The 140,943-nt window shown below is 44.4% G+C and overlaps 12 protein-coding genes and 1 non-coding gene across 21 annotated transcripts; 7 read left to right on the plus strand and 6 right to left on the minus strand.

Moving 5' to 3' along the window:
- Positions 1,048-2,952, minus strand: LOC8065206 (pentatricopeptide repeat-containing protein At2g20710, mitochondrial). Its single transcript, XM_002466943.2, has 2 exons — positions 2,634-2,952; positions 1,048-2,512 (listed from the first exon to the last, which is right to left on the minus strand). Exons 1-2 carry the CDS (start codon positions 2,919-2,921, stop codon positions 1,268-1,270), a joined length of 1,533 nt encoding a protein of 510 aa, XP_002466988.1. The 5' UTR covers positions 2,922-2,952; the 3' UTR covers positions 1,048-1,267.
- On the plus strand, positions 2,887-10,896 carry LOC8065207 (pentatricopeptide repeat-containing protein At4g21705, mitochondrial). The gene is made up of 2 exons (XM_002464378.2): positions 2,887-3,384; positions 9,507-10,896. Exons 1-2 carry the CDS (start codon positions 2,920-2,922, stop codon positions 10,701-10,703), a joined length of 1,662 nt encoding a protein of 553 aa, XP_002464423.2. The 5' UTR covers positions 2,887-2,919; the 3' UTR covers positions 10,704-10,896.
- On the plus strand, positions 18,395-19,456 carry LOC110430795 (putative nuclease HARBI1). The gene has a single exon (XM_021448798.1). It carries the CDS (start codon positions 18,395-18,397, stop codon positions 19,454-19,456), a length of 1,062 nt encoding a protein of 353 aa, XP_021304473.1.
- On the minus strand, positions 20,643-21,704 carry LOC110430819 (putative nuclease HARBI1). The gene has a single exon (XM_021448857.1). The coding sequence runs from the start codon at positions 21,702-21,704 to the stop codon at positions 20,643-20,645; it is 1,062 nt and encodes a 353-aa protein (XP_021304532.1).
- On the plus strand, positions 29,431-33,474 carry LOC8065209 (formin-like protein 4). The gene is made up of 4 exons (XM_021458750.1): positions 29,431-30,911; positions 30,989-31,188; positions 31,792-32,033; positions 32,475-33,474. Exons 1-4 carry the CDS (start codon positions 29,440-29,442, stop codon positions 33,267-33,269), a joined length of 2,709 nt encoding a protein of 902 aa, XP_021314425.1. The 5' UTR covers positions 29,431-29,439; the 3' UTR covers positions 33,270-33,474.
- Positions 36,701-38,980, plus strand: LOC110435036. The gene is made up of 3 exons (XM_021460329.1): positions 36,701-36,934; positions 37,196-37,830; positions 38,637-38,980. Exons 1-3 carry the CDS (start codon positions 36,897-36,899, stop codon positions 38,759-38,761), a joined length of 798 nt encoding a protein of 265 aa, XP_021316004.1. The 5' UTR covers positions 36,701-36,896; the 3' UTR covers positions 38,762-38,980.
- On the minus strand, positions 56,022-65,611 carry LOC8065210 (monothiol glutaredoxin-S11). 3 transcript variants are annotated; one of them, XM_021450856.1, is made up of 7 exons: positions 65,135-65,611; positions 63,570-64,967; positions 63,197-63,424; positions 62,918-63,071; positions 60,860-60,966; positions 59,619-59,693; positions 56,022-57,554 (listed from the first exon to the last, which is right to left on the minus strand). In XM_021450856.1, exons 2-7 carry the CDS (start codon positions 64,728-64,730, stop codon positions 56,307-56,309), a joined length of 2,973 nt encoding a protein of 990 aa, XP_021306531.1. In that variant the 5' UTR covers positions 64,731-64,967; positions 65,135-65,611; the 3' UTR covers positions 56,022-56,306. The 3 variants fall into 3 exon arrangements, with proteins under 3 accessions (XP_021306531.1, XP_021306529.1, XP_021306530.1); XM_021450854.1 differs by lacking the exons at positions 62,918-63,071; positions 63,197-63,424; positions 63,570-64,967; positions 65,135-65,611 and adding an exon at positions 61,170-61,309 and having other exon boundaries at positions 60,860-61,048; XM_021450855.1 differs by lacking the exons at positions 62,918-63,071; positions 63,197-63,424; positions 63,570-64,967; positions 65,135-65,611 and adding an exon at positions 61,153-61,278 and having other exon boundaries at positions 60,860-61,048.
- On the minus strand, positions 71,060-82,454 carry LOC8065211. Of its 4 annotated transcripts, none has more exons than XM_002466948.2 (5): positions 80,601-80,832; positions 79,835-80,271; positions 79,382-79,477; positions 72,120-72,179; positions 71,060-71,649 (listed from the first exon to the last, which is right to left on the minus strand). In XM_002466948.2, exons 1-5 carry the CDS (start codon positions 80,713-80,715, stop codon positions 71,425-71,427), a joined length of 933 nt encoding a protein of 310 aa, XP_002466993.1. In that variant the 5' UTR covers positions 80,716-80,832; the 3' UTR covers positions 71,060-71,424. The 4 variants fall into 4 exon arrangements, with proteins under 4 accessions (XP_002466993.1, XP_021315803.1, XP_021315785.1 ...); XM_021460119.1 differs by lacking the exons at positions 71,060-71,649; positions 72,120-72,179 and adding exons at positions 78,380-78,426; positions 78,533-78,863; XM_021460128.1 differs by lacking the exons at positions 71,060-71,649; positions 72,120-72,179; positions 80,601-80,832 and adding exons at positions 77,199-78,863; positions 82,285-82,454.
- LOC8065463 lies at positions 80,807-81,750 on the plus strand. Its single transcript, XM_002464380.2, has 2 exons — positions 80,807-81,178; positions 81,293-81,750. The coding sequence occupies exons 1-2, from the start codon at positions 80,908-80,910 to the stop codon at positions 81,511-81,513; spliced, it is 492 nt and encodes a 163-aa protein (XP_002464425.1). The 5' UTR covers positions 80,807-80,907; the 3' UTR covers positions 81,514-81,750.
- Positions 84,083-87,042, minus strand: LOC8067091. The gene is made up of 5 exons (XM_002466949.2): positions 86,763-87,042; positions 86,026-86,176; positions 85,874-85,940; positions 85,545-85,779; positions 84,083-84,575 (listed from the first exon to the last, which is right to left on the minus strand). Exons 1-5 carry the CDS (start codon positions 86,825-86,827, stop codon positions 84,365-84,367), a joined length of 729 nt encoding a protein of 242 aa, XP_002466994.1. The 5' UTR covers positions 86,828-87,042; the 3' UTR covers positions 84,083-84,364.
- On the plus strand, positions 123,771-123,843 carry TRNAE-CUC. The gene has a single exon. It is a non-coding gene; the product is annotated as a tRNA-Glu (tRNA).
- LOC8065795 (transcription factor MYB4) lies at positions 125,222-126,740 on the plus strand. Its single transcript, XM_021448920.1, has 3 exons — positions 125,222-125,303; positions 125,489-125,633; positions 125,928-126,740. The coding sequence occupies exons 1-3, from the start codon at positions 125,222-125,224 to the stop codon at positions 126,490-126,492; spliced, it is 792 nt and encodes a 263-aa protein (XP_021304595.1). The 3' UTR covers positions 126,493-126,740.
- Positions 126,877-130,062, minus strand: LOC8067092 (protein NEOXANTHIN-DEFICIENT 1). Of its 4 annotated transcripts, none has more exons than XM_021451408.1 (9): positions 129,807-130,062; positions 129,531-129,678; positions 129,384-129,430; positions 128,610-128,664; positions 128,483-128,521; positions 128,205-128,376; positions 127,710-127,770; positions 127,484-127,540; positions 126,877-127,372 (listed from the first exon to the last, which is right to left on the minus strand). In XM_021451408.1, exons 1-9 carry the CDS (start codon positions 129,884-129,886, stop codon positions 127,120-127,122), a joined length of 912 nt encoding a protein of 303 aa, XP_021307083.1. In that variant the 5' UTR covers positions 129,887-130,062; the 3' UTR covers positions 126,877-127,119. The 4 variants fall into 4 exon arrangements, with proteins under 4 accessions (XP_021307083.1, XP_021307082.1, XP_021307085.1 ...); XM_021451407.1 differs by having other exon boundaries at positions 127,710-127,773; XM_021451410.1 differs by having other exon boundaries at positions 127,232-127,372; positions 127,705-127,770.

Below are 140,943 nucleotides of genomic sequence, written 5' to 3' on the forward strand. Positions count from 1 at the left end.
AGTTTTCAGAACTGTAGCACTTTCGTATGTTTGTGGTAAATATTGTCCAATTATAGACTAACTAGGGTCAAAAGATTCGTCTCGTGATTTACAGTCAAACTGTGTGATTAGTTTTTATTTTCGTCTATATTTAATGCTTCATGCATGTGCCGCAAGATTCGATGTGACAGGGAATCTTGAAAACTTTTTGAATTTCGAGGTGAACTAAACAAGGCCTCATATACTATCATCATCTGGTTGCCAGTAGAGTTTTTTTTTCAAGTTTAATAACACCACCCCCCCCCCCCCCAAAAAAAAAAAAAAAACAACGTCACTATCCTACAAGAACCTGTGCGAGGAAGAAAAGATTGCGCGTCACCGCCGGCCTACCTGGCTTTGGTCGAATCTACAAGAGAAACACCATTACGGCCCTGTCCAACAAAGATTACGATAGCCAGGCACGGGCCCAAATGCCCAATACGGAGCTGGAGACGATGATCTTGTAAATGAAATGATGGATCGGTGAGGCTGGCCTGATTCAGAATGGAGGAACAACTCCACAGAAATCTCTCATGCTCCCGCGTTCCAATAAAGGGCTTAACGTTCCGCAGAAATCATTATTATCCCACCATGCTGCACCAATACGCAGACCATTTTATGCACTTGTTCTTGAGCACCAACACCCCGACTCAATCCAAACATTTCCAAGACTTCACCTTGGCAGCACATGCACAGATACTAAATGTCAGACTCAACTAAGAAACAAAACAAAGAAACTCAAGCAGAGATTGATTAGAATGCAAATACCTGTGCCATGTATTTCCATGACACTTGTTCATGAGATTTTTGCACATTTGTCACCAGAATTTATGTCTCTGGTTCGTTTTACATATGCCAGGTCAAATTCCCGTAGATAAATTGTGGAAGCAAGAGCACTCCTTGTCGTAATCACTGCCATTAGCACCTCACCATTCCTGAAGTATAGTACATCAGCCAACTTAGACCAAGTGTTAGAGCCAGATTTCCTCCCTGTATTTATGGGATCATCTACAGGAGTTACTGGTTTTCTAGAAGACTCTGCAGCAAGCATTCATCACTAATTTCACAAATTTGAAACCACAAAAGAAAAGAGTCACTGTTTCCCACTCTTTCAATGCTTTCTTAACACTGTCACACATTACCACTGCCCTGTGAGGCCACCACATACAAGAAAGGAGTAGTGGCCACGTGTCAAGCTAATGAGAAGAGCTCAAGAACAAAGAAGGAACACATGAACAGAGAAAATGGATTATTTAGTGATCGACAACGGGTGCAAATCTACTCGCATTCTCTCTGTTTCCTCGTCAGCCTCAAGGCCATCTTTCTTCATACGCTCGAGCAAATCGGACACTGGCTTTCCCGCACGGACATAGGTCTTCAGTAAACAATGGTAAACCTCCTTAGTCAAAGGACCCAGCTTCTGTAGCATACTCGCAATCTCCTCAGCTGCTTCTACATCCTTTTGATTCATGAAGTGCTCCAGGCTCATTAGCACATTTGTTAGGTCAGGTTTCCATGGAGGAGTCGCAGATTCAAGAGCCTTCCTTGTCATGTCCACTGCTTTTGATACCTCACCGGTTTTAAAAAACCCACCAGCCAACTTATACCAAGTATTAGCATAAGGTGTCCTCCCTTTCTTGATGGCGTCATCCACAAGAGCTACTGCCTTCTCCACAAGACCTTCTCTGCAATAAGCATCAACCATCAAGTTGATTAATCTGAAATCATGATAACGAAGAGACACTGTTTCCCACTCTTTCAATGTTGCTTCCGCCCCATCAATGTCATTCATCTTGAGTAACGCACTTATCCTCGACAAGTACATCGTGTTGGATGGTGGCACTTTGGATTTGTAGACACTCCAAATTCGTCCAACCTCAGGATACATCCCCAGATCAGTATATGTCTTCAGTAAGAAAGCGTATGCGATCCTACTACTCTTTGGGGATATCCGCCTCTCGGCTTCCAGGAGAGCCATGACAGCTCTCACCTGCATCCCAGATTTCATGAACAAGCTCGCTGCCAAAGCTTGTCCATGCCACTTCACAAGCTTTTCATGTGGATTGGCCTTGTCGAGCACCTTACCAACCCCCTCGACATCTTCAGCAGCAATGTACGCAGCTAACATACTCTCCACACTGAACGTATCAGGTTTCACACCTTTCTCTTCCATGTCCTGGAACATGGCGTGCACCCTTTCAAGCTGCCCAGTCTCTAAGTAAAGCTTCATCATCGAAGTGTATGTATAAGAACTCTTCATCCCCATCTCCTGCATCTTCGCGAAGTGCTCCTCAGCCTTGTCGACGGCCTTTGCCTCCACATAGCATTTCAGGAGGGAGCCGTAGCACTGCGGCATCCTCAGCCGCTTCGGCACCATGCCAAAGTACTCGACAGCTTTCTCAAGGCCGTGCACCTTGCTGATTAGGTCCAGCCGGTACGCGACGTCACCGGCCGTCAGGTGGAGGTGCCTCCGGTCGGTCATCCAGAACGACAGCTGCAAGAACGCAACGAATCGCCTGACTCAACCAGCGGAATGTGCATGGGAAATGAGCAAGAATCTAAAAAAAAAGGCAATTCGAGGAGTAGGTTTAGGGGGAGGAGGGTTTGCCTGTGACCTCGAGTGCGTGGGCGAAGCGGCGGAGGCCGACGAGCTTCTTGACGATGGCCTGGATGACGAACTTCTTGACGGTATGGCCTTCTTGATCCCATTGCTTGAGGACGGGGGATAGCGGGATGGATGGGCGCCCGACATTCATGATGCGGCGGTACAGGTTGTCCGGCAGAGGTTGCCGCAGGGTCGGGGACATGGAGGTGGAGGGGGATGGAGAGGGAGAGGGAGAAGGAGAGGCGGCGGCGGCACCCTCGGCAGCCGTGGAGAAGCGGCGGAGGAGAAGCCGGTACATGGTGGCGCGGCGCTCCGGCGGCTTTGTGCGGGCTGCCCGAGAGCGAGGGTTTCGGGGGAAGGGGAAGAAGGGAAGCCAACGAGAATTGGGCCGAAATGGCCAAAAGCCCAAAGACCCCACGGGCTACGGCAAAGCCAGCGCCAAACCGCCAAGGGCCACGCCATTCGCCATGGCCTCTCTCTTCGCCGCGGGGCGCCGCCTGCTCAGCCTTGGCCGCCGCGGAGTACTCCTCCCCGTGCCCCGCTCTCGCGCCGTTGCCACCTCGTCTCGCAGCAACAGCGAGGAGGAGCGACCGCCGCAGAGCCTGCAGTCCACGCTGTGGCCGCTGGGCCACCCGTGCACGCTCCTTGTGCCGGAGATCGAACTGTGGGCGGCGCGGCCCAGAAACCGCCTCCGAGCCGTTGAGCTCCAACGCATCGTCAGGGAGCTCCGCAAGCGCCACCGCCACCGCCAGGCCCTCGAGGTAAATACGGTTCTCCTCCTTTCATTTCTAGGTTGCTTATTGTGGGGATTGGCGCATGGAAGGTATTCGATGAAATGATATAGGGGGGTTATGTTTTTCTTGTTGATGATGTACATGTCCGTATCATCTGTCTCTTCGTATTTGCATTTGAGGTGTATCTGTATGATGTGATGCTTCTATAGAAATCGCCGATCATGATGTAACGCAGAAATTTCTGAAATGCGATGGGCAACTTATTGGTACAACAGGGGCGAAGCTAGCACAGATATTACCCTGGTGCATTGCTCTATAACATATCATAGAACATGAAGGATTATAAGATAAAATCTCAGTACAGTAGTTGAAAAAATATCTTCACCATGTTGCACCGGCACCAGGGAAAGACAACATGGCGTCGCTCCTGTGGGACAATGCTGATCAGGTGAAATATGAATACTTTTTTCTTCTGTGAGCAACATGGATAGGACTGATACAAAGAGGGCAACTTGAGTTGTCATTAGGAATTCAGGAGTCTAGAGAGATTTTGGCCTGCTCTTCAGTCATAGGTACTACTAATGTGTTGATCAATCTGTATCCACAATGCTGGCCAACATATAGGATTCAGTACAAGCTTGGTCATCATTGCTTCATAGCACATGATTAATGAATACATGTCCTCAAGAAGCATATATGTTCTAGGACTTAGCTCCGCAGACTTTGCTGTATCAACAGTTTTGTATGTATTTGTTGGATAATTTGGTGAACACGAGATTGATCTGGCAACAGCCAGAGGGCAGTTTGCCTGCTATGGCCTTTTGATTGAATTGCAAAAATGGATCTCGGTTACAAGAAAACCCCTTGCCCTGTCTCCAGCTCTTATAGGCTGAGGGCTGCCTCTTGGATAGGCATATTCTAGAGTAGATTCCTAGTTAACTTGGCTGCCAAGGGTCTTATCTTCTTGACCCCCAAGCAAGCCTATTACAGCCACATGATTTAAAACAGAGAAGTAAAACAAAAGTGCAGTGGACAATACTTAGGCCCTGCTATACTAGATACATGACCAACTACCATCAGTTCTCCCCCTTGGTCTTGATCTCCTTTGCTGAGATTGCCTCCAGGCCGATCCTTCCCCTGAGCTCTTCAAACTTGGTCTTGCCCAATGCCTTGGTAAGAATGTCAGCCAGCTGATCACCAGTTGAGATATGCTCTGCCCTGATGCTGCCATCCTCCAGACAGCTTCGAATGAAATGGTACTTGATTCTGATGTGTTTGCTGCGCTCATGGAAGACAGGGTTCTTTGCTAGGGCCAGTGCAGACTTGCTGTCAACCTTCAGCTCAACAATATCCACGGGTCTTCCAAGTAACTCAGCCAGCAATCTTGACAGCCACATAGCCTGTGTAGCAGCAGTAGTAGCAGCCACATACTCTGCTTCACAACTGGAGAGTGCCACTACTTTCTGCTTGATAGACTGCCAAGACACCAGACACTGACCAAAGAAGAAAAGAACACCAGTGGTACTCTTGCTTGTATCAACATCACCACCAAGGTCACTGTCACAATAGCCAATGAACCGTGCACTGCCAGGGGCTCTGGTGAAGTGCAGCCCATATTCCAGTGTTCCGGCGAGGTACCTCAGAATGCGCTTCACAGCTGCGAGGTGCTCCATGGTGGGTTTCTCCATAAATCTGCTGACAAAGCCGACTGCGAAGGCAATGTCTGGCCTGGTGTGAACCAAATAGCGCAGACTACCAACCAACCGCCGGTAGTGAGTAGGATCCACTGCCTCAGCAGTACTGAAGCGACTGAGCTTCAACCTTTCTTCCATGGGAGTTGCTGCAGGATTGCAGCCCTCCATGCCTCCAAGCTCCAGAATCCTCTCAGCGTAGTGTGTCTGCCGGAGATAGATCCCAGAAGCTGACTGACGGACCTCGACACCAAGATAGAAGCTCAGCAGTCCGAGGTTGCTCATCTCAAATGCCTTCATCATCTGAGCCTTGAACGCCGCCACTTCCTTCTCATTGGTGCCGGTGATGATCAGATCGTCGACGTAGACGCCAACGAGCAGAACTGCCCGCCCACTGCTCCGCCTGTACATGGCCGCCTCGTGAGAACTCTGCTGAAACCCCATCTCCTTGAGTGTTGAGTCCAGCTTCTCGTTCCAGGCACGAGGCGCCTGGCGCAGACCGTACAGAGCCTTGTGCAGGCGATAGACCTTGTCTTCTTCCCCAGCGACGGCGAAGCCCGGCGGCTGCCGCACGTAGACTTCTTCCTTGAGATTGCCGTTGAGGAAAGCGGACTTCACGTCCATGTGGTGGACAGACCATCCTTCCTGAGCTGCCAGCGCGAGGAGAACCCTGACCGATTCCATGCGAGCCACCGGTGCGAAGGAGTCATCGTAGTCAATCCCCTCTTGCTGGACGAACCCGCGCGCCACCAGACGCGCCTTGTGCTTGATCACCGCGCCCCGTTCATCCTTCTTGAGCTTGTACACCCACTTGAGAGTAATGGGCCGGTGACCAGCCGGGAGCGTAGCTAGCTCCCAGGTGTGGTTCTGCTCCACAGACTTGAGCTCCTGCTCCATAGCCGCGCGCCAAGCAGGGTCGTCCTTGGCCTGGTCGAAGTTCGCCGGTTCTCCCGCATGAGTCAGATGGACTTCAGCGAAGAGGCGCGGCGGCGGTGGCGGTGTAGAAGCGTTGCCGAGGATGTTGGCCACCGTGCGATAGCGCAGGGGCTCATCATCGTGCCAGGCATCAACCCGGTCTTCATCTCCCTCCAGCGGCGAAGCAAACTCCACCGGATCGCCGATCTCAACTGCCGCAGCTGGTGTAGTAGAGCCAGCGGCAGGAGTTCTCGGCTCGTCCGCATCGTTCCTCTCATGCTCCCCCGGAGCAGAGGATGGCGCGCGAGGTGGGCTCGGGGAGGTTGGTGTTGACGCGGGTATCTCCTCTGCTTCGGCCGGCCACTCGATGTCGAAGTCACTTGATGCCGCTGCAAAGGATCCGGCCGCCGGCGTCGTCCAGTTCCACCCACGTCCTTCGTCGAAGATGACGTCGCGGGAGGTCTTGACGCGCCCAGACGCCGGGTCGAACACTCGGTAGGCCTTGGCGCCCTCAGCGTAGCCGATGAAGATGCCGGGGACGCCGCGGTCGTCGAGTTTGCGCAGCTGCCCCAAGTCGCGCGTGTAGGCGACGCAACCGAAGACGCGCAGGTGCGCCACGGACGGCGCGCGCCTGTGCCAGGCCTCGTAGGGTGTCACGCCCTGCAATGACTTGGTGGGCGAGCGGTTTAGCAGATGAACTGCGGTCACCACTGCCTCCCCCCAAAAACGAGCCGGCATGCCGCGCTGTTTGAGCAGAGCCCGCGCGGTGGCCACCACCGTTTGGTTCCGCCGTTCCACAACGCCATTCTGCTGTGGCGAGTGTGGCGCGGAGAAGTGGCGCTTGACTCCCTCCATGGCGAAGTACTCGGCGAGCTCGGAGCAGGTGAACTCTCCACCATTGTCGGTCCGCAGCACCTTCAGTTCGCGGCCGGTCTCCTTCTCAGCCTGAGCCTTGATCTTCTTCACTGCCTGCGCCGCCTCGTCCTTGGTTGCGAGCAGCGCCACGAACATGAAGCGCGTGGCGTCGTCCACCATGAGGAGGAAGTAGCGTCGGCCTCCTGGAGTCGCCGGCGTGATGGGCCCGCACAAGTCGCCGTGGACGAGCTCCAACGGCTGCTCGGCGCGGTACGTGGCCTTCTGCGGGAACGACCGGCGGCGCATCTTGGTGGTGACGCAGGTGTCGCAGACTTGCGCCGCGTGCTCGATCACCGGAATGCCTCGGGCCATCTCCTCCTTCCCGAGCCGATGGATCGTGTCGAAGTGCAGATGTCCCAGCCTCTCGTGCCATCGCCAGGCATCGTCGTCCTTCCGCGCGGCGAGGCATACAGGCTGCACGGCGTCGAGGTGAAGAATGTAGAGACGGTTGCTGCCGCGCTTTACCTTGGCGAGGAGGCGCTTGCGCTGATCCCAGATCCGCAGGACACCGTGCTCGATCTCCACCTTCGAGCCCGCTTCATCGAGCTGACCCAGGGACATGATGGAGTTGCGCAGCGCCGGAATGAAGTAGACGCCGTGGAGGATGCGGTGCTCGCCGTTCTTCGCCTGGAACACGACCGAGCCCACGCCCTGGATCTCCACGCGCGACGCATCACCGAACTTCACCGTGCCGCGGACGGTCGTGTCGAGCTCGGAGAAGATCTCACGACGCCCAGACATGTGGTGGGTGGCGCCGCTGTCGAGGTACCAGCCGTCGAGCTTGTCCTCGTCGCTGGCGTCACCGAGGAAAGCACGTGCGCGCGGTTCGGCGAAATCCAGGAACGCGGCGGCCTTGGTGCAGAGGACTTCTGGCGCCTTCTCCTCCAGTTGCACGACGCCGTGGGCGAAGAAGAGCGCGCCATCATCCGAATCCGCCTCGGCGACATGTGCTGCGCCCCGCGCACCACCGCCGCCGCCTCCGCCGCGGCCTCCCTGCTGCTGGCCGCCGCGATCTCTTCCACCGCCACCGCCTTGTCGCGGAGGATCACGGCAGTCGCGTGCCCAGTGACCCGGCCGCTTGCAGTTCAGGCAGATGTCGTCGCGGTTGGCCTTGCGCTCGCCGTCGTCTTCGCGGCGCTCGTTCTTGGCCCTCTGCTTCTTCCCGCCACGGGGGCGACGCCGCGGCTCCTTGCCGCTGGCGGAAGCAGAGTCCTGGACGCCCTTCTTCTTCTCCTTCTGCCGTGCATGCCACTGCTCTTCCGAGAGCATCAGCTTGCCGGCGATGATGAGAGGCTCTCCGGGGACCTCCTGCAGATCGTCCACCGTCTTCAGTCGACCCGACACCTCCTCGATGGTGAGGTCCTGGAAGTCGAGGAGGGTCTCGATGGCGATGCAGAGCTGCGCGTACTTGGCCGGTGCAGCGCGCAAGAGCTTCTCCACCGCGCGCTCCTCGTTGATGTCCGTGTCGCCATGGAGGGCGAGCTGCTGCTTCAAAGCAACCAGGCGCAGAGTAAAATCCTCAGCCTGCTCACCTGGGCGGAAAGACAGCAACTCCCACTCGCGGCGAAGACGTTGTAGAGCGGTGCGCCGAGCTCGTTCTCCTCCGATGCGTGCAGTGGCGAGGGAATCCCACGCCTCCTTCGCCGTCGCCTTCTCCGACAGCGGCATCTGCATCTCCTGGGGAACGGCGGCGATGAGCGCTTCGACGGTGCGGCGGTCCTCATGGTGGGGAAGATCGCCGTACTCGATCGCGTCCCAAAGCTGGCGAGCTTGAAGCTTCAGCTTCATGATCGACGCCCACTCGTGGTAGTTGGTCTTGGACAGCATCGGCCAGGTGGTGGAGCCGCCGGAGTCCTTGTACACCGCCTGGATCACCGGCGAGCGGCCCCTGCCGCCACGTCCGCGACGGCGATCCTGATCCGGCGACCGCGACTGCCTGCGCATCCGGTCCGGGCTCCTCCGAAGTGGACGGCGGCGATCGCGCGGCTCCTCGCGCAGATCCTGATGCGGCTCCTCCTCAAACGGCTGCTCATCCCAGAGCTCTCGACGCAGAGCGGCGGCCGTGGTAGCGGCCTCCCTGGCTGCGGCTGCTGCGGCCTCCGCGGCTTGCTGCGCTTGCGCGGCTGCGGCCTCTGCCGCTGCCAGACGCTGCGCGCGCTGCCCGGCGGCTGCTGCTGCAGCGGCGGCTGCTCTCTCTGCGGAGGTGGCCATCTCACAGGATCAAGAACACGCTCTGATACCAATTGTTGGATAATTTGGTGAACACGAGATTGATCTGGCAACAGCCAGAGGGCAGTTTGCCTGCTATGGCCTTTTGATTGAATTGCAAAAATGGATCTCGGTTACAAGAAAACCCCTTGCCCTGTCTCCAGCTCTTATAGGCTGAGGGCTGCCTCTTGGATAGGCATATTCTAGAGTAGATTCCTAGTTAACTTGGCTGCCAAGGGTCTTATCTTCTTGACCCCCAAGCAAGCCTATTACAGCCACATGATTTAAAACAGAGAAGTAAAACAAAAGTGCAGTGGACAATACTTAGGCCCTGCTATACTAGATACATGACCAACTACCATCAGTATTCTTGGCATCCCTCACCGATCATTATCTTTTTCTTTTTTTCACTTTGTACAGGTCTCTGAGTGGATGAATCTCAAGGGTCATGTCAAATTTCTGCCAAAGGATCATGCTATTCACCTGGATTTAATTGGTCAAGTCCATGGAGTTGGAGCAGCAGAGACCTACTTCAATAACCTGTCTGACAAAGATAAGACAGAGAAACCCTATGGTGCACTTCTCAACTGCTACACACGAGAACTCTTGGTTGACAAAGCGTTGGCCCATTTTCAGAATATGAAAGAGCTGGGTTTTGTGTTCTCCGCGCTTTCCTACAATAACCTCATGGGCCTCTATACCAACATAGGGCAGCATGAGAGGGTCCCTATGGTGATGGCAGAAATGAAGAGGGATGGGATTGTTCCTGATAATTTTAGCTACAGAATATGCATAAATTCTTATGGCATAAGAGCTGACTTTTTTGGGTTGGAGAACACCCTGGAGGAGATGGAATGTGAGCCTCAAATTGTTGTTGACTGGAATACATATGCTGTTGTGGCAAGCAACTACATTAAGGGTTACCTAAGGGAGAAGGCATACTCTGCCTTAAGGAAAGCAGAGGCAAAAATGGATAAAAAGGATGGTGATGCCTATGGCCACTTGATTTCCTTGTATGGCCACCTTGGGGACAAATTAGAAGTCAAGAGGCTATGGGCGCTGCACATGTTGAACTGTAAGAGGTATATTAACAAGGACTACACCAATATGCTTGCCGTGCTTGTGAAGCTTGATGAGATCACGGAAGCTGAAGACTTGCTGAAAGAGTGGGAGTCTAGCAAAAATGCATTCGACTTCCAAGTTCCAAATGTCCTGCTCACAGGGTACCGCCAAAAGGGCTTGCTGGACAAGGCTGAGACACTGCTCGACGGCTTCTTGAAAAAGGGAAAGACGCCTACTTCAACCAGCTGGTGGATTGTGGCAATTGGCTATGCAGAGAAAGGTGATGTTGCGAAAGCTTATGAGCTGACCAAAAATGCCCTCTCTGTATTTGCCCCCAATTCCGGCTGGATCCCTAGGCCTTCAATAATCGAGATGATACTTAAGTATCTTGGAAACGAAGGGGAGGTCAAGGATGTCGAAGCTTTCGTTAACCTGCTGAAAGTTGCTGTGCCAATGAACTCTGATATGACCGAGGCTTTGTCGAGGGCTCGTGCGAGAGAAGAAAGGAAAGCTGAAGAGGCAACAGAAGCTCCTCGCGAGGATATTATTGCCTGAGCTGATTGTCAATGTGTTTCAGGACTGATGTCTCCTCCTATATACTAGTAGTAGAATAAATTAGTAGTTAGTTACAACCCTTCGTTACTTTGTTGTTTTTATTAGCTATCAGTTTTATGGTGGTGTTTGGTTTGCCATTTTGTAACATAATTATCAGATCAATGATGGGAAGCGATACTGTTTTCACTGCACACCAATCTACTCCAGTCCACATGGGTTGGAAGATATTGGGGTTTAGGGTTGGATTGGGGTGGGTCGCTGTGTATGGTTAGTTGGAGGCGACCCGCAATGTGTTACCATGTAATCTGTTACTGGCCAGTTCAATTTTTAAGGCTCCGTTGCCTCCGTCTTCCCCTGCAACCGCGTCATTGTTGGTTGTTGGCAGAGGAGGAGATCGGACTCAGGTAAAGTCAGGTTCATCTTGGATAGGCCGGTGCCGTGCTGTCGCTGGATAAACTAAAAATGCTCCATGGCGGAGATCCTGACGTACGGCTGTGTCAACACTGTTTGTGGCCCGGCCTATGAACTGCGACCATCTCGCCTTTGCTTGGTTTGGTAAGGTATATACCTTACCAAACCAAGCAAAGACCGGAATCATCCATCGAAGCTCCGATTACCCTGTGATTTGATTTCACTTCCATTTGCATTTTTACAACTAACCAAACAAAACACTAGTGTTGTCATCAAATTCATTAATATGACTAGTGAATATGTTCATACATTGCAACGGAACGGCTAGTTATAAGGTCATCTAAACAATTTACAGCTTGGAAATTTATTAAACAATCACGCCATGTATCACAATTCGGCTTAGGGTTAGACCCCACGTCATGTCTTGGCATGCCGCTCGATCTGTCTCGTATGGGTACACGAAAAAGTGTGTTGAATAAAGTGAGTTGATGATCACCTTGGACCACCCAGCTCATGTAGCCGCTTCACACCGTCGGCGATCTCGTTGATCACCCTTCTCGTTCAAGGCCACTGTCCATGAAAGTATTAGCATCTATAGATCAGCATATCGTCGACGTATGAAAAAGATGAATACTATGTTTTTTAATTAAGAATGAGTAACACTTTATGAGCTGACCAAAAACTGGAGTCGCACTTTATATTTGCCAAAACAAAATAATGTATATTGGAAGTTTAGTTCATATGTTGCTGTACTTTTATGATTATTCTTTTTTTTTTGCGAAAGACTTTTATGATTATTCACATGTTAACTTACCGGTCTACGTACTACTATTTAAATATTAGCTAGCTGTTCGTACTTTTGCATGTTTTAGCTCGCTTCAAGGCCTCAGAGGCCACCCATGCTTCAGGCCGTGCAAATAAGAAAGGAGATATTTGGGAGAGTTTCTCCAGTTTTCGATCTGAAAAAAAAAAACAGTTGCGTTTTCACGCTCGGCTACTCAGTTGAGGTGGAGACGTGGTGAAGAGGGATGCCGACGGTGAGGGCGGACGCAAAACCGGTGGCAAGGGCAGCGGCGTTCCGGTGGCTTGATACCAATCTTAGTGCAAATCTTATAATCTACAATGTGGGAGCATGTGTGATCCTCGTCTTTTTTCTCCTCCTCACACATTCAGTAGCGGAGGAAGAAATAAAATTAAGGTATGGCAAGGTAAATGACAATAATAACAAAGTAACATTAAAAGTTTACAATATTCCTCAAATTTAAAGTCGATGGCCCCTTACTCAAAGAAGTTTATAAAAGGGCAAAAGAAAAATAATTTTGTACTCATATAAAAATTTTGTTATTACTAGCAAAAATGCCCGTGCGTTGCAACGGAAAAAAAAAGCTATCAAATCTATATCTATATCTCTGTTATCTAATTATATATATCTACCTAATAATAAAGAGGTAAAATTTTAGCCTCTTTCTTTTGTCCACCTATTTTTTGTGTCTTCCTCTACCTACCAAACGATGAAGAGTTTCTTTTATCTGGACTTATGTATATAATCGTGCTCATATGAGTTAAAATAACTTGCATCTAAACCAATATGGAGTAGAAATCCTAATATAAATAGATTCCTCACATCATAAGTATTCTAAATAGAACTCTTAATAGTCAAATAAAAAATGATAAGAATTACATTCTTTATTTTGTTGCGCTTTCTTTATTTGGTTAGATGTCAATTGGAGGCAAAAAAAAATTGAAGTCCTAATCTGTAGTTCCTTCTTATAATAAAAAGGCAAAATTTCTGATTGTTTTGGATTTTGGTCTAGCCCAACTATTCGCTTGTTTCGGTCTAAAATTGGTTTAAACTCGTGTTAGGCTTCCGAGTTAGATTCAATTCATAACTTTTCTTTTTTTTCCCTAACCTAATTAGACCAGAAGTCCTCGTGCCATAAACAGAAAATAAACTAAAAATAATAGGAAATCAGATGCGAACAAGAGGAGCATCGTTTAATTAATCTAACTGGTAAACATATAAAGATATGGTGGACTGAAATTTTCATAATTGTATATTAAGTAAATTGGAAAATTTTGATCAGACGAAAATTTTGATTGAAATTTTGCCTCTTTAGTATTAGAATTAGAAGTATAGATATACTCCTTCGGTCATTGGAAATAAGACATATTCTAAAAGTTGTAGGATAGTTCATGGGGTAACTCAAATAACGCATGTAACCTTAACAATAGAGAGATTTTGTACTTATACTATATTTCGAATGTGCTATAGACACTAATGGCAAGTACGGATGTGATTGGGACATTTGGAGAGTTAAATAATTTATAGTAACTCATAATTTGAAATAGATTTTGAATGCTTGGCTAAAATTAGTAGCTAAATTCTATTGTTTAGTCATTTTATAAAATAGAAAACTTTTTTAAAAAAAGAGGTATACAACAGCTTTGCTATTCTATCAATTTTATACTAAAAAGCATAGACAAGTATCTCCAGCAAAGAAAATATAATAAAATTTGTGATATTTTTTGTTTACTGCATGGATCTACATATGTGGAGCTGAACAAAATTTGTTTTGTAATTTTTAGATTTTTCTATGAATTACTATGTATTTATCAATCAGTTTAAATAATAAAAGAAAAATAAACTAATAGAATAAACACTTTGTATCTAAGCCCCTATAATTTCTTTATTCTCAATGTCTGTAATGTATAAAAGAGATTTTGTATTGGAAACCTTAGAAAAACTTTTATTCTTTTTTTCTCTCTGGTACCGTTGTTGGAAGCCAAGATTCGTACGGACGCCGAGGCCTATTCGGATACCGAGGGCAGAAAAATTTTGAGGCAGACTGAAATTTTCACAATTTAGTAGTAGGGACAGATGAAAAAAAAAAATACAAAGTCAAATACATATATGTTGTTTTGCCTCATAGGTTTGTAACTCGTAATCGTAAGTCAGAACCGTCATCGTTGATTCGTCTTCAACTGATTGCCTCTTTGAGGATTCACGGCCTTAATAGTGAGGATAGGATGATACACGACACTATGATAGACAAATAGCGACAAGGCCACAGATTGATATGGAAAGGGAACTCACGTGGGCTATAGAAATAAAAACACTAGTCGGCCCAAGTAAAAGTCCAACAACAATAACGTTTTATTTAGCTCATCTCATCTTGTTCATCTAGCCGCCCTACATAACAAGGCTAGAAGAGATAGAGCCATGGACTTGGATGAACTACCGGCGATTTGCTGAGGGAATGCATGCAAAATTCAAGTTATGGCGAGCATCATACCTTACCATATCGGATCCTCCACCCACGTTGGCATATAAGTAGTAACACGTTGTCTATTATCATCATATCTCTCTTTTATGTATTGGTCATTTTGTCCATTGCTGCCAGTATCTATTTTTGTTACTACCTGTAAAAAAGAAGAGAGTGAGAAGTCGCCGAGCAGACATTGAGGAGAAACTTGCATTCCTCTAGCTCTCTGCTCCTTCGCTCCACTCCATGCATATCTTGGTAAGGGGTGTCCGGTAGCCAAAAAAAAGAAAAAGAAAAAGAAAAAAGCGGCTACTACTATATGTTGATGTCAAATGTCCATAGTGCCCATTTTCATATTATTTAAATGGTTGTACACACATGAGAAATTAAAATGCACCCAATTGACAATCTTAGGCCTTGTTTAGTTCCACCTAAAACCCAAAAAGTTTTTAAAATTTTCCGTCACATCAAATTCTGCAGCACATGCATGGAGCATTAAATATAGATAAAAAAGATAATTAATTATACAGTTTAACTGTAAACTGCGAGACGAATCTATTTTTAGTCTAGTTAGTCCATGATTAGACAATAATTACCAAATAAAAACAAAAATGATACAATATCCAAAACCTTTTCATCTTGGGAACTAAACAAGGCTCAATATCAGTCATGCTTAAAGTTTTGGACAAAATCAGACATTGCTTTGGACCCCCTCTCTTCCCTTGCCCCTCCAAGAACTGGCATACACGCTCCTTGAAAAAAAAAAGACAAGAAAACAGAACGTCACAGGCCGTCGCTCATAAGGGCAGTCCCAATGGGAAATTTATGGTAGTTTCTATCCCTATTAATTAAGTTGACAGCTCAACTTTTTGATGATGTGGCAAGAGAATTAATGAGGAAAGAGAGTACAAAACAAGGAAACGGTTTCTACTCCACGGAACTAGGTCGACGCTCGCAACGAGGCTCATAGACGCGACCAAATCGCCGTTGGGGAGAAACTACTCGAGTCTATCTGGATCCGCTGCATCGCCACCGCCGCTGCACGCGCAGCGCGCTCCCGCCTCCAGTTCCCGCGATTCCAGCGTGCTCCCGCCATCTTCCTCGCTCCCGCCTTAGCTTTCCCGCGATTCGTCACCACGCGCGCGCGCTCACGTTCTTCTTCCCGCGCGCCGCAGCCAACTCCCCTTTCATAGGCCGCTAAATCTCCATCTCCAGTGAGGTGTGTCGCTCAATCTCAAGGCCTAGCATCGTCCGTCCCCAATCCATCCCAAATTTGAGCGAACATGAATCAGCTGAAGAGGAATCCGAGTTCAAGTTCCAGGCGAGGCACTGGTACTCTCGCTGCTGTCGCTGCCAGTTCTGCTAGGGTTGCCCGTTCTCCTGCCGCCCCTGCTGACGGAAGTGCTCCTGGCGCCCATGGATCCAACTCTACTGACGGTAATCACGCTGCCTTGGCTGCTGCATCTCCATCACTTCTAAGTTTTCAAGCTGCCGGCTTTCCTGTGTGGTGGATAAGTTCTTCTCCGATGGGCTCCAGTGAAGGGTAAGCGTTGTAGTGTTCAGATTTATTTTATAATGTACTATAATTCTATTTTTCCAAATGGAGTGCTAGGATAATATACCAGATTTTTTATTCTTTTTCCGATGGAATGAGCAGTAGTCAATTTTCCATGTCCAGTCCTTTGTCGACATATACACAGGTTAAGTGAATGTTTAGTGTCAAATGTTAAGTGGAAAGCCTGTCTTCTCCCTCCCTTTAGAGGCCCTTACTGTATCTTCTCTCCAGAACACAGATCTTCTGATATTGTCAAAGCTGTATCCTTTTCTACTTAGTTTTTGTGGTTGCAAAGACAGTGGTGGTGTCCATAAACCTACTCCCAATGCACCTTTCCTGTTCACGTGCACAATCTCTTAAAATGTTGTGTTGAGAATTAAATCAAGAAAAGCTCTTCTGTTTGCGGACACACCATGTCTGCTCAATACTATTTCTGCCACCCAGATAGCCAACCTGGATACCCCAGCGATCTCAGCTGCTATACAAGTAGCCCATGTTGTGTCGTATGCCCGGAACCTAGCCAAGCTTGTACCCTGAACATAAGGCCGCAGTATCAAAATCTCCTGCAAGTTATCAAAGTTGCATCTCCTTGTTCTCATATGTCTGAAATAAAAGCTTTAGAATTGTAATTAATCTGTTACATGGAATTTCAGGATGCACCCACCAGGTGGATTTACCAACATTCTCCAGTCAAACATCAGTCCTGAAAATTTTCATTTAGTTGGCAATACAAGAAGCAAAGCTACAATTTCACCAACTCCACCAAGTATGAAAAGAACCCTACCAGCTGAAAGCAATAAGCAGGACAAACAAACAATCAATGTTGATGCAGATGAAACCAATGAAGACGAGAGGACTGAGAGGCGATTGAACTGGACGAAAGATGAAGACATTAGATTGGTAAGCAACCTTTCTTAGTTTGTGAACTTTAAGCTTCAACTTTAGCGGAAAATTTGCTTGGTTGTAAACTTTGAGATCTTTTTTTTCTGAATGTAGGCTACTGCTTGGTTGCGTAACTCAAAGGACCCAGTTGATGGAAACGATAGGAAGGCAGACCAATATTGGGGGGATGTCACTAAAGAATACAATAAAACAACAGAGCTTTGCCGCAGGAGAAACCGAAACCAACTGAAGATCCGTTGGGATCGTGTTAAGAAACCAGTCATGGATTTTCATGGTTGTTGGGTTAAAACCAACAAAGTATACAGAAGTGGTGTGAGTGATGACCAGCTGATGGAAATTACTGAAAAGATGTATGCTAGTGAACATAGTGATAAAGATTTCATGCTGAAGCACTTTTGGAAGGTTGTAAAAAATGAAAGAAAGTGGTCTGCGTATGTTAAAAAGGAACAGGAAAAAGAAAAGAACAAGGGTGCAACTAATAAGCCAGCTGAAGTGGTGAATCTAGAAGACAATCCTGACATTCGTCCTATGGGTCATAAGAAGGCTAAGAATGAACTCTATGGGAAAAAGAAGACACCTGAAGCTTATTCAGCTATTAGTGAGAAGCTAGACAAGTTCATTGAAGTAAGCATGGTGGCTAGGAAGGATCGTGAGAAGATGGCAGAGACGCAGAAAATTTTGGCAAATAGTAAGATTGAAGCTGCTAGGTTGAATGATGAGGCAGCAGAAAAGCAGCTGAAGTGTAAAATGTTGGACACTTACAGAGAGCTGTTGCTAGCAACGACAACTGATATGAATTCTCATGCTTTGACTGAGAGGGAGAAAGCACTGGAGAGTATGAGGTTGGCCTTATTTGCTACTGATAATTAAGGTATTTTCTAAATACTATTTCTAAATACTAATTAAGGTATTTTCTCCTTTCGATGTGAAACTGCAATATTTATTAGTACTTGTTATCTGTAAAATTAGCACTGCCCACTACATCTCTAGAAACTGAAAAGAGTGTGAACACAACCCACTACATTTCTAGAAACTGAAAAAATAGTGTGAACACAGACCACTGCCTCTTGGTGTGAAAACTGTACTATTTGTGTGAATGCACTAATTGGTGTGAAACTGAAACTACATCTGTGGTGTGAACAGCCCACGATGTTGTGCCTCTAGTGTGTGTATATATGGACTGCACGTCCAGGACTACCCTCCATCTCTAGTTCTCTCTCTGCCTACTCCATCTCTAGTTCTCTCTCTGCCTACTCCTAATGTCTCAGCAACCACCATCTGATACTGAACCTCATGACGAGGAAGGCGGCATAGACCCAGAAGATTTGTACACAATTGAGGAATTTGAAGCGGAGCAAGATGTATTAGAAGACCTGCAAGATGAAATGGTTGCAGAACTAAAGAATGATATTGAAGCACTAGAAGAAGGGAGGAGACGCATCAGTGGTCCAAGGAGGTATGTTGCAAGGCCTCGAGAAGAAGCCAATCAGCGGCTTATGGAGGACTATTTCACGCAGAACCCTATCTATAATTCTACAATCTTTCGTAGAAGGTTTAGAATGAGAAGGCCCCTGTTTCTACGCATTGTCGATGCCCTCAGTGAGTGGAATCCATTTTTCACCTTAAGATTTGATGCTACTAATCGTCCTGGCCTATCGCCAATCCAAAAATGCACTGCTGCTATAAGGCAGCTAGCAAATGGGAGCCCAGCAGACCAGCTTGATGAGTATATTAAGATTGGTGAAAGTACCGCAGTAGAGTGTTTGAAGTTATTTGTGAAGGGAGTGAAAGAAATATTTGGGGCGCAATATTTGAGGCGGCCAACAGTACAAGATGTTGAACGCTTAATGGAGATTGGTGAGCGTCGTGGGTTCCCTGGCATGCTAGGCAGCATTGACTGTATGCATTGGCATTGGGAAAAATGTCCTTATGCGTGGAAGGGTATGTATACCCGCGGTGATCATGGTGTGCCTACAGTCATTCTAGAGGCAGTAGCTTCGCACGATCGTTGGATATGGCACGCCTTCTTTGGTGTTGCTGGATCGAACAATGATATCAACGTTCTTAACCAATCACATTTGTTTGTCGAGCAGCTGAGAGGAGAAGCTCCTCAGGTGCAGTATTCTATCAACGGAAGACAATATAATATTGGTTATTACCTAGCAGACGGCATATATCCTGAGTGGCCTGTTTTTGTTAAGTCTATACGTCAGCCACAATCTGAGGAACATAAACTTTTTGCTGAGAAGCAAGAAGGGACAAGGAAGGATGTTGAATGCGCCTTTAGCATTTTACAGTCTCGCTTTTGTATTTTACGTCGACCAGCACGTCTCTACGAGCAAGGAGATCTTCAGGATATCATGCTTGCTTGTATAATTCTCCACAACATGATAATTGAAGATGAGAAAGATATAGAGCAGGTTCCACTTGATTTGAATGAGGAAGGCAGCACATATACTGTTCAAGAAGCTATAATAACTCATGGAGAAAACCCAGAGATGGAAGATGTAATTAATAGAAATACCGCCTTACATGATCGCCAAGCATATAGACAACTTCAATCTGATTTGATTGATCATATTTGGCAAAAGTTTGAGAATTCATATAGGCAAAATAATTAGGGTATGAGAATGGCTAATCTGCCCTCAATTTGTATTGCTTTTTTTAATGCAAGTCTGAACACTAGTACCATCTAATTTTTTTTTTGAGTATGAGTCTATGTTCTAATTTTTTTTTGCACTTGTAGATAATGCTGTGGTTTGTGGAGGATTTTTGCAACCTGATGGCTTCAGGTGGACTTGTGAACTATCTGAGATGATGCTGTGCAATGCTGGACTATCTGAGATTTTTGCAACCTGTTCTTATATCATGAACTTTAGTTTTATATCTGAGATGATACTTTTGAACTGTTTTGTTGCATGCGCAACCTGGTGATGAAACCAGATGTTGCAGCCTATTTATCTTTTAAGTTTCTGGATTGGTATGATTATGAATATATGATTCTGGAAACTATATGTGCAGCACAAGCAGAGTACTGTATTCCTGTAATTTTGTTGTGACTTACGAGATATTTGATCTGTTGAGGTACAAAAGCAATCAGGCTATACTGTTGCTTGCCACAGTTGATCTATTGTTTTTTTGTGTTGCATTTAGGGCAGTCCCAATGGGTAGTTTCTTAGGGTAGTTTCCAAGAGAGAATTAAAACAATTAATGTACTATAGAAACTATCGTTCCCAATGCATGATTTCTACAATAATTGCTATACAAGAGGTGACTTAAATGCAACACAAAAAAACAATAGATCAACTGTGGCAAGCAACAGTATAGCCTGATTGCTTTTGTACCTCAACAGATCAAATATCTCGTAAGTCACAACAAAATTACAGGAATACAGTACTCTGCTTGTGCTGCACATATAGTTTCCAGAATCATATATTCATAATCATACCAATCCAGAAACTTAAAAGATAAATAGGCTGCAACATCTGGTTTCATCACCAGGTTGCGCATGCAACAAAACAGTTCAAAAGTATCATCTCAGATATAAAACTAAAGTTCATGATATAAGAACAGGTTGCAAAAATCTCAGATAGTCCAGCATTGCACAGCATCATCTCAGATAGTTCACAAGTCCACCTGAAGCCATCAGGTTGCAAAAATCCTCCACAAACCACAGCATTATCTACAAGTGCAAAAAAAAATTAGAACATAGACTCATACTCAAAAAAAAAATTAGATGGTACTAGTGTTCAGACTTGCATTAAAAAAAGCAATACAAATTGAGGGCAGATTAGCCATTCTCATACCCTAATTATTTTGCCTATATGAATTCTCAAACTTTTGCCAAATATGATCAATCAAATCAGATTGAAGTTGTCTATATGCTTGGCGATCATGTAAGGCGGTATTTCTATTAATTACATCTTCCATCTCTGGGTTTTCTCCATGAGTTATTATAGCTTCTTGAACAGTATATGTGCTGCCTTCCTCATTCAAATCAAGTGGAACCTGCTCTATATCTTTCTCATCTTCAATTATCATGTTGTGGAGAATTATACAAGCAAGCATGATATCCTGAAGATCTCCTTGCTCGTAGAGACGTGCTGGTCGACGTAAAATACAAAAGCGAGACTGTAAAATGCTAAAGGCGCATTCAACATCCTTCCTTGTCCCTTCTTGCTTCTCAGCAAAAAGTTTATGTTCCTCAGATTGTGGCTGACGTATAGACTTAACAAAAACAGGCCACTCAGGATATATGCCGTCTGCTAGGTAATAACCAATATTATATTGTCTTCCGTTGATAGAATACTGCACCTGAGGAGCTTCTCCTCTCAGCTGCTCGACAAACAAATGTGATTGGTTAAGAACGTTGATATCATTGTTCGATCCAGCAACACCAAAGAAGGCGTGCCATATCCAACGATCGTGCGAAGCTACTGCCTCTAGAATGACTGTAGGCACACCATGATCACCGCGGGTATACATACCCTTCCACGCATAAGGACATTTTTCCCAATGCCAATGCATACAGTCAATGCTGCCTAGCATGCCAGGGAACCCACGACGCTCACCAATCTCCATTAAGCGTTCAACATCTTGTACTGTTGGCCGCCTCAAATATTGCGCCCCAAATATTTCTTTCACTCCCTTCACAAATAACTTCAAACACTCTACTGCGGTACTTTCACCAATCTTAATATACTCATCAAGCTGGTCTGCTGGGCTCCCATTTGCTAGCTGCCTTATAGCAGCAGTGCATTTTTGGATTGGCGATAGGCCAGGACGATTAGTAGCATCAAATCTTAAGGTGAAAAATGGATTCCACTCACTGAGGGCATCGACAATGCGTAGAAACAGGGGCCTTCTCATTCTAAACCTTCTACGAAAGATTGTAGAATTATAGATAGGGTTCTGCGTGAAATAGTCCTCCATAAGCCGCTGATTGGCTTCTTCTCGAGGCCTTGCAACATACCTCCTTGGACCACTGATGCGTCTCCTCCCTTCTTCTAGTGCTTCAATATCATTCTTTAGTTCTGCAACCATTTCATCTTGCAGGTCTTCTAATACATCTTGCTCCGCTTCAAATTCCTCAATTGTGTACAAATCTTCTGGGTCTATGCCGCCTTCCTCGTCATGAGGTTCAGTATCAGATGGTGGTTGCTGAGACATTAGGAGTAGGCAGAGAGAGAACTAGAGATGGAGTAGGCAGAGAGAGAACTAGAGATGGAGGGTAGTCCTGGACGTGCAGTCCATATATACACACACTAGAGGCACAACATCGTGGGCTGTTCACACCACAGATGTAGTTTCAGTTTCACACCAATTAGTGCATTCACACAAATAGTACAGTTTTCACACCAAGAGGCAGTGGTCTGTGTTCACACTATTTTTTCAGTTTCTAGAAATGTAGTGGGTTGTGTTCACACTCTTTTCAGTTTCTAGAGATGTAGTGGGCAGTGCTAATTTTACAGATAACAAGTACTAATAAATATTGCAGTTTCACATCGAAAGGAGAAAATACCTTAATTAGTATTTAGAAATAGTATTTAGAAAATACCTTAATTATCAGTAGCAAATAAGGCCAACCTCATACTCTCCAGTGCTTTCTCCCTCTCAGTCAAAGCATGAGAATTCATATCAGTTGTCGTTGCTAGCAACAGCTCTCTGTAAGTGTCCAACATTTTACACTTCAGCTGCTTTTCTGCTGCCTCATCATTCAACCTAGCAGCTTCAATCTTACTATTTGCCAAAATTTTCTGCGTCTCTGCCATCTTCTCACGATCCTTCCTAGCCACCATGCTTACTTCAATGAACTTGTCTAGCTTCTCACTAATAGTTGAATAAGCTTCAGGTGTCTTCTTTTTCCCATAGAGTTCATTCTTAGCCTTCTTATGACCCATAGGACGAATGTCAGGATTGTCTTCTAGATTCACCACTTCAGCTGGCTTATTAGTTGCACCCTTGTTCTTTTCTTTTTCCTGTTCCTTTTTAACATACGCAGACCACTTTATTTCATTTTTTACAACCTTCCAAAAGTGCTTCAGCATGAAATCTTTATCACTATATTCACTAGCATACATCTTTTCAGTAATTTCCATCAGCTGGTCATCACTCACACCACTTCTGTATACTTTGTTGGTTTTAACCCAACAACCATGAAAATCCATGACTGGTTTCTTAACACGATCCCAACGGATCTTCAGTTGGTTTCGGTTTCTCCTGCGGCAAAGCTCTGTTGTTTTATTGTATTCTTTAGTGACATCCCCCCAATATTGGTCTGCCTTCCTATCGTTTCCATCAACTGGGTCCTTTGAGTTACGCAACCAAGCAGTAGCCTACATTCAGAAAAAAAAGATCTCAAAGTTTACAACCAAGCAAATTTTCCGCTAAAGTTGAAGCTTAAAGTTCACAAACTAAGAAAGGTTGCTTACCAATCTAATGTCTTCATCTTTCGTCCAGTTCAATCGCCTCTCAGTCCTCTCGTCTTCATTGGTTTCATCTGCATCAACATTGATTGTTTGTTTGTCCTGCTTATTGCTTTCAGCTGGTAGGGTTCTTTTCATACTTGGTGGAGTTGGTGAAATTGTAGCTTTGCTTCTTGTATTGCCAACTAAATGAAAATTTTCAGGACTGATGTTTGACTGGAGAATGTTGGTAAATCCACCTGGTGGGTGCATCCTGAAATTCCATGTAACAGATTAATTACAATTCTAAAGCTTTTATTTCAGACATATGAGAACAAGGAGATGCAACTTTGATAACTTGCAGGAGATTTTGATACTGCGGCCTTATGTTCAGGGTACAAGCTTGGCTAGGTTCCGGGCATACGACACAACATGGGCTACTTGTATAGCAGCTGAGATCGCTGGGGTATCCAGGTTGGCTATCTGGGTGGCAGAAATAGTATTGAGCAGACATGGTGTGTCCGCAAACAGAAGAGCTTTTCTTGATTTAATTCTCAACACAACATTTTAAGAGATTGTGCACGTGAACAGGAAAGGTGCATTGGGAGTAGGTTTATGGACACCACCACTGTCTTTGCAACCACAAAAACTAAGTAGAAAAGGATATAGCTTTGACAATATCAGAAGATCTGTGTTCTGGAGAGAAGATACAGTAAGGGCCTCTAAAGGGAGGGAGAAGACAGGCTTTCCACTTAACCTTGACACTAAACATTCACTTAGCCTGTGTATATGTCGACAAAGGACTGGACATGGAAAATTGACTACTGCTCATTCCATCGGAAAAAGAATAAAAAATCTGGTATATTATCCTAGCACTCCATTTGGAAAAATAGAATTATAGTACATTATCAAATAAATCTGAACACTACAACGCTTACCCTTCACTGGAACCCATCGGAGAAGAACTTATCCACCACGCAGGAAAGCCGGCAGCTTGAAAACTTAGAAGTGATGGAGATGCAGCAGCCAAGGCAGCGTGATTACCGTCAGTAGAGTTGGATCCATGGGCGCCAGGAGCACTTCCGTCAGCAGGGGCGGCAGGAGAACGGGCAACCCTAGCAGAACTGGCAGCGACAGCAGCGAGAGTACCAGTGCCTCGCCTGGAACTTGAACTCGGATTCCTCTTCAGCTGATTCATGTTCGCTCAAATTTGGGATGGATTGGGGACGGACGATGCTAGGCCTTGAGATTGAGCGACACACCTCACTGGAGATGGAGATTTAGCGGCCTATGAAAGGGGAGTTGGCTGCGGCGCGCGGGAAGAAGAACGTGAGCGCGCGCGCGTGGTGACGAATCGCGGGAAAGCTGAGGCGGGAGCGAGGAAGATGGCGGGAGCACGCTGGAATCGCGGGAACTGGAGGCGGGAGCGCGCTGCGCGTGCAGCGGCGGTGGCGATGCAGCGGATCCAGATAGACTCGAGTAGTTTCTCCCCAACGGCGATTTGGTCGCGTCTATGAGCCTCGTTGCGAGCGTCGACCTGGTTCCGTGGAGTAGAAACCGTTTCCTTGTTTTGTACTCTCTTTCCTCATTAATTCTCTTGCCACATCATCAAAAAGCTGAGCTGTCAACTTAATTAATAGGGATAGAAACTACCATAAATTTCCCATTGTGACTGCCCTTAAGTCACCTCTTGTATAGCAATTATTGTAGAAATCATGCATTGGGAACGATAGTTTCTATAGTACATTAATTGTTTTAATTCTCTCTTGGAAACTGCCCTAAGAAACTACCCATTGGGACTGCCCTAAGCTTTCTCTTGTGCATTAAAAAAAGAAGCCTAAAAGTTAAATGCAGGATTCAAGATGGTTCCAAATTATACTACACGAAAGCAATTATTTAGGAAAAAAAACGGCTTTAGGTTTCTCTAGTTTGGTTAGCTTTTTGCCTTTAGTAGAATTAAGAAACATTTTTCATAAGCTCAACCAAACATATACTAAGACTTAATTGAATGTATGTGCGTCTTCTCCTATTCGTCTCGTACTGCAACCGGTGTCCGTGTTGTTCTTTTTGCCCTTGAGCTCAAAAAAAAATTTAACAGATTTTTTTTAGTAAAAGACTCCATGTATTTAGTATTTTTCTATGTTTATTCTATGAATCTTTACTTTTGAACACTTTGAATCAGTATTGAATTATCAATCTTAGTTATATCCATTAGTGTAGGATTGAGCGAGAAAAAAGAATTTTAGCTATATTATTTAGCATCTCTCTTGATCCATTTCTAGATCCGCCACTGCGCCCATGGTAGCAAGACAGCATGCGCACTAATACAAAAGTGTTTGTAGTGACGATGGGAATGGTTTTAGTAGAAATAAGCTAATTCTTTTTAATACAATCAAAACTACTAATCTAGCACAATGCACGTAGATGACCAGAGCGGAAAGGGGCAGTGATATGGGGCTTTAATTCGGACGCCCATGTAGAGAAAGAGGAGTGTCGTGGTTTCGTTGGAGTTGTGTGTATAGAGTTGTTGCATATTCCGCTTTATTATAGGTGCACATTCCTCTTTAGCCATCCAAAACTCAATTGACCTTTATATTATGTTGTGGTGATTTGAAATTGTGGGATTTTAGTCCCTCCTTACTTATTGAAATTGGGTGTTAGACTAGCATAACTCAGGTGAATCGAGGACGAAAATATAAACAGGTTGGTAGGATTAACCAACGAAGCTATGCTCGATTCTGCAAGCAATAAGTTCATTCACCGATGCAGGACCATATATACGAGGATCACTAAGGTGAGGGTTCAGGGTGAGGTAGGAAAATTTTAATGCATTTGTATTTTGTAAAGCTTGTTACTAAAGCCCTGTTTAGTTTCCACCTAAAAACTTTTCATCTCATCACATCGAATGTTCATTAAATATAGATTAAAAATAACAATTATACAGTTTGTATGTATTTTACGAGATAAATTTTTTAAAACTAATTAGTTTATGATTGGACACTAATTGCTATAGTTATAAATATGCTATAGTACCTAAAAACTTTTCTTTTCACAAAGTATACAAGGCCTAACTTAAAAGATTTCGTGTACGATCGAGTTCATGGGATTCTTTTTTATTCTTTCTTTTGGTTTCTTTTCCTCATGAAATATATACATTGTTGTAACTTGTAGTCCATCAACCAACATGTTGTAGTAGGATGGTCGATCACTTCACCTACGATCCGGTAATCATGATGGCGTGTGAGAGTGAGTGAGTGATTACTGGTGGCATTAGAGAACGCCTGCAGGGTTGTCAGTTGTGCGAGGAGAAATGATCGATCGGATTTGGCTTTGGCTGCCTGCATCCATTGCATGTGGAGCCCTATCGATTTGTCTCGATTGGGTGGCGGTCCACCACTTCCACGCCGGATGCTGCAGGAATGTGCTCTAGTTGATTGTGCTAGCTAGCTTCTGCTTCCGTAGGATCCAACACTGATCATTCGTGCGTGCTTAGTACTGGTGGCAGAGCCACTATTATAGTATATATATGCAACCATTTGTTTAGTTAGCATGCATGCCACTGCCATTGCGACGCGACACTAATCATGCCTGCATGTTTGGTCAATCAATTACTAGTCGTTACAGAGAAATCTAGGTAGAATGTCTGGTTGTGTGCAATATGCATGTTCATACGCGCCATTTGAGCTGAATTCTGAAACCTTTGCAGGCTACAATTTGTTAGGGAGTCTCTTTTTGAAAAGCCTCGATCGTCTTGGAAGTGTTAAAGACGTTGGCCGCCTTAGGCAGATGGTTATCATGATTCATGGGTAAAACTATACACGCTTTGTAGAGTTATTTAAAATTGATATATCGCCTATGCTCTCAGAGTCTCAAGTCATGTCTAGCCTGAATTTTTTTTCGATTAGATAATTCGATGAATGGTTTTGATGTTAATTTCTTCTATTAACTTGTGGCTCTAAGCATAACCAAACAACTTAGGTTTAATAAATAAAACATGACCAAATAAAAATACTTATCGTAATATAACTGAGGCAGGCTTTTTTAGTCTTGCACTCACACTTGCTTATTAAAGTTCAATAAAATATCAGATGGATACTAAATGGTGGTTCAAGTGTAGGGTTTTTCCCCCTAAGGCCAACAAGAGACTCATTTGAGAACTTAAACCTAAAATGGGTCTCCAACACAATACCTATAGCTTCCAACAGAGTACCCATACAGAAGACTCATTGTGGGTATCAGGAGAGGCATAACCCAAATTTGGGTATCCTCTCTCTTCGAGACCCATTTGCAGAGAGTGTTGTCTTTTAGGTTTTGTTGTTGGAGAAGACTAAAAATAGGTATGGAACTTTTTACATGTAGCGCTACCAAAGGACAAATGAGTCTTGTATTTTGGGTGACCATTGTTGGAGATAGTCAAGAGTGCTAGACAAGTTCTCTGAGTCTTGAAGAAAAAGTCTAATAATAGTTTCTGATGTACTCTATGTTATAGATGTAAGTCTTAATATAACTATATTTACGATATATAATGAAGCACTGTTTCTAATATTTCCTATATTTATCGATATATTTGTTATGTGGACACTTAGACACACCAGGTGTGACACATACCCACCTAGCATGCGTGTCCAGACCGTGTTCACCTATGTAAAGAAATAACACTCTACATTCGTAAGTATAAAAAATTCTAAGAGTTTTGCTTTGGAAAAAGTTCTATTTACCTGAACCCTATGAATTAGATCTGACGCTATTTGTTATGGTCCCACCTGTTGTCATTTATAAAACATTAGCCAAATAGCATGCCTATAATTTAGTTCAACTAGCAAACATACATGTAGAGAAAAAAACTAACAAACGTTAAGGAAAATAGGATGTGAATGTTGTTATATGCTCTATGCTCACTATAAAATTTAAAATCTATAATTTAATTTATAATGACTATGGTACATAATAATAATGATGATGATGATGATGATGATGATAATAATAATAATAATAATAATAATAATAATAATAATAATAATAATAATAATAATAATAATAATAATAATAATAATAATAATAATAATAATAATAATATAAGTCTTTATCGAATCGAAACACTATCTTAGTAGTTTTTTCTCTTATTATAAGACACATAAATATTTGCTCATAAATATGTCACTTTATTCTTTTCATACTATCTGTGTTGAAAGATGTAATCTAATATCTGATTAAAGTCCATAGCAAGGTAATTGTGGTCATGTTAAGGATTTGGTGATTATGACGGAGATCTCTCTCGATTTTCACATGACAGCTATTGTCGGTGATGACACTGAGATATGCAGATAAATTTGAGATACATTAATTTAGATTAAATTTGATAACAAAATGCTCAACATTTAATTGATTAGTTGGATGGTTATAATAAAAATAATTTTTATTCTAATTAAAACTAAATCGACATTTATTTATTTTGTGGGGAAAGATCGAGGATCCAGTGACTTATAATATTATATTTATTATTTACTTTTGTTTTTATAAAAAAGTGGATAAAATAGATATAAGTATTGGCATTTGGACTAAATAAATACTAGTCCCTCTGTTTCAAGGTATAGGTTGTTTTAGTCTTTTTAAATACATAATTTTTGGTATTGAATTTATAAGTCGTTTTAGAAATACATAAGTTTTACCAACACGAACTATATTCTAGAACAAATTACTATAGTGAAAAAGTCTCGAATTTCTAGGCCTTGTTTAGATTTCAAAAATTTTGCAAAATAGACACTGTAGCACTTTCGTTTGTATTTGACAAATATTGTCCAATCATAGACTAATTAGGTTCAAAAGATTCGTCTCACAAATTACATGCAAACTGTGCAATTAGTTATTAATTTTATTTATATTTAATATTTTATGCATTTATCGTAAGATTCGATGTGATGAGAAATCTATAATCTTTTGCAAACTTTTTTGGGAAGTAAACAAGGCCCTAATAGTTGTAGACGCATGGAGTGCGATTCACTGCGACAAATGTTGATCAAAACCGCAAAATTCTCTGTTGTTTATCTAAAGAAAAAGTGCTACGAGTGCGAGGGAAATCAATTTGGTGGACCCTGTGCGCCCCCACGCCACATGGCGTGTGGAGGAAGTCTCTGCTGATATCTGAAGAAAAAGTGCAAACGAGTGCGCGAGAGCCGTTGCTATCAAGCAAACCCAGAAAAATGGCGGCTTCCTTCCTCTTCCCGCACGCATTCCTTTCTCCTCGTGTCGTGTTCGTGTCTCCTTGCATTCCCACTCCGGCAGACCGGCGCTCCCACTCCACTGCCATCACCCTCGCTCCCTCTCTGCCTCTCTCCAGGAGCTCATCACTCTCTCTCTCACCGATGTCTCCACTCCTCACGCTCACCTCACTCCTCTTCCTCGTCCACTCCGCCGCCGCCGCCGCCGGCGGCGGCGACACCAGGCGGGCGCTGCACGAGCCGCTCTTCCCCATCGAATGGACCCCGCCGCCGTCCACCACGGCGCCGCCAGCACCGGGATTCGCCGCCGATCCCTCCACGCCCGTCCCACCCGTCGACAACGGCGGGCCGGCGCTGCTCCCGGCTCCGCCGCCACCGAACACCGTCGCCGCGGACGCCTCATCATCCCGCACAGGCCCGGCTCCGCGCGTCCACGGCGGCGGCGGCGGAGGAGGAACGCCCAAGGCCGCCATTGTCGTCGCCTCCGCCGCCGCGGCGGCCGTCCTCGCGCTGCTCGCCTTCGCCGCCGCGTTTCTCCTCACGGGCCGTCTCGCGCGGCGGCACCCCGCGTGGGCGAACAAACCCCCCGGCCTCGCCGCCGCGGCGCACCCTGGGCCTGCCTCCGCGGTCGTGCTGCACGCCGACGCGGTGGGCACCTCCGCAGCGGCGGCGGCCTCGTCGTCGGGTGCCGGTGCCACACCGTACCGGAAGGCCCGCTCGGAGCGCGCCAGGCGGGGCATGTGCCGCGACGTCGACACCGTCCCGAGCCCGGAACTCAGGCCGCTCCCGCCGCTTCGGCGCGCGGGGTCGTCCGACGAGGACGCCGCGTACTACACGCCGGGCCAGCGCTCGGCGGGCGGCGACGGCGCCGGGACGTGGAGCGAGGCGAGCGCGTCCAGCCCACGGACCACCACTCCCTCCCGCCGCAGTCTCCCCAGCCTCACCAGCGATTTCTTCCCACCCACGCCGGCCGCCGCCGTTCCAGCTGCAACCGTGGCGCCTCCTCCGCCCGCGCCTCCTGCGCCACGCTCCCGACGCACTCTGCCGCGGACCCGTTTCTCCGCCGGCTCCGCCTCGGATATGATCAAGCAAATGGTCTCGCCACCCTCCAACCCACCTCCTCCTCCTCCACCGCCGCCGCCGCCGCCGCCGCCAGCGCCAAGATGCACCAACGCAATCCCAAAACCTCCGCAGCCTCCACCGGGACCATCCGCTGCACCATTATCAACGCGCCGGCTTCACAAACCAGAGCAAACAGAGGGGCCAAGTGTCGCTGCGCCGAGAGCACCCGTCATGGCGGTGAACAAAGACAATGACGGCATGTCGATCCGGACGGACGATGATCCTGCCGGTGACGAAGCCCGCCCCAAGCTGAAGCCGCTGCACTGGGACAAGGTCCGGGCGTGCTCCGACCGCGACATGGTCTGGGACCGGCTCAAGTCCAACTCATTCCAGTTAAGACTCATTCTCAGAACAGAGATACGCGATTAAGGTCATTAAAAATTGTGATGTTGACATGAGTTTGTGGCAGGTTGGATGAGGACATGATCGAGGTGCTTTTCACGAACAATGCTGCAAATGCACCTTCTAGGGACACGCTGAAAAAACCTGGAGCGCCGCAATGTAGTGCCCAAGAGAAGGTCCTTGATCCTAAGAAGGCACAGAACATTGCCATCCTGCTGCGCGCACTGAATGTCACTCTGGAAGAGGTCTCCGATGCACTGTTAGATGGTGAGAAATTCTTTGATTGACCATCTTTGATTGACCATGGTGTATAAGTTGTTGGTCCATTATTGTTAACTACTTCTAGTTATGATGTGGACATTTCTAAGGCAACCTTAACAATATAATAGCAATATAATTTGCTGAAATATTTAACTGTACAGGAAAGCTCTGAATATCCAATCCTTATGTGATTGTATCACAGCATTTGACAGAACTCAGAGTACTACTTAGTAGATCGTTTCATTATGCATGTAGTTGGATTCTTCATCTTGAATGTGCTCTGAATAAACCTGACAAACCAGTTCACAGCAAGCATCATATACATTCTTCATATTATAGCTTCCGGCAACAGATGTTCGATTTCTAATATCAGACCACTGTAATTTTGGACTGAATATTTTTAGAATTAACATGTTTGGAAGCTTAATATCTTTTAATGCTCATATCAATGGGTATTGAAGTGTATTTGCGGGCTTTGGATTCAAATTAAAGCAAATATGCAGTACTTACTGCTCCATAAGGTTCAGTCAGCTACATGACAGCAGTCAAAGATATTCTGTCTAGTTCTACTCGCAATGTTTATTGCTGCTGACATTTTTTTAAAAATAGGCAATGCTGAATGTCTGGGGGCGGATTTGTTGGAAACCTTAGTAAAGATGGCTCCTACAAAAGAGGAAGAACTGAAGCTTCGAAACTTTACTGGGGACTTATCAAAGCTTGGTTCGGCAGAGCGTTTTCTCAAGGCACTGCTTGATATCCCTTTCTCCTTCAAAAGAGTTGATGCTATGCTATATCGAGCAAATTTTGAGAGCGAAATTAATTACCTCAGGAAATCTTTCGAGACATTAGAGGTATGCTGGTTCACTCTGCATAGTAGTTCCTATGATAAGTGGCTGCACATGAATTTTTACATTCGTCATTTACTATCTACTATTGCCTGTAAAGTACTATTGCCTGTAATTAAGGATGTAACCAGTAGGGTCATTTGGTGTCAATTTTTAGACTGCACAACTGCCAACGTGCAGAACATAGTAATTATTTTTTGCAACAAACTCTTCATTCACAATCGTAGACTTGAACAGTTCATAGCATATCGGTCACTGGCCTTCAGCGATTGCCAGTTGGGCACTTGCACCTGACAGTGGCACCCATGCAACAGCTTCAAGCGTAATACTGTAATAGCTTGTCTAGTTTTGGAAAAATTAATTATAAGCCTTTCTGATTTCCGTACCTTTTGAGCAATGATGCAACTGTATGTATGAGTGGCTGACATTATTCTCATGGTTTTGCAGGGAGCTTGTGATGATTTAAAAGGCAGTAGATTGTTCCTGAAGCTACTTGAAGCTGTCCTGCAAGCTGGGAACCGAATGAATGTTGGCACAAACCGTGGTCAGGCAAAAGCTTTCAAGCTGGACACTCTACTCAAACTCGCAGACGTCAAAGGCACCGATGGCAAAACCACCTTGCTACACTTTGTTGTCCAAGAAATCGTCCGGTCTGAAGACGCAAAATCCGAGAAAGCCGTAGGAGATGAAGCCAGAAATATCGTGAAAGACGAAATGTTCCGTAAGCAAGGATTGAAAGTTGTATCTGGGCTGAGCAATGAGCTCGGGAATGTCAAGAAAGCAGCCAGCATGGATTTCGATGTGCTGCACAGCTATGTATCCAAGCTTCAGGCCGGTCTTGGCAAGATCAAGTCGGTCCTCCTGCTCGAGAAGCAGTGCACCCAAGGCCAGAATTTCTTCGCGAGGATGCGTGATTTTCTCAAGGAAGCTGAGATAGAGATCAAACAAGTCAGGTGCGATGAGGAGAGGGCTCTGGGGAGAGTGAAAGAGATCACTGAGTATTTCCATGGCGATTCTGCAAAGGAGGAAGCGCACCCTCTGAGGATATTCATGGTTGTGAGGGACTTCCTGTCCATGCTGGACCATGTCTGCAAGGAGGTCAGCCAGCAGGACAGGTCGGTTGTTGGATCTGGAAGGTCCTTCCGTATGTCAGCGACCACGGCAATGGCGAACCTGAAAATGTACGGCCAGCATGCAGGAGACGACGACGACGACGACGACGAAGAGAGTTGGTCGCTGTAGGAAATGGGGATCAAGTACGAGGAGGGAAACGAACCGAACCGCAAGAATCCTATATATAGATGAATACTTGTTACATCTTACCATAGCACACATATGTCACTTTTGATAAGTAAGAAGATAGGGTCGAATCTTGTTGTATAATTATGGATGCATCGAATTCTTTCTTGTACAAAATAAATAAGTAGCTGAGAATATTTTGTTTTGTGATCCTATAGCTATATATAATCCCTTTTGAAAGAAAGTAAAGTTATTTTTTTACACCACCAGGAGAACTGGCATATCATATATAAGGGCCCGTCTGGTTTTCTCCGGTAAAGTTTAACTCCTATCACATTAAATGTTTAGATACATGTATAAAATATTAAATATAGTCTATTTATGAAATTAAAAGCACAGTTAGAGAATAATTTCCGAGACAAATCTTTTAAGCCTAGTTAGTGTAGGATCTCTGGCAGGAAGTGGCCTAGAGAGGGGGTGAATAGGCCTGTTCAAACTTTTTCAGCAAAGTTTATCAGTCACACAGGCAAGGGCGGCAGTGAGGCCCTCCCAGGACGGCACTGCCGGCCTCAACAGAAAAAACAGACAGAAGCTTAACTGAATTGATTCAAACTTTACCCAGGGAAATTTAGATCGACTAAATTTCCAAGCTTCCTGTAAGATGTTAGAGCACAAGTATATGGCTAGAATGTGCTGGAGCCTCCCCCACCAAATAGATCGGCCTCAAAACCTAACACAAACTCATACACAAGTGAAAGCACACAAGACACACGATTTTTACCGTGGTTCAGCTGTTGCCACAACAAGGCTTGGCCTACTCCACGTTGTTGACGTGCCCACACTAGGACCGGCTTAGCCACACAGGCTTACCTTCTCCTCGTTCTCAAAGCAAGGATTTTACCCCTTGCAAAGAGTGAAGAATGTATTAGCTACAAGGGTAACCTTACAAACCTTTCCTTGGCTGCCACACACGTTGGCAAGCTCTAGGGCGACGCCTAGCCGGCTAGGAGCAAGCTCCAAGAGTAACAAACTCAAGGCTGCCGGCCAAACGTGAACCAAAAGCTCTTTTTGACGCTGGGAATCAATGGATCTGCTCTCCAATCGAAGTTTGTTGCCTTTTCCCTCAAGTTTTGATGGTTAGAATCAAGGATTGGCTTGGGGGCTTGAGGAGCAACAATGGAGGGAGAGAGAGGTGAGCTCTGGTCTGTTTGCAACGGTTGGGAGCGAGGAAGACGAGCAGGTTACCATTTGAGACGGTCTGAAAGGGTATTTATACCCAGCTCTCCAACTGTCACAGGGTAGGGCGGCAGTGCCGCCCTTGCCTGAACCAGCCTGAAAACACCAAAGTGTAGAGAAAAAGATATGCTGGCTAGGCTTGGGTCTGAGGATGTTGAGGAGCTTTTGAGCCTTTGGTTCACAATTTGATCAACAACCTTGGAGTCCCTCTTTATAGTACGGCTTTTCCTATACTCAAATTCAAACCGAAAATGAATTAAACCTCCTTTGGAGCTAGGAGAACCATCCTTTAGAATTGGGGGATCCTCTATGGTATTCAACAACCTCTTTGCTATATTCCCTGCTTGTCATCTCAGCAAATCTCATTAGTTCCCTAATTCGGTGGTCATCAACGCCAAAACCCACAATAGGCTTGATTGCACTTACAGTTAGTCCATAATTTGACACAAATTGTCAAATAAAACGAAAATGCTATAGTACTTGTTAAACTTTATTAACACCCCAACCAAACACCCCCTAAGAACCCGAATGCACCCATAATGTTAGGGTGTTTAGTTGGATGTGTTAAAGTTTAACAACTGTAGCATTTTTGTCTTATTTGACAATTAGTGTTCACTCATAGACTAAATAGGCTTGATTCGTCTATCAAATTACTCTCTAGCTGTATTTTTAGTTTCGTAAATAGTTTATATTGAGTATTCTTTATATGTGTCTAAACATTCGATGCGACAAGAGTTAAACATTACCAGCGCCAACCAAACAGGGCCTTTGTGCTCAAACATCGATGAGATTGTCCGAGGTTTTCAATGAGATGTAATGGGATGGGATGCTAAATAACTAACGTTTTATTATAGTCTTCAGGGGATATTTATGACGACGATGAGTTCTTTCGATGGTATTTTAGGATTCTTACGATATTTCAGTGCTATAAAACCAATTTTTTCTAGAGAGATTTACCTGTATGGTTCTAAAAAATGACTCTTTTTTATATGATTTTATTTAGTTTACCTCTATGATCCTAGAACGAACTTTCATTATTTTATGGTCTTTCATTCTTTTTCAGTAGTAAACGATGTTAAGTGAAGGGTAAAAAGACCGTTTTGCCCCAAGTGAAAAAATTGCAGAGTTTTATTTGTTTGTTTCTTGTATATATATTTGGAGTAATATTTAGTAAATAAATTCATATATAATACTAGGGCATTTGGCGTAGAAAACTGCATAGTTTTATTTTGTACATATTATGTGTGAATTTATTTACTAAATATTACTCCAAATATACAAACAAATAAAACTTTATAATTTTTTTTACGTTAAGAGCAAAACAATCTTTTTACTCTCTAGATAACACCATTAATTGTTAAAAATGGGCGGAAGACCATAGAAGAAATAAAAGTTTGTTTTAAGGTTATATGATAAGTTCAAAAAAGGCTATACAAGAAAAAGTCTTTTTTTTTTCAAAGCCATATAGGTGAATCCCAAGCTAGGTCAAATCAACTTGTTATTCTAATCAGCATAAAGGTCGGCTCATTTATATACTCGAGTCCGTTTGCTAAGTTCGTGAGGTAGGCAATAAAATACATAAAGAATAATCTATAAAGTGAATTCTAGGTGGTCTGTATCGAATTCTCGCAAAGTCCTTGTGTGTCGGGGATATGCACGTGACTACCGACTGCGAATGAAACGGTACGGATATTTTGCGATCGTATTAAAGACCGAATTTGTTTAGAGGGGTTCGGATCTGTCCGTATCCGAGTCCAAATATTCAACATCCGATACCGTATCCGTATCCGAATGCTTAAATTATATATTTATGATGTCGACATCCAATCGTATCTTATCCGACATGATTGACATTATCCATATTCGAATCCGAATCCGACCAAAAATATGAAAACAAATATGATATCGGTGATATCCGTCCGTATCCGATCCGTTTTCATCTCTACTACCGAGGGATGTTTGGATGTTTGGTTATCGTATTATTTTTATTTTATTTAATAATTAATATCTAATTATAGATTAATTAGGTTTAGAAGATTTATTTTGTAAATTACTTTCTAGTTATGTTTTTAGTTTCGTAAGTAGTTTATATTTAATACTTTATATATATGTCTGAATATTTGATGTAATAGGTGTTTAAACAAACCCAAACCTAACGAAACAGGGCGGCCTAAGCTGTACACATGTTCAACACGTGTGTGTAACAGAACTCGGAAAGCAAAATCAGATTCCCCAACCCCACGCCACCCCGACTCCGATCCATCCGTCCTCTGTTCTTGCCTGGATTTCGCGGCCTATAAACAGCACCACCGCACGGTGTGATTGTGTCCCCACTCCCCAGGCTTGCATGTATACGAATCGGCGCATCCGCATCCCTCGACGGTGCAGGTTGCAATGGCCGCCACTCCATCGACGGTGGCGAGGAAACCGCTGTAAGACCCCTGCCCGCTTCCCCCCTCCCCCTTCCCCCTTCCCCCAGGGATTCAGATGCTTATCCAGAACATAAGAGTGGCTGGTTACTGTGATTTTACTGAGTAATTTTAGGGCACGGATTCAGTGATTTCCTGAAGTCAGATTTTACTAAATAGTTTCAGCGTAGAAATTTTCAAGAGAAAAGTAAAATCTCACAACTTTGAGTGGTAAACTAGAGGTGTTATACTTTGGCACTAACCCTAACAGCTTGTGGTTGCCAGGAACCACCGTGGCAGACTGAGTACTCTCAAGACAATTGAATGTCAGGGAAAGAGCAAGTTCTTCTTCGAGCACCAAGCCATGAGAGAGAAGGACGAGAACAAAGTCTATGACTCCAGTGCACATAGCTGGCGGTTTACAGAACCAGCACCCTTGCCGACGGGTAAATGGAAATTTCCTAAGCCTGTACTAGATGAAAAGGCAAAGGAAGAGAAGGCACGGCTAAGCAGGGAGGAGAAACAACTACTTCATGAAAAACTGCAGCGGCGTCAACGGGTCGAAGCAGAATTACAGCGGCGAAAGAAACAGTTCCCCCCTGGGAAGGCACCATCTGATAAGCAGCTGCGGAAGGAGGTCATCAGAGAGGATCGTCTGGCGAGGGCTGAAGAGAGGCATGTCAAGAATGTCCAGATGGCTTTGCGTTTCATCAAGAAGAGATATCCAGAAAGAAAGTACGAGCTTGGAGAGATCACTGAGAAGTGCATATTCTTTGAATATGGATCAGCCTACGGTCACTACAACTTTACTGCTTGTTCTCCAACCCATGATGACCTGTTCTGTTTTGCGGAAGTGGATGCCAATGTTGAGAACGAGAACGATGTTTACCAGTGCTGCACAATTGGGTCTGGTCCAGATGGTTTGTCTATTCTTCTTCTATTTGCTCCCATTGATTCTCTTTATTCTTAAGATAAGATTTATTATTGCCTACTGCATTTATGTTGTTTTGGTTTACTGAGCCTTTGCTGTTTTTGGTTACTGATATTGCTTATAACTGAATATTGCCTTATTATTATGCAAATACTGTCTGCAACTTGGTAAATCTGAAACAACCACCAAAATATATCATGCCATGTAAATAAAAATGGAAGGAGTCCACAATAATAAAGAACATGCAGGATGCCATAGCCCCCCTAAGCCTAAATCAATGTGCTTGTGTTTTCTTTATAAGCTCTGAGCTCCATATTCAAACATTTGACATGCTCCTACTGATGATTTACCAGAAATTGGATTCTTTTTTTTTTGGTTTCAAATTTGATATAAGAATTTCTATCATTACAGAAATATTTACAGGAATAGCTTTTTATTCGTTAGGTTGTTAGTGTAGCTTGGACATGTGTTTTCTTCAGAAGCAATCTTAGACATGTTTTGCGCATGATACTTAGAAGCATTTTCTGAATATAATGACTCTGCTGACTTATAGCTGTGAAGACAAATCATAGGAAAAAGTTTGGACTTCGGCATTTAGGAGTCTCTGTATGTTATCATTTTTTTTGGTGGTTTTTAGAGTTCCTGTGGTATTTTCTAAACTTTTTATGAAATAATGGAACTTCAGAAACCATATTCCTTGCTGTTTACTGGTCTCTATTCTATGTCATCAATGCATCCTGTGTATTAGTCACGGCTTTTTAAGAGATGCATTTACTGATTATAACTTTTGTTCAGGTTATTGCATGGGCTGTCAGGATCAAAGAGTTGGGGTTATTCATCCAAGTAGGGACATGTTCATTGGTGGGCAGGAGAGCTTTGGTGGGTTCGAGACCGACAGCGAGAGTGATCCAGACTACTGATTTACCCAGGATCTTCTAAGGCTTTTGGAGTCATTCATCATATTTTTGTGTTATATTTTAGAGAGAGAGAGAATCTTGATCTACCTATTATTCCTTCATGTATGCATCTTGATACCTAGTTTTCGTTCCCTAGATTATTCATCCATGGATGTCATAAACATTGACCTTGTGTTACTATTTGCTCTCTTACTTTCCACATGCGGTTTTCAAATTCTGAAATGCCCATTTTTCTTCTTTTCCTTTAGTTTTGGAGTGCCCTTCTAATCATTCTGAAATATGTTGTGTATGGCCCTGGCATGCTACAAAATCTGCCGTATCGAGGTGTAAATTGTAATGATGCTAAATTAACTGATTTTTATTAAACCCCACTGTTGAGTGTTGAGACCATTGAAAGAAAGAAAAGAGAGATTGTTAGCAACATGGACACATACGGTGGAGTATTGTTTTTCTTTGTTGGCAACATGGACACACATACGTTGGAGTATTGTTTTTATCGTGACTAGAATTCGCAACGGAAGAAAAATAATAATACCACAATAATTCATGTTCTCTTGCTTCCACCTTGTTCTTTTAGAAATTAAAGATTTTCTTTTGTGGGCTATTTCCTGTTTGCAACTCGACAAGATGGAGTGATTAATTAGGGAAATTGGCCTGTGGGTAGGAGCTTATATAATAATTATAAAGCAGTTGTGATGAATTCGGGTACCAGCTAAGATCAGTGCTAAGAACTCCACGTGACATGGATCTCCAAGAGTCGCCGATCGAGGGCTCGTGCTGCCGCGGCGGCCATGGACTACACCCGTCGTCGACACGGACTCGTCCACGCACGCTACCACCATCCATCAGTGCACGATGTCTTGACTCGACAGCTGATTACCAAAGAATTCAGGGATCGATGCTTGCAAGTTCTGACTTCATTCTGAGGCACGACCATTATTGCATATGCTTACCATTAGATAATCTGAAATTATCTAGTTTTAATATTTGCAAATCATGTTTTTCTGTGGTCAAATGCAATGGCTCCAAAGCTAGCCTCCGATCAAGAGACCAGCAGTGTATTGCATATCAAATAAATGCAATGGCTCCAAGCCTCCGATCAAGTATTTTGGTGGGAGCCACTAATCTGGGTTTCGATTTAATTTGCATCGACGTAGACTACTGCTAGCACAAATGATTGTGATTAATGTAGTACGTATCGAACCTCAGGGTCAACGATCTTGTCCAGCTGCATCAGGAACTCGTTCTTCGGATCACCTGATGATGCCTAAGTACTAGAAGTCCATCACTCGCAGCACGCTTCACACACACACACACACACACACACACACACACACACACACACACACACACACACACACACACACACACAAAACGATAAAGAAAAAAAAACAGATTAAGAGCATGGACGTACATGGATCACGGACGGTGGCGTGGCCACGAAAGAGCAGCAGCTTGACGAGCCACGAAGCGACGAACCCGCCGCCTCCGGTCACGCATACAAGCGGCGGCGGCGACGCCATCTCTGATCTCGACGGCGGACAGCGGCCCAGCTGTGCCTTAGCTTAGGAACAGCCTCGCCCACCGCATACACAAGCGGGAAGACATTTCCCCCCACGCAAGTCCACGGACCATGGTATTGTCAGTTTTAATGGAGTTTCATAGATATTAGATTTGGCGTCATATTAATAAAGAAAGATGATAAAAGTTTTATGAGAGTAGAGAGAGTTTCACAGGAATGAAACTCTTCTGCACTATTTTCAAAATATGATTATGTTACAAACTAAGAGAGTGTTTAGTTTCCCTCCTATTCCAAACAATTTTGAGTTTTTGTTTATCATTTTGCAAAATGAAACTAAACACCATGCAAAATTTCATCCCCCAAACTATAAAATCTAATATTCTACCCCCCTGAACTTTTAAAACCGGTCAAATAAACCCTTAGAGTGGTTTTAGAGGATGGTTTTGTTTTTTTCTTTTTTATTTATTTCCGCTGAATCTTTGAAACATCGTAATAAATCACAGAAAAATTATAAAATGGAAAAAATAAATTTGTTGGAATCCTGATGAGTAGATCTACACAATAAATATATAATATGGTATACTTTAGTACAAAGTTTTTTTTAGCTTTAAATATATGTTTTTCTATAATTAATAAGAATAATTCATATGTGTAGTTTCTATGGTTCAATTGTGGTGAAATTTTTATGGTAGACTCGTTATTATATGCTTGAACTATGATAAAAGTTTTATACCCATTGAATCACGTATAACTTAGTTATAGATTTATTTAGCTTTATTCATGTTAAATCTATGATTTATCTAGTTTGGCCTCAAGGTGGTTATTCTCCATTTTAGATTTTGGCCTCAAGAGAAAAAAAAACAAAAAAGCCTCATGAGGCCCTTATAAGGACAATAAATTCTGCATTTTGAATGGAACTAAACATGATTCTGAAAATTTTATCATTTTACATTCCATCATTCTAAAGTAGTTGGCATTTTACATTTTTTTTGAAGTAAACATCCCTAGGTCATGAAACCTTCACTGACAATGGCCTTATCAACCTTGTACCCACATTATGTAAATAATTAATGGAGTATACCCAAGGCGACTAAAACAAACACAGGCTAGATGTAAACAAGTAATGACAACTTGATAACTAGATGCAAGTTGTCATTATCATTTCGATCGTCATTTGTTAATTTGCGTGCATCATGCTACTGGAGTATTTTTCTTTTGGTTGAAACGGTGCCTTGGATCTTGATGGTTGATAAAACCATGGGCACATTACCCGCGCAAAAACCATGGGCACATTACCCGCGGGCGCGAGAAATATAGACCCACACTTGTGGGTTGAATCTCGAACCCACAACCGCGCCCATAACTCGCCACGGGTAGAAGTATACATCCACGTTCAAAAAGCATCTAGGCCCCTAGTGATTTCGGTGATTAATGACATTGTTGATTACTATGACTAATGTGTGTTTTGCAGAGGCAGAGTCATAGGTAAGGTCATGGTAAATTGGTACTCGATGGACAGGGACGTATATACCTACTTAATAGTGGAAATCGTTTCGGTTTTCAAAGGATGGATGGACATCGTCAAGACTAGACTAGGTCTAAGTGCCATATGGTGAAGAAGGGCACTTAGAGTAGTTTAGCACTTTGTTTTCCTTTGACCGTACTATTAAGAGGGGCTTTGATCTAGTAGCTTGACTTAGGCAAGGCTTTAGGTTTAGGTGTGGTGCACACTTGGTAAACGTAGCACTAGGCAGCTCAGAGATAGTCCTTAGATCGAGAGGAACAAACTTCGTTTTGGAGCGATCACATTTTGACGAAGTTAGGGTGCCCAAGGGGGCACTGGACGCTGCACTGGACGCTCTGTGAATGCGTCCGGTGAGGTTCTTAGCCGTTGGAACAGTGCCGTGCTTAGGGTTAGGCACCAGACGCTGGCACCGGACTCACCGGGCAGCGTCCGGTCCCTTACCCAGGGAGGTTGCAAACCTGCCCTGAGCACCGGACGCTAGCACCGGACGCACCGGGTAGCGTCCGGTCCCATGCGCAGGGAGCATGTAAATCTTCCCCGAGCACCGGACGGTGCACCGGACGCTGGAAGTTAGCGTCCGATGACCTGTCAGAAGCAAGTACAGTTAGCCGTTATGGATCACCGGACGCTCGGTGCAGTGCGTCCGGTGCAACATAATGTGCGTCCGGTGACCCCATTTTCAGTGGAAAACGGTTGGCTGACCTTTGGACTTCATGGGTAGTATTTATACTCCTCCACCTCGTCCATGAGAGCTCGCTTGCCCATTTAAACATCAGAGAAACTTGTTGTGGAGCAAGAGAGTAGCAAGAGCCTAGAGAGGATTGAGTATTGAGTGTTTTCTTGAGAGAATCCTTCTCTAGTGAGTTCTAAGAGTCAAGTGTGCATCCACCACTCTCTAGAGCCTTGTTTGGGTCAAGTGAGAGTTCTTTGCTTGTTACTCTTGGTGATCGCCATCACCTAGACGGTTCGGTGGTGATTGAAGGCACGAAGACCGCCCGGAGTTCTTGTGGGTGGCTCGTGTTAAGCTTGTGAGCGGTTTTGGGCGATTCACCGCGACGGAGTGTCGAAGAATCAGCCCGTAGAGAGCACTTGGTCCTTGCGCGGACCAAGGGGGAGCAAGACCCTTGCGCGGGTGCTCCAACGAGGACTAGTGGAGAGTGGCGACTCTCCGATACCTCGGCAAAACATCGCCGAGCACTTTCTTCCACTACTCCTTTACATTCTAGCATTTACTTTGTGTTTTTACATTCTTAGAATTGCCATGCTAGAATAGGTTTGGAACTAGGTTGCAAAACTTTTATCCGGTAGCTCTCTAGATCACACTAGGCACAAGGGGTTGAATTGGTGCTTATAGGTTGCTTAAATTTTTAGAGAAGCCCAATTCACCCCCCCCTCTTGGGCATCTTGACCATTTCAATTGGTATCGGAGCCTAGTGCTCATTATTTAGGCTTCACTGCCTAGAGAAAAGATGTCTAACGGGGATGGACCGCCACCCATGTTTGATGGGGATGACTTCCCGTATTGGAAAATACGGATGGAGTCATACCTTGAGGCATGCGATATAAAGTGCCTAAAAGCCGCAACCGAAGGGTTTACCCCTCCGGAAAGAGTCACCGCTCTTACTCCACAAGAGCAAGAAAACGAGAAGTGGAATGCGAAGGCCAAACACCACATCTTTAGAGGCCTTTGCAAAGAGGTGTTCAACCGCGTTCGGAGCCACAAAACCGCCAATGAACTTTGGAAGGAACTTTGTGCGCTCCATGAGGGATCAAAGAGTGAACGCGAGGAACGTTATCACCTAGTGATGAACAAGCTTAATACATTTGAGATGCTCCCTAAAGAAAATGCTAATGAAATGTATTCTCGCTTGAATGTCATTGTAGAGGAGCTAAATAGACTTGGGCTCACTCAAATGAGTGCGGTGGATGTAGCAAGGAAAATACTATGTGTGCTTCCCATTGAGAAATATGGGCACATAGTAACGGTGCTTCATCAAGGCGATCTCTCCACCGCTACACCAACCGCCATATTGGGGAAGATCAATGCTCATGAGATGTACATGCACATGAACCCCCAAGATGGCTCCTCGTCGGCCAAGAAAGAAAAGAAGGACTTGGCTCTCAAAGCTTCTCACAAGGGCAAAGCCAAGAAGATTGAAGTTCAGTCATGAACTTCAAGTGATGATGATGCATCTATTGCTCTCTTGGTGAGAAGAACCACAAAGATGTTGAAGAAGCTCAACAAGAATGGAGTCAACTTTGACTCCAAGAAGAAGAAGTTCTTCACAAGTAGCAAGAGGAAGCCCATCTCCGAGATGGATTGCTACAATTGTGGTGAGCTTGGTCATCTTGCTCATCAATGTCCAAAGCCCAAGAAGGACAAATACAAGAAGAAGAACAAAGAGCAAGATGATTCAAGTGATGATGAGAAAAATGACAAGAAGCAATACAAGAAGAAAGGTGGCAAGAAGAAGGAGCACTACAAGAAGAAAAATGGCAAGGCTTACATTGTTGGTGATTGGCTCACCGACATTGAGAGCTCAAGTGGTGACTCCTCCGGCAATGAGAGTGATGATGAGAAGGTTGCCGCCATTGCCATCGATGCTCCATCACCATCATCTTCACCACCATCTATATCCTCTACACACCTATGCCTTATGGCCAAGGGTGACCGGAAGGTACAAAGTGAGGATGAGAGTAGTGAAAGTGATAGTGAATATGAATCACCCTCTTATGATAAACTTGTAAAATTGCTTAACAAGTACACAAAAGTCATAAGAAAATCTAGAAGTGAAAATGAAAAGCTTGAACTTGAAAATGAAACACTTCTAGCAAAGCTTAAGTCTAGTGATGAGCTTAGAGACCAAAATGAGATCATGACCACTAAGCTCAAGGAGCTCAAACTCTCTCTAAAAGAGCTCAAAGAAAAACATGATAAACTTGAGAGTGTTCATGATGAGCTTATCACTAGATATAGAGCAATGAAGGAAGAGCTAACAACTCTAAAAGCAAACTGTGACAACCTTGAAATTGCTTATGAACTTGCAATTGATGAAATACATGTTGCTACTAACAATGTTGCTAAGCTTGATGTAGCCACATCTTGTGATGACTTACTTATGGAGACCACAAGCAAATGTGTTGATTGCAAGGGCAAGAAAGTGGTAGTGGCCGAAAGCTATGAAGACACTATCAAGCTCAAGAATGAAATTGTCATGCTTAAGAAAGAGTTGTAAGACCAAGTCAAGCACAAGACAATTGTAATTGAGTCACTTGATCAAGACAAGAAGCTTGCATATGAAAACAAGTTGCTCAAGGAAGAGAATCAATATCTCAAGCTTGGTTTGATGTATGACAAGCAAGAAGAAGATGAGACATTCATCTTGGATGAGTTAGCAAGCAACAATGACCCAATCATCAAGAAGCTAACTCAAGAGAACAACAAGCTCAAGAAAGAGAAGGAACATCTAACCATGGGGTTGTCAAAGTTCACAAAGGGGAAGGACCTTCAAAGTGAGCTTTTCATGAACACCGTCATGAAGATGGACAAGAGTGGGATTGGCTACAAAGCTCATCAAACAAAGCTCATCAAGTCACTAGCCACTCATGATCAACCAAGCAAGCCAAAGCAAAAGAGATGTTTTGAGTGTGGTCAAGAAGGACACTTTGCTCATGAGTGTAAGGCACCACTACCACCACCCTTGCCCAAGCATGCAAGACCATTTGCCTTCAATGCTCACTACATTGTAAGAAAAGACAAGAGTGGCAAGGTCAAGGTTAGCTTCATGGGGCCGCCCAACAAGCAAAGGCCAAAGAAGATTTGGGTGCCAAAGCAACTAGTAGAGAAGGTCAAGGGCCCTAAGCAAATGTGGGTCCCTAAATCTCAAGCTTGATCTCTTGTGTGTAGGTGAACTACAAGACCGGTGGATCATATTGGGTAATTGATAGTGGTTGTACTCAACATATGACCGGAGATCCCCGGATGTTCACCTCTCTTGATGAAGATGTTGACAACCAAGAGAAGATCACATTTGGTGACAATTCTAAAGGCAAGGTCAAGGGACTAGGAAAGGTTGCTATATCAAATGACAACTCCATCACCAATGTGCTCTATGTGCAATCATTGAGTTTCAACTTGCTCTCGGTTGGACAACTTTGTGATCTTGGATTTGAATGCCTATTCAAGAAGAAGGAAGTAATTGTGACCAAGGAAGATGACAATGAAGTGATATTCAAAGGCTTCCGACACAACAACCTATATGTAGTTGATTTCTCATCCGATGAAGTTGATGTCAAGACTTGCTTATTCACCAAGACTTCACTTGGGTGGTTGTGGCAAAGAAGGTTAGCACATGTTGGAATGGGCACACTCAAGAAGTTGATGAAGAAAGAATTGATTAGAGGCTTGAAGGATGTGACATTTGAGAAAGACAAGCTTTGTAGTGCATGTCAAGCCGGCAAGCAAGTTGCAAACACTCATCCAACAAAAACCTATCTCTTTACTTCAAGAGTGCTTGAGCTACTTCACATGGATTTATTTGGACCAACCACATATGCTAGTCTTGGAGGCAACAAATATTGCTTGGTCATAGTTGATGATTTCTCCCGGTACACTTGGACATTCTTTTTGCAAGACAAGGCCGAAGTTGCATCAATATTCAAGAAGTTTGCAAAGAATGCCCAAAATCAATTTGATGTCAAGATCAAGAAGATTAGAAGTGACAATGACAAAGAGTTTGACAACACCAACATTGAAGAGTATTGTGATGAAGTGAGAATCAAGCATGAGTTCTCCTCAACATACACACCACAACAAAATGGGGTTGTAGAAAGAAAGAACCGGACATTGATCACCTTGACAAGAACAATGCTAGATGAGTATAACACTTCGGAGAAGATGTGGGCCGAGGCAATCAACACCGCATGCTATGCTTCAAACCAGCTCTTTCCTCACAAGTTCCTAGAGAAGACCCCTTATGAGTTGCTCAATGGGAAGAAGCCCGATGTCTCATTCTTCAGAGTGTTTGGATGCAAATGCTACATCTAAAAGAAGCGCCAACACTTGGGAAAGTTCCAAAGAAGATGTGACATTGGCTACTTGGTTGGCTATTCATCAAAGTCAAAGGCATATAGGGTCTTTAACCATGCCACAAACATGGTTGAAGAAACATTTGATGTTGAATTTGATGAAACTAATGGCTCCCAAGGAGCAAGTGATAATCTTGATGATGTAGGTGGTGAACCATTGAGGGATGCCATGAAGAACATGCCGGTGGGGGACATCAAGCCAAAAGAAGATGATGATGATGTGCAAGTCATTGAGCCACCATCCACCTTACATAGTCCACAATATGAAGACAAGGATGTGAGAGATGCTCATGAAGACACTCAAGTCACTCTTGAGCAAGCGGTGGCACAAGCACAAGATGTTGATGCTCCCCAACCTACCCCTCAAGTGGCACCAAGAAGAACATCACATCTCCTTCAAGATCACTCTCAAGATCTCATCATCGGGAGTCCATCACGTGGTGTAACTACTCGTTCTAGACATGCTTTATTTATTGAACATCACGCTTTTGTGTCTCTTGAAGATGAACCAAAGACTATAGAGGAAGCTCTTCGTGATGCGGATTGGATCATGGCCATGCAAGAGGAGTTGAACAACTTCTCTCGCAACCAAGTATGGACACTTAAAGAGCGACCCAAAGATGCAAGAGTGATTGGAACAAAGTGGGTCTTCTGGAACAAGAAGGATGATCAAGGCAAAGTGGTGCGCAACAAGGCAAGGCTCGTGGCAAAAGGCTTTTCACAAGTGGAAGGTCTTGACTTCGGTGAAACCTTTGCACCGGTGGCAAGACTTGAAGCAATCCGTATCCTACTTGCATATGCATCTAGTCATGATATCAAGTTATTTCAAATGGATGTGAAAAGTGCTTTTTTGAATGGATATATTAATGAGCTTGTCTATGTTGAGCAACCCCCCGGTTTTGAAGACCCTAGGAACCCCAAGCATGTCTACCGGTTGTCCAAGGCTCTCTATGGTCTCAAACAAGCTCCTAGAGCTTGGTATGAGAGACTTAGGGACTTCCTCATTGAGAAGGGCTTCAAGATTGGGAAAGTTGACGCAACACTCTTCACCAAGAAAATGAATGGGAAAATTTTCATTTGCCAAGTTTATGTTGATGATATTATTTTTGGCTCTACTAATGAAGATTTTTGTAAGGAATTTGGTAATTTGATGTCCAAGGAGTTTGAGATGTCCATGATTGGCGAGCTATCCTTCTTCCTAGGATTTCAAGTCAAGCAAATGAAGGAAGGAGTCTTCATCTCTTAAGAGAAGTACACACAAGATCTTCTCAAGAGGTTCAAAATGATGGATTGCAAGCCAATCAAGACTCCCATGGCATCAAATGGGCATCTTGACTTGGATGAGGGAGGTAACCCAATTGACAAGACTCTCTATCGCTCCATGATAGGAAGTCTCCTCTACCTCACCGCATCTAGGCCCGATATCATGTTTAGTGTGCGCATGTGTGCTAGATATCAAGCAATGCCTATGGAATCTCACTTGATTGCCGTCAAGAGAATTCTTAGGTATCTAAAATACACACCTTGCCTAGGTTTGTGGTATCCCAAAGGTGCAAGATTCCAACTTGTAGGCTATTCCGATTCGGATTATGCCGGGTGCCGAATTGATAGAAAAAGCACATCCGGAGGGTGCCACTTCCTAGGTAGATCACTTGTCTCTTGGATGTCAAAGAAACAAAATAGTGTTGCCTTGTCAACGGCCGAGGCAGAATACATTGCCGCCGGTGCTTGTTGTGCACAAATACTCTACATGAAACAAACTTTGCTAGACTATGAAGTAGTACTAGACAAAGTACCTTTGTTGTGTGACAACGAAAGTGCCGTAAAACTTGCAAACAACCCGGTTCAACACACCCGCACAAAACATATTGACATCCGCCACCACTTCCTTAGGGATCATGTTGCTAAAGGCGACATATCATTAGAGAATGTGGGAACGGAAAATCAATTGGCGGATATCTTCACAAAACCTCTAGATGAAGCTAGGTTTTGTATATTGAGAAATGAACTTAATGTGCTTGATCTCTCCAACTTCACTAAAAGATAAAAGTTGTGTGTTGAAACTTGTAAATAGCTTTTGTTTTGCATTCCATGCATACTAAAACTAAAATACAACTTGCATGTAGGGCTTGTCTAACATGGTTAAGATAACCCCCTTGTGTGTGTGAAAAAGCTTAACCTTGGTTCAAACTTGACAAGTTTTAGTTTACTTTCAAGTATTGCATTTCAACTCATATCATGTGCATGCTTGTTAGTTGATCGTTTCTTTTCGGTCATTCTTTGAGCATCCGTTGTGTTCGTCCAAAGATAGGGGGAGCATTCAAAGCTCATTATGATTCAAACCCCTAGCTTTATGGCCATATGATGCTCCTTGGCGATTTCTCGAATTATTTTCATAAAAACTATTAAGCCTATGGCTAAATATTTGTGAAAATTTGAGGGTTTGAGAGAAGTCACCCATACCAGTTCCATTTGGTGTTTTTTTTGTGTGTTATTGAAGATGGAACTTGGTTGGGTCATAGTCGGACGTTGTGCTTAGTTGAAAAAGTGCTCAGAGGAGCACCGGACGATGCACCGGACGCTGTCTCGGTGCGTCCGGTGCGCTGCGAGTGCCAGACTGCACTCACCGGACGTAGGAACAGTGTCCCTGCAGCGTCCGGTGAGGTGCGTCCGGTGCTCACCTGGCGTGACCTGAAGCACCGGACGCTAAAACCAGCGTCCGGTGCCCATCGTCCGGTGCAGTGCCGATTTGCATACCTCTCTGCGCATGAGTCCGGTGGTCACCGGACGCGTCCGGTGCCACTTTAAGAGCGTCCCGTGACCCCACAGCGGGCGCATAAAGCCCGCGCCCAGGGGGTTTCGCGAGGAGTTTTTCTTTTCCTTCCTCGATCTCGCCCGACCTCCGCCCGTGCCCTAGCTCTTCGCATCCGCCGCCGTCGTCGTTCTCGACGAACTCCGGCGACCTCGAGGCCTCCCCCTCGTGTGCAGAGCCTCCTCTAGGCCCTCTCTCTCCCTCTCCGCGCAGGGGATCTCCTTCTGCATGATAGGTTAGGGTTTGGGTGAGTTTTCGTCGACCTTGCCCATACGGTGTTTGTTTCAATGCTTGAAAGGATTAGATTGTTGTTTCCGATGACGATTTGATTCGTTTCATATCTGCAGCACCTTGAGGAGTTGTTTTGCGTTCCCCGGCAGATCTTGATCGTGATATCTCATCCAGAATGCGTCCCGTCTTGGATCATAAGCCGTTCGCGCCCGTTCCTTCTCTTTTCTTGCGATCTATAGGGTTTTCTCACCTCTAGCTATTATGATTTCTTATATATACCTTATCTTGTCTACTCTCTACAGCGCGTTGATCTCCGTTATCAGTTGGGCTTTGTTGGCAGTTCGTTCAGTCGCTTGCTCTCGCAATGGCTCGTACCAAGAACGTCAGTGGTCCGGCAGCTGGCTCAGGAGGTTCCCCAGGGGGTGATGGTGGAGGTGATCCTCCTCGTCGCCTGTCAGCGGCAGAGAAGGGCAAGGGAAAGAAGTTGGCCACCAAGAAGCGCAAGGCCAGCGACAGAGAGGCAGAGGTGGCTGAGGCAGTTGCAGCAGCAGCAGAGGCAGCTGAGTGGGGAGGACGGTCCGGTGCCTTGCGGATTGGAGCCGATCTCACGCCACGTCAGAGGCGTGCAGTACTTGAGGCCGAGGCTCGACATGGATCCCCTCCAGGCACCATTATGATTGGAGGTCAGCGGGTCAGACTTGTGGTCAGAGATCCAGCGGAGGAGGATCCAGATACAGAGGTAGAAGCCCAGGCAGAGGATCCAGCAGAGGCACAGGAGCAGCCCCTCAGGAGGTCGACTCGTGCACGTACCCAGGCCACTCCTAGGACTGGTACGCCGGGTCAGTCTACCTCCACGGCTCGTGCCACACCAGCTAGAGGCACTCCAGCTTCCCGTCAGCGGCCAGTCAGGATTCACAGGGATCTCACCCTAGTGTCAGCCCGCGAGATCCAGCAGCTACGCTTTGTCCCATTTCCTACTTGGTTCCCAGCTGCTAGGGATCCCAGAGCCGGTGCCAGGTTCTACACAGTCGTCCAGGAGGACATCTACGAGGCACTGGTTCGCTCTCAGTCTCAGTTCAGGGAGCACAGAGTGATCGACCTTGAGATACTCGGGAACGTGGTTGGGGCAGATATTCGTCAGTATTTCACCTACCTTCACGGACTCCCAGAGTTGCTAGCACTCCCTGGTACTTATTGTGAGCAGTGGGTTAGAGAGTTCTACGCGTCAGTGTGGGTTTCTCCAGATCATAGTTACATTCACTACGCACTGGCAGGCACCGATTACAGAGTGACAGCTCAGAGGGCTAGAGAGGTACTGGGTTTGAGAGCCTACACCACCAGGATTCACCAGCTGTGCTATGGGAACGTTGAGCCTCCCCGACATCCTCACGGTGGTGAGATACCACCAGTTGACTTCGTGGCTCCTTGTTTCCGTCCACCGTTTGGAGAGTGCTCCAGCCAGACAGTGGGAGACTTGACACGACCAGCTCGGATCCTCGACTTTGTGTTGAGGAAGACTCTTCTCCTCAGGACAGGTTACAGAGATGGATTCACTCGGATCCAGCAGTGGCTAGTTGGTCACCTCATCTCCCAGACGGAGTTCGACTTGTGGGATTTGATCGTCTCAGAGATTGAGGACACCATCTCAGAGAGCTTCAGGGGACGGCGTCAGTTGCCGTATGCACATTGGATCACTCTTCTTATTCTCCGTGCTAGGCCACTACCCCTGCCAGCTCACTTGCAGAGGGAGTTGACAGAGTCAGACACAGTCTTCCCCCACTATGACCCTAGGCAGATGCTGCGAGCGCACCACGACCTCAAAGCTACTCCACCTCCTCGTGCACCACGTGGACAGGTGCCCCCACCCTCTCCTAGGGGCACTCGCAGTACAGCAGCTATACCAGAGACAGAGGAGTAGCAGGACATAGCCATTGGGGCTTTCGCAGATGCAGAGGCTGAGGGAGAGTTTGACTTCGCCTCAGATAGCTCGGATGATGACTATCAGCCGTCAGTGTCAGACCTCCCTCCTAGAGCACACGACCACGAGGCAGGGGGCTCTTCTAGTGCTTCAGACCCAGCTTTACTTGCTATTTTAGAGGGTATGAGGGCAGATCAGCGCCGTGCAGCTGAGGAGCAGGCGAGGAAAGACAGGGACCAGGCTGCCATCAATGCAGCCGTGCACGCTAGGCAGGATGAGCTCCAACGTCAGTTTCTCACCTTTCAGGAGCAGCAGCTTGCGTTCCAGGCCCAGCAGACAGCGATGATGGCCGCTATCATGGCCGCCTCAGGGATTCAGATTCCGCAGATACAGCTTCCAGGCACTTCGACTGTCAGGCCACCCACTCCAGCGCCTCAGACTCAGAGCCTGTCTCAGCAGCCCCTCCAGCTCCCTGCTCAGAGTCAGCCGTTCTCGACGCCTCAGCACTAGGTCTCCCAGGGTGCTATCTCTTCTGGCTTTGAGCAGGTACCGCAGTTCACGCCTCTCCGCTCTGGTTTCACTCCTCAGTCAGCGTCAGCATCTCAGCTTATGTTGGACACGTCGACAGACCCGCACCTCAGCTTCTCATACAGTGCTCTGACTGGTGACCCTACGCCTCCACCTCTGCAGGCTCCAGCCGCCTTTACGGCGCCAGTCACCGCTATTGAGCGTCTGTCGTCGTCTGTAGCATCGTCCGAGCAGCTTGCACCGTCTTCCACAGTACCAGAGACGTCAGCTACAGCAACTGAGTCCGTGCCAGCCTCGTCAGCAGGACTCGAGCAGCCAGCACAGCCAGTGACAGCTCCCGCACCTACAGAGCAGACCCGGACCGCTTCGCCAGCCCGTGCAGCTTCAGAGAGTCACTCCACCTCCTCTGCCTCGACGGCCGATAGTTCAGACGATGCAGCTCGCTTCGATGCCGTGCCGAGGGACTCCATTGCTTCACCTCCTCCACCGACTTCTTAGGTTTTTGGCTCTTGATGCCAAAGGGGGAGAGAGTGTGAGTATGAGAGTTAGGAGTTAGGGGGAGCTAGAGAGCTAGAGAGCTTGAGAGGGTCCCTAGAGAGCTTGAGAGGGTCCCTATTCTTTTGAGATACTTTGAGATACTTTTATGTGTGCCACTCCATCATGCATCATGTTTATGTTTATGCATTGCACTTGTGTGAGATTCTATGGTTGTGAGACATGACTTGTGCTTTTCATGATATCTTAATGGCATGTGTTTTGGCTCTTAGTACTTTTGCTTCCGCGTTTCTACTCCGATGTACTTATGAGCCTTGTGTCTATTATCCTGTTGTATACCACTCACATATTTGGATGCAGGGTATTGGACTTGGTGGATATAAGCATGACTAATCCCTTTGCTCTTATTGTAACATGCTTATTGAAACCAAGTCACTTGAAAACCTCAACTCTTTTCATACTCGAGGTTGTCATCAATCACCAAAAAGGGGGAGATTGAAAGAGCATCTAGGCCCCTAGTGATTTCGGTGATTAATGACATTGTTGATTACTATGACTAACGTGTGTTTTGCAGAGGCAGAGTCATAGGTAAGGTCATGGTAAATTGGTACTCGATGGACAGGGACGTATATACCTACTTAATAGTGGAAATCGTTTCGGTTTTCAAAGGATGGATGGACATCGTCAAGACTAGACTAGGTCTAAGTGCCATATGGTGAAGAAGGGCACTTAGAGTAGTTTAGGACTTTGTTTTCCTTTGACCATACTATTAAGAGAGGCTTTGATCTAGTAGCTTGACTTAGGCAAGGCTTTAGGTTTAGGTGTGGTGCACACTTGGTAAACGTAGCACTAGGCAGCTCAGAGATAGTCCTTAGATCGAGAGGAACAAACTTCGTTTTGGAGCGATCACGTTTTGACGAAGTTAGGGTGCCCAAGGGGGCACCGGACGCTGCACTGGACGCTCTGTGAATGCGTCCGGTGAGGTTCTTAGCCGTTGGAACAGTGTCGTGCTTAGGGTTAGGCACCAGACGCTGGCACCGGACTCACCGGGCAGCGTCCGGTCCCTTACCCAGGGAGGTTGCAAACCTGCCCTGAGCACCGGACGCTAGCACCGGACGCACCGGGTAGCGTCCGATCCCATGCGCAGGGAGCATGTAAATCTTCCCCGAGCACCGGACGGTGCACCGAACGCTGGAAGTTAGCGTCCGGTGACCTGTCAGAAGCAAGTACAGTTAGCCGTTATGGATCACCGGACGCTCGGTGCAGTGCGTCCGGTGCAACATAATGTGCGTCCGGTGACCCCGTTTTCAGTGGAAAACGGTTGGCTGACCTTTGGACTTCGTGGGTAGTATTTATACTCCTCCACCTCGTCCATGAGAGCTCGCTTGCCCATTTGAACATCAGAGAAACTTGTTGTGGAGCAAGAGAGTAGCAAGAGCCTAGAGAGGATTGAGTATTGAGTGTTTTCTTGAGAGAATCCTTCTCTAGTGAGTTCTAAGAGTCAAGTGTGCATCCACCACTCTCTAGAGCCTTGTTTGGATCAAGTGAGAGTTCTTTGCTTGTTACTCTTGGTGATCGCCATCACCTAGACGGTTCGGTGGTGATTGAAGGCACGAAGACCGCCCGGAGTTCTTGTGGGTGGCTCGTGTCAAGCTTGTGAGCGGTTTTGGGCGATTCACCACGACGGAGTGTCGAAGAATCAGCCCGTAGAGAGCACTTGGTCCTTGCGCGGACCAAGGGGGAGCAAGACCCTTGCGCGGGTGCTCCAACGAGGACTAGTGGAGAGTGGCGACTCTCCGATACCTCGGCAAAACATCGCCGAGCACTTTCTTCCACTACTCCTTTACATTCTAGCATTTACTTTGTGTTTTTACATTCTTAGAATTGCCATGCTAGAATAGGTTTGGAACTAGGTTGCAAAACTTTTATCCGGTAGCTCTCTAGATCACACTAGGTACAAGGGGTTGAATTGGTGCTTATAGGTTGCTTAAATTTTTAGAGAAGCCCAATTCACCCCCCCTCTTAGGCATCTTGATCCTTTCACACGTCCATATCCACAGCCACAAAATACCTGTAAGCGCACCCATAAACCTGTATAATAATACATGTATAGATTATAGAAAATAGTTTAAATATGAAAATCAAAACTAATTAGCATTATATTAACATAAAAACAATTCTTTTATATATAAATAGATACGAGAAAGACAAGCACAAAGCTATATTACTTTCTTTATATAGTATGAGAAGGGACGTATCACCACCCATAGTTTTAAGGGCAGTTTGGTTGAGGTGTTAAAGTTTAACAGATACGGTAGCAATTTTGTTTTATTTGACAATTAGTATCTAATTATGAACTAATTAGGCTTAAAAGATTCGTCTCTCAAATTACTCTTTAGCTGTATTTTAAATTTTATAAATAGTCTATATTAATATTTTATACATGTATCTAAACATTCTATGTGACGAATGATAAATTTTAAATGGCCAAACCAAACAAGGCAGATTCATTGATATTTTTTTCCAAGAACATTCCGGGTTTCAGACGGATTTCATACTCATTTATTACGAGTGTCATGTTAGCAAAAATGAAAGGGTGATATATACAATTAGGCCAGTCTCAGTGGGGGTTTCACCAGAATGTCATGCACATTTATTAGAGCGTCATGTCAGCAAAACTGCACTTTTTGCATGAAACGAAGAGAAGAGAGAAGGAAGTATATGGTGAAACTCCGCTGGCGTTGTTTCCCACGCGGTGAAACAGAATAAAATCCCCACTGAAGACTAAATCGTTTCACCATTTTTGCAGTAATTAAATGCTTTGCCCAGCCTAGAAAACATCAAGGTGAAACTCATGTATTGTGGAGGTTGTTTCATTGTTCGTTTCATTGATACTCTGTCAGCAGATTTGTTTTAGAAACAGTGCATAAAACGGGCCATTGAGACTGGCCTTAAAAAGAAGAGAGGAGTTTCATCCCTACAAAACTCAACTGTCACTATTTCCTAGTGAATAAAGCGCCAAGAAATACACAATTAATTTGAGTGCTTTCAAAATTAATTTTAAATCAAAACCTTAAACAATTTTCACATGTGACTTTCCAAAAACAATGGCATGACTTAAGTACACAACTACACGTAAACAGATAATAAATACTCTAAAGATTTTAATTCATCCATCTATAAATCGTGACAATACCCGAACAAAAAAGCTTCCATCCGCTAAATAGAACTGGTGATATAAGAGCAATCAGTACCGAACAAGCGTCTCAAGTTATTCCTTCTGCAGGTGTCACAATTCTAGCAATGTGGCACTGCAGACAAGTACCAAACGTGGATCTATGAATACATTGGCATAAATGTCATAGTAGAGTGATCCAATGCAGGCAGGCAATATGATAGAAACACCAGCGAGGCAAGAATGCTAGGTGTCTACTCTGACAAGGTTGACTTCAGCTCTCCGCTCTTCTCCATCTCAAGAATTATATCACAGCCCCCAATCAGCTCTGATTTGTAGTAGAGCTGGGGGAAGGTTGGCCAGTTGGAGTATGTCTTCAAACCTTGTCTAACTTCCTCGTCAGATAAGATGTCAAAGGACCCAAAGCTGACCCCTTCCTTCTTCAAGGCGTTCACAACCTTTGAACTGAAGCCGCAACGAGGAGCATCTGGAGTGCCCTTCATGAAAAGCATCACCGGTGCAGAGGAAATCAGAGACTTCAATCTGTCCTCAAGACTTTCTTTTGGAATAACCCCTTTCTCAGACAGGACCTTCTTCAGCTCACCACTCTTATGCATCTCCATCACTATGTCTGAGCCGCCAACCAGTTCACCTTTTATGTACAGTTGAGGGTAACTGGGCCAGTTTGAGAAGACCTTAAGCCCCTGTCTAACCTCATCATCTGAGAGAATGTCAAAACTGGAGAAAGGAATGTTCTCTTGCTTAAGTATGTGAAGCAACTTCCCACTAAACCCACACTTTGGTTCCTCAGGTGTACCTTTGATGAATACCATCACTGGGCTGGAATTAATAAGGCTTTCCAAACGAGCTTTCTGGGCATCAGTAAGCCTGATTGGTTCAGCAACTGCACCACCCTTATCAGTTGCAGATCCAGGTTCACCTGCTTCTTCATTTTTGCTTCCCTGTGGTTTGAGGGGAATATTGTGCTCCTCAAAAACATCCTTCAATTCACCACTGTCATGCATAGCGATAACAATATCACATCCACCAAGCAGCTCACCTTTGCAGTAGAGTTGAGGGAAAGTGGGCCAGTTGGAGAACTTCTTCATACCTTCACGAACATCATTATCTGTAAGAATGTCAAAACTCCCAAATTTGACTCCTTCCTGCTTCAAAATGTCAACCACTTTACGGCTGAAGCCACACCTTGGTTGTTCTGGGGTTCCCTTCATAAATAAAAACACAGGATGGGAATTGACAAGCTGCTCCAATCGCTTATTCAATGCATCTTCCTTGCTACCAGAGTTTGTGCTTTCAGCAGCAGAAGAACCATTTTGTTGTGCCATCTTTTGGATGTTTTCAAGTACAGCAGGCCCAGCAGCAACTCCGAGGCTAGCAGGTACAGCAGACTCAGCAACACTAGCAGGCCCAGCTACTTTTGCAACCTTATTGGCTAGGCTGGCTGGGTTTGCTCCCTCCAAAGTATCGACAATTTTGCCTTCCTGCAAGCAGACGTCATATGCATGAAAAGGGGCACTTCTCACAAAAAGATCAGCATACAAGTGTTTCGAAGCAGCCAGTAACGACCGTTAAGCATTGCAAGTAACTCCTGAAGTTAACCAAAAGAGTGGTTCTTCGCCACACCAGGGCATCACCGAATTTCATTAATCATTACCAAAGTGATGAAATTACAGGGTTTGCCAAACACAAGAAATATCTACATACATAATACAAGCACTATAGAAAAGTAACATATTAGAAGGTTTTCCATGCAAAATTTAATTGTATCATACCATCAAGCAGAATTAGGAACAACACAACCGAAAGTGAGGCAGTGACCACAGATAAAATCAACTAATTTACTATTTGTAGCAAAAAAAAACAATGTACGCAGATATCACAATTATTGGAGATATATACTCCCTCCATCCCAAAATCTAAGTCATTCCAAGAATCTTGGAGAGTCAAAACATCTCAAGTTTGACCAAATTTATATGGTAGGATAATAACATTTATGATATCAACTAAGTATCATTAGGTTCTTTATTACTTATATTTTCATAGTATATCTATTTGATGCCACAAAACTTTGTAATTTTTTCTATAATTTTGGTCAAACATGAGATGTTTTGACTCTCCAAGATTCTTGGAATGACTTAGGCCTTGTTTAGTTTGCAAAAATTTTCAAGATTCCCCGTCACATCGAATCTTTGGTCGTATGCATGGAGCATTAAATATAGACGAATAAAAGCTAATTGCACAGTTTACCTGTAATTTGTGAGATGAATCTTTTGAGCCTAGTTACTCTATGATTGGACAATGTTTGTCAAATAAAAACGAAAGTGCTACAGTAGCCAAAAACCAAAAATTTTGCAAACTAAACAAGGCCTTACAATTTGGGATGGAGGGAGTAAGTCCTACCGAAGTCCAGACTCCACATGCCATGACGCTGTAACTAAGAAAAAAATAAACTATACAAGCATCCTTTGTGAAATGTCCTCGCAAGCATTCCACAGGTTGAACTACTGATATCGTACAGAAGACTTCATTTGGCACTATGAAGCCTTCAATCACTGAAAGCCTATATAGCCTTCAAAATCATACAACAAGCCTAAGCCTAACCACAATCTGTGCATCCAAATGGACTCTTTGGCATAGAGTACAGAAAATTAGTGAAAATAAGCTTATACATAAATTCAATGTATGCAGACTCAGTTTTTTATAATGAAAAGGCAGGAGCTCTAGCATTCAATTAAGAAGGAAGAAGAGGTGGGCCATCCCCATGCGAAACTCAAGTAGAAAACCTAGAAGAGCACTGAACATGCCAACAATTGAACTAACAAGGGCTCAAGTGAAAATGGTTTAACACCTACAAAGTTATCATTTAGTAGTATACAAAAGAGCGCATCTCTGTTGTGGACACAGATGCGTATGGCTCTGAGAACCAGGGCCAGGACTCATCATAGGGCAGCTAGCTGGGTACTCTTTTCCCACGCCACGAGTCAAGGCTCAAACAGGCAAGGAGAGACTAGAGACTATCAGTGCCTGATTTCAATGGATCCCCTTTATAGGATGGATTGACCAGTTGGCATGGTTCTCTCAAGACCAAGAAAAGTTTTCTGATGCATGGAATCCATTTGAAACAAAATAAAATGACAGGATAACTAATCATTGTATCCTACGTACGAACTGATCTATCTTCCAAATAATGATGCATCACACAGTTCCTCATCAACAATGCTTGGATACTACGCTGCACATAAAAGTGAATAGCCTGCTACAGTAATACAGTAGTGCCAATTAGGAGGATTTCAACATGAATATAATGAGAAAATTGAAGACACAGATCCAAATCATCTTAACCACTTGCCATTAAAAGAGCGGATCTCATTAAACATTGTATTCATGATGTCATGATTGGCAGTAAGAAAATATATGCGGTTATTCAACTACCATGAAAATGACAAGTTTCATGATTCTATCAGAAGTATTGTGCATAAAAAAGGGGGGAAATGTTTATTGACAAGAAGCAAGGCCGAGTTATATTATTCGGTAATTGTGAATACCTTGTAGAAAACAACATATGGCACCGCTGACACTCCATGTGCCTCTGATATTTCAGGTTGTTCTTCAGCTTCAACCTGAACAGAGTCATCACTCATCACTCATCAGTGCAAGAAACAAATAAGCAAACAATGTAGCACCCTCCTCATTATGTTGACAGTAAACAAACAATAAATACTGGACACAAGAAGGGGCACAGAAGTAACCCCTGAACATAATGGGCATATAAATGAAAAATAAACAATAAATGGTTAAAAGATCAGTCTTATTATTCAGTGATTAAGTGACAAGACCAATGGAAAAACAGATGGATACTAGATTAAGTATACTTGTGTTTATCCCTCTTAAATTAGTTCATAGCTCAATGGAAACAATGAAATATCACATGCTCAACTTGGCTGGATTCAACAGTGTTACTACCTCATCTCAGCATGGCACTATATAAACGCCACACCAGAATTGCTTAGCATCAAGCGTACAAGCAGGTTACTTAGTATACCATTTGTTTAGGCAGTACCAAATATACAGCGCCTGAGTTTAATATTTCCATATAACTTCTTACAACACCAAAGGTATACCAAATACATTAACAGATTTTAAAATCACTAATGAACAATCAAAATCCACATGTGGCGCATAACAATAACAGGATACCCAGAGGACAAAATCCTCCCTTTGACCCATCCAATACATCAACAGATTGGTAAACCCTCCGTCAAGAAAAAGAATGTAACTCTAACTCTAGCACAGCAGGAAGTTAAAGCTTATATTTTCATTATTTGGTGTCATAAATATTAATATTTTTACCTATATACTTGATCTTTTGTTTCAGTCACAGTGTGGTTGAGTAATTCGGCTACCACAACTTCACCATTAACTAAGGACTAGGTTACAACTTGCAATATGTTTTCAAACTTATATTATAAACAGACAATTCAGGCACAGAAGTCCTTTCAAGAATTATTTTATTGACAGACAGAACAATTGAGTTTATCAATTTAGAAAACCGAGCTCTCATTTTGCACTCTTGGACAAACGCGCAACGTTGCCTAACAAAGAGGGAGAAAAGTTTCACCGTAGAACAGAGCAGCCCAGCAAGCAGCCGTAGAAACCCTAAAGTCTTACTACAAATCCAATCCACAAGACACCTCAACGAAACCGACGACCGGACCGCACCGAACAGAACCGAATCTACCGCGGTCGGGAAAGCGGGAGGCGAAAAGGGGGCAGCAGAAGCACGAACCCGGAGGAAGGCCGCGTGGGGGAAATCGACGGCGAGGTGCGCGAAGACCTCGTCCATCTGCTTGGACGCCTCGCACCAGGACGCCCAGAAGTGCACGGCCGCCGCCCGCACCCCGGCCACCGCCGCCTCCAGCTCCGCCGGCGAACGCACCTCCCTCACCGCCCCGCCGCTCGCCATCCCCTTGTGATCCTACGCGGCGGTTGGGATGAGAAGAGATGTGGTCAAGTGCTGAAGGCGACTGGAGTTGAAGAGGAGGAGGAGGAGGAGGAGGAGGAGGAGGATGCGGAAGAGACGAGGACTCGGGTTCTGCCTGTGCGGGGGGGTTGCGGCTTGGGGTTTTCCTCTGCTTTGCCGCCGCCTCGATCGATCGGGGGGCCGGAGCAGCGAGGCCGAAGGTGTGCTGCCTCCTCGGCTTTTCGGGGAGTTCCCGTGCGGCGCGACGGCGACTGAACATTCCAGAAGGGGGGCGCGTGGGAAAGCGACCGACGGGCCGGCGGACGGAGGCAGGTGGGCCTGTTTCTGGCTGGGCTGGGCTGGGCTGTGTGGGCCGAACCGCTTTTCCTTTTTGATGGTACGGTGGTTTTGGCCTGGTGACGGCGGGCGCATTTTTGGGGGGACGTGTGGGTCTGGTGGTGATTCGTGCGCTGGGCGGCGCGGTGGGGTCTAGCCGCCGTCTGGGCGGTCCGCTGCCGGGTCGAGGGACCTATAAAATGGAGGGGGTCGCGGAAGCTGGCGAGCGCCCCCGTCGGGCACAAACCCTAGTCGCCACACCACACGGCCGCCTCGCACCAACCATCGACCTGTGCGGGACTGCTGGCAGTCCCTTTCGCTATTCCTCCCTTGTCTGAGGTCTCTCTTGCTCTTTCAGATCCGTTTATTTGTGTGGTGCTATCTGCTCATGATAGCCTGATATGTATGCTGCCTCGGAAGAAATTCAGACTTGTGTTTCTGCCTGCTGTATATTTCGATGAGGTTTTCATTTGTCTTCTTTTTTTTTTTTTTTTTTTGCCATGCGTGCGTCTTTGCCGGATCACACGGATCGATGATGCTGTTCAAGAAATACTGCGTTATCTTCCTGATGCAAAGCCGTCGTGTTACGAAGGCTTCCTGATGACACAACTGTCTTGCTGAGATCCAAGTGCACAACTTCCTTCTCTCTTGCTTTCTGTATTTCTCGCCGTCTGATTTTTCTCCTCTGGATGTGAAATTTGCGTACAGTTTAGTTTTGATCAAATGCACTATCAGATATCGTAACGGACAGGATGGTTTCATCCACGAAGCGAGCGCGGAGATTAGGCCTGCAGCTAAGAGCTGGGATGCATGCTGTTGGGAATACTAGTAAATATGACCAGGCAATAGTGGAATCTATCGCTGTGTTATACAAAAAAACAAGATTTGATTTGGATTCATGCTGACGCTGTTGGGTACTAGTAAAATACTGACCAGGCAATAGTGGAATCCCGGTGTTATGCAAAACATTATGTGATGTAATTTGGATACCAGAATTTTTGCTTAAAAAGTTACCCTACTCCAGTTTGACACTTCTCAGATAACAAACCACACACGATGACCACATGACGCAATCTCTTTGTTTTAACATACTATGCTAAGCGCTTAGCGCAATTAGGCTTAACAAACCAAATGTATACCAGAAGCGAGGCATCAGTGCATCAGAAACATGGTACTTTTAAGGGTCCCGTGGGAGCAGCGAGCCCAACGAAATGGACTGCGTACATGTTTAGTGAACCCAGCCTAAATAATACAATAGTTCAGCCAGTTGCCAGTTTAATGAATGTCTATCATCTGGCGGACACAGGTTAACTGAGATCAAGACACGTTTATATTACAGACAAACAGGTAAGCATCTAACATCATCACTGTTTCCAGAACTGTCAAGCGACCTTATTTACATCAACACCTGCAGCATCCTCTGGTAGCTGCTGGCAATGAGCTTACCCATCTCCCTACCCATCAGAGGCATAGAAAGCAAGCGACTTCAGTGGCATCACCTTCTCCTGCAAGGGGAAATGGGGATGGTGTGAGTGAATTATATGTGAACAGAACACTGTGAACAGTGTGCCTCTGAATCTACCTCAGAGTTCTCCACATGTTCTGAGGGGAAATGAAGCCCAGTGGAACAGTTTTCAAGCACTTCAGGACTCTTCAGCCATGCTTTGTGAGCTTCAATGGCTTTCATCTTAAAGCGAAACATCTGCAAGTGCCAATATCCAACCAATTCAGGTGCACAGTTGCTTTACACTAAAAGTAATTTGCAAAAATCTCCCTGAATGAAAAATGAGCAGGAGCTGACAGGAGAAGACTGAATATGCTCCAAACCTCGGATAAAGAAATGCTTGGCTTCTCAAGTTCTTCTCCGTTGACGTGAATTCCAGTACCCTGACATTCTGGGCACACTATGGATGTTATTTTGCTTTTCTTAGGTGCATTCTTTGCCTTCCTTCCTCGATTGCTCTTCCCCTTGCTAGCTATTTGGTCATTCAGCATCTCATATTGGCACAATATAGTCCAGTGCAAAAGGCAGGAAGTGTGGAATAGATGATAAGCCTGCATAAATCAAGTGTAGATTAGTCATTACAGAACATTTGGAATTTGGAGGGGAAATATAATTGCTATATTCTCGGGTGAAAAAAGTACAAAAAGGTACATTATTACGAAACAGAGATAGCAAAGAATACTCGAAGTTACTCACCCCACTTGAATTTCTACTGCTGCAAGCTAGGTTTCCTGTATTGCAGTTCAGCAAGGTGGCAACATCCTTTCCAGGGAGCATTGGTCGGCCGCAAATATCACACACTTTCTCAGCTGCTATGCGCTTCTGCTCCCTCAACTCTCTCCTTGCTGACTTACTTGATAAGAGGCCAACTTGAAGATTGTGTGAGGTACCTGTTGGGGAACCAGTCACAATAGCTTGGCTACTGCCCTGTGGGGAGCTGTTCTGACCGTTTGACTCTTCTGAAGATGCCTCTTGATCAGAGAATGATTTTTTCATTCGCTTTCCACGATGTCCAGCATCATCAATTACAAAGAAAGATCCAGCAGAGATTATAGAAAGGTCTTGTTCATCAGAAGACCATTTCCTGCCCAAATCATAAGTATAAGAGAAGTTGACTATGGCAAACCCAGATTGCTCATAAGTGTTACAACTCTCAGAACCATGGGAGCCTTCTTGTCCTACCCAAGCACACCAGATCTTGCTTATCTTCTTGCAGTTCTTGCTAGCTTCACAGATCCTGTACGAAATATTTCCAGAGCCCAAAAGATGCACAGGCAAGTCTGAAACAACGTCCCTCAGCAATACACCAGGAATAACAAGAGGACCATCCGTTCCACGGTTTGAAAGCGCTCGATCTTCAGATACAGCAGCACCTCTACAATTAGCACGGCCTTTTCCACCATTGCGTGCACCTTTCACACCATTACAGGAGCTTGAACCATCTCTCAACTTTGATGTCACCTCAGTATCATTCCGCGAAACCTCAGGCCGTGGAACCAGAGCAAGCTCTCTGGTGCTCTGCGAGCTTGAGTCCAGCAGGAGCGGATCTTTCTCACGCGAGTTGTTGAAGAAGAGCACGCCATCATTAAATGGCCACGGCATGGGCCCAAACAGTGTGACCTTGGCCTCAGCATAACGCCGGGAGTGCAGGTTTCCCTTGAGGTGGTCGAACAGCACGTTGTCGCTGAAGCACTCAGTGAGGCAGATCGTGCAGAAGAAGATGACACGCTTCCCAACACGCCGTAGTTCAACATAGGTGTGCCCACTCTGCCGCACCTCCCGGAGCGTCGCCTTCGCAGCAATCTCACGTATGTCAACAGGGCCATTCCTTTTCACCACCAGCTCCTTCCCCACCATGGTTACCTCCAACCTCAAATTTCTGAAGCTTTGCTCACAAATCCCTCCAAAACTACCTCCGTACCCTTGTCCTCTTGAAATTCTCAGAAATTACAACCAAATTTCACCCCTCTTAAGATCTATGCTTCCCTCCAGACCCTAGAATTACAAATACAAACTTAAAAACAGGCTAAGCGTATAGGAGTACAGAGGGGCGGTGGCGGACCCAGTAAAGGACATGGGTGTACACATGCACACCTGAAAAGTCAAAAAAAAAAATTCGAGGTTAGCAGACATAATACGTGTGTAACTAGATCAGATCCGCATACTGATAGCTTAGCTTAGGGTTTGGGTGCTCCGTTTCGAACAGGAAGTTGAAGAGAAGCAGGGGGAAGGGGGGAGAGGGGAGGGGGGAGGGTGCGTACCTGGTAGTGCTCGTCGCCAGTGAAGGGCACGAAGAAGACATGGCGCCCGATGGAGACTCGACACCTGTCGTAGGGAGGCCGCTGCGGCGGCGCGGTACTCCAGCCGTCGCCCCGAGAGACAGAGAGAGAGAACACGCCGGGGGGAATGGGAGAAGAAAAGCGCGACCGCACGGAGAAACGGGAGAAGCGGCGCGGTCGCCCGGAGACTGGCGGAGAGACCGAGAGAAAGGGGGAGAGGAGAGAGAGAGAGAACGCGCGCGCAGGCCGTGGGGAGCAGGAGAAGAAAGGCAGGGCCGCACGGATAAACGGGAGAATGAAGAAGAAAAATTCTGGAAAACGTACTTCGATGGAAGGGAGGGTGAAGATCGCCGGCAAGGTGGTGGTCGCCGGCGAAGAAAATTTGGGGGCGAGAAGGCAAGACTCAAGCGGAGGATGAGAATTTGAGAAGAAAAAGGAAGGTTGGTAGATAGCTACAGAACATGTGGGCATTGCGTGTTTCAGGAGACCCTTAAACTGCAGTTTTTTTTAATGGCTCATGGCTTATCTGACAAAAATCTCTACAACTAAAAAATATGGAAAAGACCCGTCTACCATACCCATGGTGAAGCCACAACTCCCATCCCTTTTAGCCATGATAGGCTATCCCATCAACCCATGCCCCACTCACCCATGCATGCAAAATTGTTTTAGCGAATTTAAAAAAGTCATAACTTTTAAACTGAAGATATAAATTAAATTCCGATTGCACCATTAAATTTCTCGTAACAAATCCTTCAAAACAAGATCACACATGGATATATTTAGATAAAATTTTATTAATAAATATTTATCTCTACAACTAAAAATTATGGAGAGGACCCGTCCACAACTCCCATCTCTTTGGTGGTCTTTTTTACTACGCAATGACACGCTATCCTTGAAAATAAGATCACACATGGATATATTTATATAAAATTTTATTAATGAATATTTATCTTATAAAGATAAAATATTTTCTTTTATTAAGTAGAGACAATATTCTAGGTTCAACAGATAATGTTCTATCTTTGTAAAAAAAATGTTATCGATTTAGAAGAATAGTATTTAGGTTTTAGGTTTATGAAACTGATATTACAATATACATAAAAATACATAAATACATGACATAGATAAAAATAATAAAAAAATCTAGAGTAAAAAGCATAAGAAAAAAGAATAAAAACACAAAATGGAGAAAAATTTCAAATAATGTCAAAGGGTTACTTTTCAAATATCATAAATATATTTATAGAATATTAACATTACTAAATACATCATAGAACATCATTAAAAATATTATAGAACATCACATCTATTATAGATTACATATATACAAAATGAACACCATAAGAAACATCATAGAACATCACATGTATACTACGTAAACATGACATAACACAACATAGAACACTAAATATATACTACATAAATATCACATATATATACATATATATATATAATAAAAATAAAATTACTAAGAAAAAATATAAAAACAAACATAATTAACAAATGATAAAAAGTGCATAGAGCAAATAAAATTAATGAATAATTTAAATAAGGATAAAAATAAGATTAAAAGGAAATAAAATATAAAATAAGAATTTCAAGAAACATAGAAAATCTGAAAAGAGAAAAGAAAAACAAATAGAAACAAGGAAGAACAATAAAAATAAAACCAAAAGAAAAAGAAAATAAAAGGTAAAATTAAAACAAGAAAAGAATAAGGAAAGGAAAGAAAATAAAATAAAATCGAAAAACAAAAACTGAAAAGAAATGAAAAAGGAAGAATATAGACAGAAAAAACAAAATAATAAAATAACAATGAAGAAACATAGAGTACGTAGATTTTAAACCCGTAACAACGTACGGACATTAACCTAGTAACCATATAAGAGCATCTCCAACAACTTGATAAAATTCACTTGTCAAATCTTGAGTTATAGCAAGTTGCTAATTTGTTTAGCAAAAGAAAAAAGGATGTGTCTCCAATAAGTTGCTATTCTCACTTGGTAAAAATAGAGGATGACAGATGGGACCCGCTCACTTGGTAAAAGAATATGTGTCTCCAATAAATTGCGCTCGGGATAGCAACTTGGGATAGCAACTTGACAAATCTCGGCAGTAGAAACCTCTGGATAGCAACTTGGGAAATTTAGCAACTTGAGATAAGGAGTTGTTGGAGGAGGATTTTTATGCTTTTAGCAAATTTGGTAGGATAGCATGTTGAAATACCAAGTTGTTGGAGATGCTCTAAGGCCTTGTTTAGTTTACCCAAAAAAACAAAAAGTTTTCAAGATTCCTCGTCACATCGAATCTTGCGGCACATGCATGATGCATTAAATATAGATAAAAACAAAAACTAATTACACAGTTTAGCTGTAAATCGCGAGACGAATCTTTTGATCCTAGTTAGTCCATGATTGGATAATATTTGTCACAAACAAACGAAAGTGCTACAATAGCGAAATCCAAAAAAAAATTGCATCTAAATAAGGCCTAAGCACATCTAAGGACGGGTCTTTCTTCAAAACACATTTTGAAGGGGAGAAAGTTTAAAGTTTATAATATTTACCTTATTTTTCTTAGAAAACAAATTTAAGTTGTGCTTGTAATAAAAGAACCCTAATTGAAATATGAGCAAGAAACACAATGTGGAAGTTCATAGATTCTCCTATCCCTAGTCATCAAATAAAATCACTTACCGCCACTATCCCATAGAAATACAATTCTAACTTTGGCCTAAGTCAATTAAGTTTGATTAAATTTATTTAAAAAATATAAGTATTATTTCGCTATGGAATATATTTTTGTAGTCTTTGATAATATTTTTTCATAAATCATCAAATTTAAAATATTTTGACTTAGACAAAACTAGAATTGTGTATTTGTTGAACGCCACGTGTTTATCAAGAATTGTCTAACCGACATACGTACATATGGTGGGTCTTAGTACTATAATACTCCGTATATATCACTCTTTGTCCTAAATTATAGGTCGCTTGAAAGGTCCAAATGGCTAGAGAGGGGGTGAATAGCCTAATTAAAATTTCTACAAACTTCACTAAGCAAGCGAGTTAGTAAAACAAATGGCGAAGCAAATCTAGCACTAGCTCAACTAAGCTATGCAAGCCACCTATACAAGCTAGTACAAGGCTAAACACTAAAGCACAACAACAAGAGAAGGCTAGTTACACTCCTAAACAAAAAAGAGTAAACTAAACAAGCTAAACAATTAGCAAGGTATACGAGTAAGTAAAGGAGTGGAGAGTGGTTGTTATACCAACGTTGTAGAGTAGAGATATAACCAACCAATCACTCACAAACACAAGAGAATCCTCGGCAAGAGATGACACAAGATTTTTACCGAGGTTCACTTGCTTTCCGGCAAGCTACTCCTCGTTGTGGCGATACACCCACTTGATGGATCACGAGCTAATTGGCAATCCAAAGCCAAACCCTCAGCGGGTGCCGCACATCCACTCACAAGATGGGGATCCTCCAAGCCACGAGCAATCCACTAGAGTAACCAATTTGCGATCTCCCGCGGGGAAGGCTCAAGAACCCCTCACAAATCACTTGGTGAGGCTCGAAACAATCTCCAATCACGAGCTCAACACCACCGCTGCTCCAAGCCGTCTAGGGCGTCGGGAAACACCCAAGAGTAACAAGAAATCTGCAGCAAACTCAAGAATCAAGTGCCACTAAATGCAACTCTCAAAGCAATGCACTTGAATCTCACTCAATCTCACTAGGATGAGCAATCAAGCAAGGAGATGAGTGGAGGGAGTGTTCTCTAGCTCAATGTATGTCTCAAGTAATCAAATGTGCAAGAGATGGCCTCCCAAAGCCGGCCACCAACTATTTATAAGCCCCTCAAAGAAACTAGCCGTTGGCTGTTTTCACTGGGCTGAAAACGGGGGCACCGGACGCTACTAAGTGAGCACCGGACGCTCGACACCCTGCGTCCGGTGCACTAGAGTTGGCCACGTGTCCTTCCTCGATTTCGCGTGTCAGTTTCTAACGGCTACCTGCAACACACCGGACGATGGGCACCGGACGGTTCGGTGATCACCGGACTCGTGCGCAGAGAGGGTTGCAAAAACCCTCACACCGGACGCTAACCACCGGACACTACCAGAGTGCGTCTGGTGCTCAACCCTAGCAGGGTCAAGCACACCGGACTCTGAGGCCAGCGTCCAGTGCCTCTGCACTCAGCGTCCGGTGAGTGTTTCTCAGAGAGAAAAACACTTCCGCTACTTCTCCAAATTTCCCACCGGCCCAATAGAAAATAAACACTTATTTTTCTCAAAAGCGCCGAACAAGTGTGCTAACACCAACAAGTGTCCACCACCTCTCAACCCTAGGAAAACCACCTCCTTTGCAAATATGCTAACACCAACAAGTGTCCACCACCAAAGTGCATGTGTGTTAGCTTTTCACAAACATTTTCACCAAAGGAGTTAAGTTAGTACTTTACTAGATCCTAATGCATATGCTCAAGATATGGACCTAGTAGCACTTGATTCGAGAGAAGACCGTGATTTCCCCTCTTGATAGTCGGCTATCTATCCTAAACCCGGTCAATCACTTCTCTACTCATCTTAGACCGGCAAAAGTAAAACCCTATGTTTATACCTTTGCCTTGATAACTTTGCTCCTCGTCTATCACCATGATCTCCACTTCATGCTTCATCCCTTTGTGATCGTGTGGCCACCTTTCCATGCCACCATGCTCCTTCATCACATGTGTTGCTATGCCTAACTCAAGTCACTTAAACAAAAGGCATTAGCAACTTGGTGTCATTAATTACCAAAACCAAACTTGGGCTTTCATCGCTTTAGCTTTTTGGATACATAGTGTTTGATATGCAACTACATATACAAATATGTCTAGATATATAGTAACAAATGTGCATTTAGAAATAACTACGATTGAAACAAAGGAGTATTTGTTAGCCACAAGAACTCAATAAGTTTGTTAACTTGTTGTAGAGAAAATATTTTATTTTGGATTCAATTTCCATGAGAAGCCCGCAATCAAAAACCAATTTAAATCCAAACAAGACATACACCTTCTGTAAGGTTCTTGCGTCGTCAGTTTGTAAAGTATTTCTCTATCCAAAATTATAAGGCATTGCAAAAATCTTGAAGAGTCAAAGTTATTCTAAATTTAACTAAAATTATAAAAAATATAAAGATTTATGATATAAAATGGATATAATATAAAAACATAATTAATAAAAAATCTAATGATATATAGTTAATATTATAAATGTTATTATTTTATCATATAAATTTAGTTAAACTTAAAATATTTTAACTATTTAATATTCTTAGAATGCCTTGTAATTTGGGATGAAGTAGTAAACCGCATGACTGCCGCGCGGTGCATGATTCTATCAGGCAGATAAAAAGCTGCATCAGACGCCTTGCCTTCTTGAAAGGAATAGATAGAATATGATAGTGACATTCATCTCTTTTTCACGCCCGCCGTTCATTTTTATTGCCAGGTTGAATTTTTAGATGCAATTTTGCCAATATCGACAAGTGTTAGGTCCACAATGTAAATTGTTTCCATGCCTGCGGATATGCTACACGTTATATTCTGGTACCGGTTTCCGAATTGACACTTCGCCCGTGCACCAACACCGACGTGACACAACCACAAAAAAGAAAACACTATAACGTGATGTATTTCCTAATTTATATTTCATAAATGGCACTTAGTTTTGTTTTTCTAAAAAAAACAACGTGGCTGTCACCATCAGACCACAGAAACTAGACCCATGAGTACCTCCAGAGCATAACCCTTTTCTACGCCACAAAGATGCTAGAGGATATCTTAAGTTCTTAACCGAGCCCTATACATTCTTTCAGAGATAGCCAGACAAAATTCTCCAAAAGCAATAGAAAAATGAAGCTGTCAACAACCAGCACATGAATTCATGATCTGTCGGTGGCATCAGCCCAACAACCAATATCCAACAGAAAATTGAAATCAGTACAACTACCTAAGTTTCCCAGCGCACAGGAAAGCACTGATCCCATGTTCCATTTCATATTGCATATATGGTCTCCAACCAGGAGGATATCAAGCTGGGGATATTTTGCTATGACGGCACAGGTGAGCAAGACATAAGTGTACAGAATAAGTGCGATGTTACAGTTTTATTTAAGCTGAGCTACGCTATGCTCTGAAGACGAAAAAGGAGCATTATGTTGAATGAGGCCGGCAGAGAACACGAACACTTGGAAAAGGATACTCCAAAATGTTATGCAGCCTCCACATTTGGCTCCTCGTCCCCATTATCCTCAACAGGCTCACTATCCCTCTGCCTCCCAAAGCCGAAATATTCCTCCTCTGAATAGTGCTCCTCCGCACTTCTGCCAAAGATGAATGGTCTTCTACCCATTGTTGTAAAAGGCATTAGCCCAAATGCACGCGCGGTTTTGATCTCTCTTGCAATCTTACGCTGAGCTTTTGCACTTATACGGGTCTGTGAAGAAAATGAGTAGGTGTAAACCATCGCATGGGCATTGATACAGAATTACAAGTGCAAAAGTAAGGTTCTTTCTAAGGTAGTAATCTAAAAGGTAAACATGGAAGCACATGAAAAAAGAGCATTAGCAGTGGATATGTGCGGTTGAATATATGATGGTATGTGCAGCTCTTCGTTTCCAATCACATGAATCATGTTTAGAATCAAGTCACTGAAAAGATCAACGTCCAGCAATATGATCCTGGCACAACAGTGGTATCAGGATGCCTTTCCAAATCCAAAAGGATAACAGCATACCAGGATGGGGTAATGCATTGAGGAGTGAGGACAGCTGCTCCCAATATGCATGATAAGCAACTATCTAACACAAAAGGATCTGATAACTCAACTAAAAAGCAGGAATATCTTCCCAAAAAGTCTGTCATCATATCTAATGATTAGTTGAGTACTTGGGGAGTAGTGATTACCTGGCTTCTCTTGATGATAATTCCAGCTTCCGTAAGAAAGTGGGAGAGGAATCTAACGTTCTGCAAGGAGCAGTTCCAAATATATTAAAAAAAATGAAACTGGAAAGTAATTGTAGCCAAACCATAAGAATTCATCAATCAGATCAAAGATATAATCTTGGGAGAAATGTTACACGTCTCTTCATTGCAAAGAGGCAACTAACTGTAAATATTTATTGACACAGTTTTATACACAACTGACTTTCTTTGCATGTAGATCCGATCAATCAAAATATATGCATTTCATACACTTTGGAATCTGGAACATGCAACACATGGCTCGTATTCAAATATGTGCTTTGATACTTGTCACGGTGAAGTATTTGCAACCAAAACCATCCCAGTATGTATAAAAGCTTCTTGTGTGCACTAGTAATTAAACTAGTATCATATAGTATTAACATGTATTTCACTGCAAAAAACTATCTTATATTTGCTAAAATCAAATAAAACAAGTAGCTGAACAAGGCAAGGCTCATGAGGAACAGCAAGGTGATGTTATCTCTGCCCATCCTAGAGCAGTGTGTGAGATATGTGGTTTATCAAATCATATCACCAGAGACTGCAGAAGGTTAAATTGTGAGATCTGTGGTATGAATACTCATATGGCTTATGATTGCAATAATTGTATGCCATGGAATTTGGGTCCTGAATTGTGTGCAGCACAAGTGGAAGATCAAAGCTTCTTTTATATCCAGGAAATAGTTGATCCTAGATTGGCTAGAGATAAGGACTGTACAGCTATTATTTGTGTTGTCCATGGACAAACTTCATGTAAGCAAATTGAGCAGGAATTCATGGGATTGGTGGGTACTTCAACCTGGAGATGGAATGCCAGACAACTCAGTGAAGGAAGATTTGTCATGAGATTTCCTAATGCACAAATGGTAAGAGAGTGGAGTGGTTTCAAAAATTATTACTCCATGAGAAATGTGGATGCTCAGTTGAAAATTGCTCCATGGTCTAATGTTGGGGCCAAAGGCATTCTACAACAGGCCTAGTTCAGGATTAAGGATATTCCTACTGATCAAAGATCTATTCTCACAGTGTCAAAGGTTGGAGGTTTGGTTGGCAAAGTGTTGGAAATAGATGAGAAGACAAGGCTGAGGCCTGAATATGTGCCGATGAGAATTCCTTGCAGGGATGTGACCAAAGTTCCAAGGAAAGCTGAGGGGACATTGGGCTTATACATTCATGAGTTCATATTTGAAAGAGAAGTACAAGAGTCTGACAGTGGGAAAATGTTGTCTAGTGGAATTAGAGTTGGCACAAGTGATAGTCAACCTCCTCAGAAGAAATACAAATATGAAGTTTCAACAAAAGATAAGCAATCAGGTACTGTGTCATCTGAACAAAACAAAAATCATCAGACTGGGTTTAAGGGTGATAATCAAAAGTCAGTGTGTGCATCAGCTCCTCCTAAATATATGGACTGCAACCCTTGAAACAAATAAAATAAGTTCTAAAGGGATTGTAATAGCAGATGATGAATGAAAAAGTTCAAATTCCAGATAATTTCGAGGATTCTGATGCAGAAAGTGAAAGTTCGAGTGAAAAAATCAGAAGGCTTGAAGGTTATGAAGAAGTGGGAAAGTGCTCAAAGCTTAAGGAGAAGGAGAACACACAAAGCTTCTGGTGCTTGGAGAATAATTCTGGGCTGAATGTTATGAATCAAATGATGCAAAGCAAACTAGCTGAGAAGACAATCATCAACAGTGACAATGAAGCTTCCCAAGTGGATCAAGATGTTGCCAAAGAAGATGACAATGTGGTGGTCAATACTCAAGAAAGCACAATCACTAATGTTGAGACAAGTCAAGATGATGATCTTAAAAAGAAATTGGAGTCTCAGAAGTGCAAGATGATTGCTGATGGGAAGAATCTTCTGGCTAAGGAAGAGCAACAAGGAAGAAGAAGTGACAGACTCAAAAAAGATATTCTGTTGTCTACTCAGGAGAAAAACGAGATCATGGCTAAAAAGAGATGTATGGAAGGTAATATTTCTAACATAACAACTTTATCTACTTTTCAAAATAGTGAAATATGCTCTCTTGCAAAAAATATGGGTATAGTTATTGAGGAGGAGGATTTTGATACTTTTGATACATTGAAAGATCTTGAAATGGCTAGAGCTAATTTATATCATAAGCAGCAAAGTAACAAACCAAAAAAACAACCTGATGTTATTGAGATTAGTGAAGATGAGGACGAAACCTTATTGATTGAATGGCATCATGAAGGATCTTCTGAGTCAGAAGATTACTTATCCACCATTTCTGTTAAGAAAAATACCAATAAGGGAAGGAAAAAAAAGTGAAGATCTCCCCAAGAGGGAAGAAGCAAGACCAGGAAGATCTTGGCTTGCAAGTTCCAGGTTCAGAGGGTATTAGATACCCCTGAATGGAAGAGAGGAAAAAAGCAAAGAAAAAAAGATAATACAAGGTTTAATCTGGAATTGTAGAGGCCTTAAAAAGAAAGGGGTTTCTACATTTCCTAGAGATCTTATTCTAGAGAAGCAATTTCACTTTATTGGTTTACAAGAAACGATGATTACAGATTGTGAAGAAAGACTCTTGAAGAAGTTTGATCCTAATCAGAATTTCCTTTGGATGTGGAATCCTTCCAAAGGAAAATCTGGTGGGATTTTAGTGGGGGTAAACATAGAGTTATATGACGTTGGTTCTTTTAGAAGAAGAGAATATATGTTACAGTTGAACTTATGGGATAAGGTGAATAAACTCAAATGGAATCTCTTGATAGTTTATGGGGCAGCACAAGAGGAAAACAAAGTGGCCTTTTTATTCGAACTTTCTAATTTCTGCTCTTCTAACTTTGAACCTTTACTGATTGGAGGTGATTTCAATATCATTAGATACGCAAATGAAAAAAATACCAAAGATGGGGTGCATAGACATACAGATCTTTTTAATTCTCTCATCCATTTTTATGAACTGAGAGAGATTGACATGACTGGTGGAATGTATACTTGGCCAAACAACCAAGGTTTCCCTGTGTTGGAGAAGCTGGATAGAATTTTAGTTACTAAAGAATGGGAGGATATTTTCCCCAAAGCCATGGTCAAAAAATTACCAAGGGAGATCTCTGATCATAATCCTTTGATTATTTCTTCTGGGATATGTGACAAAGCGCCATTTATACATTTTAAATTTGATTTGAACTGGTTGAAAAATCCTGTCTATTATCAAAAGGTAGAAGAAATTTGGAATAAACCATGTAGAACTAAATTAATCCTTGACAAGATCCAACAAAAATTGAAACTGTTTAAACAATACTTTAAGGGTTGGGGCTTTAATGTGCAAGGAGAAATGAGAAAAAAAGGAAAGAAAACCAGTTAGAATTAACAGATCTGGAAGTATGTGAGGAAAACTCTGGGTTAAGTGAGATACAGATGGTGAGGAAGATTCAGTTGATGTGTGAGAATTTTAAGCTTCTAGATATGGAGGAAACTTATTGGTATGAGAGAAGTCATGACTCATGAGACATGGCTGCTTAAAGGGGATAACAACACCACCTATTTTCATAGATGTGCAAATGGTCGAAGAAGGAAAAACACTACACTATCTCTGGAGGATGGTGATCAACTTATAGAAGGAGATGACAAATTATTGGAACACGCTACCAAATATTATTCTGATCTGTTTGGGCCTGGGATACATTTTAACATTCAAACAGACCCTGATATTTGGTCTGAGGTTGCTATGGTTTCTGAAGCTGATAACGATTTTCTTTGTCAACCTTTTTCTGAAACTGAAATTAAGAATGCGCTATTTCAAATGGAAGCTAATAAGGCTGCGGGACCAGATAAGATCCCTGTTGAATTTTTCCAATCTTGTTGGCATGTTATCAAAGCGACATTGTACAACTGTTTGATGATTTTTACCATGATAGGGTAGATATTAGTAGACTCAATTATGGGATTATAACTCTATTGCCGAAGGTGAAGGAGGCAAATAGAATTCAACAATACAGACCGATTTGCTTGTTGAACTGCTTATACAAACTAATCACAAAGACTTTAACAATTAGGCTCGAGCAAATTGCAGATAAGCTAATACATTGTAATCAAACTGCCTTCATGAAAGGTAGGAATATTATGTCTGGGATTATGTGTTTGCATGAAACAAAGAGAAGAAAAGAATCTGGGATCATTTTGAAACTTGATTTTGAAAAAGCATACAACAAAGTTAACTGGAAACTTTTGTTTGATTGCTTGGAGAAAAGAGGTTTTCATCAAAAGTGGTGCAGTTGGATTAAACAAGTGGTGTCTGGGGGGACTGTTAGTGTTAAGGTCAATAACTCTATTGGCCCATATATAAAAAGTTACAAAGGAGTTAGGCAAGGTGACCCCTTATCGCCAATTCTCTTTAATTTGGTTGCGGACTGTTTAACGAGAATGGTTTTTAAAGCTCAACAAAATGGTTTAATTACTGGATTAGTTGATCACATTATACCCTATTGGGTAGCAATCTTACAATATGCGGATGACACGATTGTTTTCTTGAAAAATGATATGGAAGGGGCTGTTAACATGAAATTGCTTATATATATATATAGGGAAATTCCTTTGTACACGTACATATAGTTACTCTCATCTTCAATAAACTATATTGTGTATGTATTCATACTTGTTTATTAGTTTGAGTATGTTTATATACTCATATTAAGATACTCTAGATCTTACCACGCGAAAAATTTTCAAAAAAAAAATATTTTAAATATATTACTAAAATGCCACTACTATATTATATACAATAAGTATAACCATATACTTTATGTATGTATGTATGCATACTTAACATACATATCACTCTAGATGGTCTAGTATGATCATATACTTTGTCTATATACATTTCATCCGGTCATATACACCTTAAATCTAGAGATACATATATGAGAGTAACTACACGCGCGTGTAAAAGAAACGCGTCCTATATATATATATATATATATATATATATATATATATATATATATATATATATATATATGAGATGATGGCTGGGCTCAAAATCAATTTTAATAAAAGTGAAGTCATTATGATAAATGATGAGGAAAGTTGGGGTCAAAAATATGCTGAGCTTTTTTAACTGTCAAATTGGTCAGTTTCCTATTAAATATTTAGGAGTACCTGTAAGCCCAAGTCGACTTCATGTTGCTGATTGGCAACCTTTAATAGATAAGAGTTTCAAGAAACTAGATGTGTGTAAAGGTGGGTGTATGTCAATTGCTGGGAGATCTACCTTAATTAGTGCCAGTCTGAACAACTCTCCAATTTATCACATGTCTGTATACCTCTTACCTAAAACGATTGTTAAAAAGCTAGATCAAATTAGACGAAAATTTTTCTGGCAGGGAGGTAGAACGAGGAAAAAGTATCATCTTGTAAAATGGGAAAAGATTTGCAAACGTAAAAGGAAAGGCGGTTTGGGAATCAAAAACTTGAGGAAAATGAACATAAGTCTACTATGTAAGTGGTGGTGGAAGCTAGAAAAAGAAGAAGGCTTATGACAGAAATTGATCAATTACAAATATTTGCGGAAAGATAACATTCATAATGTTAAACACAAGTTATCTGATTCTTCTATGTGGTCTGATTTGCTTAAAATCAAAGATTTCTATCTATTAGGTACAGATGGATTTATCAGCAACCCTTATGCATTGTAGTTCCAGAAATGTTTGAACTTTGTGAATGTAAAGAGATAACTGTACAAAAGGTTAGAAGTGCTGAGGTGCAAATTACTTTTAGAAGATGGTTGCCTGATGAATTGAGAATTTGGTGGGAGCAAATTTGGTGCGAAGTCACCACATTCAAACTTGAAAATGAACCGGATGAAGTTATTTGGTCTCTAGAGAAGAACAAAAGATTTTCAGTCAGATCAGTGTATAAATCATTGACAAGTTCAGATGCTGGCCCATATCATAAACTGATTTGGAAAGGCAAAGTGCCATTGAAAATTAAGATTTTTATGTGGCTTATGGTTAATAATGCAATTTTAACCAAGGACAATTTGACTAAAAGGAAGTGGAGTGGAAATCCTGAATGTTACTTTTGCAATTGTACAGAGAATATATCTCATCTCTTTTTTCAGTGTTCTGTAGCCAAATCTGTTTGGGCTGTGATAGCTTTATGCTTTGGAGCAACAAATATTCCAAGGAATCTTGATCACAGTTGGAATTGGTGTGAGAAATGGTTACCATTTGGCAGGAAATTTCATTTATGTGGGATTGCAGCGGTGTGCTGGGCCATCTGGAAAGCGCGAAACAAAGCATGTTTTGAGAAAACCATCATCAAGGACCCTATGCAAATCATATACCATGTATGTGCTCTGATGAAATACTCGGCAGGTCTTTACTGTGAAGCTGACAAGGAGCAACTTGAAGATGGAGTGAACACCATGTTACAGATTGCAAACCAGATCCTGAAGCGTCAGAAGAAGGATGCCGAGACGTCAAGATTGCTGCCAGATGAGGATTTAGATGGACAGGGAGATGCTTCCACTTGAAGAGCTCTGAAGTTCTCTTAAGAAACTTAAAGATCGGTTTCCTTGAAGCTTTTGTACTATTGGCTGGTTGTGTAATTGTTGGAACTGTGGCGCGGTGCTCCTTTTCTCTTCTGTTAAACTCTCTTTCTGTCACTTTATAAAAGTTGGGAGAGTCCAGGGAGTTAAGGTGGTTGGTTGGCCCCTGGTGCAAATGTGCAATAGCTAAGTCGTTAGCTTCTTTAAGTAGTTTGGTTGGCTTTTCAGTTTTCATATCCTTCTGAATACTGTCTTTTGTCTTCTCAAATGCTGTATTTCCGTTAATTCATTTAATGGAAATGAGAGGTTCTCGGTTGGAAAAAAATAAAACAAGTAGCACATCAGAAGAAAATGCCAGAGTAAAATAAATTTACTGCTAATAGTGATTGTTAGTCATGTTCTGCAGATACATATGTGGGAAAACTCATATTAACAACAAACAAATAACAGAGTTTCAGGTGGCAATACATTGCATGTTAACACTGTAAAGGCTATGACTTCCTCTAATTGAAAGAGGAAAGAGGAAGCATTTTTAGATCAGCATAGACTCCTTGTGTTCCTGAACTTTGTGTTACCTAGCAGTCCTATAATTTACAAAGCAGTGGAGCACATGATACATTTGAGTAGAAAATAGAAACTGTAGGCAATTGCAATTTCCTTGTGTTGTCAGGCAGATATACTCACCCTAAAATCAGCCTTCCTCAAAACCTCCGCTGTAGTTGTTTCAAACTGTGGTCTAGGAGGATTCTTTGCGGCTGCAGGTCTTGTAAGGTCAAGGTCCTACACATATTACAATTGAACGAAACAGGGCATTAGAATAGCAGCCACACAATGACAGATCACTGAATAAACTAATAATTGAAGAAATAAAGTTGTAAACTACACATGGTATTATAAAGAGGATTTCCGCATATCAGAAATGAAACTCTCTCATTTCGTTAACAACCATCAGCTAGTAAAGACGTAAAGTACACGATTTTATTGTGATTTCAGGATAGCACAGACATTTCAAACCCACACACTTACTCAGTAGTTCCTGAACACTTACACAGCATAACAAAAACATCAAGGTCGCAAAAGATATTAGATTAATCCAATAATTATGGCTACACATTGACAAACCAAGCTCCTGCTTACCCGAACAGAATAAGTCGATCCTCGCCTATACGTCACATCAGGCCTGAAGTCAAAATCTTCCTCTTCCCACTCGTCATCTTCGTTGTTGTCGTCATCCGTTTGGAAGCGTGCCACATTACCCAGCGTCTGATTTATACTATCATTCGAAGAATCATATAAACCAATGGACCCAGACCTGCTCTTGTCGCTAAGCGCACCAAAACCACCCATGGCTGACCCAGAGCCGCTCCTGTCATTGAACCCAGGGAAACGACCCATGGATGACCCAGAGCTCTTCCTATCACCCAACCCGGCGAAACCACCTATTCCAGAGCCCATGCCGTATCTCCTACTAGCATTCTCAGCCCTGTCAAGCCTCGCATAGAGAGACCCTTCTTCTGTGCCCTTGCTCCCAAACAGCCGTTCATCGAATTCCTCCACGGTCTCCCCACCATCCCCTGCACAGCAACAGTCAGACAAGATAAGCATATCAACATCATCCTGGTTGAGACCGTTCTAGCATCAGTTCTTCATTCTTAAAACATTACACCACAAGTGTAAGGAAATGATGGTTTCTGTCACGAGAAAGCTATGGATTCCCGTCAGAACTAGATCTCCCAGGCCATACGATTCAATTTCCTGTGACCGCCGACTTTGGGGGAAAGGTACGCCGTACGCGAGTGTATAGAATTACTACCACCACAACGCACGAGGAGGCGAGCGATAGCGCTCATGGGAGGCTAGGGAGACGTGGGGATCGGAGGGTGTGTGGGTGCTCAGTGCTCACCAGACTGGAACGAACGACGGAAGGCGCCGGCAGCTGCGGGCGGCAGGTGGGGAGGAATGGAGTGGCGGAGCGAGGTACACCGCGGGATAGACCGCCTCAGCGCGGAGCTCGCCATTGCACTCGGTGGTGGCTCGTCGGCGCCGCCGCTGCTGGTGTTGGGGGAGGGCAGGAGCGGGTGGGATTAGGGGTTTCCTCCTTTTTGCGATTCGGACCCGTGGGTGAACCTTATTGTTAAAATATTAATATATTATTACATATCACTCCGTGTTGTACAGTAACTATCCAGAGTTCCAGACCCTCGTCTGTTATGGCGGCGGTGGCGGTGGCGACGGCGGTGCCGCCGATACTCGAGCTGGACCCGTCGCACGATCGAGCCGGCCACGTTATCGAGGTCATCGTGCGGCTAGAGCGGAGGATCTTCCCAAAGCACGAGTCGCTGGCGCGGTCCCTGCACGACGAGCTCAAGCGGCGGAACTCCGGCCTGATCTACACGACGTCCGTCGCCGACGGCGAGGTCATCGGGTATGCTATGTACACCTGCAACACCTCCCTCTGCGCCACCATCACCAAGCTCGCCGGTGAGACACATACCGAGTTACTGGGAATTCCTCTATTGCTGGGCCTGGGGTAAGGTTTCGCTGAATGCCCGAATGACTGAATCCGTGCCCAAAAATGCAAACTTTTGGTTGCAGTGAAGGAGAATTGCAGGCGGCAGGGCCACGGCGAGGCGCTACTGGCGGCCACAGTGGAGCGTTGCAGGCGGAGGAAGATCCAGCGGCTCTCCCTGCACGTCGACCCGACGAGGACGGCCGCGGTGGCGCTGTACCTGAAGGCCGGGTTCCAGGTCGACACCACCGTCGAGGGCTACTACGCACCGCACAGGGACGCCTACCGGATGTACTTGGATCTGTAGAATGGTCGAGGACGAGAAGAGAACCATTGCTTGATCGGCCAGCACTCCAGTAGCGCGAAGCCATTAGTGCTTCTGAAAATTGATAATTTCTCTTGACGCACTCTGCTTCTGTGAGAGTTTTTGTCGAGGATTCACAACTGTAAGAACTATTGCTTGAAAGACTTCATACAATCATGTTAATTTTCACTGGATTCTGAAAATAATATTGTCATATTAAATAGCATATGGTTTCAGTAATTATAAGTGTGGGTATTGCTCAGGCTGTTGGCTGTATGACAATTCAGTTCAGAGATGCTATCGGTTTCTCCTCCAAGGTCACGATAACTCAGCAAGAGCCCGAGGTAATGAGGTAACTAGCTTGATGGAAATTCGTTGATAATTTTGACCTCTTCTAAATAGGAGATCTTTACAGATATTAGCTGGCTAGTGTCATTGACACACACAGAAAAGGGAAAGCCTGATCTGATTCAACTTTCAAGTACCCCTTGCAGGCAAAGCTGATTTGACCCAAGGAGAACAAACCAACTGTGTAAAGGGAAAAATGGGCACCTGTTAATATGCGAACATTATAAGTAATCAAATGGATGTTTGTTTCTGAAATGGAGTGATCAACTTATCTTCTCACTTCTAACTTTTTGTTTGATATGTAGAATGTATAATAGGTAAATGCATCATACTACCTTACAACTTACAAGCAAATATATAATTATTAGTATAAGAATAGAAAATATAGTCACTATACCAAAATCAAAAATAAAACTCATGCACTACCTCTGTGTTGCTCAGCTAGTGCCCAACTGGCCGATATGGCATCAGCCCTGAGTGATGGCAAAACTGAAAACTCACCAATTTCGTGGCTGGCCTAACGGAAGACTGATGCGTTGGAGTCTTGGAGAACACCCAATGGGTAGTGTCTGGGCAAGGGCTACGACGACGACGGGTTAGCTCACCGGAGCATAAGATAAGATAAGATTGCTCGGGACGGACCGAGCAGGAGGCTTTGGCTCAAGGAAAAAGAAATACCATCCACCATTGGCTATTGTTGCACTAGTTAAAGAAAATCAGAGTGCTGTTTGAATACAGTCTACAGATAAATCTCAAAAAAATGGTCTACAGATACAGTTGTTGGTGGTACCCATTACCCACTGGCCATATTCAAACTCTTATCACTATAGAGTAGAATATAGTACGGAAGTGGATTATCCATGGGTGAATCTTTAGCTCAATTCACACATATTACAAGAAATGTGTAGATCTCTTCAAGTTTCTAATGTGGGACTCACTATTGACTACACTAATCTGCACAACGATCGACTTCCATATTGGATCATATCTACAACACATTTAGTTAATTTCGCTATGATATGGTTTCGAGAGAGAAAAAAAAACGCTATGATATGAACACGAGATTTTTAATCCTATAACTCCTAACTTCTGATATGAGTCCATACTGCCATACATATATGATATATATGGCCACTCTAACCTGCGCGAATAGTCACTAACTAATTCCAATCAATTTTGCTAAAATTCTAATGTGTAAATACGGGGAAAAAGTTTTTAGACCAGCTTTTGAGGTGCCTACATGTAAATCTAGCCACACTACTTTGAGGTTACTGTCATACTAATTCATCTTGAATAAATTTTAATCATTGTACATAAATCTAGCCACACGATGTATGTAGACTGTAGAGTAGGACACCTATATGCACAAAATAGTAATAGAAACTAATAGCAATAGAGTAATAGTTTAACTCAAAGCATAGCTCTTCCGTTAGGTTAATCATTATCCAATGTGTATATATGGATAAGATTGGAGAAGGGTGAGAAATACATAAAAATAAATTGATGATATCGAAAAAAAAAAGACAGCGTGGACAACAAGACAAGTACGAGTATGTCCATACCCTCAGTGGCAGGTAGTCCAAAACTTATCAAGATTTCATCTCATCGCTGCTTAGATGCTCAATCTAAAAGAAACAAGAGCGGGGCGCAGACGACAAAATGTACCTCGCTCCCTTTCCAACACGACGACTCGGGCAGCTTGCCACCGGATGTTTATTTGCTTATATAAATTGCTTAGATGCTTTATTATGTGTTAATTAATAATTAAGTTCTAAGTTTGACTCGTACAATTTCTCCTGCAAGGACAGGCTTAATAACAAAAGGAGCTCAAGTCAAGTAGTTTAGCTTGTTGGACATTTTTGGATAATTCTGATCCTTTTATACCTTATTACTAATACATCCTTGCTAATCAAGTATAAAGTACTAGCCTAGTACTACTAGGCTAGATTTATTACTTAAACTACATGTGTGTATCATCATATTACAAGTATAAAGTCGAGTTTGGACAAGATATATTACAAGGTTGTGTATCATCATATCATCTACATGTGTGATTTTTTTGATGAATTTATATGACTTTTTTGACATGGTTTGCATGGATTTTCACGGAGGTTGTGGTTTGCACTAGATATGTTCCCAACTAGTTACCAATTAGCATCCTAACTTTGCAGCAGAAACCTTCCGATGCCCAGAACTTTGCGTTGCTTCACTAATGGAAACATGAGACAGACACAAACAGCCCTGCCTCCATTTGGGGCAAGCACAGAGTTCTCTATTAACTGAGCCAAGTCAGATATGTACAGAGTGGCTGCATATGATCAAGGATGCATGCAGGCACTAAATAAGTTTCTAAAGCACCAACGGAAGGCTTGCGGTTCCAAATCAGTTCAGGCACTTCCAAAAGCTTGAGTAAAGCATGAAAATGGAGAACATGATGGGGGCATAAGATTAACTGAAACTGGGCACTGAGCACTGGCTGAAGGTCTTCAGAGAGAAGGCATCGCGGTCATTTTATGTGGGAATCATAAACACTGAAAATGACGTCTGGGACAATCAGAGGCAGCTTGCTTATGTACATGAACAGCCGTCTGAGGTTCTCGCTTGACACTGTCTCCATGTCAACCACATCTTGGTCCTCGACATAGATCCACAAGTCACCAGGACAGGTCTTCTTCAGGTTGTCGCGGCAGAATGGGCAGGACTGCGATCTTGAACTCCTGTAAAAAGGCAATGTTATTGTCAAACTATGGCAAACATAAACAACACTATCTTAATGGTGATAAACAGGACATTCAGCGATTCAATCCAAGTTATGCTGATTGAGAAAGTTACATTGGCCAAAAGAATACAGACAAACCACAAATATCATAGGAACACCTAGTAGACACCCATCATCAGGGCTTGCTAACATATGAAGCTACTATGATCAGCAGGAGCACAAGTAGTTTAATGAGCTAAATTGTTCGTTTAAGTGAACAAATGAGTGCTGTGTCTTCTTAGCCTAGAACCAATGGGCTGTAAACAGAGTGCACAGTCTACACATAAGATGAATGATTATGTTCATGGACTGGACCAAAAATAAAAACCAATACTTGACAGGGCACCACACTCAGGTTCCTCTTTGCACTAAGGAATGGCAGAAGATAGTTAAAAAGAATCTGGTGGCTAATCACCACATTAAGCCTACTTACTGTAGTTCACATGAATATCACAATGCCACCTTCCAATGATCACTTCATTTTCAGAATGAAGTAGACAATGGGAAAGCATATAAATGAATACAGATCTGTTTCACAGAGCACTATGTTCTGTTGAGCTATTGGCCATTCATACCAAAAGGTTTCATTAAAAGAAGTACAAGCCCATATGCACGGAGGGGTTCCATCTTGTTTACAAGCATATAAGTTGCTGGAAAGAACAAGGAAGACAAGTTTAAACTTATCTATAGCCATTGTTCTCAGCAGTTCAAGTTTAACAGGATCTACCTTACCATGATACAGATAGGTGGAGGAATGATATAGATGAATCATCTAGCTAGAAGGTTTTTAATCGATAATTGATAACAAGAGCCCACCCAATAAGTTTGCACTTGCATAGCAGTAAAAGTAGGGTGATTGAAATTTGAGAATATAGCACTCAATGCATTCACAGAAAACACATGGGCAGAAACTGAATCGTGCGCATACCAGTCTTGGTAACATCTGAGGCACATAGCATGGGTGCAGTTGGGCAGCACAACTTTGCTGTTCATCTCCATGCAAATCCCACACTCCTCTTCCCTCTCGACATCAATATCAGATAAGGAGCCCCGTTCGTCCTCATCTTTCTTTGTGTACCTCTCCATGCACACGGCCTTCTGCTTCTTGTCCTCCACATCAGTGATCCCCCTTTGCAGTTGCAGCAAAGAAGGAAATATCACAGCTGCTCATGCCAAGCATATAGCAATTCTGATCAGCAATGCAGCACAAAAGACAACATAGTTAGGCAAAGATGTAAGAACATCATGCACTCTTACCATAGAATTCTTTGATACTTGCTTTCCTCTCATGAGTCGACATGGTTGTCGTGCCATCCACATAAACCTGAACAACGAGCTACAAATTCAGGAGAGCACATCCACAATGTGAGCACTGAACCAACAACCGTGAAGCAGAGCATGCCACAGACCTTGTATATGAGGATTCTCAGCAGACCAAGCGCCCCGGCGAGGCTGCAGTCTGTCCACTGCACCAGGAAGAGGAATATATGAGCTGCGGGACTGTACGACAGCCGCATCTGCAGACACGCACCGTCATAGTCCCGGGGAAACTCGGAGGCCCTGCTCATCCAGATAAACAACTAGCATCACTTGCCAGATCACATGCACTCAGAGATAATAAGGCAACCCTCACCTAAAGACCACACTAGTGCACTCATCTCGCCCCCTTTTCCTCTTATATAAGCAGGAAAAAAAGGTATATAATTTAGAACGCTGAAACACATGGGAAGCAGAGTTTCTTTTTTAAACATCCTATAAACACATGCGATTCCCTCCTGATCTACTGCCGCTTCGCCGCTCGTGCGCGCGCGCACGGATAGCGCAACCAACAACAGGCACCGGACCAACCACCACGACGGACGGATCCCAGCGGAGGGCGGGCGAACCGGACGCTGGATTGATCAACCCACCACCCTCGGTTGCCGCCGCATTGCGCAACCCCGGCAGCAGGCCGAGAGGAGCCAGCGACCCAGCCCCGCGGAAACCCCCCACGCACCCGCTCGACCACGGAGGCCAAACAGAGAAACGAGAGGGACACGGGCCCGTACTAGTGAAGTGGAGCAGAATCGACGAACAGGGAGATGTGAGGCGGCGCCGGAATCAGGGCGGGCAGAGAAAGAGGGAGGCGGGCAAGAGCTGGGCTTACAGGGTGTTGGCGTGCTGGATGTCAGCTTCGAGCACCTTGATGGAGTCCCTGTACGCCTTCCGCATCCTCCTCCTCCTCCTCCTCCGCCGCCGCCGCCCGCCCTTCTCATCCAAGTGCCGCGCGGTCCACGGCGGAACCCCCTCCCTCCTCGCCGCGACGAAGCCGGAGCCGGGGCCTTGCGATTGCGATGGGAAGGAAGGAAGGAAGGAAGGTGAGGAGAGGGGTCTGGTCTGGGTTCTCGGGCGCCGCGCGGTGGGGGTGGGGATGGGGTGGGGGTGGGTGGCGTGGGGGCAGCGGTGGTGGGCTTTGAGGGAAGGAGAGGAGGAGACGATGAGGGCGTGTGGTGGGCAGGGACACGACAGGGCCGAGCGCGAGTGTGCGCGTGCGTGCCGGGCGCGGAGGCAGACAGGGGGGAGCAGAGCGCGCCGCGTGTGCCCGCGGCGGGCGTGGCCGCGTTCGGGATGCGTGAGATCCCCCGGTGGGTCTGGGCGCCTGCCCCTTGCCCCTGCCCGTCTGCCGGCCCAGCTCTCGTTTTACCCGTGTCCGGTGGTGGTAAAAGCAAGAGGAGTGTGTATTTTCCGTGGAAAGCAGCCGTGCACCGGCCACGGACGTCGGAAGTCACCAAAAGCGGTAGGCTGAGGGCCTGAGGCGGAGCGGAGTCGATATGAATATTGCCGTTGTGCACCGAGTGCAGGGTTTGGAATAGATTGTCAGGGTCTCTGTTCATAACATGGGCAATTTTTTCATGACTTTTTGGTAAATTACCATTGGGGCGTCCAGTAGGTCTCTCTTTGGAACATGGTAATTTACTGTAATTTACCCCAAAAAAAAGAACTACAGTAAATGCAAATATCTCCCCCTATATAATATAAGCTATACCGCTAGTACTCTAGTACTCTCTGTTTCAACTCCTAGAATCTGTATCATTCAATTTTTTTAAAATTTAACCAACTTTATAGAAAGAGCATCAATACCTATAATGTAAAATGAGTATCTTATGAAAATATATTCTACAATAATTCTAATGGTATTAATTTAGTATTATTAAGACAACTCTAGAAGTTAAAGCTTGTAGAAGCAGAGAGAATACTACTATACTAGTACAAATGATATTTGGTTTGGGCTGCTAAAGTTTAGCCGGCTAATTTCAGTCTTGTTTAATAATTTTTTACCCAAACACTATGACTAAGGGCACTCACAATGCAAAGACTATCGCAGAGTCCAAGACAATTAACTACATATTATTTATGGTATTTTGCTGATGTGGCAGCATATTTATTGAAGAAAGAGATAGAAAAAAATAAGACTCCAGGTCTTATTTAGGCCTTGTTTATCGAAAAAACCAAAAACTTTTCAACATCGAATTTTGTGGCACATGCATGAAACATTAAATATAATCAAAACAAAAACTAATTACATAGTTTGCATGTAAATCGCGAGATGAATCTTTTGAGCCAAGTTAGTCCATAATTAGACAATATTTGCCACAAACAAATAAAAGTGCTACAGTGCCCCCGGACCAAAAATTTTTGGAAACTAAACAAAGCCTTAGACTCTAAGTCCACATTATTCGAGGTAATAAATAACTTTAGACTCTATGATAGAATCTGCATTGTGAGTGCCCTAAGGGCACTCACAATGCAAGACTCTAACACAAAGTAATTACATATTATTTATGGTATTTTGCTGATGTGGCAGCATATTTATTGAAGAAAGAGGTAGAAAAAATAAGACTCCAAGTCTTATCTAGAGTCTATATTTTTTAAGATAATAAATAACTTTAAACTCTATAATAGAGTCCAAATTGTGAGTGCCCTAAATAGAACTAAGAGCAACTCCAACAACCTTGCTATTCTTATTATGGAGGCCTTTTAGAACTTTTATAGTAGAAAAATAGACTCCAACAGATGTGCTATTTGGTTTTATAAAATAGAAAGTTTGCTATCTCTTGATTTTCGTTGGCCATATATAGCCAACCACTTGCACTAGCTATCTGATAGTAAGGCTGTTGTAAACTTCTTCTTTTTTAAAAAGTTATCTATTTTACAAAATAGCTAAACATTAGAATTTAGCTACTCATTTTAGCGAAGCTCTTGGAGATGCTCTAAATGACCTATTGAGCTGACTAGACTTTAGCAAGGCCAAACCAAAACAAGCCCTTCCGGGATATTCGAGATGCATAAACTTCTATACTATACTAAATTTAGGGACCCCATACTTTATTTATGAGTTGTACAAACCGAGGATCATGTCTCCTATAAAAAATTAATATTATTAAATTAATTGTGAAATGTATTTTCATAATAAATCTATTAAAAAACACAAATTATGATATTGTTTGTTATAAAGTAACCAAATTTAAGAAAGTTTGGCTTGATCTAAACTGAGGATACATTATTTTTTGGACAGAGGTGGTAGTATAGAATAGATTAACCGACATGAATCATGCATGTGTGATAATTAATGGGCAATATCACTTTATCTTCTCCGTTTTGGCAAATTACACGCTCCCTCCGTCCACGAAAGAATCAATTCCTAGGATCCGTGTCAGTCAAACTTTTTAAAGTTTGACTAACTTTATCGAAAAAAGTAACAACATCTATAATATAAAATGCATATTATATAAAAATATATTCTATGATGAATCTAATAATACTAATTTGATACTATAAATCTTAGCATTTTTTTCTAAAAATTTGGTTAAAGTTTAAAAAGTTTGACTTAGGATAACTCTAGAAATTGACTCTTTCGTGGACGGAGGGAGTACTTATTATATTTAAACCTAAGTGCACAGATTTCATCACAGCTGAGCTACGCTCAATTTCTTACCTTCTACTCTTATATTGTCGGTGCGATTGTAATCTTGTGTTTTATTTGTCCTACATATTCAAGCTATGCTTGATAACATTATTTTTTTATTGCTTTGCATTGTGTTGCATGTACAAGTACTTGCATCCATACTTTAGTAGATATCTTGTGTTTTTAGTAGAGTTAGGAGGTAAGAATATTTAATTTTGTGTATCTATATATTTGTGCAAATCATATTGCTTAATACCACCAAATCTAGTATATTAGCTAATATTATATTAAGCATTTTAAGCATTGCTTGTGCAAGTATGTATATAAAACTATGCGAAATGCAAATGAGAATTGCACCGCACAAGGATAGAAAATGGCACACGTAGGCAACTTATCACCTATGGTCATCTTGTTGCTTTTCAGCTCTTCCTTTCCATGAGGTACACCACCTTTCTACCCTTAGATTCAACTAACCAACTTCCATTATCGATAGGTGCACTGCAAACAACTTATTTTGTGTCGGAAGCACTGCCTACGGTACCATCTTGCTTAGTTGTAGCAAAAATTATAATGATTACATCAAGAATTATCTTGCTGAATAATCTACAACGACATTCCGGATTTAGCATGCCTATTGCATTGTTGTTACAAACTTTATCAACTTATCATACTTATTGGTTGTGGCTCTAAAGCATAACTTTAGACTTCTTGTTTTTATTTATCGGATAGTGATATGTGCATATGTTTATGGAAATTTTTTCAAGACAAATCTATTTATATAATTTTATATTTTTAAACTCAACAACTTAAAAAAATTATAATTTATACTCTCAATGTTTAATCTAAACCTTGTTTAAAATGACTTTAATTTTTAGTATGGATGGAGGGAGTATTAATATTTATATTTTTAAATAAATTTATGATAAAAGTATGTTTCATGCTCAATCTAATGATGCTTATTATACATCATAAATATTAATATATTTTTAAATATATGATCAAACTTTAAGAGGGATAGTATGTGTGCACGTTTTATAAGCGCGAGTGTACGTATATGCATAAATGTCTGTGCTAACGCGGTATACTATGATTCAAAAAATAATATCAACTACATTTTATACAAATATGATTGTAAAAATAAGGCAAAGTAATTTATCCAAACTGGACTTCGTGGGTTTATCATAGGACGTGTCTAGCAATTTGCCTCCTCGTGGGACCCAGCAAACAAATGGGCCTGCAAGGATTTATGAGGACGGCAGTGGGTCCTTCCAGTAATTTCTCAACTAATTAAAGCATGATACTTGTGGATAAAGTTTTTTTCTGATGATTGCAGCGGGAGATTACAACTACTCCATTCGTCTCGAAAAAAAAATTGCTGTTATTGACTTTTAGATATCTTATTTGATCATCTGTTTTATTAAAACTTTTTTATAAATATTATCTATTTTGATATGACTTATTTTATTATTAGATGTGCTTTAATAATGATTTATCTATTTTAAATTTACACAAAAATTTGAATAAAACAAGCGGTCATACATGATTGGTCAAAGTAAAAAAATATAGGTCTTTTTGAAACGGAGAGAGCACTCCCTTAGTTCTTTTACACGTGACATTAGATTTGATTTATCTAAACCATATATTTTATAAACTTTAACTATCAATTTAAAAAATCGGCATAGTTTCATAATATATACACTATAAATTATAAAATATACCTAAAAAATAAATCTTGTGTTGTTAGCTAAGTATATACAAAATTTTAAAATTAATATTTAGTTAAAGATAAAATATATATTTAACTAAGGAGTAGGTTCCGTGTGTAAGTGAAGAGAGGACAGTATATAAGACAAGGAGGCAAGCAGGATATTCTAGACCGATCAGCCGCTGCTGTTTTGAAAACAGCTTTGCCCTGTAAAGCATGTGGTCCCGGTTTTGAAAATGGTCCGGGTCTAGTATTTGTTAGTTAACCTTCATCTTATAGACTACTTAGTTCAAATGAATAATTTCTGCCTCAATGGATTATAGTTATTGTTGTTGCCACAATTATATGGACAGGCCTTATTTAGTTCATACAAAAAACTAAAAACTTTTCAAGATTTTTCGTCACATCGAATCTTGCGGCATATACACGAAGCATTAAATATAGATAAAAATAAAAACTAATTGTACAATTTACATGTAAATCGCGAGATGAATCTTTTAAGCCTAGTTACTTCATGATTGGACAATGTTTGTCAAATAAAAATGAAAATACTACAGTGTCAAAATCTAAAAACTTTTTAGATCTAAATAAAGCCTTAGTAGATATGACAGAGTCAAGGGACAGAGAGTGAATAGAGAGAAGAATTATTTATTTATTCCTCATAGGTAGTACTTTTACTTATAGATTGTTCTATAAATCATTCTACAATGTTTCAGTTAGCTCACAGACAATATTCAGTGCTTATGAAATATTTTTTTGCAACATTGTGGCTGTTCTCAGGCCTCTTGTGATAAAAAAGCTCTCAAGCTCCTTTGCTAAATAGATTTTTTTTCAAAATCATTTACATTAATTCTCTTATGAGAGAAAAATGTTGTTCATTCACTAAAAAGTATTATTAAAGTAGTGCTTAGAACATAGTCTAAGTGTTCTTAAATAAATAGGTGATTAACGCTCTGTTTAGTTTCTAAAAATTTTCTCAATTTTTTTCAAGATTCTCCGTCACATCGAATCTTTAGATGCATAGAACATTAGATATAGATAAAAAATAACTAATTACACAGTTTGTATGTAATTTGCAAAACAAAATTTTTAAGCCTAATTAGTCCATAATTGAATAATAACAAAATTGCTACAGTAGCCACAACTAATTTTTTTCACCAACTAAACAAGGTCTAAAAGTTGAAAAAAGTAGTTCTCTTAATTCATTAAATGCAAAAAATCATGTTATATACATAAAATTTGTTCTAGATAATAATTTAAGACCACTTTTAACCGCATAATCACTTCAATAAAAGAAATCCCTTCTTACTAAGAGTTACAAATCAAGAGTTCTACCAAGCATGCCATAGAGTCTGTCTGTTTAAGTTTATCTGTCGAATATACTGAACATTCAGCGGTATTTTTTCTTTTATAATAAATTAACGAACAATACTATCAGCTATAACTTTTAAGACAAGAGAACATGCTTCATCAATCGACTAGATACATCCTCTCAATTCTGAGAGTTAATTTTTTTTAAAAAAAATCGAGAGTTCAGTTTGGTGCATCCTCTCACTCTCAGTTCCAGTACATCCCCACGTCATATTTGTAACACCCTAAAATTTATTCCTTTTGAAATATAGATAAAATTATTTAATTTTGTATTTTTGTGCTCATGAAAATATAGGAAAAATAATATTTTTTTATTAAATTAAAATTTATTATAAGGCATAGCAATATTATTATGCATACATGCTGGTGCATATGTTTTGAAGTGATGCTTGTTGCTCCTTTATGTGTTGATAGTAAGAAAAATATTTAAAATACGTTTAGTAGATCGATCTTCCTTATCCGACATGTCTTTTATATTCTTCTATAATCAAATTCCTTGTCTCTCAGCTCAAGATTTCGTTCAGAGTCTCTCAGAATCTTTTCTTTCAAACCTAAGTCACTCGTTTGAGTTTCTCGTCCATCAAGCAATCTCTACACAAACTTCTCGGGTATTTTTCTAGCCTTTTCCATGAGCATAAATCTAATTTTTAGATGCCCCAAATTATCTCATCATGAGGTCCAAATACGTTATTTGAGTTCCTTATATTCCACAATGTCTCTGAGATTTTTCTTCGGATTTTCAGAGCTTTCGGAATATTTTTCATAGCTTAAATAATAATTCTAGACTTTTCTAGAATTATTTCTATGCACGAAATTAAATAATTCTGAAAATACCTAATTCTCATCCTAGTCCGACTCAGTCCAAAGCTTTACTAATGGATCAAGGTTTACCATTTTCTCATTATCGTTGACACTTATCTATCTTTTCTTTTTATTTATACCTAATGTGCTTTGACGTGATGACAATTTAGGAAACCAGCAACCAGGCCGATTCCATCTTCCCGTTTTCACGAGTCCAACTCGTAATCAGTTTTGTTGCCCCTTATCTGCTGCTCGCCAGGCCCCAAGATCACCTCTTGTTTATTATCTCATGACCTGCAAGGAAACTTGAACCTGCGACAAGCCCTAACGTGACATACACATCTGCCGCCGCCGACCGGCGGCCGCTCCTCGCCTTGCGTCCGAGGCTGGCTGTACTGATCTGCTAAGTCAAGCACTGCTGGAACGATCGATCTACAACCAACCATAAAAGAGCAAACAGCAACGAAGATCTCACGCCATGGTAATTCTGTTAGACATGTTCATCTTCACTTGTTTATCAACATCTCGTAGTGTTGTATCAAACTCCCTTGCAAATCTCCAAATATTCTTTTTGTCCACCAGTTCATGACCGTCCAAGGAACAGACTGATACGGCTAAGAGCACGGCTTGGCGCGAGCCCTGCTGCGACGCCCTACCCAAACCGTAGCACTTGCCACAGCTGTACGAAATTTTGCATCGCCTGGAGTTCGACGGGCACGACGTCGCCAAAACCTCATGTTGCTGAAGCATTGTGTACCAAGTCGTTCGGCACGGTTCATCTTCTTCTGCCAAGTCGTTCGGCCGTCGTCGGGCATGCAGCACAAGGTCCATCAAATTGCCAAGTTTCACGTCAAGGTTCCGAAGCAGTGGACAGCTCGAGCTCGATCTCCTTATCCATGTTAAACACCCAGGTGAGATCTCCATCATCTCCTATGCTCTGCTCATTTACCGGCGGTTCTCAATCCAATTGATAGCTTGATGACATCGAGGTGATGTCACGATGACATGGATTTGTTTTATTGCCGTTTTCCTTTAGAAAAACAAATCTAGAAATACAAAGAGAATACACTAGTTTGGTTAGACCATATCTTCTCCGTTTTAACTCCGATTTGACCCATTCAAATTGCGTTAGGTTCGTTTTCAGGAGCTCTACATGTTAGTAACACTATTTTCTCAGTTTGAAACTTTTTAATTTCGTGACCTTAATTAATTAATGACTTTTCTATATAAAATCGTATAAAATTCATATCTCCTTCGTTTTAGCTCCGATTTTCGTGATCTTTACGTTCGTGTGATCGTAGCGATGCGTAGAATCTTTATATAAACTTTTCATACTGTTTTTATATGATTGGTGTACTGTTCTAATTGTAGTCTTGTTTGCTTCGTGTATGTTGTCTCCGTTTGTTTGTGTGATCGATGATCGAGTTTAGACGGAGAGTAGTTTTTGGTGATCAAGATCAGAGACTTGGCAACAAGTAAGACCAGCCGAACTAAAAGGATCAGCAAGAGCATTTGGATTGAGGCAAGTATAGTATTTGAATTTTATTTCTGTGACCATGATCCTGTGACTAGATTAATGTTAAGTAATAAATGATAAAAATGACTTTTTAGCAACTTGATGATTTGTCTGTACGTGATCACCCGGGACAACAGTGCAACCATGAGGGCTATAATGGCTCTGGCTTTAGCTCAGTATGAAGACCTTTTCTAGCTTGTTAGAGGTTACCCGAAAGGGCGGAGGGGCTGAACCGTTTTGGGTATAGCGTGGCCTCTGTCTGTATGTGTATAGGCTGCGCGTCATTGTGCCATCGGAAGGGGGGCTCTATATCTGCGCGCAAAGGAAACCTTGCGGCCCTAACATGTTAGACGAACTTTTGAAAGGCTTCATAGTGATCCCTGCCGACCTTCCTTGGAAGTGGGTTAAGAGGCTGATCACCTCGGGCGAAAGGGTAAATCATGACTCATGGGTAAAGATGTGCAACCTCTGCAGAGTGTTAAAACTAGTATACTAGCCGAGCTCACGGTCAGGAGCGGCCTTGGGGACATCTACATTAAGGGTGATGATTCTTGTGTGTTAAATATGATCATTGTTTATTGTTTAATGCTCTACATTATTTATGTCACATTGATCATAAGATTGTGGGAGCTATACAATCTAGTTGCTATACTTGTGGAGTTCGACATGGACTCACTCTTGCTATTTCCCCCAAACCTCAGGAGAAGTTTAGGCTTGTGATCAACCAGTCAGTTGGATCCTGTAGAGAGAAGTTAATACCCGAAGTTTGGAGTTGTCTATCCGCTGTTTGTTATCAAAGGTTATCTCTTTTATACTAAGTACGTTATATATTTACGCATTGTCTTTTGATATTACCCCTTATTTGTAGCTATATATGAGAATTGACTTCTAAAACTCATATATAGTGTATATCTGGTTTTGTCCTTAAAATCGGGTATTACAAAGTGGTATCAGAGCAATGCTGACTGTAGGACGCAAGCCTAGTTAGAAATTGGTCGTCTTAAGGTTTTGGAATTGTCATAAAATCCTTGCTCTATAAACCTTGATATTTTTCTCTACACTATATCCTTTCCATTGCTATTCATCTTTACCTTGTTGCTTATTTTAAAAGTACTTGTTCTCATCTTCACTCATTGATTTGATAAGCTTTTAGAATCTTCTCTTATCACCTGCTTACGTAGTTGAAAGGGAATCTTAGGATCTTTACCCTTAATATGAAGAGAACGATAGTATCGCAAGTTGACTTGTTTGACATGTGAACCTTTAATGCTTAGTTGGTTTGTCATTATGCTTATGCTTGATTTGGATCTTTGTAATGATTGCAATGATCTTGTGGGATTTTTTCACAATTTCATTAGTTTATAGGCCTAAGGTATAAGGATTAATGACATAAGTAGTTGGGTTTGGCTATCTCTTGTTTCTATCCCTTGCTGATTTCTGGAGCAGTTTGCAATAATGCTGGTGTATCTAAAGGTCCGATCGTGCAAAGTTTATCAAATTTTTCTGGGAACAACTAGACTTCAAGATCTTTCTCTGACCGCAAGAATCACCCTCATGGCTATTATGGTTTAGAAGTTACAAAAATCACAAGATGATACAAATGTGCTGTCAAGAATCTGGACCAGTTTCGGTTGCTTACTGTTTAGACATATATAACTATAGAATTTGGAAAAGTGTTCTATAGAAAAGTTGTAGAGTATTTGCTAAGCTTTCCAACGGTATAAGCTGGAATGTATTTGGATAAGTAGAACCTGAGATATGATATTTACACCTGGATGTTTCTGTTCTGTTTCAAAATCTGGACAGATCTGGTATTCCCTATTTTCAGATACCTTAACGTCAGAATCTAGGAAAAAGTTGTATACGAAAGTTGTAGAGGATTTTCTAAGCTTTTCAAATATATAAGGATCATCTCCAGATGAGTTAAGTAGCTCGGGATATAACTTCTGGAAGCTGCTGCACCTTTGCTGAGACATTTTCAGGATGGATATTAAGTTTGGTTATTTTACCTAAGCTTAAAGACAGAACCTAAGGAGGTCTTCCACATGAAAGTGGTAGAGAATTTCATAAGTTTTCTAACGGTATAAGCTACAACTCTATTGGATTAACATAATAAGAGTTATACTTGTTTTACTACGCTGGTGTTTTCATATCACGAGAAGATTTCAGGATACCTGTTTGTTCTCTTGCACCTAAGTTCTTTGGGATGTCAGGAGTTCTCAATGTTAGTTAACTTGTCTGAAAAACATGCAAGCTACCTTTCTTGTGCCCTAGTTGACTTTTCATAAGGGGGTAGCCTAGTTAAAGAAGTTACAAGGAGAATGATTGGTTAATGTTGGATCATATGTTAGGATCACAAATGTTTGGTGAATTTGGTTTTGTTCCAAGGTATCAACCCACTTGGAGAATATAATTGGAGATTTATGTCATTACTGATACTCACAGACTAAGAGTTGCGTATGAAGATCAGATGACACCAAATTCTACAAAGCTTTATGTACAAAGTGAGAGTGAAGCAACTTAACTGTGATAAACTGTGATAAAGGTACTAACAATTGGAACTTAGTCATGAAGCCAACCTTGGATCAAGAGACTCGGTACAACAAATTTTAAAGACTATATGATGTGTAGCATTTAAAAAGGTTATGAGGACTAGTCCCTAATGTCTTCCCAATCAATCTCATCTTAAGGGGGTAGCCTAGATAAGAAGGTTGCTAAATGAAGGTCCCACGCGTTCTAGTGCCTTAGTTGGAAGTATCTTTTATGCCTCTGGATGAGAAGTCAATATCATGTGTAGGTATTACCCTTGTTTGAGCTATGAGTAAAAAAAAAACCTTATCTATACAGTGTGCACTACTGAACTCTTGGAAACAATTGAGGGAGATGTTTGGAGTGACGAAAGCAATGGAATGGCTACTAAGGAGCTACTAGAGGAAGTGAATAAGGTTCAAAAGTGGAGTGTCCATGTTTCTTTGATCACCATCTTTCGAATCTCGAGGACGAGATTCATCTTAAGGGGGGTAGAATTGTAACACCCTAAAATTTATTCCTTTTGAAATATAGATAAAATTATTTAATTTTGTATTTTTGTGCTCATGAAAATATAGGAAAAATAATATTTTTTTATTAAATTAAAATTTATTATAAGGCATAGCAATATTATTATGCATACATGCTGGTGCATATGTTTTGAAGTGATGCTTGTTGCTCCTTTATGTGTTGATAGTAAGAAAAATATTTAAAATACGTTTAGTAGATCGATCTTCCTTATCCGACATGTCTTTTATATTCTTCTATAATCAAATTCCTTGTCTCTCAGCTCAAGATTTCGTTCAGAGTCTCTCAGAATCTTTTCTTTCAAACCTAAGTCACTCGTTTGAGTTTCTCGTCCATCAAGCAATCTCTACACAAACTTCTCGGGTATTTTTCTAGCCTTTTCCATGAGCATAAATCTAATTTTTAGATGCCCCAAATTATCTCATCATGAGGTCCAAATACGTTATTTGAGTTCCTTATATTCCACAATGTCTCTGAGATTTTTCTTCGGATTTTCAGAGCTTTCGGAATATTTTTCATAGCTTAAATAATAATTCTAGACTTTTCTAGAATTATTTCTATGCACGAAATTAAATAATTCTGAAAATACCTAATTCTCATCCTAGTCCGACTCAGTCCAAAGCTTTACTAATGGATCAAGGTTTACCATTTTCTCATTATCGTTGACACTTATCTATCTTTTCTTTTTATTTATACCTAATGTGCTTTGACGTGATGACAATTTAGGAAACCAGCAACCAGGCCGATTCCATCTTCCCGTTTTCACGAGTCCAACTCGTAATCAGTTTTGTTGCCCCTTATCTGCTGCTCGCCAGGCCCCAAGATCACCTCTTGTTTATTATCTCATGACCTGCAAGGAAACTTGAACCTGCGACAAGCCCTAACGTGACATACACATCTGCCGCCGCCGACCGGCGGCCGCTCCTCGCCTTGCGTCCGAGGCTGGCTGTACTGATCTGCTAAGTCAAGCACTGCTGGAACGATCGATCTACAACCAACCATAAAAGAGCAAACAGCAACGAAGATCTCACGCCATGGTAATTCTGTTAGACATGTTCATCTTCACTTGTTTATCAACATCTCGTAGTGTTGTATCAAACTCCCTTGCAAATCTCCAAATATTCTTTTTGTCCACCAGTTCATGACCGTCCAAGGAACAGACTGATACGGCTAAGAGCACGGCTTGGCGCGAGCCCTGCTGCGACGCCCTACCCAAACCGTAGCACTTGCCACAGCTGTACGAAATTTTGCATCGCCTGGAGTTCGACGGGCACGACGTCGCCAAAACCTCATGTTGCTGAAGCATTGTGTACCAAGTCGTTCGGCACGGTTCATCTTCTTCTGCCAAGTCGTTCGGCCGTCGTCGGGCATGCAGCACAAGGTCCATCAAATTGCCAAGTTTCACGTCAAGGTTCCGAAGCAGTGGACAGCTCGAGCTCGATCTCCTTATCCATGTTAAACACCCAGGTGAGATCTCCATCATCTCCTATGCTCTGCTCATTTACCGGCGGTTCTCAATCCAATTGATAGCTTGATGACATCAAGGTGATGTCACGATGACATGGATTTGTTTTATTGCCGTTTTCCTTTAGAAAAACAAATCTAGAAATACAAAGAGAATACACTAGTTTGGTTAGACCATATCTTCTCCGTTTTAACTCCGATTTGACCCATTCAAATTGCGTTAGGTTCGTTTTCAGGAGCTCTACATGTTAGTAACACTATTTTCTCAGTTTGAAACTTTTTAATTTCGTGACCTTAATTAATTAATGACTTTTCTATATAAAATCGTATAAAATTCATATCTCCTTCGTTTTAGCTCCGATTTTCGTGATCTTTACGTTCGTGTGATCGTAGCGATGCGTAGAATCTTTATATAAACTTTTCATACTGTTTTTATATGATTGGTGTACTGTTCTAATTGTAGTCTTGTTTGCTTCGTGTATGTTGTCTCCGTTTGTTTGTGTGATCGATGATCGAGTTTAGACGGAGAGTAGTTTTTGGTGATCAAGATCAGAGACTTGGCAACAAGTAAGACCAGCCGAACTAAAAGGATCAGCAAGAGCATTTGGATTGAGGCAAGTATAGTATTTGGATTTTATTTCTGTGACCATGATCCTGTGACTAGATTAATGTTAAGTAATAAATGATAAAAATGACTTTTTAGCAACTTGATGATTTGTCTGTACGTGATCACCCGGGACAACAGTGCAACCATGAGGGCTATAATGGCTCTGGCTTTAGCTCAGTATGAAGACCTTTTCTAGCTTGTTAGAGGTTACCCGAAAGGGCGGAGGGGCTGAACCGTTTTGGGTATAGCGTGGCCTCTGTCTGTATGTGTATAGGCTGCGCGTCATTGTGCCATCGGAAGGGGGGCTCTATATCTGCGCGCAAAGGAAACCTTGCGGCCCTAACATGTTAGACGAACTTTTGAAAGGCTTCATAGTGATCCCTGCCGACCTTCCTTGGAAGTGGGTTAAGAGGCTGATCACCTCGGGCGAAAGGGTAAATCATGACTCATGGGTAAAGATGTGCAACCTCTGCAGAGTGTTAAAACTAGTATACTAGCCGAGCTCACGGTCAGGAGCGGCCTTGGGGACATCTACATTAAGGGTGATGATTCTTGTGTGTTAAATATGATCATTGTTTATTGTTTAATGCTCTACATTATTTATGTCACATTGATCATAAGATTGTGGGAGCTATACAATCTAGTTGCTATACTTGTGGAGTTCGACATGGACTCACTCTTGCTATTTCCCCCAAACCTCAGGAGAAGTTTAGGCTTGTGATCAACCAGTCAGTTGGATCCTGTAGAGAGAAGTTAATACCCGAAGTTTGGAGTTGTCTATCCGCTGTTTGTTATCAAAGGTTATCTCTTTTATACTAAGTACGTTATATATTTACGCATTGTCTTTTGATATTACCCCTTATTTGTAGCTATATATGAGAATTGACTTCTAAAACTCATATATAGTGTATATCTGGTTTTGTCCTTAAAATCGGGTATTACAATATTCATGAAATTTCTCAGCCTCACAGTACTTACTTGTACCACATTAACACGCTTCCACGGAGAAGAATCCTTTTCACAAGACCCTATCACCTCGAAATCCAAAAAGTTTTCAAGATTCTCTGTCACATCGAATCTTGTGGCACATGCATGAAACATTAAATATAGACGAAAACAAAAACTAATCACACAGTTTGACCGTAAATCACGAGATGAATCTTTTGACCCTAGTTAGTATATGATTGGACAATATTTACCACAAACAAACGAAAGTGCTACAGTTCCGAAAACTTTCAGTTCTCGGAACTAAACACTTGGCATTTCCTCTTTTGCGTACGAGATCACATTTCTAGTTTCGTCCTCATCCTCGAGAAAGAAAATCCAATTTTCTCTGATTTAGAAAGAAAATTTATTTTCACTTCAGTACATTTTTGAGTTCAGCCCGTGGCCCTTTTTGAGTCGTGACTGAATATCGATCCACGCGCTGGTCAGCTGCCATTTTAACGAGCTTAGCATCTTTGTGACAGGTCAGCGTGCATGCATGCTGCTGCCGCTGTTCCAAGCAGGCCTTGCCTGAAGCCCGGAACGAATGACGTATTGATACCGTGGACATGGCCAGGTCCAATAGGTTGGTTGAACTGTGAGAACAGTGTTTAGAAGCACAGGACCATGATGAACTCATGCAGAGTAAAAATGAAATTGTGAAAATATGTTCGGTTTAGCAATAATTTCATTATGAACAGTTTTGGCTTGTGATCGAAGATATAACAATAACAAGGAGATATTTATATTCTGGTGCTTGCTACAACAGTTCTGTTAAGCGCCTACCTTCTCAATCTTCAGAACGATAAGAGATCTGCAAGGGCAGGATAATGGTTCTCTTAACCTTTCCAACAAGATCATTATCTTCAAGTTACAATGAACAGAGTAAAATAATTCCACTTAACATTAACATATCTTGAAATCATTCACCCGGCTCGTCCCATTGAGTGAATCCAAACCAATATCGAGAAGATGATCTTCAAACTATTCGGAAAGATTGACCATGTAAACCATAATTGTATCTAGATTAAATTGATACACTAATATCAGAGATAGTTACCTCTCTGGTAGGTAGCGAGGATCCACATTGGAGAAGCTAATTACATTTCCTTGTCTAATGCCACGTTTCTCAACATCAAAATGAACTGTCACCTAGATAAAATCAAAAGAGTTGTGATATGGCCAACAACACATATAATTGAATCTAGTTATACCTCATATATAATGAAGCCATCGTTGATTTTGTATTTGTAACTAAGACGATCTTGACGTACAATATTCAAAAGCCTCATAGTTCTAAAGGACATACCAAGTATAGGACGAGCAATACAACTGCAATAATTTGGATTAAGAAACTCAGATCTAAAAATTGAATTTTGGATTTAATCCAATGAAAGCAGCTTCATAAGAATAGATAATCATCACTTTAAAGACTCATGTGGCATATTTAGATTGTCTGATAATCCTGTTACCATTTATGACAATGTGGTACTCATTGATTTGAAAAAAAATGCAACCGCAATTTAGATCACTAGTTGTTTAACAACACTTTTGTGTTTCTCAGCTGCTAAGTATCCTTATGTTATCATACTCAATGATTGTGACAGATGGGGAACAACTCACTAAGTTATCGAATGGAGATGACAATGTAAGGAAAGGGAAACAACACCCCAACTTGGTCCACATCGTGATGCAGATACAAATCGTGGTGATAGAAATGATAGCCTACGATCTCACCATCATGGTTAATCACCGGACCACCTATGCCACACTGCACCAAATACTTAATAAATCATGAAACCAGAATAATGTGAAAAGAACTTAATGATACATCCCATGGTGAAGCTTCAAAGACATTTTTTTGTCCCTAGCCAATGTTTTAACCTTCTCATTGTACCGGGGTCTAGAACCATCATGAGGGAGCTTCACTTCAACAGTTGATTTCACTTCTATCAAAGCAAGTCGACAGCGTTGACCCAAGAACATCATTTTTCCATCATACTTGCCCTTGTTCGGCGAGTGAACAACCTTCTCCACATGGATTGCTAGCTCCAAAGATGAGAAAAATATTGATGCAATTGAACTATGTGAAACAATAATAATGGACAAGAATGTACCACTAGAGAAAGCGCAAAGAAACCTTGGATCAATAGCTAGAATATACCAAATAACAGATAACAAGATGTCAAATTAGAGAAAGGAGGTCGATAATAAACTAGCAGTAAAACAAGAGGCATGCAAGCACAACAATATGCACAATATCTTTAAATGAGATGCACATCAAAAGACAAGCCATGACTTAGCATGCATAATAATAAACACACTTCCAAAGCGGAAAGAGAACAATTAATTTACTAGGGGTTGCAAATTCAAAAGCTACTAATAGAATGAAAAAGAACAATACAATAATGCAGAGATAAGATACTTGACAGTGTCTTGAACTTTAAATCGTAATACTTACATGAGGCAAGGGGAATGTGACAACAGGAACATGTGAAGGGTCAAGATGGCGGACTAGAGGGGGGTGAATAGTCCTTTCTAAAACTTTAACACACCAGTGTTGACACCTGTTAACTCACAAAATTTGTTAGCATTTTTTCTCCACCAGATATGAATATATACTAGAATAGAGTTATCATTGACAATTTCCACGAGTTTTGCATATTCTGTGTTTTCTAGGAGTTATTTTAGAAAGAGCTGAAAAGAGGGATTTAAGTGCTAATCGACCACGAAACTTATCCGCGACGGAAGGATAACACCAAAGGGATCAGGAATACTCTAGAAGACACCCGACGCAACAGGGGGGCTAGCAGCCGCCAGGTGGGGCCAGTCGGCCCCACCCTAGCGTCGGCCGATGCCCCCCTATTAGGGTTTTGGCCCCCCTTCCAGAACCTTCCTCCACCACCTCCGAGGAGCCATCTTGGCCGCTTGTTAAGTCGGTTTGATCCAACGGCGCGTATCCATCCCATCGGGCTATAAATAGAAGGCTAGACCCCCTGGAGGAGGCCAGATCAAGAGATGAAGAGTCAGAGCATTAGATAGAGATCCACTATATCTAGGCTAGCAATCAAGATAGAGATTAGAGAGATAGAGTAGAAGAGTAGAGATTCGGAGGAGTCCCGGCCTGTCGGAGCTTCCTCAGGAGCTGTATTCGTCTGGATTCGGCTCCCTCGCCCGGAGCTATGTTCTAAGGTACTTTTGTATTTACCATTTTGATTCAAGTAAGAAACTTGTTTGTTTTCGTTCTTTGGTTTGCAACTCATACTATATTGATTACTACGATTTGGGTAGCTCCTAGATCAGAGTAGTGATTCGTAGCATAGACGTGGTGTCTGAGCTATGGTTGCTTGTGAATGTCCCCTGATCAGCCAGACAGTGGTAGCTCGCGTAGGTGACTTTATAGCTACGTTGATTCCTCTGTAGTCCACTTCCCGTTGATAGGATCGATAGGCTTATAGGTGCCTGATAGGAGATTACTCTGTTTCTTCCCCTATTCAGGTTACTTGCCTAATAAGACGATATTATACAGAGTTTACCAGTTATTAGAACCAGAGTACATTAGCTATTTCCTCATTCTCAATAGTTTTCTAGATTGATTGTACCCCCTTAGATTAAGAGTTATAGGCTAGGTCATAAATCCCCTACTGTTCCTTTGGGTTCGATATTAAAACTAGGTTGATCTTGGTGAAGTGCTGATTAGTATATATCTGTGCGCTTGCGGATTGTCGGTGTTTTATCCCCCGGGGGGCCACACCAACGAGTAAATTTGTATGCGTGCTCCCCTTTCCGGATGGTGATGCAAGAAGACACTGAGATTTATCCTGGTTCGGGCAAGAGAAGGCCCTACGTCCAGCGGGGGGGAGAGAGTTTGTATTATCTTGCACCTAAGTGCTTGTACAGGGGCGAATACAAGCGTGGTATGAAGTGTGTAGCTCTACTGCGTACGTGTGTGTGTGTGCTTGTGTTGTGATCTGTCCCTCTTCTATTCCTGAGTCCCTCCTTTTATAGCTCCAAGGAGAGACACAGGGTACATGCATAGATGTTAGAGTAGGGATCGATAGCCGCATGGAGCGCTGACCTACTCGAGGCTTCCGTACGGCATGGCCTCGAGCCGTCCCATCTTGATAGCTCGGTGATGATTACGCGTGCTCCTGTGTTCTACCCTGCCAGCCGCCTTGTGCTGGTTCTGAGGTCGCACGCTTGTACGGTATGTCGGCGGACCCGACGGGGTAGCTGTGATGAAGTCATTCGACGCCCAACTTGTTCCTGGGAAGGTGCCCTGTTTGGTCGAGGGTCGGACGCCGTGTAATATGCTGGTATCTGGAGCGCTGACCTTGGGCGTCTCGAGGGGGTCCCGATTAGACGTTCCATCCTTGTTTCCTGCGTCCTGACACGCCCTGGGTCGTTCGGTGGGAAGGCTGCAAAAAGAACGATGGGACAGAAGCTTGCTCCCTATCACGCCTCCCATGACCTGTGTGTTAGGTGGGGAAGCGTCAGGTGCATTTAATGCTCCGGCTCGCGTGCGCGCGTCGGGCGGCGGACAGTGTCCTCGCGCCCGACACCTCTTGGTTCGCTCGAGCCCGCTTCCGTCACCGACGGCAGTCGTCGCTCGAGTCCTGAACTGATTCGCTCGAGACTATTTCCGTCTTCGAGGCTGCGACCGTCGATGGCGGCGCATACGTAAGATTAGAGCGTCGAATTAAGGGTCTCGACCTTCATACGGGCAATCTCATAATGCGTATTGCTGAGGGTACCCCTTACCGATACCCTCGACAGTAGCCCCAGAGCCTCCATTTGAGCGCTAGCGCTCGAATGGAGGTTTTGATTTACGGTCGAATTTTCGTGGGGGCGCGCGAGCGACCCCGCGGGGTAGCCCCCGAGCCCTCGGAGGAGTTTTTGACTCCTTCGAGGGTTATGTTTCTAATTCGCAGAAACGCTTTCGACACCAGTGGTGGAAGGTTCTGACTGGCTCGTTTTTGCCCGGGGGTTTCGACGTACTCTCGATAGAGCGAGCGTCTTCCATCCCAAATTGAGTTCCTAGCGGGTAGTCCAAGTGAGAACCTGTGCCCCTTTCGAGGGGGTCAGCTGTAGCCCGGAGGCGTCCTCATAAAGCAGGGTCGACGTGGTCGGGGATACTGGTCTCATTCGATAGAGTCCAGCGGCTCGATGCCTCCCTTCGGGGGGATTCCTCTCGACTGTCTCGACCCTACCTTGAACATCACCAGCGAGTCCTCGAGGCGGGCCTCGATCTTCGACCGCTCGCTGGGGATCCCTGACTCTAGCGCTCGAGATCGGCTGTCGAACCCTTTCGGCGGGCCAGCCATCGACCTCCCGAGACTTTTGCGGTTATGTCCCTTGGCTTACGAGGGAAGGAAACGGTCGTGGCGGTTCGCATTTCTGCCCGTTGGGCGCGTCTTTTTAGGCGGATGACGTTACGACACCGTATCGGCGAGGAATTCGGAGAGTCCGGCCTGTGAGGAGAGAGAGAGAGAGCTGTCAGGCGGCGCATTTATGGGGGGAGTTACCTTACTTCTCGGATCTGTCCGTTGGCGGACAGCTGCCTATAAATATGTCGTCGCGTCGCTGCCGTTCCTCTCCCTTCCGCCTTCTCGCTCTCGTTCCTTTGCTGCCTTTGCTTTCTCGTCATCTCACGCGCACACGCCCCCTCGAGCCGTAGCGAACCCACCGTCCCGTTAGCCAAGATGCCTGTAAGACTCGTCGCCGCTGATGACTGGCGCCCGTCGTCGATGACGGAGCGCCGGCTGTTAGAGCTCGAGAAGGAGGGACTGCTGCGCCGCCGCACCTCGCTGTCGTCGCCAGAGTGGATCGCGCCGCCAGCGAGCCACAGGGCGCCTCAGCCACCCGAGGGCTACGTGGTGTCGTTCGCCAAGTTTCACCGCCACGGTCTGGGCGCGCCTCCAAGCCGCTTCATGCGGGCCCTCTGGGGTGGAGCTGCAGCACTTCTCCCCGAACGCCATCACCGTGGCGGCGGTCTTCGCCGCCGTGTGTGAGGGCTTCCTAGGGATGATGCCGCACTGGGAGCTGTGGCTCCACCTCTACAGGGGCGAGCTGTTTCACGCCTCCACCGGAACCACGGGCGTGAGGAAACCCGTGCGAGCGGGTTGCCTCAATCTGGTGCAGAAGACGGGGAAGACGGACCGGCCGCGGGAGTACATCCCGGTAGGGTTGTCGACCAACCATGCCGGTTGGGACTCCCAATGGTTCTACCTGCGGAACGACGACAACCTCCTACCTCCCTACTCGGGCCGTCTGATCTTGGAGCGCCCAGCGGACTGGACGTACGGCGTCGTCCAAGCTCATCAGCCTCGGCTCGACCCTCTCCTCGACGCCCTGAAGAAGCTTCGCCAGGAAGGTTTGACCGCCGCCCTCGTCCTCTCGGCCGTCCATCATCGGAGAGTTCTCCCTCTGATGTCACGACCGCTGAGGATGGACGAGATGGGCCCTGGCGTCTCGTCTCGGGACCTCGAGGCATGTCGGATGTCCAGCGAGCCTCCGACGGATGATGAAGTCGCGGCCCGAGTCAGGGCCGCAATTGCCGGTGATTTTAAGCCGGAGCATGTCAACGGCTTCCCCATGCGACCCGACGCAGGCTCGATCGATCTGGTACGCTTTCTTCTTGCGCGCATCCTCGATTCTAGGTTTCCCCTCTCCCCTCTCTTTTTTTCTAAGTCTACCTTAGTTTTGGCAGGGTCGGATTGATGTCCGGTCCTCGAGGCCTCCAGTAAAGGAGGACGAGGTCGATCGCGACAAACGACGCCAATCCGCCGAGAAGTTGAAGTCTGCCAAGGACTCCGCAAAAAAGGGGGAGAAGAAGAAGAATCTCGACCGCCAAGCATTAGAGGTGCGTCGAGCCAAATCCAGGCAGAGGGGGGAGCCTGAGGAAGAATCCCCCAACGATGACGATGACGACGACGAGAGTAGCGACGACTCCGAGGGGATGGCGTCGCGTCTCGATCGGATCCTCGAGGGCCCGCCTCGAGATGACGTCGACGCCCCCCGGACGGAGGCGCCGGAGGAGGGTCCGAGCGGATCTCGTCGTCCCCGGCCCGACGCTCCTTCCGCGCTCAAGGCGGGCCAGGACGCACCGCGCCCTCCCCTGGCGCCCAGGGAGAGCGGTCCGGCTAGGTCCCAGGCGTCGGGGCCGCTAACCCGCGGTCGCGCTGCGGCCTCTGAGAAAGGAGACGCCGGCCGTAGGAGCGCGAGTCCCGGCGCCCGCCAAGCGGGATCCGACGTACCTAGGCCAGTTTCTGCCCTCGAGGGGCCTAGCGCCCCGACGCGGGGTGGCTCGAGGCCCGCTGGTCGGGGTGGCGGAAGGCGAGCCGTTCTGCCCGTGGGGTAAGCCCTTTTGTTGTTGCGGTCTTTGTCCCCTCATTCTTTCACCTTTCCTCACATGCTGACTTTTTCTCAGGCTGAAACGGACCCTCGAGCAGGCCCAACCATCGATGGCCAAGAGGCTCAGAACGGGTGCCGCCTCCACGGAACCAGGTTCGTAGTTAATTCCTGGGTGTCGCGATATTATTACGTCGGTTATCATAACGTCTGACCCTTACCCTTTGTTTTGCAGGCCCGTCAAGCACCCAACCTTCAGCCGGCGTCGAGATGGCTTCGCCTCGTCCCGCGCCTACTCCGCCGCCACCGACTCATGATGCGACCCCCCAGACGCGAGCGTCAGAGGGAGCCCCCGAGCCCCCTCGATTGGGGGTCGAGGGGGAACCCATCACCATCAGCGATACGTCTGATGGCAACGAAGCGTCTGGGGGTGTTCGACCCATGGAGGAAGAGGCGTCGACTCCTAACGTCGCAGGACGGACTCCCTGGCCCGCAGGCCTTCGAGCCCTCGAGACGCAAAGGAAGATGGTGGAGGAGGAGGCGCGGGAGCGCGAGGCGACGCAGCCGTCACTGGAGCAGCAGCAGCAGCAACCCCAGCCGGAGGAGCAACTGCAGCATCAGCAGGAGGAGCAGCAGCAGCAGCTGGGGCGGCAACAGCAGCTGGGGGGCCAAGAGAACGAGCCACTCGAGCCCCCGCCTCAAATTTTGGCCGGACCGGCGCCGCAGGCGTCGCAAGAGCCCGGTGATCAAGAGGGAGATTTGCCGGTGTACGGGCCTCCCACCCCAGCGTGGCTTCTCCCGGGGGCGCCTGCCGCGATCCGGGCAGAGTCGGGGCGAGCGGACGGGGTGGTGGCGCTCGCCTGCATGATGCGCACCCCCACCGACCCCGAGTCTGAGATCAAGAGGACACTCTACGGCATGGACGGGATCGCCCCAGGGTTCCTCCGGGAGCGTCGAGCGTGGGAGGACCGCTTTCCCTCTGAGGAGGACGAGATCGGGTCGTCTGGGAGCAAGGACGGTACATGGAAGACGGTGGATGACGACGGGCGGTTCCCTTGCCTCGCCGACCTGTTCTTGCGCCACGGGGGTTCCCTCGAGACCGTCGAGAACTTTCTCCGCGGCGTCAAGGTGCGGGCCGATCGGGAGATGGAGAACTGGTGTCCCGATCGGATTCGTATCCGAGCTTCCAGCGACCCGTCCGAGCCCAATATCTTCCTCGACGATAAGAAGGAGGTCGAGAAGTGGGAGCACGTCGAGGAGCTCCGCCTTTGGATGAAACACGTGGTGGGGCTCCTATCGGACGTCATCAACAACGGGCTTGGGCCAGCTTATTTTGTAAGTGTTTCTCGAGCTCCAATCTTGGTGGTGCTTTTGGGTTTCTGTGTTCTAATCCCCCTGACCCCTGATTCGCAGGATATGAAAGAGACCTCTCGCATCAAATCTAGCTTCATTCACGCCACGAGGGGCGGATGGGAGCAGCTTCCCCTCCTCAAGGATCAACTCCTCGAGTCGCAGGAAAAGCTGCTTAAAGCTTACAAAGATCTTATAGCACTCGAGGAGGAGAAGAAAGTGAGGGAGGCTGCTTTGGCCGAGGCCCGAGAGGTCTCGAAGAAGGCGGAGGAGGAGGCGGTGCGGTTACGGGAGCGGGCTCTTACAGTCGAGGAGGCCGCGTCCAGAGCCCGGGAGGAGGTCCTGTCCCACAAGAGCGTCATCGCGGATCTGGACAAGGAAAAGGGCTTTCTCCAAACCGACCTGGACTCCCTCCGCGATACCTTCCAGAAGATGAAGGTGGCGTACGTGGACAATGAGGTCGCCAGGGGTGCCGCCGAGGACGCGAAGAAGAAAGCCCTCGAAGACCTCGAGATAGAGCGAGCTCGATCCCGCAGTCTCTCTGACGACGTCGAGCGTCTGAAGGGAGAACTGCTGGAGAAGAGTGGAGCCGTCGCCCAGGCTGGCAGGGTGATCGAAGATCTCCACGTCGCCAATACTGAGCTGGCGCGCTCCAACAGAGAGATCGAGCGTGCCAACACCAGATTGGTTGGCGAGAACACGGCTCTAGAGGAGAGCATCAAAGGTATGTTCCCTTTGTCGAATTTCCTTTTCGAGGTGTGCTTGAGTTTTTCCTAAACCTTCTCTGTATTGGCGTTTATAGGGCTCAAGGACGAACTCCTGGCCGCCCAAGCCGAGGCTCGCAACGCCAAGGCTCAGCTCGAGGCTGAAGTTGCTCTGAACCGTCGAGTGCGGATGGCAATAAGCGATCTCTCGGCCTCTTGGGAGGTCGAGCCTATGGATGAGTCGAGGGAGGACACTCGAGGCGACGCCCTGATCGACCAGTTGTGCTACATAGGCGCAACGCTACGAGATCGGGTGCGGGATGCTCTCCACATCGGGGTGAAGCGGGCGATGGCGGTTGTCTGCTCGGGCTTCTCCTACGACATGGAGGTGGTATCCCATGGCTTCGTCACCGACATCTCCAAGACCGACGCGGAGAACGAGGAGAGGCTCCATGCCTTGATCGACGACGCGGAGGCCCCTGGGGAAAGGTTGGCCAAGCTCTTCGAGCCTGAGGTGCTTCCTCCTGAGACCGGCTCGGGCGGAGGTGAGGGTGGCGAGGATCGTACCAAGGACTGAGGCCTGCGAGCCTGTTCGGGGTGCCTGGGGCCCCTTGTATAAGACTCTGTTAATCCTGTTTTTAAGCGATACAGTGTTTTTGTGGTTGTTAAACGTTTGTTTATCTTTCCACTCGAGGTTCTTTTATTTCTTTTTGCGCCTACACATGTGTTCCATGTTCGATTTTTCGTAAAAGACAGCTTCGATCGCCTCGAGGGTGAGGGAGTGAGTAGAGTTTCCATAGCCCGGGGGCGTAGGTGTTCTCAGGCTCGCTATCCTTCGGTCCTCGAGGGGCTCGAGGCGCCTCGACTACTCGATCGTTCAAGGTTTACTAAGTAGGAAAGAGGGAAACTTTTTGGCTTTTTCGACGCTTGGGGAGGGGTCGTCCCTCTGGTAGCCCCCGAGGGGGTGCGGACTATGATGGGTCATGGTCGGCATCCCCTTTTGACGTCGAGACTATAACTTGTAACTATTTTTGGTACAGAAAGAAGCCGCTCGAGGGAAAGACTTTATTTATTCATGCGTTCATTTACAAAGTCTTCGTGCAAAAAGTAGGATCGTAAATCTAGGACTTCTAGGGGTAGAATCGACGTAGCTGTTCGATGTTCCATGCGTTGGTGAAGACTGCCCCCTTTTCGTCCGCCAGTTTGTACGTTCCTGGCTTAAGGACCTCGGCCACCACATACGGGCCTTCCCAAGGTGGGGTCAGCTTGTGGCGTCCTTGGTTGCTTTGCCGGCGTCGTAGGACAAGGTCGCCTACGTTGAGGTCCCTCTTGCGCACGTGCTTGTCGTGGTAGCGTCGGAGTCTCTGCTGATATCTAGCAGAGTTGAGGAGGGCCATGTCTCGAGCCTCCTCGAGTTGGTCGACCGCGTTTTCTTGGGCTTCTTTGTTCGATTGCTCGTTGTAAGCCTTGAGTCGAGGTGACCCATACTCGAGGTCTGTGGGGAGGATAGCCTCAGAGCCGTAGACCATGAAGAACGGGGTGTATTTGGTGGCCCTGCTTGGCGTTGTCCTTAGGCTCCATAGGACCGAGGAAAGCTCCTCGACCCATCTCTTGCCGAACTTCTTCAATCGATTGTAGATCCTTGGCTTGAGTCCTTGCAAAATCATGCCGTTGGCACGCTCAACCTGGCTGTTAGTTCGGGGGTGGGCTACTGCGGACCAGTTCACACGGATGTGATGCTGATCGCAGAAATCCAGGAACTTTCTGCCAGTGAACTGGGTGCCGTTGTCGGTGATGATGACATTGGGGATCCCAAACCGATGGATGATGTCGGAGAAGAAAAGGACGGCCTGCTCGGAGCGGATGTTGGTGATGGGCCGAGCCTCGATCCATTTGGAGAACTTGTCGATGGCCACCAGCAAATGGGTATACCCTCCTTTCGCCTTTTGTAGAGGTCCTACTAAATCGAGTCCCCACACCGCAAACGGCCAGGTGATGGGGATCATCTGAAGAGCGTGGGCGGGCAGGTGCGTCTGTTTGGCGTAGAATTGGCACCCATGACACGAGCGTACTAGCTCGATGGCATCCGCCACGGCCGTTGGCCAGTAAAAACCTTGCCGAAAAGCGTTTCCTACAAGGGTCCGCGGGGCGGCGTGGTGGCCACAAGCCCCCAAGTGTAGGTCGTCGAGGAGTTTTCGGCCTTCCTCTATGGTGATGCAACGCTGTAAGATCCCCGTCGGGCTCCGTCGATATAGTTCGTTGTCTTCACCGTAGATCACATATGACTTGGCCCGTCGAGCGATACGACGAGCTTCTGTCCTGTCTTCTGGCAACTCACCGCGGATAAGGCAGTCGAGGAACGGTGTGCGCCAATCGAATGGTCGACCCGGTCGTCGTTCTATTTCCATCACCTCTTCCTCCATCAAGAGCGCATCGACAGCATTGGTTGGTTGGGCGATGGTGGCGTCGACGCCAGCCCCCGTGCCTAGGTCGACGGATGGCTCGTGTAGATCCTTTGAGAACGCATCAGGCGGCACTGTGCCTCTGGTAGATGCAATCTTGGCGAGTTCATCGGCTGCCTCGTTGTAGCGTCGAGCGACATGGACAAGCTCGAGGCCGTGGAATTTGTCTTCGAGTCGACGCACCTCCTTGCAGTACGCTTCCATTTTTGGGTCATGGCAACTCGAGGCTTTCATTACTTGGTCGATGACGAGTTGGGAGTCGCCTCGGACGTCGAGGCGTCGGACTCCTAATTCGATAGTGATCTTGAGACCGTTGACGAGGGCCTCATACTCTGCGACATTGTTAGATGCGGCGAAATGAATCCTGATTATGTACCTCATGTGGACGCCCAAGGGTGAGATGAATAGTAGGCCGGCCCCGGCCCCAGTTTTCATGAGTGACCCGTCGAAATACATTGTCCATAGCTCCGCTTGGACCTGAGTTGGGGGAAGCTGGGAGTCCGTCCATTCCGCGACGAAGTCTACCAGGGCTTGCGATTTGATGGCCTTTCGAGGCGCGTAAGTGAGAGTCTCGCTCATGAGCTCGACCGACCGCTTAGCTATTCTTCCCGTGGCCTCCTTGCTCTGGATTATCTCGCCCAAAGGGAAAGAAGAGACCACCGTGATAGGATGACCAAGGAAGTAATGCTGTAATTTGCGGCGGGCGAGGATTACGGCGTATATCAGCTTCTGGATTTGGGAGTAACGCGCCTTGGTCTCCGAAAGCACCTCGCTGACGAAATAGACTGGCCTTTGGACTGGCAGCGCGTGACCCTCCTCTTGTCTTTCGACCACCACCGCCGCGCTGACGACCTGGGTCGTCGACGCGACGTAGAGGAGCAGTGGTTCCGCAGGTTGAGGTGGAACCAGGACTGGTGCCGAAGTCAGCGTCTTTTTCAGTTTTTCGAGTGCTTCCTCGGCCTCGGGGGTCCAAGAAAAACGCTCGACCTTCTTCAGGAGTCGATATAATGGTAATGCCTTTTCTCCTAGTCTCGAGATGAAACGGCTCAGAGCCGCCAGGCACCCCGTGACTCTCTGGACACCCTTGATGTCTCGGATTGGCCCCATTTTCGTGATGGCCGAGACTTTCTCGGGGTTGGCCTCGATACCGCGCTGTGAAACAATGTATCCTAAGAGCATGCCTCGAGGTACGCCGAAAACGCACTTCTCGGGATTAAGCTTGATCCGGCTGGTGCGTAAGCGGCTGAAGGCAACCTCGAGGTCCCGGATCAGGTCTCCTCGTTGCTTTGACTTGACGACAATGTCGTCGACGTAGGCCTCGACCGTTGAGCCTATATGTTCGCCAAATACGTGGAGCATGCAACGTTGATACGTGGCTCCCGCGTTTCGAAGCCCAAATGGCATGGTCACGTAGCAATACATCCCGAAAGGCGTGATGAAAGAGGTCGCGAGCTGGTCAGACTCTTTCATTTTTATTTGGTGATAACCAGAATAAGCATCAAGGAAAGAAAGGGTTTCACATCCCGCGGTAGAATCGACAATCTGATCAATGCGTGGTAATGGAAAGGGAGCTTTCGGACATGCTTTATTCAAACTAGTATAATCGACACACATCCTCATTTTCCCATTCTTTTTCTTAACTAATACAGGGTTCGCTAACCAGTCAGGATGATGAACCTCCTTGATGAATCCGGCCGTCAAAAGCTTGTGGACTTCCTCGCCAATGATCTTGCGCTTTTCCTCGTCGAATCGGCGCAACCGCTGCTTCACTGGCTTGGAACCGGCTCGAATCTCCAAGGAGTGCTCGGCGACTTCCCTTGGTATGCCCGGCATATCCGAGGGACTCCATGCAAACATATCAGCATTCGCACGGAGAAAGTCGACGAGCACGGTTTCCTATTTGGGGTCGAGGTCGGTGCTGATCGTCAACACCTTGCCGTCGGAGTTGTTGGGATCGAGCGGGATCTTCTTAGTTCCTTCCGCCGCCTCGAAGCTGCCCGCATGACGTTTAGGTTCTGGAGCCTCAGCGGCCATGGCTTCGAGCTTTGCAACGAGCTCGGTGGAGCTCTCGACCGCCTCCCCGTACTCGACGCACTCGACGTCGCACTCGTACGCGTGCTCGAAGGAGGAACTGACGGTGATGACGCCTTTAGGACCAGGCATCTTCAGCTTTAAGTATGTGTAGTTGGGTATAGCCATGAACTTGGCGTAGCCCGGGCGCCCGATGATGGCGTGGTACGTGCCTCGGAACCCGACCACCTCAAAGGTGAGGGTCTCCTTCCTGAAGTTGGCCGCCGTGCCGAAGCAAACCGGTAGGTCGATTCGACCTATTGGCAGTGCCTTTTTCCCTGGTACGACGCCATGGAAACCGCCGGCGCTTGGCCGGAGGCGTCCTCTGTCGATGCCGAGGAGGTCGAGGGTCTCGAGGTAGATGATGTTGAGGCTGCTGCCACCATCCATCAGCAGTTTCGAGAGTCGGGTGTTGATGATGATGGGGTCGACGACGAGCGGGTAGACGCCTGGGGCGACTACCTTGTCAGGGTGGTCTTCTTGGTCGAAAGTGATGGGAGTGCTCGACCAGCTAAGGTACTGGGGCACCGCCATTCTTGCTGTAAAGACTTCGCGGCGCTCCCTCTTGCGCTGCCTCGCGGTCAACTGAGTCGAAGGCCCACCATAGATCATGTAGCAGTCGTGGACGGTGGGGAAGCCGTCGTCATCTTTGTTGTCCTCCTTGCCGCCAGCCTTCTCCTTCTTGGAGTCATCACGCGCGTCTTTTTTGAACCCCTGACCGTCGAAATGCTTTCTCAGCATGCGACAATCCTTGAGTTTGTGGTTAGCGCCTCCCTTATGGTAAGGGCACGGCTCCTCCAACATCTTGTCGAAGATGCCTCCCTCCGGAGGGCCTCGCGGCTTCTTTCGATCCATCGTGGCGACGAGGTCGTCACCCGAATCTCCCTGGTGGAACTGCCACACTTTTTTCTTCTTTTTATTTTTCTTGAGGCCTCGACTGGAAGTCCCATCTTCATCGACGGGCTGCTTGCCTTTTCTTCCTTCTGAGCTGAAGAAGGCGCCGACTGCCTCCTCCCCCGCCGCGTAGTTAGCCACTACGTCCATCAGCTCGTCGACGGTTTGAGGTCGATTGCGGCCTAATTCCCGCACCAAGTCTCGACTGGTGGTGCCCGAGACAAACGCCAAGATGACGTCGTGGTCGGGGATGTGTGGCAACTCAGTGCGCTGCTTCGAGAAGCGTCGAGCGTACTCCCGAAGAGTCTCTCCTGACTTCTGCTTGCATTTGCTGAGGTCCCACGAGTTCCCTGGCCGTATATAGGTCCCTTTGAAATTACCCTCGAAGACTCTGACCAGGTCAACCCAGTTGTGAATCTGATTGGCTGGGAGTTCCTCGAGCCATCGACGGGCGGTGTCGGAGAGGAAAAGGGGTAGCTGTCTGATGATGGCTCGATCACCCCCCCGAGTGCCACCCAGCTGACAAGCCAGCCTGAAATCGGCCAGCGATAGCTCTGGCTTGGTTTCTCCATTGTACTTCGCGATGCTGGTTGGGGGTCGGAATGGACTAGGCAGGGGCGTGCTGCGAATCGCCCTGCTGAACACCCGCGGGCCTGGTGGTTCGGGGGCCACCCGGTCCTCGTCGCTGTCGTACCTCCCGCCGCGATGCGCGCTATAACCACGTTCTTCCGCGTCTCCGTGCCGGCGGCGTCTATTTTCTTTGACGTCGTGTCGCGCGTCGTGTCGACGTTGATTGTCGGCAGGGAGGATGAGTGCGGTCTTTCTACCTCGAGGGGGAGGTTGTTGCTGGACAGACACCTCCTCTTCGATTAGAGGCTGTTCGTCGCGCTTCTCTGTGGCAGCTCCTCGTCGTCGAGATGCCGAACTTTCGGCTTGTTGAACTGCTGCCACCTGGAGCAATGTCTGAACTTCATCTCGAATTCGTCGGGCCTGGGAATTTGATGGTTCTGGCATGTTCCGTAGCAGCATGGTTGCTGCCACTACATTCTGGCCTGCTCGAGGGAAACGGCTGACAGGTTGCTCCGCCTCTGTGTCGCCGACGATCTGTCGATGTACCTCTCGAGCGCGTCTACGGACACTTCCGCCCGGCGGGTAGGGCAGGTCTTGTTCGAGGGTTTGCTCGAGTAGGACGAGGCGCTCGCGATCTTCGTCGAGCTTCATCTTGAGCTCCCGCAGCTGTGCGAGTTGCGCAGTTCTATCTTCATGAGGAAGAGGGTCGAGTCGTCCGTCGTTCCCAGGCGTCCTGGGGTCTTCTTGCGCCGCGGGGGCTCGACCGCCCGCAGCAGCATCCCGTGTTTCGTCGGTGGTTTCTGCCGCCCCGTCGAGGTGATAGCATTCCCTCGTAGGGTCATAGCTGTCTGTCTCGGAGTCGGAGTCCGGTTCGGCAGCGTGGAAATACCCACGTCCTTCCTCCAGCCATCGCTGCCTGAGGGAGGTGATCGAGTATCGTCCGGGGCCTAGACGGCGGAGGCCTCGTACTCGGGAAAGGTCCGGCAGTTCGGACGTCGGCCTCCGCGCTTCAGAGCTACGTGGGATGATCATTGGTCTTCCCACGTACGTCTGAGCGTTTGGGCATATCGTCTTGGCGAGAGACGCCGCGGCGTTGTCCAACCCGAGCGGCAGTGCCGCCCTTGGGGAGAACAACCCGTGTGGAAGTAGCCTAGCTGCGGTGGGGGAGGGCGCGCGAGACGCGTCTTCCCCCATCGTCGCGTGGTGCTGAGTCGTCGTGCTGGTTGCTTGGTCACACGGTGTCGCTGCCTTGTGGCCCACATCCTGCCTTGCGCGAGTTGTTGGTCGCGCTGAAGCAGAGGGGCCGCGGTGGTGCTGCCCGCGCCTCTTCTTAGGCGGGGAGGCGTGGTGGTGAGGGCGTCTTGGAGCCTTCAACCGTGCTGGCGTAACGCGGACTCCTCCTGGTCCTTTGACTGAGAGCAAGATCATGTCGTAGCCGGAGCCCGTGGACATGAACTCGAGACTCCCGAACCAAATCACCGTGGAGCGCGGAAGCGGCGAGGCAGGAGTAGCCATCCGGAAAGTGGTGGGAAATCGGTGAAAAACACGCAGGACCCCTACCTGGCGCGCCAACTGTCGGTGTTTTATCCCCCGGGGGGCCACACCAACGAGTAAATTTGTATGCGTGCTCCCCTTTCCGGATGGTGATGCAAGAAGACACTGAGATTTATCCTGGTTCGGGCAAGAGAAGGCCCTACGTCCAGCGGGGGGGAGAGAGTTTGTATTATCTTGCACCTAAGTGCTTGTACAGGGGCGAATACAAGCGTGGTATGAAGTGTGTAGCTCTACTGCGTACGTGTGTGTGTGTGCTTGTGTTGTGATCTGTCCCTCTTCTATTCCTGAGTCCCTCCTTTTATAGCTCCAAGGAGAGACACAGGGTACATGCATAGATGTTAGAGTAGGGATCGATAGCCGCATGGAGCGCTGACCTACTCGAGGCTTCCGTACGGCATGGCCTCGAGCCGTCCCATCTTGATAGCTCGGTGATGATTACGCGTGCTCCTGTGTTCTGCCCTGCCAGCCGCCTTGTGCTGGTTCTGAGGTCGCACGCTTGTACGGTATGTCGGCGGACCCGACGGGGTAGCTGTGATGAAGTCATTCGACGCCCAACTTGTTCCTGGGAAGGTGCCCTGTTTGGTCGAGGGTCGGACGCCGTGTAATATGCTGGTATCTGGAGCGCTGACCTTGGGCGTCTCGAGGGGGTCCCGATTAGACGTTCCATCCTTGTTTCCTGCGTCCTGACACGCCCTGGGTCGTTCGGTGGGAAGGCTGCAAAAAGAACGATGGGACAGAAGCTTGCTCCCTATCACGCCTCCCATGACCTGTGTGTTAGGTGGGGAAGCGTCAGGTGCATTTAATGCTCCGGCTCGCGTGCGCGCGTCGGGCGGCGGACAGTGTCCTCGCGCCCGACACCTCTTGGTTCGCTCGAGCCCGCTTCCGTCACCGACGGCAGTCGTCGCTCGAGTCCTGAACTGATTCGCTCGAGACTATTTCCGTCTTCGAGGCTGCGACCGTCGATGGCGGCGCATACGTAAGATTAGAGCGTCGAATTAAGGGTCTCGACCTTCATACGGGCAATCTCATAATGCGTATTGCTGAGGGTACCCCTTACCGATACCCTCGACACGGATAATCTGATTATAATCATTATTAGGGTGTAGTTAATTTATACCAACAGCCGGCTAACCAAAACAAATATAGAATTAAAACTATCGGTCTACCCAAGACTACACCCCTCTATCTAAGTTCTCTAGCACCTTGAAAAGATCCTAAACAAGCAAACAAGATGCTACCTAAGCAAGAGCTCGTCTAACCAATTCTAGGTGCAAGGTCACACAAACCTATGCCACTAGCACTTTGCAAACCGGGGAGCTCCTACACAACTAATAAGCAAAAGCACAAAGCTTCTAAGCTCACTAGCAATGCTCAATAACAAGGCAACCAATGCCAAATTAGAGAGCGCAAATTACTTAGCTACACAAACTAAGCAATGTGACTAACAAAGTTACACAAACCAAATTAATCACACAAGGGGAACTACTTCTAGCTACAAAGCAAGAAGATAACTAGCAAGCTACACAAGCTAACTAATTACAAGAGCAACTACACAAGCACAAATATATGAATGTAAGGACAAGCTTGTGTTAGGGCTTGCAAACCAACGGGAAGAACGATGTTGACACAAAGATTTTCTCCTGAGGTTCACTTGGTTGCCACCAAGCTATGTCCCTGTTGTGTCGACCTACACTTGGTGGTTTGGCGGCTAAGAGGTGTATCATGAACCTCGTCCTCACTAGGATACCACAAGAACCTACCCACAAGTGAGGTAGCTCAATGACACGCATGATCCAATAGAGTTGCTCTTCGCGATCCCCATGGGGTGAGCACCGTACCCCTCACAATCTCTTCTCTAGAGCACCGCACAATCTCCTTGCGTGCTTCGACGGAGTCACAAGCCACCAAGCCATCTAGGAGGTGGCATCCTCTAAGAGTAACAAGCACCACCGGCTTGCAACACGAACACCTAGTGCCACGTGATGCAATCTCTCAATGCAATGCACTAGAATCGCTCACTCACACAATCGGATGATCACTATCAAGCATGTGTGAGTTAGAGGCTTTACTAGCACTCCCCAAGCATGGACACTAGGTCCCAAGGGTGATCAGCACCAGCCAAGGCCGGCCACCACTTCTATTTATAGTCCCAAGAGCTGAAATAGTCGTTGCCCCTTCATTGGGCAAAACTCGTGAGCACCAGACTCACTGCAGGGAGCCACCGGACGCTGGCTCAGACAACAACCACATGTCACTAGCCGTTTGAACTCAACCATTGCCGCTAACGGCTAGCACGCGCATGCGCCTGCACTAGCCACATCGGACGCTCTGCTGCTCCACACCGAACGCGTCCTGTGCACACTGGACCTGTACGCAGAGAGGGTTGCAAAAACGCTCGCACACCAAACACAGCCACCGGACTCACTCCTGAGCGTCCGGTGCTTTTAGTCAGGAAACCTCATAGAGGTTTGTCTACACCGGACGCACGAACTGAAGACACCTTGCGTCCGGTGCTCAGAGTCTGGTGCTCTCTGCTCACTCGCGCCGAACACTGACAATACACTAGATGCTAAGCCCAGCGTCCAGTGCCTCCACAACATCCGGTGAGTGTTTCTCAGTGAGAAATACTCCTGTGACTTCTCCAAATTTCCCACCGGCACAATAGAAAATACACACTTAATTTTCTAAAAAACGTCGAATCCCATCCCGCAAGCTCGGCGGGAGGGAGAGAGGAACCCAAACCCCTCTCAACCTTAGGAAATCCACCTCCTTTGCAAATGTGTTAACACCACCAAGTGTACACCACCATGTACAAATGTGTTAGCATTTTCACAAACATTTTCCTAAAGGAGTTAGCCTCTCAAACTTGTCACACCACTCGATCCTAACACATATGCAAAATTAGATCGCTCAAGTGGCACTAGATGACCGATATGCAAACAAGTTTTCCCCTCTTGATAGTACGGCCATCTATCCTAAATTCGGTCATCAACTTCTCTACACACCCATGACCGGTGAGATGGAAAAGCCCTAGGTTATACCTTTGCCTTGTACTTTCCATTCCATCTCCTCCGATGTTGATGCAACACATGCACTAACCAATCACTAAATGATATGATCCACTTCATATCATCACGTGATCGTATTGGTTCATCGATCTTGACCTCACTTGCTCTTCACCGTTGCCTCAGTCCATCGGCGCTAAGTCTTGCTCAAGCTTCACCGTCACACGCGGTCCCTCGCTTCAAAGCCTCTGACTTGCCCTTCACTCTTGCAACCGGTCCATCAAGCCAAGCCTCATCTTGATCTTCTCCACCGTGGTCACATGACTCCATGTCATGTCTCATATGCAATGAGCTCCTCCATCATCACATAATCACCTGTGGACTAATCTCCTGTGTATCTCACATAAATACTATTAGTCCACCTAAGTTGTCACTCAATTACCAAAACCAAACAAGGACCTTCCAACAGGCAACAAAGAGATGTGCTAGAAGCCTAGATGGTGATATCATTAAGCAGACCAGTTATAGCAGGTTGTATGAACTTCAAACCAATGAGGTTAGACTTGTGTATGACATAATTACTAAAGCAAAACAATTGATGGTACCTTAGGCATAGGGCTATACAATCTAGGTTCATTTATGTAGAAAACAACATGATATGAAATTAGTATAAAGCTTTTTCCTTATCCTAGTGGATGACGGTGCCACTGCACCGGAGAATCTCCTTCCCATATGTAGTGCTAACATGGAGAGAGGTGCAACCAGGGAGGATATCAAGAAGGATTAGACTTATTGGTGTGGTTTAGTCTGCCTCACCAAGATCTATGGATGAACACATAGATGAGCCAAGGCGCCCCATCCAAGAGTTGTGCTGAAACATAGATGAAGGGAATGAAAAAAACTGATTAGTTGTACATAAACTGCAAGGTTAAATCAGCAATGCACAGTTAAATCAGAGAAACCAAACCATCATGCTCTGATCATGCTACCGTAATCGTGACAGTGACCATGAGTTTTGTGTACTCCTCGTGTCAGGACAGACATCTACGTCTCCTCCTACTGTTGTTCGTGCTCCTCCAAGTTCCTCTCTTTGGGAAGCAATTCGAGCTCTTTAGGGCCTTCCTCCACCGCGAGTCCATGTTTCTTGCCCTTGTGGCCTCCAAGCTCCAGCCATGCAACATTCTACATCCCCAGCCCTAGCTCTCTTGCTCTCAACCGTGTGAGTCTCTAGTTGACCACTATCGTCACCACACCGCTCCCCTTTCCCTCAATTATTGGGAGCCATCATGATCCCCAAGACTGTCTAATTTTGTCTTGTTGTGAGCATGTACAATAAGATACTCAATCAAAATTCTACCACCAAATAGAAAATGTAGTCACGCAGATCCAGACTTACCTATCGTTGTGCCACTCTCGATGCCCTTACTGCCTGCGGTCGTGTCGCGCCTGTCGCCGGTTACACCACCACTCATGCTCGGCGAGGTGCTTGGAGGGTGCTCTCCCCCCGCACCCTAGTTTTTGTCCTGTGTCCTATTTGGACTCTTGAAGGCTGGGATAAATCTATGGACTTGACTAGCTTCACTAATGGTTCAATTTGTGGTAATTGTTGTGAAATCATAGCTGTTAAAACAAGAGCGACTCAACTAGAGCATGCTTTCACTTATCTTAATTCTTAATGATGACTATGATTATTGACAGGACAAGTTAAAATGCTCCACCTCTTTGTACGGCTCCCACCTCATGTTATATAGGCTCTACTTCATTGTTAGGATATTTGATAGATAAGTTAAAGTTTTAAGTACCGATTTGAAGTCCTGCTTACGTTGTAACTTTTGTTAAGAAAGAGCTGAAGGTTATAGGCTTGCTGTTGTGTACTCCTACACGAGTAAAGATATACAAGTGAGATCCACAAGCTTTGACATGTTTTTGTTTTAATTCTTTTTAAGCGATAGCACTGAATTTAGTTTATGTGGGGAAATGCAAACTGCCAAGAGTTTTGTATAGTGATCACGAACGATTCTAACATTTTGGAAGGGAAATTGTTAGCGGGAACGTACAATTAAGAGCATTTGTGAACCAGGCATAAATGGAAAGCCAAGTGTTTGTTATTTTATTTAAAAAATGGTAATTATTCATATTGATGTAAGGCTAGCATAGTAAATCAATAAGCAATAACTTTATTGAGACTGGAACATCGACAACCATTACATTAAAAAGTGCACACACATGGTATAGTACATAGTTTGCATATGGAAATCAATGCAGTGTGTCTATGTGCGCTAGATTCCTAGAGTATATTTTGGAGGCAACTATACATTAGCATCAATTACCAAGATTACCAAGACCATAGCTGGCACAAGGCACATTTTACCATTCTTAGAATAACCAAGGCCATGGATAACCTATTTGTAGTTCGACAACGTGCAAAAGGCATGTAGATTAGCAACCATCTTCTTGTGTTGATACAATTCTTGAGAAGAAAATATAAAATCCTTTGCTTGAAACACCATTTAACCTTGCTGTGATTTACTTTAAGATCAATGTCTGTTGGTATGATCTACCTTCATCGATGAATAGTGTAGCAAATCATCGATATAGTCAATAATTCTCTTGATTCAACTATTCCCGCTGGTCACTTGACTAAGTCCATTCGATCCTCAATTGTAGCAATACTCGGACACAACCGTATATTTATACAGAACTAGAACAGCATAGCAAAGGACAACTTAACAGAACTTAACAAAATCCGTTGTAGTCTAGCTGGTCAGGATACTCGGCTCTCACCCGAGAGACCCGGGTTCGAGTCCCGGCAACGGAAATATTTTTGCTCAACTCCTCTTTTTCCGTTTTTCATATTATTTTTCCTTGAACGGGCAACCATGTAAAAGATTAATCTAGACAGGCAGCCATGTAAAAGATTAATCTAGACAGGCCCTACTAGTAAACTTTACTTTATCTTCCATTAACACGACGTTCCGGTCTTCCGGAGAAAAGCTGCTTTCATGCATGGATACGTACTCATGCCTAGACTGAAAGGTACTACAATTCAATTCGAGAATCTCTGGATTTTTGGCAACCTACAAGATGTTAAAGAATGCTTCACCTCTCCTCCACTTTTCAAGTTCGATTCGCCAGAGATGATGCAAGCTGCTTGTGTCAATGTATGTAGAGATTGAAATGTGAACGTGAACCAATATAGAGCTGTTTGTCAATAATGTAGAGGTGGTGCAAGCTGCAAGCAGGTGAACGTGAACAATTTCTTTAAACGAAGACGAAGTATGTTAGTAAGGCCTCGTTTAGTTCGCAAAAATTTTCAAAATTTCTCATCACATCGAATTTTTGATCGCATGCATGGAGCATTAAATAAAGACAAAAATAAAAACTAATTACACAGTTTACCTGAAATTTATGAGATGAATCTTTTGAGTCTAGTTACTCCGTGATTGGACAATGTTTGTCAAATAAAAACGAAAGTGCTACAGTAGCCAAAAAGCCAAAATTTTGCGAACTAAACAAGGCCTAAGTTGGCTTGGTACATCCTCAAATTATATATAAAAAACATGATGAAATTTTCTATGTCGGTGCTTCAATAGTTTGCTTCCCAAAGGTCTTCATCTAAACATTGAAGGCAACCTGGAATCCTTGCATCAAATCCACCGTCAAACCTCAAAACATTTGACATGCCATAAGAATCAGCGCTTGTAAACCTAACTGAAAAGCATCTGAAGCGATGAGATAACACTGATAGTTGCATTATAGTAGAATACTGTACAACGCAAGAAACAAATACAACAGTCTTAGTATGTAACGACCTAGGTTGATTTCACATTATGGTGAAATTAAACCGTTCCATTGTCACTTGTCACTAGTAAGTGTTAGTGTGGTTATCCCCAACAGTCTGCAGCCTCGTCATGTGGTGTGAAATTCTTATTTCCTTTTATCCTCCCTTTCATTTCACCACTTCCTTTTTCTCCTCTCTGAGAATAAGGAATCGTTGGATATAAATACAGTACAAACAGGTAAAACGACAAGAAAGAAAGTGAGGGATATTTACCCCCACGGTAAACCATTGAGATTATCACGCATTGCGTGTTTTACCATATACGAGGCAATTCCCTATAAATTGCGCTTCATACTTGAATTCCTGTGCCCCTCTCTGGGAGACAAGTGTGTTGGTTTAGTACAGAAGCTAAGGGATGAGGATGATCAAGAAGGGCAAGTGGTCAAAGGAGGAGGATGACTTGATCATCAACCACATTCAGAGGCACGGCAGCATCGGTCGGAGTTGGCAGGCCTTGTCCGACAGTTTAGGTTAGCACGCAGCCACGCGTCGTCAAATTTGTGCTCTCCTGCTCAAATGTATTTTATACTGACATGATCCATTGCAACGCATGCATAAGCTAAAATTAATTGCTCTCCTCAGTGTTCAGATACTCCATTATATCTATCTAATAACAATTAAGTGTGGCTCTGTGCAGGGCTGAGGCGGTGCGGGCGGAGCTGCCGTTCCCGGTGGCTGAACTACCTCCGCCCGGGGCTGAAGCACGGCAATTTCACGCTGGCCGAGGAGAGGATCATCTGCGAGATGTACAGCAAGAGGGGAAGCTGGTAAGTCAGTCTCACATGAACCCATTCTCCATGTCCACTGCAAGTGCAGCCACCTCTGACAACACGGATTTGCCATGGTCATTTTTCAGAAATTAACCCATTCTGCAACACCTGCAGTCTTTTTTTAGTCACTGATTTCACTGAACGTACATATTGAACTACTGCTGTTTTATTGCACTGAGATTTCATATCAGTTAATTACTCAGAGGATAAAAATGTATAGTTCAAAGAATTGAAGCGCTATCACTGACATTCTGCAAATTTCTTGGCTTGGTTTGTGTGTTGACCCAACAGCTGGTCTGTCATTGCCGCTCAGCTCCCCGGGAGGACCGACCTCGCCATCAAGAACTACTGGAACAGCACGCTCAAGAAGAAGTACCTGCTCCCAGCGGCGAGGACCGCCGCAACCTGGGGCCGAGGCAGCCGCCGGACCTGCCCGTCAGGCAGCACGTCGTCCGACGCCGCCGGGGTTCCAGCGCGGGGCCTGCAGCTAGTTGTCTACAGCAACGAGGAGAGCTCCACGGCCGGGTCCTCCAGCCCCAGCCCCAGCCCCGTCAAGCCCGTCCTGGCCGGCCCGACGCCGGCTCCGGTCGCCGCCGCCGGCCAAGAACCGATCGCGGCGGTCCCAAATAGTGGACCGGTGGTGCGGATCGAGCAGAAGCCGGCCTTGGCGAGCCGACTGCCTCTGGAGAAGCCGCTGCCCCGAGAGGCCGGTGATCAGATTGGAGAGAGGCTCATGGACCTCGTCTGCGCTCCCGCGTCTCCGATCCCTCTGAACTTCATGGAACCGGAGCTGCTGGCTTGCATCGACGGGTTCGATGACACGGATAGCTTCTTGCCGTGGTTTGATCATCACTGATCTGATGATAGCATATGACTGGTTCAGAGATTAGAGTTAGAGATAGCACTGATGGTTCAGGATTACCTTTATAATTCTCGATTTGTCATGTGCTGTGTGTTCTGTTACTGTTGTGTGTTGTCTTTCTGCGTTCTCGTGGAATTAACACTCTCTGTTGTTTAGGGCTAACGAATGTTGTAGTTGTGGGTTAATCTGGTAACAGTACGATTTCTTTGTTTCTGAACACTGCACATGTCTCTTCAGGCATGTTCATTTTTACTGAAAAAAAATTTAGAGGATCAATCTTTTATGCCACTGGCTCATTGCCTTTTCTTCTTCATTGTGACTTTAGAAAAAAAAAATCTGTTTTGAATGCAGAATATGCATCAAAGGTACCAATCTCTGTGACAATTTGCAACATGAATCAAACTACTCCCAGTTTTGAATTAAACAAGTACTATGCTATGCAAATGTGACATATTTCTTATAGACAAGATAAAGAACATTGCCAAGAAAAAAAAAACCAAGAAAAGAATATCTTGTGGTAAAAGCAACCAAAAACTGCATGAATTCATCAAGCAACCGGGTCAAACGTGGCCAAAACTCCCGGTGTTCTTTTAACCATACTATTGCACAGCTCCTTCAGATTTAAGTGCTTGAGTATCCTACTTTCTTCTTCTTGCAGTGTGGAACAACGATCTTGGGAGCGTCAACGTGCATCCTCAGGGAGCTGAACTCAAGAGCGAAAATGGGCCTGGACAACAAGACTGAAATGCTCTGGCTTTGTGCATCCAAGTCAGCTACCACGTTAGACCCAGAACTGTTAATCTTGCCGTCAGATTTTTCCTGTGGCTCTGCCGTTCTTGGACTCCAAATCCTAGCAGGCTTTACAGGGCGCACCCTGTGGAAGAAAAATAGTTGCTTAGAAAGGCAATAATGTGTTGAAAACAGATACATCGTATGCCATCAATGTATATCTCAGGACGTTCACAGAGTTCATTTATGTCATCACCTGCATTCTACTTGACAGGAGTACTTGAGAAGATCAGGATGGTCCTCTGTCCGCCCACTGAAATTTACAAAGCAAGTGAGACATGTTTGCTCAGAAATTTTGACGAGGATTTTTTCTTCTCAATAGAAATCTGCACATGGCTACATAAAGCATTTAATTTATTTACATATTTTCTGGCCAGCTTTCTTTTGAGAAATCATGGGCAATCCAGTTTGTTTTACCTAACCTGAAACTTGGAAGTGACATTCTGATTGCTGGGCCCATCCACTTGTGGTTCTTATGTGATCCTGCTGTCCACTTCCACATGATTAGAAAGTGAAATAAAGCATTGAATCAACAAAGCCAAGGTTCGTGAGTTCCATTTTGAGAGTGAAAAGGATAAGGTTAGGAAAACAACATTCTGAAAGACATTGGAAACGCCTAGTATTTGACATGCATTGATCTTCAGTGATGAAGTGAGGTAAGAGCGATTTGATAAAATCCAGTGCAACAAATTCAGACTAATATCATGGTTTCTGATGAGCCTAGATGCTTTACTGGTTACTAATTCTGGTAAAAAAACAACACATTTTCAATGTTCAAGAATGTAACTGAAAAGTTCAGAGCATGTAGCTCAAAAGGATAAGGAAATAAGTACAAATTTGAGCCTAACAATTACTTCTGTATAACCGGGTGGCATGGCTTCGATGGATTATTAAGCGGATAAGAAGACTGAAATTACCGTTAAGTGGCAGGCTGATGTTGCACAAATGCCTACTAGATGAGCCTTTGGTCTCTGAAATCTCAATCTCACAGCCACTCCCTTGCTTGGAGATTGTCGACCCGATCCCTAGCATGTTAAGGAAGCTGTTTGGTTTGACCAACGGTTTATCCACGAGTGAAGCAGCTTCATTCTATCTCATGTGACACATAGGTTACAAGTCTCACAATGGCAACATCTTTCAAGCCTAACCAACAGTCATATATTCTGAATGTGGCAATGGGTTTGTATGTCAGTACCTTTGAGAATGTAGCAACATGGCTTGGTAGTCCTACCTCCTGCAAGAATTGGAACGGCTCCAATGAAGGGAAAGGAAGCAGTAGGACAACAAACAGATACAGATCAGAGAGGAATTCCGATGGTTACCTTGCGGCCGTGCCGGCAGGCTTCGATGCTGTTCACCAGCACCCTGGCAGCCCACCTGAAAATAGGTTCAGACAACATATCAGAACTAGCAAGAACTGAAAAGGTTCAGTCGTGCAGGTCATCCTATATGCACCAGCAACAGCAAGGGTCTGGACTACTGAAGCAGGTCAAAAGTACTACCGCTAGATTTCATCAGCCGAAAAAAATAAAGAAACAAAAAGCAAGTCATCACCCGATTATCTTTCATCAGAACAACCGTGAGGGAAAAAAAAACATCACTGTTCAGAGTTCACTCTGCATTTCATCTGGGGTCTGCAGCTCTGCTTGGTACTGTACAAACCACATGCATATATTCTTCTGTCCTCTCCACCCCACGGAAGATGGAGGAAACCGCGGGCGGCTCCAGCTGCGCAGAGCAAGTTGGGCACGCGCGCGGAGCAAGTGCAGCGCACCGGGCCATCCGAAACCCTCGAATAATTGAAGGGAAGCAAGGGCAGAGTCCGTGCTGCCAAGTACAATCATACGGGGGGATAAGGGGCTTGTTTATAGCCTGCTGGCGCACACGAGGTTTCGTGTTTCCTTCTGTATTGCAAGTTGCGCCTGTTCTTTTCTTTTTTCTGTTGAGGCCCCCTTGATGGAGGCCAATCAGGCAGGAGAAAGTGGAGTAGAAGCCTGGAAGCGTGATTAATTAAACTATGCCACAGAAGGTGCAGTGCAATGCAGAGATGCAGATGCAATGAACCGGAGGTAGCCAAGGCGACGAGACGAACTCACGCGCAGGAGGTCGGCGGGTTCCACACAATGCCGGCGATCACCACGAGCTGCAGGCGCAAAGAAGGGGCAGAGAGAGGTCGGTCCAACCGAATCTTGCAAGAACCGGATTCAGGAGACGGGTGGTGGTGGTGGTGGTGGTGGCCGTACCTCGTCGAACTCGCCGGCGGGGCTGTCGTGGTAGCGCGCCAGGAACATGCCGCCGAGCGTGTAGCCGAAGGCCTCCACCAGGCGGAGGTCCCGGGGCACGAAGGCGCGCGCCGTCGACGCCTTCACCAAATGCAGCTGGTACAGTGCGCTGCATGCAGCAAATTTCAAGCCAGGGTAGCAAGAGAGTGAGAGACCATCTCGCACATTAGCTCGATCGGCCGGGCTCCAACGATCAAACAGGAAAAAAGGAAAGCTGCGGGCTGCGGTCTTGCTTGCCTGCCCTTGAACACCCATGGCGGCCCGTGCTGGTACCCCGCGCAGGCCTTCTCCTTGTCCTTGTCCTTGTCTGCCGCCATGGATCCTCCTGCTTGCTCACACACACTCTCTCGGCACCACCTAGACTCTCCAAGAACGCAAGAAAGCGGCCGGGACACTGGACTGGAGCAGGGAAGGAGTCAAAGGGCGGCCCTGTGGATTTTTATAGGCAGGTGAGGTGATGTGAGCAAGGGAATGCATGGACAAGGAGGCGCGGGGGGGGGGGGGGGGGGGGGGGGGGGGGGCAAGGGGCGATGAATGCTGATGCACTGACTGATGCTGGGACGCAGGTCGCGGCTTAAACAAGTGATTGTCGTCGCGACTTTGCGGCTTGCGAGCTTTGCCTTTGCTTGTTGGTTCGACGGAGGGGAGGGCAGGGTGGAGGATGGATCATGGATGTGGGATGCTGGGAGCCTTATCCGGTGGACAGGTGGCAGTAGCGTAGAGGACAGGGGTGGGGGTGACGTCACCGGTCGAGATCCGTGCGGGGCCCATGCCTTGCTGTCTCAGCGTCGAGTCGATTGCTGCCGCTGATGCCGACTCCCGAGAGGGCGGGCCCGGGGATGATGTGGCGGCCGCTTGTTTGCTTGCGGGGCGCCGCTGTTCCCGTGTCGTGTGTGCTGTTTTGGGAAGATTGGATTTGTCAACCGTGGGGACGAAAAGCAACAGTGCGGAGCCGGGGGCACCACCGTGTCGGGCCGGTGGGGCAACGGGCCGTCTGATGTGTCATGATAAAAGAAAAAAGTCCGTCTTCTCTCGGTTAACTTTTATAAAAAATTTATTTTACGAAAGTTTATTTTTAAAAAACTATAGTAAATTATTTTAAAAATATAAAATAAAATTTTTATTATCTTCTATATGAGTAGATCTACTTAGTATGTTATGATGTGTTTAATATAAAGTTTTGCTATAGACTTTGATTTATTCTTTACTATAATTAATTGAAATTATTTATGATTACGGTTTCTATAATCTAATTATGATAATTTTCTATGATAACTTAGTTATTATATGTTTGAGCAGTAGTATAAATTTTATAGTCATACACAGCTATGACTATGATCCTAGTCGTGGCCTATGTAACAGGGCAGCATGTCTTCAGTTTTTGGCAGCCTAGACAAGGAGCATGACAACAGAGCCGCTCGGCGCTCACCACATTAACAAGGCGTTGGATTTACTGGATTTTGCTATCGACGTTGGTAGATAAGGTTGTCACATGAGAGCTCCCACACTAATGAATCTGGGACAATTTTCAAATCTGATATAGGGTCATGCTTCGCAAAACTGTGTGGTATTGCTGTCCGGTTGACATGTAATCTAATCGCTTCTTGTAGGATCACCATATGGGCAAATGTTTGGGTAAAAAGTATGGTGTTCCGTCTTCACAGGGTAGAAGGATCAGAAAAGAGCGTACGTGTTGGTTGACACAGTATGAGTGGCACACACAGAAATTAAGTGGGAAACTAAGAGTAATAGGTGAATGTATGGACAATGCGAAGAACACAAGAAACTGTGAACAAATTGATGAATATAGTTTATCAGATTAAAAGCTATGGATAAATAAAAGGCAAAATGTGAAAAGAAGAAAGAAATTAAGTGAGTACTCAGTAGACTAAGGAAAGGAAATGAGGGAAGGAGAAAAGGTGAGTAAGCAGTGGTCATCAGCTCATCACAATGCAATCCTACAAAAATCCTTAACAGGTATGGTAAATTGCCAATCCAGAAAATGGTCGCTGTTAGTCCTGGCAAAGAGCCCTCGATAAGTGGACGACGTCGAGTACTCTCTGCGTCCTAAATTATAAGTCATTCCAAAAATCTTAGAGAGATAAAGTTTTTTAAGTTTGACTAAATTTATATAGCAAAATAATAATATTTTTGGTACCAACCAAGTATCATTAGATTCTTTGTTAGTTATATTTTCATAGTGTACCTATTTTATAACATAAATCTTTATATTTCTCTCTATATTTTTAGTCAAACTTGAAAATGCTTTGACTCTCTAAGATTTTTAAAATAACTTATAATTTAGAATGGATGGAATATTTCCCATCTGTTGACCATGACCATCGCCACACAAAGCAGTATGATTGTGTGGCTTGGAGCTCGATGTCGCGAAAGGAAATCCCATAGCAGCGGGAACTCACAAAGGACCTGATGCAGAGCTGCAGCAATGTCGCGAACCCAGCGACTGTGCCCTTCCTTTCCACGACGACCCGCGCTAGCCTATTTGCGGGTCTGAAAAGTCTTGTTAGAGAAAAACATTATTGGCTGACATAATAAAAAATATGACTGATAGTACAAATGAACACGCCGTCGCCTAGAGACGCCTCGCACGTGGCCGATACCAGCTTCTCGACACGTGCTGACAGGCACGCCCAGTCTATGGCTCTATCAACTATCATGTTTTGGTAAAGTAAGAGGGTGTTTGGTTAGGGCGTTAAAGTATACTGTAACATTTTGTTTTATTTGGTAATTAGTGTCCAATCATAAATTAAGTGCATCTCCAACAATTTGTCATTCGACTTTTCATCTTTAAATTTTTAGTAAAATAAGAAAAAAAAAACTCTTTACGATAGTTTAGCATCTCTCCCTATCTTTCTAACCTCGCAAAAATTTATCCCCATGCATTTGGAGTTTCTCGACTTGTCTAGTAAACAGAAAGAAAGACAGGGTTTTAAGTGACAAAAATGCAAAAGAGAAAGATCCAGCAGAAGAACTTAAACGCGTACAAAAACAAATTTAGGATTCGTAATATAAAACATAAGACTCGGTCATAGGAAAAAGTGTCAAGAAAAAAAAGATAGAAATATAGGAAACTCTTAGAGACTGCTTCTTTTTTTTCTCATAATTAGGAGTTGACAACATTTAGTTATATATATATATATATCAAACGGAAGCAACCAAAGAGGACCTAATTTTTTTTGAAACAGTAGCAAAGCCCATTAAGACTGTCTCCAACAGCATATGCAAACTGCTACCCAAACCTAAATTGCGTCGCTCATAGGGAATAAACGCTGTCCAACAGAGCAAGCAAAGCACAGACCTATTTTGCGTGTGGGGCGAGAGGAAACCCAAATATGCGTCATCTCTCAATCGTCTCTCTCCTCGACGCAAATATCCGGCGTGGGCCCGTATGAGGCAAGGTGGAGACGAGGGAGCTAGGTCCATCATCGTCGGCCTTCGTCCGTATCCACGGTGGCCCTAGCCTTGCTGCTTGAGGGCCGGGGAGGAAGCGCGTCGCCGCTACTTGAGGGCTAGAGAGGAGGCGCACCGCCACTGTTGGGACTGAGGAGGAGGCGCGCCACTCCTGTTGGGGTCGGAGAGGAGGCGTGCCGCCGTTGCTTGGGGCCGGGGAGGAGGTGCGCCGCCGCTGCTTGGGGCCAAGGAGGAGGCGCCGCCACTTCTTCAGGGCCAGGAGGGCGTGTCGCGGCGGCTTGGCGGCCAGGAAAGGGGGCGTGCGGTAGCTACGGTTCCAAGTTTGCGTCTGCTGTAGGAGAAGGAAACTTTTAGGTATGGAACTCTCTTACACAGCGCGACCTATATCTTACAAGGAGTCTCGAGTTTAAGGTCACATTGTTGGAGTGAAACAGTAGCAAAGCGCATTAAAATCAGTAGTTAGAAACAACAGCAGCAAAGAAGCTAGGAATTGCTTCCGTGTTGAGAGCTTAGTTTTAGTTATAATAAATGTTCCATAGCTTTCTGAAGAAAACGACTTAAACAAATATAATGGAGGTGTTCTAATTTCTTAAAGAGCCTGCAAGGAAACGCATTATTGAAACCTGCGGGATGTGCTTGTGTTGTTGCCAGTTCTGAGGTCAGGGTGCTTCTGATCACTGCTCACGGCCAACAGGGCTCCTCGACACAATTCATTTGTAAAGATAGAAGATGAAGGATAATAGCAATGGCCGACTAGTGCACTTGATGACCATTTCTATTTTTTTTTGTGCTATCTGGATCCCAAGCATTGCCTGCACTATGTAAGTACTTCATCCTAAGTTTGATCAAAAGAATTTATATGATAAGATAATAATATTTATTATACCAACCAAGTATCATTAGATTCTTCATTAATTATATTTTTTATAGTATACCTATTTAATGTCATAAATCTTTATAGTTCTCTTTATAATTTTGGTTATTGTCGCAGGTCGTCCTCAGCTACTTGAAATTGGAAGTTCCACCGCTAATTCCAACAAATCGACATCATTATATGATAGCAAGGTCATCATAATATTTTGCGTTGCTGCGGAGTGCAATTACTTTGGTCATGGCATGCAGTATTGCGCTTGTTGCGGGGACATAATTAACTAATCTAAAGAATTGCTATCAGACAATGAAAGAGTGCAGGGCCAAGTGCCGTCCATGCAACCCCAAATGCTCGCCGTAGTCACCCCTTTAATAGGTGGTGAACTGGTGATTAAAGGTCCACCACTAATCACTAGATACAAAATGTAATGCTACTTCCCATAAATAACAACGAAATGCATGTACAAGGATAGTTTTTTTTTTGTCTATACGTACAGCAGGCGTACATCACCTGGAGGTGGGCCAAGGCCGCAAGATACGTCCATAATGGCAATTATCAATGAGTTTAACAATTATAATAGCAAATCTTCAAAACGTGGAAATTATAATGGCTTGAATTCAAATAACCCAAATAACAGTGTAAACAAGCATTGATCTTAATGGAAGTCTTGTTCTTACTATCTGCTGAGGGTTTTCTGCATCATTTCCTTGAATCTGAAGGTTCAATAGGGTGTTAAAGTTTGTCCAAGAGCACCAAGTATATCTCATTTGTTGTTTGCAGATCGGAGCCAACAAAGAAGGATGCAACCAAATTGTAGGAAATTTTGAACATATGTGGCGCTAAGCTACTTTGGCTATTCCCAGATGCAGCTACTGTGTGGTTCAGTGGTCGTCATTACTTTGGCTGCTCCTAGATGCTAAGCTACTGTTGTTCACTGGTTGTCATGCATTCCTGTTCCTATTGTGCTCAAGGTTGCTACTGCTCACATAATTTCGATGCTGTCTTCTCTTTTTTAGGCCTTTGTTTAGTTGCAAAAAAAATTACAAAATGGACACCGTAGCACTTTCGTTTGTATTTGTCAAATATTATCCAATCATAGACTAACTAGGCTCAAAAAATTCGTCTCGCAAATTACAGATAAACTATACAATTAGTTTTTGTACCTATATTTAATGCTCCATACATATACCGCAAGATTCGATGTGATGGAGAATCTTGAGAAGTTTTTGGATTTTGTGGTGCTCTAAACAAGGCCTTGTGCATAAGGGGGGCGGTCCAAGAGGTTCGACGTATTGTAAGTGCATTCGCCCCCGATGTGAGTTTTGATAATTAATGACAACTAAATTAGGGACTAACATGTTTATCAAGCATAATCTACAGGTGTTAGTCCATTGATGGAATTGAACGAAAACATTCGGTGAATTATAGCACCCCTAAATTTCCAATGGATGAACGGTGTTTCGACTCAAGTGGCTACAAAGTTTTTATTCTTTGTTTGAGTTATAGGAAACGCCGCACTATCAAGAGGGATGCAAATCAAGTTGGTAAGATGAGGATAAGGGTGCTCAGGTCAATTTACTTCTTGCGCTTGAGAGACACACTTGCACGCACAAAGCACTAGGAAATTTCTTCTCTGCCAGAGTGACCCGGTAGTACCAACCCTCAGGGCCGGTGGTCCCGGCAGTGCCAGCCTTTCTCCTGAGTTTTGCGAGAAAATGAACTACCGGTAGTACCGGGCTCGGGCCGGTGGTACCGGCCAGCACCAGTAGTACCGGCAGGCCAAATCTGCGCTGACTTTGGTTGCGGAGATTTGAACTGCCGGTGGTACCGGCCTTCCACCGGTGGTACCGGCAATGGTCGGTAGTACCGACAAAAGTCCGGTGGTACCGGTAGGCTTATTTCTCGCAAATCATAGAGACTTTTTACCGTTAGATCTGAGGTAGCCGGTGGTACCGGTGGTTGTCCCGGTAGTACCGGCAGTTGTTCAGGACCTATGTATAAATAGCTCTTCCCTCTTTTCTGACCGTTAGCTCTCCCATTCCTTCAACTCTACATCTGAGAAATCAGTCTCCAAGCTTTGTCTCACCCACCCTCTCTCCCTCTTTGCTCCTAGACTTCACTCCTTGAGAGATTCGAGCTAGAGAAGTGAGATTAGAGAGTTGGGAGCTTCGATTTGTGACTTGAGCACTTGGATTCTTCATCTTGCCGGTTTGGTTTGCATTTGTTACTCTTGGGTTCTTGGAACCCTAGCCGGCTAGGCGTTCTTCGTGGTTGCCCGTGTTGATTCATTTGTGAGGGCACCCCGAAGTGTTTGTATAACCCTTTGATTCTTAGTGGAAACATCAAGCCAACCTTTGTGGTTGCTTGAGGAGGAGACCTAAGTGGTCACCTCAACAACGGGGACGTAGGAACTCCTTAGTGGAGATTGCCGAACCTCGGGAAAAATACCTTGTCTTGCTGTGGAGGTAGCTTCGACTACCCTTGTTTGTGTTCTTTGTGTTCCTATCTCTTTTCACCTCTCGACAAGTAAACAAGGGTCGATCTACGGTGTGGAGAAGGACTAAGCTAAGGGAACTTCTACAACATCCTCTTGTACACCTAGGAAAGTGGGGTAAAACTCAGATCTGAAATCTAAGCCCTTTACACTCTGATTTCGTAGCTGTCTTAGGGAGTCGGTAGTACCAGCAGTTTGCGTCGGTAGTACTGGCTGTGTGACACCAGTAGTACCGGCCCAAACTGTCGGTGGTACCGACAGGCATTTGACTTCCGCAACTTGAGTTTTTGAGTTTCAGGTTTTTAAGATACGCCTATTCACCCCCTCTCTAGGCCAATTAGATCCTTTCACGTATGAGAACTTAGTGTAGCTTAATTGATTAGATTTTTTTTCCAAGATTAAGCTATATTTTTCTAAATTTATTCTAATATTTCATGGTCTTAACATGTTTACTAGTTTTCCTATGGTAGATGACTATATATGCCTATCAATATTGGGACGTATATGATGATTCATGAATATTAAAATCTACCAGCTTAGTATTTTAAAAATATTCATAAACATGGTAGCTAACTGTTCTGCCAACCGTGGTGCATGTAATGACTCGTGAATCCTAAAATCTATCGTCTTAGTATTTCAAAAGTGCTCATAGTAGAGTAGGATGTTTGTTTGTTCATAGAAGTAAATGTGCGTGCATATATGTGAGTGTCTACATCTATAATGCGATTCACAATAAAAAAGATGATCACTGAATTATTATTGCTAGTCAAGTGTGCGTCAGTAAAATATAAAGTATAATCAAACATAAGTATTCTTGTAGAACCACAAATTTCAACTGTAGACAAACAAATTAAGATAAAATCAAAATATTTGTGTTGTATTTTGGATATTAGTAGACATATATAACAAGCTTTTATTTATTATATATATATATTAGTAAACAAGTTTATATTGTTAGGGGGGCCATGGCCCTTGCTGGCACCCTCTGGCTCCGCCAGTGAGATAGGCAGTGTTAATCCCGATGACAAACGACCCCACTCGCCAAGAGATCCTCAAGTTCGCCGATAGGGAAAAGGAGGACACATAAATCATTTAATTTCTCAGGGTGTCAAATATTTTTAATAAATCTAACCCAAAATATACACAAAAATATTTATGCATAGCAAGTACAAATGTGATATATTTTTGTAGTAATCAAGATATAAATATCGATACTAATTTGTAATAGTAATAAGTCAGTAACAATCTAACAACCATGATCCTCTGTTTCGATTGTTCTCGAAGGTCCAGCCGATATGTGAATTCAGCGGACTCATTATCTACCTAATATACCCACCCGCAGTAGCCGCGAACTCAGATATGGTTGGCAAACTTCTGCTAAGTGTATAGGAGGTACCGTCTCCTGGTTCCTTCTGGGTGTACTCCATAGCGATAACACTAGCTCAATGTCTTGTCAGCGAGTCATCATCCTCCTCTTTTTATAGAGGTAGCAACAAAAGTATACGGTGGCAATAGGGCCCAGCGTGACTAATACAAAAAGCAGAGCGATAATTAAAATGAACCAGGTAGTGCTAGTTATTTTTGCCTTCGTGTATGGTGGGGAAGATGGAGATGAAACTATGTAAGGAAGAGGAGGAGGAAACAGAGGGGGAGCTGAAACTGTCAACAAGGGTCAAGGGGGGCTAGTGGGGGCCATATGCCCCCCTAACCATTTAAACTTTGATTTATCTAAAATAATTAGAATATAAGTATAAAATAATCTATGATTATATTAAAAGAGTATAATAAAAAAATCTCTTATGTTGTTTATTATATCTCTTAGACAATAAAATCACACAAAATATAATTAGAATAATTTTTTTGATTTATCTAAATTTTTTGCGTGCCATATTAGGATATATTTGTTTTACTAAAATACTTATGTTTCATTATACTTTATATTTCATTGAACAAGTATTTAAGTAGCAATAACAATTTGGCGACCATCCTTTTTATTGCGAATCACAGTACAAATGTAGACGCTCACGTAAATGCACAACTTCACGTACACACACTCTTATATATGATCAAACATATATACTACTCCACTATGAGCACTTTAGAAATACTAAGTTGGTAGATTTCATATGAGTAATCACATGTGCCCTGTTGTCGACAAATACAGTTACCTACCATAGGTATGAGCGTTTTGAAATGCTAAGAGAGTAAATTTCAGTATTCATAAGTCATCACTTGCACCCCATTGTCGATAGACACGATCATCTAATACGTGAAGAGTTGCGAGCGTATGATTAAATCATCAATTACTAGAATAAATTTAGAAAATAGGAGCCAAACCCCTAGACAAAAAATCTAAATACATAGGCTACACTCAATTTTCATATTTTGAAATTCTTCGACCAGTCCCCCTTATGCAGTCAGGTTTCTGAACTCGCCGACGATGGTTAGTCGACTGAACAGTGAAGAACACGGGGCACGAAACACAAGCTAAAATACAGGATGTCCGCACGTTGCATTGATTGCAGCAGTACAGTTTTTGCATAACAGTGTGCTTGAGGTGCTGACGTGTCAGTGCTTTGCTAGCTGTGTTCGATGTATTGCACAACTACTTGTTGCATCATGTTCAGTGGTGGAAACCAGCAATTTTAATTAAAGGGGCCGAATAAATATGATCGTATGATAATATACACATAATTATATGTTTGAAGATTTTTTTAAAAAAAGTTACACTATTTTTTACCAAAATCATCATACTTTAAAAAAAGGTGAAATTGATATTTCTTGTACTATAAATATCAATATTTATATTGGTATTTAAATGAATCACTGTGCTTGGGGGGCCACTGCCCCTGGTTCCGCTAGTGGTCATGTTCTTCCATGTACTACTAATAATCACTACTACAAAAAAGTTTATGCGAGGCGTTCTGAAAGCCCTAGTTTGGTTTTGGATAATTGATGAAACTCTAATACTAACTGAAAGCTCTAGTTTGGTTTTGGATAATTGATGAAACCCTAGTACTAACCTCTATACTAAATGTGTGTATACTTAATGAGGTTGGTACATGCCAAGTGATGGAGCAAGAGATGATCATGGTGATAATGGTGATGACCATAAGTTGATCAAGTGCTCAACTTGAAAAGAAGAAAGAGAAAAACAAAACCCTATGGAGATCAAGGAAAAGATATTGCTTAGGGTTTTGTTTTTGGTGATCAAGACACCATAGAGGGTGTGATCACATTTAGGATAGATAGACGTACTATAAAGAGGGGAATTCTTTGGCTAAGCGGTTATCAAGTGCCACTAGGTGTCATCGTTCTTGTGCATGCATTTAGAACCTAGTGAGCTAACTTAACTCCTTCGAAGAAAATGATTGCGAAAATGCTAACACACGTGCACATGTTGGTTTACACATTGTGGTGTTTGGCACGCTTTGAGAAGGAGGTGGAGTTTGAAGAGTAGAGAGAGGATGGGTTCCTCTCTCCCTCCCGCCGAGCAGGCGGGATTCGGCGCTTTTTGAGAAAATGAAGTGCATTTTTTCTATTGCGCCAGTGGGAAAATTGGAGAAGTCGTGAGAGTGTTTCTCGCTGAGAAACACTCACCGGACGCTGATCACTGAGGCACCGGACGCCGAGTCTGCCTGGCCCAGCTAGGGTTAGGCACCGGACACCAAGCACCGGACACTGGCCTGTGCATCCGGTGGGGTGCGTCCGGTGTTCGCACGTTTTGCAAACCTCTCTAGGTTTAAGTCCGGTGAGCAACGGACGGTTGAAAGGTCCTTGTTTGGTTTTGGTAATTGAGTGACAACTTAGGTGGACTAATAGTGTTTATGTGAGATACACAGGAGATTAGTCCACAGGTGATGATGTGATGATGGAGGAGCTCATTGCATATGAGACATGACATGGAGTCATGTGACCAAGGTGGAGAAGATCAAGATGAGGCTTGGCTTGATGGACCGGTTGCAAGAGTGAAGGGCAAGTCGGAGGCTTTGAAGCGAGGGACCGCGTGTGACGGTGAAGCTTGAGCAAGACTTGGCGCCGATGGACCGAGGCAACGGTGAAGAGCAAGTGAGGTCAAGATCAATGAACCAATACGGTCGCGTGATGATATGAAGTGGATCATATCATTTGGTGATTGGTTGGTGCATGTGTTGCATCAACATTGGAGGAGATGGAATGGAAAGCGCAAGGCAAAGGTATAACCTAGGGCTTTTCCATTTCACCGGTCATAGGTGTGTAGAGAAGTTTATGACCGGATTTAGGATAGATGGCCGTACTATCAAGAGGGGCAAACTTGTTTGCATATCGGTCATCTAGTGCCACTTGAGCGATCTAACTTTGCATACGTGTTAGGATCGAGTGGCGTGGCAAGTTGAGAGGCTAACTCCTTTGGGAAAATATTTGTGAAAATGCTAACACACTTACACATGGTGGTGTACACTTGGTGGTGTTGGCACATTTGCAAAGGAGAAGGTGTTGAAGTTGATTTTGTTCAACTTGGAGAAGAGAGAGAAGTCTTTTGGTGTTCTCCGGACATTAGGATGGCTTTTAGATTGGAATACTGCTTTGATCTATTT

Source organism: Sorghum bicolor, chromosome 1 (genome assembly GCF_000003195.3).
Source record: "Sorghum bicolor cultivar BTx623 chromosome 1, Sorghum_bicolor_NCBIv3, whole genome shotgun sequence".
Lineage (NCBI taxonomy): Eukaryota > Viridiplantae > Streptophyta > Magnoliopsida > Poales > Poaceae > Sorghum > Sorghum bicolor.

Excerpts from the sequence above, each read along its gene's own strand:
- LOC8065207 (XM_002464378.2), top strand. The coding sequence starts at position 2,920 with ATGGTGGCGCGGCGCTCCGGCGGCTTTGTGCGGGCTGCCCGAGAGCGA. Across the intron at positions 3,385-9,506 it reads GCCACCGCCAGGCCCTCGAG|GTCTCTGAGTGGATGAATCT; the intron begins GTAAATACGGTT and ends CACTTTGTACAG.
- LOC8065206 (XM_002466943.2), bottom strand. The coding sequence starts at position 2,921 with ATGTACCGGCTTCTCCTCCGCCGCTTCTCCACGGCTGCCGAGGGTGCC. Across the intron at positions 2,513-2,633 it reads GCTTCGCCCACGCACTCGAG|CTGTCGTTCTGGATGACCGA; the intron begins GTCACAGGCAAA and ends GCGTTCTTGCAG.
- LOC110430795 (XM_021448798.1), top strand. The coding sequence starts at position 18,395 with ATGAGAAGGCCCCTGTTTCTACGCATTGTCGATGCCCTCAGTGAGTGG.
- LOC110430819 (XM_021448857.1), bottom strand. The coding sequence starts at position 21,704 with ATGAGAAGGCCCCTGTTTCTACGCATTGTCGATGCCCTCAGTGAGTGG.
- LOC8065209 (XM_021458750.1), top strand. The coding sequence starts at position 29,440 with ATGGCGGCTTCCTTCCTCTTCCCGCACGCATTCCTTTCTCCTCGTGTC. Across the intron at positions 31,189-31,791 it reads CTCCGATGCACTGTTAGATG|GCAATGCTGAATGTCTGGGG; the intron begins GTGAGAAATTCT and ends TTTTAAAAATAG. Across the intron at positions 32,034-32,474 it reads AATCTTTCGAGACATTAGAG|GGAGCTTGTGATGATTTAAA; the intron begins GTATGCTGGTTC and ends ATGGTTTTGCAG.
- LOC110435036 (XM_021460329.1), top strand. The coding sequence starts at position 36,897 with ATGGCCGCCACTCCATCGACGGTGGCGAGGAAACCGCT. Across the intron at positions 36,935-37,195 it reads ACGGTGGCGAGGAAACCGCT|GAACCACCGTGGCAGACTGA; the intron begins GTAAGACCCCTG and ends TGTGGTTGCCAG. Across the intron at positions 37,831-38,636 it reads AATTGGGTCTGGTCCAGATG|GTTATTGCATGGGCTGTCAG; the intron begins GTTTGTCTATTC and ends ACTTTTGTTCAG.
- LOC8065210 (XM_021450856.1), bottom strand. The coding sequence starts at position 64,730 with ATGGTGGGGAAGGAGCTGGTGGTGAAAAGGAATGGCCCTGTTGACATA. Across the intron at positions 63,072-63,196 it reads CAAGCATTTCTTTATCCGAG|ATGTTTCGCTTTAAGATGAA; the intron begins GTTTGGAGCATA and ends TGGCACTTGCAG. Across the intron at positions 60,967-62,917 it reads ACACTGTTCACAGTGTTCTG|GGGCGGCGGCCGTGCACTTC; the intron begins TTCACATATAAT and ends TGGCCGGGGTGC.
- LOC8065211 (XM_021460110.1), bottom strand. The coding sequence starts at position 80,715 with ATGGCGAGCTCCGCGCTGAGGCGGTCTATCCCGCGGTGTACCTCGCTC. Across the intron at positions 80,272-80,600 it reads CCGTCGTTCGTTCCAGTCTG|GGGATGGTGGGGAGACCGTG; the intron begins GTGAGCACTGAG and ends GTTGCTGTGCAG. Across the intron at positions 79,478-79,834 it reads GATCGACTTATTCTGTTCGG|GACCTTGACCTTACAAGACC; the intron begins GTAAGCAGGAGC and ends TAATATGTGTAG.
- LOC8065463 (XM_002464380.2), top strand. The coding sequence starts at position 80,908 with ATGGCGGCGGTGGCGGTGGCGACGGCGGTGCCGCCGATACTCGAGCTG. Across the intron at positions 81,179-81,292 it reads CACCATCACCAAGCTCGCCG|TGAAGGAGAATTGCAGGCGG; the intron begins GTGAGACACATA and ends TTTTGGTTGCAG.
- LOC8067091 (XM_002466949.2), bottom strand. The coding sequence starts at position 86,827 with ATGCGGAAGGCGTACAGGGACTCCATCAAGGTGCTCGAAGCTGACATC. Across the intron at positions 85,941-86,025 it reads TGAGAATCCTCATATACAAG|GTTTATGTGGATGGCACGAC; the intron begins GTCTGTGGCATG and ends CTCGTTGTTCAG. Across the intron at positions 84,576-85,544 it reads CTCAGATGTTACCAAGACTG|GAGTTCAAGATCGCAGTCCT; the intron begins GTATGCGCACGA and ends GCCTTTTTACAG.
- LOC8065795 (XM_021448920.1), top strand. The coding sequence starts at position 125,222 with ATGAGGATGATCAAGAAGGGCAAGTGGTCAAAGGAGGAGGATGACTTG. Across the intron at positions 125,304-125,488 it reads TCAGAGGCACGGCAGCATCG|TGTGGCTCTGTGCAGGGCTG; the intron begins GTCGGAGTTGGC and ends ATAACAATTAAG. Across the intron at positions 125,634-125,927 it reads TACAGCAAGAGGGGAAGCTG|CTGGTCTGTCATTGCCGCTC; the intron begins GTAAGTCAGTCT and ends TTGACCCAACAG.
- LOC8067092 (XM_021451407.1), bottom strand. The coding sequence starts at position 129,886 with ATGGCGGCAGACAAGGACAAGGACAAGGAGAAGGCCTGCGCGGGGTAC. Across the intron at positions 129,679-129,806 it reads CCATGGGTGTTCAAGGGCAG|CGCACTGTACCAGCTGCATT; the intron begins GCAAGCAAGACC and ends TGCTGCATGCAG. Across the intron at positions 128,377-128,482 it reads ATGTTGCTACATTCTCAAAG|AATGAAGCTGCTTCACTCGT; the intron begins GTACTGACATAC and ends CACATGAGATAG.